At 43.0% G+C, this 144179-nt stretch overlaps 1 long non-coding RNA gene across 4 annotated transcripts; it reads left to right on the top strand.

The window, feature by feature from the left end:
- The first annotated feature begins 34418 nt into the window (after window positions 1-34418).
- LOC140484493 (uncharacterized) lies at window positions 34419-106953 on the top strand. Of its 4 annotated transcripts, XR_011962196.1 has the most exons (5): window positions 34419-34531; window positions 46256-46362; window positions 59522-59629; window positions 64565-64671; window positions 67906-68298. It is a non-coding gene; the product is annotated as an uncharacterized lncRNA (long non-coding RNA). The 4 variants fall into 4 exon arrangements; XR_011962195.1 differs by lacking the exons at window positions 34419-34531; window positions 46256-46362; window positions 67906-68298 and adding an exon at window positions 106648-106953 and having other exon boundaries at window positions 59460-59629; XR_011962194.1 differs by lacking the exons at window positions 34419-34531; window positions 46256-46362; window positions 67906-68298 and adding an exon at window positions 73294-73556 and having other exon boundaries at window positions 59460-59629.
- The last annotated feature ends 37226 nt before the right edge of the window (window positions 106954-144179 follow it).

Raw genomic sequence — 144179 nt, 5'->3', positions numbered from 1 at the left:
CTCCTTGGTGAATACCAATGCAAAGTACTCATTAAGAATCTCTCCCGATTTCTCTGCCTCCAAGCATATCTTTCCTGCTTTGTCCTTGAGTGGGCCCTTTCTCTAGCTACCCTCTTGCTCGTTATATATGACCAAAAAGCTTTAAGGTTTTCCTTAATCTTGCTCACTAAGGATATCTCATGACCCCTTTTCGCCCTCTTAATTCCTCACTTCAGATTGGTCCTACATTCACAATTTTCTTCCAAGGCTTCCTATGTCTTCATTCACCTAGATATTATGTGCACATTCTATTTCCGTTTAACTAGTCTCACAATATCACTTGTCATCTATGGTTTCCTAAACTTGCCATTTCTATCCATAATTTTCACAGGAACATATATCTCCTGAACAATAATTAACCTCTATTCAAAAGCCTTCCACATATCAAATGCGGATTTCCCTTCAAACAGCTTTTCCCAATACTCGTTCCCCAGCACTTGCCGAATTTTGCTATTGATGGCCTTCCCCCAGTTCAGCACTCTTCCTTTCGGACCACTCTCGTCTTTCTCCATGACTATTTTAAAACTAAAGGAATTGTGATAATTATTCCCAAAGTAATCCACCACTGTAACTTCCAACGCCCTGCGCGGGCTCAGTTCCCAACACCAGGTCTGGCTTGGCCATTTCCCGAGTTGAATTATTTCTACACTGCTCTAGAAAATGCTCCTGGACGGTCCATACAAATTCTGCTCCATCTAGACCTCTAACGCTAAGTGAATCCCAGTCAATGTTGGGAAACTTAAAATCTCCTATCACCACCATCCTGTTGCTCCCACATCTTTCTGTGATCTATATACATATTTGTACCTCGATCAGTGTTGGGAAGCATGAAGTACAATCCCAGCATTGTTACTGCACCCTTTCTATTCCTGAGCTCTGCCCATATTGTCTCACTGCTCGAATCTTCCATGGTGCACTCCTTCAGCTCAGCTGTGATATCTTCTTTGACCAGTGATGTTTGTCATCCACCCCTTTTACCTTGCTCTCTCCTACGCCTGAAACATTAATGTCCTGGGATATTTAGTTGCCAATCAAGCCATTCCTTAAACCAAGTCTCAGTAACATCTTTAACATTATATTCCCAGGTATTATTCCAAGCCCTAAGTTCATCTGCCTTACCTATTATACTTCTTGCATTAAAACTACAAGTCCCTCTGTGTTCATCCTCTGCTTCATACTTCCTCTTCCCTCAGTCATGCTGATTTCATTATCTAGTTACTTAAGCTTTAGTTACTACCTCCTTACTGTTCACCAAACAGATTGTTTCCCGATCCCCTGCCACATTAGTTTCAACACTTCCCAACAGCTTTAGCAATGCATTCCATCGAACATTGGCTCCACATTGTAGATGTAGACCATCTACCAGATGTAGACCATCCAATTTGTAATATTCCCACCTCCCCCAGAACTGGTCCCAATATCCCAAAAATTGGAACCCCTCCCTCCTGCACCATCTCTTAAGCAACACATTCTTCCTGATTATTCGATCATTCCTACGCTGGCTAGTACTTAACACTGGTAGCAATCCTGAGATTACTACCTCCGAGGTCCTACTTTGTTAAGTTGGTTCCTAACTCCGTAAATCTTTCTTGTAGGACCTCAAGCCGACAGCACATTAATGTGGGGAGAGACCATTCAGGCACATAAAGTATGCTATGTTAGACTGATGAATGGACTCTGTAACTCAAAATAATGATGATCTTGTTCATGTTGATCATGTTTTTTTGAATGTCCTGTGCATTGTAACCTGTACGCTTTACTCTGACCAAATTTATTTTTCACCCTATGATCTGTGTGTCCTTGCTTACTGTCATCTGCCTGTACTGCTCACAAATAAAGCTTTCACTGGCCTTAGGCAGATGTGACAATAAATCTAATCAATTAATTATTTCTCACGCTAACAGTGTCTCTTTTAGAAATATGTGATAGTCACTAATCTTCACGTTTCAGCGCAATCATCCTTCTTTGTCTCCTAGCACAACAGATTAAATACTCAGTTCCATCACTGTCTCCTCATGGAGTCATCATCTCATCTATTAGACTGCTAATACTTGCTTGAGTTGTGCCTGTAGTCATGAGATCGTGCCTTACAAAGGAGATCATACCTATTCACAGTGCCCCAAATACTCTCTCATCAAGGCCCTACAAATACTAGAAGGTGGCTTTAGTTGTGCACTTGAATCATATGACAATGAAGGGCAGCATACAATATAAGATGCTCAATACTTACGGCCTTGGATGTGCGATTTTTGGTGACTCATGATCAAGGACATTCAGGTCCTTTTGAAAAACAACACTTCTCAACCTTGTACTATTTAATCAATACAAAATAAGATGCATGCTGTTTATTTCTCACATCTAAATCATTTCTATGCCTTGCGAATTGTTGTGGTTCAAACACCGAAACTTGCAATATCCCATGAGTAACTGCCTTCAGTCCATAAAAGTGCAAGCATTGCTCCCACTGACCAATTCTCAGTCCATGTGGTATATCCTGATCACCCCGTCTGCCACTCACCAATGTGCTCTAACTTACTTTGCTTCACTTGTTTGCAACAATGTAAAAACGTATTCTGCAAATTCAAATACACCAATCCCACTGGTTCTCTCTTGTGGATGTATCAACCAACACAAACTCCACAGGTTTCTTAACGATGATTTTCGGTTTCTAAGTCTAGGCTGACTGTACCAAGTCACATCACGATTTCCCAAGTGTCGAGTTATAAAATTTCTCATAAAAGGTTCTAATATTTTCCTCAGACCTAACATCAAGGTACCTTTTTTTTTGTTTTACCTCCCACGCTGGTTTTAAATATTTAGGATGACAATAACTACTTTCCAGTCTACAGGAACGAGAAATTCCAGAGTCTGAAGAAATTTGTAGGGTAATCAATACTTCTTTCTTGTCGTTACAACATTTAAAAGACATTTGGATAAGTGCATGAATAGGAAAGGTTTGGACGGATTTGGGCCAACCGCGGGTAGGTGGGACTATGTTAGTTTGGAATTGGAATAGTCAGCATGGACTGGTTGGACCGAAGCGTCTGTTTCTGTTCTATATATCTCTATAACTGAATCACTAGCTGCAATGCCACTTCCCTGAAAACTCAGATGGAACTCATTTGGTGCAGTAACTTGCCAACCTTCAATTCAATTAGTGTTTGAGTAAGTTCACTTTATTAATTCTAATCATGTTCTTATTTTCACCAGTCAATCTGTTCCATATTATATGTAGAAGATTTTCAGTACCTTCCATTATGGAGACAGCATGAAGGTATTACCCTCAGCAGCAGGCAGAGATGGATTCCGTCACTGTGTGAATACATCGGAACACTGCAATTGGGAGATGATGGACGTGAAACACACTCCTGCTCAGAAAGTTCCCGAATCAAGACAGTTCAATGAAACTGTCACTTCCTGGTCACTGACAGCACAGTCCTCTCCCTTGTGTGAGGTTAGAAGTTATAGTGAAACTCATTTTAGTATCAAACTGACTTCACACTTTGCACCTGGCATACGTACAGGTCGAGGTAAGAAAAAGGTTTGTGATCAAAATATGAGTAACGAGAAGAGTTGCCAGAAGAGAATTGTAATTGGAAAGGTGTGGATGATAGTTTATTCACAAACAGTGTTGAGGCAGAAGTGAAGTCTTGGGATATTGTGAAGGTGGGAGTGGACAGGTGTTGTGGTAGACGGAATATTGAGATATAAATCAGCTCAGGATAAAATGGGGTAATCGTGGTTATGAACACTTTCGTTTCTCCTCAGATGCTTGTAAGCGAGGGATATGAAATTCATGGGATAGAAATGGAGATTGTGATTAGAAGCGAAGACAATGGTTTGGATATTTGCCAAATATACACGACAGAGAAAACGATGACATTCACAAAGGGGTTGGAGAATTAGTAAATGGGCAGAGATCGACTCACCAGGAACACCAACAATAGCGAAGACGGGATAGTAACCTGCCTGAATAGTCATCATTACACAGCGTCAATCGAGATGTTCTTACTACACTGAGTTCTCCTCCACCACTACAGCTTCCAATATAAAAACTGCTTCTGGGCACAACTGCCCTGAACATACACAAGAAATGTGGATTTCCTTGGATTTTACTCTCACAGCTCTTGCCAGTTCATTCTTTATCGTTTACACAATGCAATTCTACAATCTGTTTGTAAAGATACAAACATCTTATTGCACAATTTGTATGCTTTTTCGTTTTGAGATTTTTTGTAGCCTTAGCGCAAAAGTAAGTGTTCTGTTTAAATTTGTCCTGGTTATTGTGATTCAAGGGTCAGACACAGTACGTATTTTTCATGGGTTAAGAAACAGAAAGGAATAGAAGACAGTGGCTGTGGAGACTGACGAGGAGTAAAGTGACATCCCCACCAGTCCCCAATGTCTGCTTAACAGACAGAATAAAATAAAATGCAGTGAAAGAAACAGAGTATTTTCAGAAGAAGGAATGGCAAGTGACAATGTAAACAAAACAGAATCATTTCAAATGGAATGGCTGAACAGTGATTGGTATGTGTGTGTATATATGTGTGTGTGTGTGTGTGTGTGCATGTGTGTGTCTTTATATGCGTATGTGTGTCTGTGTTTGTGTGCGTGTGTGCCTGTGTGTGTGTCTGCGTGTGTGTGTGTGTGTGTGCGTGTGTGTCTGTGTGTGCGTATGTGTTTGTCTGTGTGTGTGCGTGTGTCTGTGTCTGTGGTGTGTGTCTGTGTGTGTATGTCTGTGTGTGTATGTCTGTGTGTGTGTGTCTGTGTGTGTCTGTGTCTGTGTGTGTGTCTGCGTGTGTGTCTGTGTGTGTGCGTGTGTGGCTGTGTGTCTGTAAAAGTCTGTGCGTGTCTGTCTGTGTCTGTGTGTGTGTCTGTATGTGTGCGTGTGTGTCTGTGTGTCTCTAAAAGTCTGTGTGTGTCTGTGTCTGTGTGTGTGTGCGTGTGTGTGCGTGTGTGTCTGTGTGTGTGCAGATAGATAACATTGCTCATATGTGCGCAACATATTCAGAATGAACAAGAGAGACATACTTAACAAACACGATGCATGTGATGTACAAAATTTATAAAATATTAATATGTTATTTACTCTTCAGCTGAGATGTTATGTTCCCCTTCTCTCAACGTACCGTCTGCCTCCTGCACCTTTCTGGCATTCCCTGATCTAATGTTTCATTCTTATCGGATGGATGTTATAAATTCCTGCTTCTGGTGTTCCAACTTGTTTCAGTGAATCGATTTTCTACCAGGAAACATATACTGGGTTCTTTCAACAGTTGGTGCCTGTCATATTGATGGAGATAAACGTTCTGGCATCAAATCCAGGATTTCAACAGATTAATCTGTTGCACATATACTGTACAAAGGACCACAGCACACAGGAAATGTCCAACCAAATACGGAAGCACATCTAATTCTATCAATCATGTAGAATTTCCTATTTTCACATCTCCACATCAATATTCTGTCTCTCTGTCTCTATCTTTCCAATTTGTTAATAAATCCTCCAATCGTTCTTCGTGTCCCATGTCTCAAACCTCCCTCCTTCAGTTTACATCTATTGCTCTCTTTTGGATCAGATGGCTTATAATTGAGTAATGTAACTAAAAAGACATGAGGGTGGCATTCTCCAGAGTTAGTTGGAAGAGGAGCTGAGCACGGGAATATGGTGAAGCAGGAATGACAGGAGTTTCTGGAGATAATTCAGCAGCACGTCAGAAATTCATCCCAAGGAAGAAGATAGATATTCAGCGAAAGACAAGGGAGCCGTGCGTGATAACGAACTCTGGCACAGCATAAAATTAAACGAAAATGCGCACAATGTGGTGAAAATTATTGGGAATCTAGACGATTACAAAGCCTATAAATTCCATCACGAATAACTGAGAACAGCAAATGGGAGGAGATGGTGAAATGTAATATTACGCTTGTTAATCATGGAAAATAACATTCAAAGAGATTTCTAGATATATAACAAGGAAGAAAGAGAGTAAAGAACAAACAGAGAAATTTTGGAAAATGAAGCTTGAATAGTTATGGGAAGCAATGAAACGGCAGAGGAATTGAATACATTGCAACAATCTTCAAGGTGGAAGACACCAGCAAAATGTCAGAACTTAAAGACAGTCAGAGGTAGAGGTGAGTATAGTGACACCAGTAAGGAGAAGGAGCCGGGGAAGGTGAAGTTGGATCAATCAGCGAAACCAGTTGGAGAACACCCCGTAGTTCTAAAGAGATGCCGAAGGTAATTGTGGAGGCATTGCTGGTGAGCTTTCAGGAAATTTTGGAGTGAGAGAGGACTGGTAAATGTAAGGAGAGAGGGACACAGACGACAGGAAATTACAAATGGCTAGGCAAGTTGAAACGTTTGTACAGAAGGACTGAATGAATCCTTAGGTTTATGAATAGATGCGTGGAGTATAAGAACAAGGAAGTTGTGAAGTATATTGGACGTGGTGTGATTAAGCTCCAGCATAACAAGAGTTAAATTTACAATGCTATTGCGAACAGCAGACTTGAAAGTACAATTAAAACAAAGGAAACCAATTGGAAGCAGACAGGAGCATTCGTGACAAGAGACTGTTTCCTTGACCCTGTAGTGAGAATGTTGAGATAAGCTTGTCAGTAAACAGACTAAAATAAAATGTTTAAAAAGCACAATAAAATCGGTTGCTGCGGATATAGCAATACATATGAAGCTGAAAGAGCACAGCAGGTCAGACACCATCCTAGGAACAGGAAAGTCAATGTTTCAGGCTGAAAGACTTCATCAAGATTGGGCTGGGGAAAGGGGAGCCGGGAAGTAAATAGAGGGAGGGACGTGGGGCTGAGGGAAGCTTAGATGGGATGACGATAGGGGATGCAAGTAGGGGGATAATGTGATTGGTCAGTGGGAAGGGTGCAGCGGATATGCGAAGAAGAAGATGGACAGCTTAGGTCAGGTCAGGGAAGGGGAACATGGAATAAGGCTGTGGGTGGAGAGATTTTGAAGCCAGTGAAGTCAATATTGAGACCAGTGAACTGTAAGCTCTCAAGGTGAAAGATCAGGTTGTGTTCCCTAGTTTCTATTTGTCCTCTCTCTGACAGTGGAGGAGGCCAAGGATAGACCTGTCGCTGGATGAGCACAGTGGGGGGTGGGGGGGGGGGGGGATGTGAGCGAGTAATTGAAATGAATGGCAACTGGAATGTAGGGTTGTTTAAAGCGTGCAGAGAGCAGAAGCTCCATGAATATGTCCCTGAATCTCCTTTTGGACTCCCTGATAGAGAGGAGACCACATTGGGAGTTGGAGACATGCTTGGTGGGGCAGGGTCGGGCTCCGTATGGAGCACCAGTGCTCTGAAGATAACAACCAACCCGACTTTCCAGTTACCTTCCATTTTGATTCCCCCTCCAACCCGTCCGGGGACACGCCCATCCTTCGCCTGTCCACTGTTAGAGGAACACCACCTAAGAGTTTACTTTTGGAGTTGACAGCCCAATGGCCTCAATATTGACAGGAGCAACATCAAAATCCCTCCACACGCAGCCTTATCCCATGTCCCTTCTCCCTGACCAGACCGATCTGTCCATCTTCTCACTCACATATCTGCTCCACCCTTCTCACTGACCAATCACAGTAACCTCATACCTGCATGTATACACCACCATCATGCCTACCCTTCGCCCTTCCATATCCCATCACTCCATTTCTGGGCTCCCCTCCCGTTCGCCAGTCCTGACGAAAGGTCCAAGATCAAAATATTGCCTTTCTGCTCCTCTGATTCGGTCTGATCTGCTGTATCGATCCAGCTCCAAGTTTATTAAGTCTAGCCTCCCGCACCTCTACGACTTACTCTCTTCAAGTTGTGGAAGTAGGTAGTCTACATATAAGAAGAAATACATTTGGACGTTTGAAAAGATCGCGAACACTTTCCTCATTTCTTAACAACCCAACACACACCTTCCAGAAGATGCAGCATTTCATTTGTACTCTTTCAATCCAGTCTCCTGTCATTGCTTCTCACAATGCAACCTCCTTTATATTGGGGAGACCAAACAGAGACTGCATTGAGGAACACTCCCACTCTGTCTGTAGGAATAACCCTGACCCTCTCATTGTTTCCCATTTCAATAACCTACCTTGCTCTCATGCTAACATTTCAGTCCTGGGCAGCTTCAATGTTCCAATGAAGCACAACCCAGGCTCGAGTAACACCTCACATTTCACTTTGGAACATTACAGCCTGTAGGAGTTAGTATTCAATTCCATAACTTCCCAGCATGACGCCATTATGGCTTTTGTCAAATCTTCATACATTCCTTCTCTTGGTCTCCCAATGAAGTTGCCCTGTTTGTGAATCGTTTATCTTGCACTCAATTAAGGAACCCAACACTCCCCCCCCCCCCCCCCCCCCACCCCTTTACATTCTAATGTATACTCATTTCCATAACTAACTTAAAACAAAGACAGTTGTGGTCACTGGAATCAAAATGCTCTTCGACTGATAATTCAGTCACTTGGCCGACCGCTTTTTCTGAGGGGAGGTCTCGTGTTGCATCAGCCTGAGTCACATAGAGCCCTCTCCATCTTGATTTAGGAACCTTTCTGAGAAATATTTAACAAATTCCACACCGTATGGTCCTTTCACACTCTCGGTGACTGAGTCAATCCATGGGAAGTTAAAATATCCATCCAATACTATTCTATTATTTTTATAGGTACCTGCAATCTCACTATGCATTTTCACCTCTCGTACCCGCTAGCTGTTTGGGGGTCTAGAACACCATCCCAGCAGACTGACCATCCCCTTTTTGTTTCTAACTTTTAAAAGTGTGGCCTCATTTGAGGACCGCTTAACAATATTGTCTCTTGGCACTGTTTTACATTCTCCCTAATCAAAAGGACAACGCCCCCCCCCCACCGCTCCCGCCTCGTCACTTACTTGCCCTTCTGTCACGCCTGTAGCTTCTGTATCCTGGAACACTGTGCTGCCAGTCCTGCCCTTCTCTCAGCCATGTGTCTGTTATGGCTATAATATCCCAGTCCCCAGAGCTAATCCATGGTCTGTACCTGTCTGCCTTACCAGTCAGGCCTCGTGCGTTGAAATTAGTGCCCTTTAAACCAGAAGTCATTTCCGAAACTGTGCCCTGGAGGGGAAACTTGCTCTCGATGGCTGATGTATTTTCCCCTGACAAGGTGATGGCCCCTCTCGTATTCAGCGTCTCAACTCCCTGCCAATCTAATTTAAATCCTGCCGAATAACACTAGCAAATCTCCTTCCAGGGATACTGGTGCCCCTCTGCTTCCAGTGCAAACCATCCCCCTGGTACAGGTCAACTTTACCCGAAGAGTTCCCAATGACCTAAGAACTGGAAACCCTGCCCCCTACACCAGCTTCTCGGACGATCTTTCTATTTCTAACCTCACTGGCGCGTGGTCTGGGAGTAATCCGGAGATCATTATCCATTTTTAAACTTCTTACCTAACTCCCTGTACTCATTTCACAGGGGCCTATCCCTTTGTCTACCTCTATCATGTGGGACATTGTGCACAATGACCTCTGGCTGTTCACCCTCACCTTCAGACTGTTCAGTAACCGCTCAGAGTCATCTTTGACCCTAGTACACGGGAGGCAGCACACCATCCTGGGGTCACTTCTGCAGCCACACAGTCTCTTGTCTGTCCCCCTCACAACTGAGTGTCCTATCAGGATTGCGATCATTAGAGAGGATCTGGCAAACAGAGACAAGGAGGAACTCCCTGCAATTGGGTGCATATTAGGAAAATGGAGTATTTTAAAGTGATGCAATGAGAACGCAGGGCCAGTGTGCTCCTTGAAGAGAGAATAGGAAAGGCAGCAAGTCCAGGGAATACTGATCAAGCGATATCGTGAATTCGATAAAGAAAGTACAGTGCAATAAAATCAGGTGAAGCCCTTCACAAGTATACAGAGTGCAAGGGGATTGTATAAAATCAGAGAAAAACAATGGTCATGAAATATATTTGGCAGATACGATTGTGGAAAAGCTACAGGTACTTTATCAGCATCGTGAGAGTAAGAGGATTCCCAGCAAAAGAGGGAGGCCTGTGAGAACCAAAGGGACAATCTGTGCATGGAGCCAGAGGAAGTAGGCGAGGTCTTCAATGAATACTTCTCATCTGTATTCACACGGGTGAAAGATATTAAAGCCGGGGACTTCAGTTGGGACATTGAGGTTCGAGAATATGTTAAGATCGCTAAGGATAACGTATTAAATAGTGTCACAGGCATAAAGTTTGTGAAATCCCCAGTACTCAATGAAATGTATCCCAGGATGCTACTGTAAGGGAGGAGATTTCTGGGGCCCGGTCGATATATTTAATACTTTGCTGGCCACAGTTGAAGTGCCGAATGACTGGAGGATAGCTAATGTGGTTCCTTTATTCAAGAAGGGTAGCAGGGATAGGCCAGGTAATTACAGAGCAGATAGTCTGGCACCAGTGGGAAAGAAATTGGGAACAATCCTGAGGGACAGGTTGAATCAATTACTGGAAAGGCAGGGACCTATTAGTAACAATCAGCATGGATTTCGAAGATTAAGATAATGTCTGATGAAATCAGCTGAAATTTCTTTGAAATTACAATTGAAGATATTGATGAGGGCATTGCAGATGTTGTGGTTTACATGGGATTCATTAAGGCCTTTGACAAGGATCCACGTTGAAGGCTGGTCCAAAAGGGAAGAGCCCAAGGGATCCAAGGCAAGTTGGCAATTTGGATCCAAAATTGTTGGAGGGTTGGTTTTCTGATTGAAAGCCTTTGCCCAACGGGTGTACCACAGGGGTCTGTGCAGGAACCATTGCTGTTCCTTAGGACATTTATCACTCGGTTGTGAAAGCAGAAGGTATCATTAGTAGGGTTGCAGATGACATGAAAGGTGAGGGTGCTGTCCACAGTGCGAGGGCTGGTCTCAGGCTGCAGTCTGAAGGTTGAGGCTGGGACAGAATTTCAAGAGAGTCAATTCAATCGACAAGCCAGGCACGAGCACAGCAGGCAATGAGGGAAAACGCATCAATTAATCTGCGTTTACTTTAATGTAAAAGGCCTGACAGTTTATACAGATGAACGCATGGCATGGATGGGAGCATGGGACAGGGATATCACAGGAATGACAGAAACAAAGCTGAGGGAGGGACAGGACAGGACGCTCGATGTTCCCGGGACAGATGCTACAGGAAGGACAGAAGCGGAGGCAAGGAAATAGGGGGATTGGCGTTTTAGGTCAATGAAAACATCACTGCAGCACTTAGAGAAGATATTCCCGGTGATCGCCCAGTGAAGCTGTATTCGTGGAACTGAGAAGTACGGCTGGATGATCAGAAACCAGAGACATAAACACCAATCAGCTTGATGTCAGTGGTGCGAATGTTGTTGGAAGCGATTCCGTGGGATAGGAGTTGCATGCATTTGGAAAGGCAATGATTGATTAGAGATAGTCAGTCAGCATAGCTTTGTGCTTACAAAAGGGTGTCTCTCAAACTTGATAGAGTTTGCTGAAGAGGTGACCAAGGAGATGGATGAAGACAGAGCAGTTCATGTCGTCTATCCTGACTTCAGCAAGGCCTTAGACAGGGTTTAGCGTGGTGCACTGGTTAGTAAGGTTAGATCACATGGGATCAGTGAGAGCAAGCCAAACAAACACAACATGGGCTTGACAGTAGTTGACAGAGGGTAGTGGGAGAGGGTTGTTTTGCAGACTGGGGGCCTCGGACCAGTGGAGTGCCATAAGGATCAGTGCAGGGTCCACACATGTGCATTATTGACATAAACGAGAATATATGAATTTGTGTTAGTAAGTTTGTGGATAGTAAAATACGTGTTATAGTGAGCAATGAATATCGTTATCAAAGGTGATCTTAATCAACTGAGCCAGTGGGTCAAGAAATGAAAGATGGGAGTTGAATTCAGGTGTTGGATTTTGTTAAGATAAAATAGGGAGGACTAATACAATTAATGACAGAGCTCTGGACAGTTTTGTCTAACAGAGAGACCAAGGGGTGCAGTTACGCTGTTCCTTGGAAGTGGCATCGCAGGTGGATAGGGCGGGGAAAGTGGATTAGGCAGACTAGCCCTCATGGGTCAGAGCATTGAGGACCTGAGTTGGTACATCATGATATGCCTGCACAAGACATTGCTGGGTCTCCAGATGGAGTAGAATTCTGATCCTCCTGCTTCAGGAAGCATTTTCTGAAACTGCAAATGGAGCAAAGATTGACGAAAATGTTACTGATACTGGAGGATTTGACAGAAACAGAGAGGCTGAAGAAGTGAAAAGCAAAACAGGACGATGAGATAACTTTGGCAGGCAAGATTCTACAGCATACAAGTACAGAAAGGCAACTAGAGAGACAATAGGGCCCCTCAATGATCAAGTAGGCCATCCATGCTTGGAACCACAGGAGATGGGCGCGACCGGAAATGAATATTTCATGTCAGAATGTACTGTGGACAGAGACTAGGAAACAAAGTGAGCGAAACAATGATGTCTTGAAAAGAGTCCCCATTATAGAAGAGGTGGTTCTGGAGGTCTTAGAACACAAAGGTTGAGAAAGCCCGAGGTCCTGAACAAGTGTATCCCACAACATTGTGGCAAAGTCGCAGCGGGGACCGTGGCCGAGATATTTGTATCATTATCCTTCGTATTTCCCTTGTGTGGACATGGCTGAGGGGTGACGTTATAAAGGTTTATAAAACCATGAGGGGTATACGTAATGTGAATAGTCAAGGTTTCCACTTCAGGGTAGGGGAATCCATAACTAGAGGGCAGAAGTATGAGATGAGAGAGGAAATACTTAAAAGCGACCAGAGGAGAACATTTCCACACAGAGAATGTTCCATGTATGGAATGAGAGTCTGGGGAAGGGGTAGAGAAAACTAAAATTACAACATGGAAAAGACATTTGGGCAGATACATGGAGAAGTGAAAGTTTGAAGGGATATGGACCAAACACATGCAAATGCGACTTGTTCATGAACAGTGATCAGCATGGACTAGTTGGATGGAAGGAACCATTTCCATGCTGCATGCCTCTGTCTCTAGTTATTGGAGGAGGAGACTATGGAGATAAGGCATGGTGTAAACACTGAAGAAAGTTGCAGAGATAGGGATAATAGTTTGGAATGCATTACATTTCAAATATGGGGAGGAACTATCGGAAAGGGAGGAGGTTCCGGGGCAGAAACTGTTATAGGAGTTACAAATTATTGAAGACACTGGTCCATGAGAATTGATATATGTACAATGTTGGAGGGGGAACAACGAACAGGCAGCATTCCCACCAACTCATGAGAAGCCTTGATTTCCCCTCTGTTGTCCTGGTGCTCTCTAAGACATCACAGGCCTGCATTGATAACTGTGACCTCCCGATACTGTCAGAGAACAACAAATTTACAGTATACGTGATGATTGAGCCTGGGGTCTGTCTGTATACTGCTCCCCTCCAGCAATGTTAGCCGATGTTTGGAGGTCGCTGCTCTCTGCTCTCTGCTCTCTGCTTTGTGCACGGTGAGTGATCTTACCACAGGGCAGGATTTATTGAAGGCTCCAGATCTCCCTGCCCTTTCTCTCTCTGGCTGACTAACTATCTTCAATGTGGTGGTGGATAGGACACCCAGCAGCTGGGATATCTATTGAGTCAGGAACTTCCTGAGTACCTACAGGAGACAGAGAAATAGACAAAATGGGAAATTAGACTGATGCAGTGAGGGTTACACATGGAGAATAGTACTGTGTCCCATGGACATCTGGAAAATACCAATCTCCATCCCTGGCCTGTGCTACTGCGTCTCTCTGAAGTGCAGAATTCTGCTGGCTCAGGATCTGGAGTAGCTACAAGAGCGAGAGACGCTGACAGAGATTGTAATTAGACCCATACAGTGAGGGGTACCACATGGAGAGAGACTGAGTAATATCACCAGTGTGGAGGAAGGTATCAGGTTCAACCAATCATGAAGGAAAAACAGGTTTAGCTTCATGACACACTGGTATCAGTATTTAAGGATAAATAGCCAGTGAGCAGACAAAGTAATGGTCTAGTGATATTATTGCTAGAGCATGTATCCCAAATCTCAGCTAATGTGCAGGAGAGGCAGATTTGAACCACATCATCTGAAATGGTGGAATTTGAAATAAATTATTTATAAAATAGTAATTGTCAATCTATAAATACCATTACTGATGTACAATAAATTCAAACACTTGTCGTTCAGATAAGGACATCTGCCCATCATCACGTGGTCTGCACGACATACCCACAGCAAAATGTTTGCCTCTCAATGACGCTCTGAAATGGCTGAGCAAGTTACTCAGCTCGAGGGCAGGTAGGGCTGGGTAAGAAAGAATGGTCAGCCAGAGACACCCACATCCCATACCTGATTTAATAAATAATCCATTAGGATGGTCCCACTGGAACCGTGCTGGGAGCAGTGTCCTGGCCAATCATGTCAGTAGGTTTACGGACAGGGATTTAAACTGACAGAGAGGATGCTGGGACAGGGTTCAGGTGAAAAGAGCTTTCCAAATCCAAAGAGAAAAGGTGACGCATGTGAACACCATTTGGATGTGGCTGAAGACAAGCAGAAAGGAACAGGAGGGGACAAAGTTTCACTAAAACTGTGCATCAGAGAATCGATTTGTGACAGGAAATTGTGGGAAAGTCTAATTTTTTTTGGAATGGACAAAGTCTCAGCAACAAGGTCGACTGATTTGTGACACAGAGACAAAAGAGATTTAGACACCAGAGAGATGTGGTTACAGGGCGAACAAAAGGTGGACATAAATATTCAACGGTTCACAACCTTACGGAAACTCAGGCAAAATGGGTAACACTAACAATAATGGATACCAAAGGCATTACAGAAGAAAGCATTTGACCTCAGCTCATGAGGTAGAGTCAGTCTGAATGTAAATTGTGGCTACTACTTGCCAAGCACACAAGCAGCAAACAGTTTTAGGCCACTGAACAGCATTTCCTTGCTCATCACTGCATTAAAGAGGAACTCATTGGAATTTTTAATAAAGGCACTGTGATAATTTAGTGAAACTCAATATTCATATAATCTTGACAATCATACTGACAAGAGTGATATTCGAAGAAGAGATTGTGGAACTTTTTTCCAGTGTCTCTTTGAATAACACATTGTGCAACTGGCTAGGGACATAACTACCTCAGAGTGACCGTTGCGTGATGTAACTTAATGAGTAATTACCTGGGGAGATCCTCTGGGAAATTGTGTAAAGTGCAGTTTAAAGAAATATGGAGTTTTAAAATGAATCACAGAAAGGACAAGCTACATCTGGAAAAAAACCAGCCAATGATATGAGTTTGAGAGGCGAACTGAACAAGGTAACCTGGCTTACCAGACTGAAATATGTGTCTGTAAATGAACAGTGGAAAACATTTGAAGAAACAGTGTAAATCAATCAACAAAATGACATTCCACTGAAATAGAAAATCCTCAGCAAGAAATTCCCACCCATCCTCATTCAGGACAAAATGGATCATATCAGATTATGAGGCTTAGACAATTACCACAAAGTACTCAAAATCCTAAAATGAGAGAGAGTTTAAGCTGTAAGTGTTATAAGGATTGCAAAGGGTCTGCTACCGGGGGAGGGCAATGTGAAGAGGAATCATTTACAGGGTTTAATGACACGAGAAGAAAGGGGAGAGGTGAAGGTGCTGGAGGTGGTGAGAGTGTTACAGAGTGTGGCCAGGGCCTGAACGGTGTTACAAAGCCAGTACGGATTGCTGCAGCTGGAGGGTTTTGCAGAGGTAGGGAGGGACATATGTATTTTTATTTACTCATTCATGGGATGTGGGTGATTGGACCAGCATTCTTTGCTCCATTGCTAATTACCCAGAGGGTAGCTCAGAGTCAGCCATATTGCTGTGGGTCTGGAGTCACATGCAGGCCAGACCAGGTTAGAATGTCAGATGCCCTTCCCTAAAGGAACTAAGTGAACCTGAGGAGATGTTGCCAAGTTGGAGGATTTGAGCTATAGGGAGAGACTGAAAAGACAGGGGCTGGTTTCCCTGGAGTGTCGGAGGCTGAGCGGTGACCTTATAGAGTTTTACAAAATTATGAGGGGCAAAGACTTTTCCCTATGATCGGGCAGTCTAGAACTAGAGGGTATGGGTTTAGGGTGAGAGGGGAAAGATATAAAAGAGACCGAAGGGGCAACCTTTTCACACAGAGGGTGGAACGTGTATGGAATGAAGTGCCAGAGGAAGTGGTGGAGGCTGGTACAATTGCAACATTTAAGAGGCATTTGGATGGGTATATGAATAGGAAGGGCTTGGGTGGATATGGGTTGGGTGCTGGCAGGTGGGATTACATTGGGTTGGGATATCTAGGCGGCATAGTCGGGTTGGACAGAATGGTCTTTTGCATGCTGTACATCTCTATGATTCTATGACCTGAAAAGGTCCTGGGGATTTGTCCACCTTGATGCATTTTAAGACATCCAGCACCACCTCCTCTGTAATATGGACATTTTTCAAGTTGACATCATCTATTTCCCGACATTCTATATCTTCCATGTCCGCCCCACAGTAAACACTGATGTAAAATACTTGTTTAGTATCTCCCCATCGTCTGCAGCTCCACGTGCAGGCTGCCTTGCTGATCTTCAAGGGGGCCCTATTCACTCCCTAGTTACCATTTGTCCTTTATGTTTTTATAAAAACCCTTTGGAATCTCCTTAAAAATATTTATCCAAGCTATCTCGTGCCCCCTTTTCGCCCTCCTGAATTCCCGCTTTAGTACACTCATATTGCCTTTATACTCTTCTCAGGATTCACACTCTCTCCAGAGATATGTTTACTCCTTTTTCTTCACTGAAACCTCAATTTCTCTCCTCACCCAAAATTTCGTACACCTATCAGCTTTTCCTTTCACCCTAACAGGAATACTGTACACTGTCTCTGGACTGCTGTTTTAATTTTTAAAGGTTTCCCAATTTCCAGTGATGAACGTTTCATTCTCTCAAAATGGAAACTCCCCAATTCCTGCATCTCATGAAACCGCCGATTGAAAATAATGAGAAAATAAAGAACTTTCTAAAGGAAGGCTTTGATGAGGCGAGCTCTGCTCAGTCACGTAGATCTTGAGGTTACCACATGCACGGAGAGTGCTTTCTACCAGAGCAGCACCAGGTCAGTGTCAGGCACAAAGACAGAATGGGCAAATAGATTCACATCTGAACTCACATCTCCCAGCCTGGGAACCTGAATCTGTGTTCAGCCATTCTGGAGAGTTATGCAGATATCAGAAGTATTGCTGTGGCAAATAGAGGTTTCAGTAGTTTTGAGATAAGATACTAATAAAGGAGGGTAAAGAGGTAAGGAGAATTGTCTGGACTTGAAGAGGTTTCCCAGTTTACGAGTGTTGGAGGGATTGGAACAAGTTATCAAGATAGGGAGGGTTTAAGATTGAAGGATTCCGCCGAAAACATTTACAGGGAGAAAAGCAGGAATCTTGACAGTGTAGAGGAACAGAAGAATCTTGGGTTCCACGTCCATTGATCCCTCAATGATGGTACTCAAGCTGATAGCCTTGCTCAGAAGGCATGTGGTGTGTTGCCTTTTATTAGCAGGGGTATTGAATTCACGAGCGACGAGGTTATGCTGCAGATTTATCGATCCCTGGTGAGACAACACTTAGTATATTGAATTCAATTCTGGTTGCCTCATTATCAGAAAGATGTGGAAGCTTTAGAGAGGGTGCAGAGGAGATTTATCAGGATGCTGTTTGGACTGGAGGGGAGATCTTATGAAGAAAGTCTGAGGGAGTTCGGGCTTTTCTCATTGGAATGAAAAAGGATGAGTGGTAACTTGATAGAGGTGAACGAGATGATGAGAGGCTTAGATAGAGAGGATAACCACATACTTTTCCCATTGCAAAATTGGAAATGATGAGGTGGCATAACTTGAAGGTGATTGGAGGAAGATTTACAGGAGATGTCAGAGGTGGGTTCTTTACACATCGTGTAGCAGGTGCGTGGAATGCACTGCCAACAGTAGGAGCAGAGTCCGATACATTAGGGACATTTAAGCAATTCTTAGATAGGCAAACGGATGATAGTAAAATGTAGGGTCTGTAGGATATAAGTTCAGAACAACATTAAGGCCGAAGGGCAGGTGCTGTGCTGCACTGTTCTCTGTTCTAAATAGGGAGGGTTACAATGGCACAAAGACGTTTCAGAAAGCTGGAGAGATGGGATCTGAATGAAGAGACACAAACAGGAAGGGTTGCTAGGGTTGTCGAGGGTAACAGAGACAGCAAAGGTTTGATCTGGAGCAGACGACCTAAACTGGGAAGGCTGTGGGGACCGGAGGTAGTTTCACAGGGATGGAGGACCATAGAGCCACAGGAGGTTAGAGCGCCATAGGGCCAGCAGGAATTCATGGAGATGGGGAGTTTGGGAGGGATGAAGCAGTTTACAGGCACAGGATGTTGGTAGAATGGGGTGTTTTACACAGACAGGAGTGTTTTAGGTGAATGGAGCAGATTGTGGGAATCAAGACGGTTTTATAGCTTAGAAGAACACACAGAAATATGGAGGTCAGTCGTGATTGAGGATGTTTATAGTTATAGAAAGTCTTAGGTTCTGCAGGTTATTTAGATATGGAAGGTGTGGACATTTTTACAAGGAGATAAGGACAGCCAGTTTGGTTGGAGACAGTTTCACAGATAGGGAAGCATTAGTAACCTCCTGCAGGTTAGTCAAAGTGAGAAAGTTTGTAGGGGAGGGTGGCATTTACATAGTTTGAGGTGTAAAAACTGGAGAAGATTATGGAGGTGAGTAGATGGATGGAGAGACTGGGGGAGCTGGCATTGACAGGGAGATAGCCACGGGAGGATGTTACACAGATAGTGAGTCTTATCGGAACTGGATCAGGAGAGTAACAGCCATTAGAGTGAGTTCTACAGATCCTGACTGCAGCAAGGATCTGAGAGGATTGCAGGGTCCCCACAGATTGATCGTGTCTTTCGGGATGGAAGAAGATATGGATAGATTAAACCAAATGTATTTTGTTTTCTTTTTTCCTTCAAACAGACTCACCCAATCTATGGTAATCATAATGTGGAGGATCCGGTGTTGGACTGGGGTGGACAATGTTAAAAATCACACAACACCAGCTTACAGTCCAACAGGTTTAATCGGAGGCACTAGTTTTCAGAGCACTGCTTCATCAGGTGGTTGTGGAGCACAGTCATAAGGCACGAATTTATACCAAAAGGATAGCACTGTCATGGAATGTAATATCAAACACATTTAGTTTCAGCCTTTCACCTTTTAGGATGATCAACTACACCTGGTGCTTTGAACTAAAACTGTTGGACTGTAACCTGGTGTTCGCTGATTTTTAATTCACAAGATCCTGCTAATGGCCCCAAACCTGGCCCTGCTTCACTTTAAGGCCTTAATCTGTGGACTTGTCTGATCTTTTTCCAAAGCTATGTTAAAATGAAGACAGTTGCGGTCACTGGACACAAAGTGCTCTCCGACTGACTATTCAGTCACTTGCCTGACCTTGGTTTCTGAGAGAGGTCCAGTGTTGCACCCGCCTGAGTAGAGTTAGGCCTTGTTAGAGCTACATCTTGATTTATGAAACTTTCTTAGACACGTTTGACAAATTGAACTCCGTATGGGCATTTTACTCTGTGGGTGGCCCAGTCCATCCAGGGGAAGTTAAACTCGCCAACCTATACTACATAATTATTTCTATCGCTATCTGCAATCTCTCTACACCTCATCTCCTCTAGTATTGTCTGTAAGCACTGTTGCCATCCCCTCCCTTATCAAAAGGCCAATCCCCCTCCTCACTCACTTGTCCTTCTATCAATCCTGTAGCTTCTGTATCCTGGAACACTGAGCTGCCAGTCCTGCCCTTCTCTCAGCCATGTTTCTGTTATGACTATAATATCCCAGTCCCCAGAGTTAATCCATGCTCTGAGCTCGTCTGCCTTACCAGTCAGGCCTCGTGCATTGAAATAAATGCATGTTAAACCAGAAGACTTTTCCCTCCCTTGGCTGTGCGCCAGGATATCCAGAATAAGAAACTTGTTCGCGGTGGTTGATGCATTTTCCCCCGACTGGCCAATGGTACCTCTCTTACTCAGAGTCCCTGCCTATCTAGTTTAAACCCTCCCCGAGTAACAGTAACAAATCTCCCTCGCAGTGACCCTGGTGTCCCTCTGCATTAAGTAAAACCTCTTCCCACCTTGTACAGGTCACCTTTACCGCAGAAGAGATCACAATGATCCAAATATTACCACTCCACCAGCTCCTCACCCACACATCTATCTAGCCTATCTTTCTATTTCAATCCTAATCGGGGCATGTGGCACTGGGAATAATCTGGAGATCACTTCCCATGAGGTCCTACTTTTTAACGTCTTACCTAACTCCTGCTACTCATTTCACAGGACCCCATCCCATTGACTAAGTCTGTCATGTGGACAATATCCTCTGGCTATTCACCCTCCCCTTCAGAATATTCAGTAACTGTACAGGGACATCATTGACTCTCGCACCCTGGAGGTAGCACACCATCCTGCGGTCACTTCTGCAGCCACACAGTCTCCTGTCTGTCCCTCTCACAACTGAGTGTCCTATCAGTATCACTACCAATAGAGAGGATCTGGCAAACATATACTGGGAGGACTACCTGCAATTGGGTCTAAATTTGGAAAGTGGGAGTATGTTAAAGTGATGCAGTGAGAATTCAGGCCCAGTGTGTTCATGATGAGGGAATAGTAAAGGCAGAAAGTCCACCGATTACTGATCAAGCGATATCATGAGATTGATAAAGAAAATACAGTGCAAGAAAACCAGGTGAAACCATCCAAAAGTATAGGGACTGGAAGGGGGTCCTTAGAACTGAGGGGAAAACAATGACCATAAAATCTCCTTGTCAGATACTATTCAAGAAAAGTCACAAGGTATATTATCAGTATAGTTAGAATAAGAGAATAAGGGGAAAGAGTGAGGCCTACGAGTAACCAAAGGGACAATCAGTGCATGGAGCCAGAGGAAGTAGGTGAGGTCTTCAATGAATACTTCCCATCTGTATTCACACAGGAGAACGGCTTCGTAGCCGGGGATTTCAGTTGGGATGGTAAGGCTCTAGAACATATTAAGATCGATAAAGGGGAGGTATTAAATGTTTTCACAGGCATAAAGGTGGAGAAATCCCCAGTGCCCAATAAAATGTATCCTATGGCTGCTATGGGGGGTAAGGGAGGAGATTGCTGGGGCACTGGTGGATATATTTAATACTTTGCTGGCCACAGGTGAAGTGTCAAATGATGAAGGATGTCTAGTGTGGGTCCTTTGTTCAAGAATGGCAGCAGGGGTGGGGAGAGAGGAAGGACGCGTGGTGGTGGGTTTTGATTGCATGAAACATCACAGCAATACTTAGAGAGGACATTCCTGTGGGATCACCCACTGTGTTGGAGGAACTGTGAAATAAGAATGGGTCATCACTTTGATACGAGTGTACTGACCCTGAAAAATCCATGGCAGACTGAGGAACAAATATGTCGGGAGATCTCAAATATCAATCATAATAATAAGAATGTTATGGTCGGCATTTTGAAACTTTCCAAATCTCGATTGGCATTGCCACTATTCAACGTTAGGAACGGAGGAAGTTCGCAATTGAATTCCAGAAAACCCCCAAACAGTATGTAAATGTCCCAACGGGAGAAAGATGCAAAACCTGACCTCCCCTTGGGAAACAAGGTAGGGAAAGGGACTGAGGTATTAGTGGGGGAGCATTTAGCCAAAGTGAATCCAATTCTATTAGTTTGAAAACAGCGATGGCAAAGGACAGGCCTGGTCAACAAGTTCAAGTTATGAAATGGGGTCAGCCCAATCTTTATCGTATCAGCCAGGAACTTTCAAAAAGGGAAAGGGAAGTCAGGCAAGTGAGAGTATTTTTAAAGTGAGATAAAATGAGCGATCAGCGCCAGCATGTTCCTTTTTGTGTGCTGGTCAATGCTGACAGCATTCAGAAACACTGGCTGTCTATTGAGGTCTGGTCAAGGAAAAGGGGCCACATGTCATCTATAGCCAGCTGGATCAAGGGAATCCCTGAGGAGAATAGGGGCTGCAGGAATATACTTTGGGTGGAAATCAGGAATGGAGGAAGTGTGAGGTGGTCGGAGTGATGGTGATGGAATTAGTGTCAGGGGGTCAAGGTGACAGCGATGGAACGAGTGACGGGTCTAAGGAGGACGGAGATGGAGTGAGTGTGACGGTGTCATGTTGATATTGATAGAGTGAGAGTGAGTGGGTCAGCATGACAGTGATAGAGTAAGTGCGAGGGGTCAGGACGATGGGAATGGAGCGAGTGTGAGGGTTTCAGTGTGACAGTGATTGAGTGAGTGTGGTAGGGTCAGGGTGATGGTGATGGAGTGTGTGTGAGAGGGTCCGGGTGATGGTGTTGAAGTGAGTGTGAGTTGATCAGGGAGATGGTGTTTCTGTGAGTGTGAGGTGGTCAGTGTGACCGTGATGGAGTGACTGTGATGGATTCAGTGTGATGGTGATGGAGTTACTGTGAGGCGGTCAGGTTCAAGGATATGGAGTGATTGTGAGGGGGTCAGGGTGACCGTGATGGAGTGAGTGTGAGGGGATCAGTGTGATGGTGATGGAGTGATTGTGAGGGGGTCAGGGTGACCATGATGGAGTGAGTGTGAGGGAGTCAGGGTGACGATGATGGTGTGAGTGTGATGGGGTCAGGATGACGGTGATGGAGTGAGTGTGAGAGGATCAGTGTGATTGTGATGAAGTGAGTGTGAGGGGGTCAGGGTAACGGTGATGGAGAGAGAGAGAGAAAGAGAGAGAGAGAGAGGGAGAAGGTGCTGCATGCAGCAGTGAGAATGGTGGAGCATGAGCCTGGTTCGGGGGTCGGTGCTATAACAGATATACAGTGACTGTGAGGTAGCAGAGAGAATACAGTGACCCTTATCCTGACAGGGCAGGGAAGGTTATTGATGTTTGTCCTGTGTTGCTGGACATTTCTTCAGGGTGTGGAGCTCAGAACATGCTCGGTGGGTCTGGTGGTGTCGCCCCCTTTGGGAAGAGAATGGTCCCCCTCTGTACTTGCCCATCCACCAGGACCTCCGTGCCCCTATTGGCAAACCGTGGTGTAATTGCCCCTTATCTGCCATGCTCAGGGTAAACTGTGCAGGGCAGCTCCAAACTGAGAAAGCTTATCTCTGTGCCCTTTGGCATTTTAAAGTTGACAACAGTGGCAGGGATCACGGAATATCCAGGGGTATCTGGACAATGGTGAGTAGCTCCAGCCATGATGGGTGGGAGGATCGGGCTGGTATTGAATGAGAGTGACACCATGGGGTTGGGGGGGGGGGGGTAGTGAATGAGGTGAGTTTGTTAAGATAGCACCAGGAAATAGCTCAGCCTCGTGCAGACGATCCCTCTGTCACACTCGGGAAAATAAAAAAAGATAAATTATTGTTAGAATCTGTCAATTAATCACAGATTCTGCTGAAACCAATTCCAGTTGCAACTCACACTTACTCCATCACTGTCACCCTGACCCCTCACACTCACTCCATCACCGTCACACTAACCCAATCACACTCACTCCATCACCATCACCCTGACCCCCTCACACTTACTCCATCACTGTCACCCTGACCCCTCACACTCACTCCATCACCGTCACACTAACCCAATCACACTCACTCCATCACCATCACCCTGACCCCCTCACACTTACTCCATCACTGTCACCCTGACCCCTCACACTCACTCCATCACCGTCACACTAACCCAATCACACTCACTCCATCACCATCACCCTGACCCCCTCACACTTACTCCATCACTGTCACCCTGACCCCTCACATTCACTCCATCACCGTCACACTGACCCCTAACACTCACTCCATCACAGTCACCATGACCCCCTCACACTCACTCCATCACCGTCATCCTGACCCTCTCACATTCACTCCATCACAGTCACCCTGACCCCCTCACAGTCACTCCATCACCGTCATCCTGACCCCCTCACAGTCACTCCATCACCGTCATCCTGACCCCCTCACATTCACTCCAACACTGTCACCCTGACCCCTCACACTCACTTCATTTCCATCATTCTGACACTCTCACACTCACCGTCACCCTGAGCACCCACACTCACTCCATCACTGTCACCCTGATCCCCTCACAATCACTCCATCTACTTCACCCTGACCCCCTCACATTCATCCCATCAGCGTCACCCTGACCCCCTCACATCCACTCCATCACAGTCATCCTGACCCCCTCACATTCACTCCATCACCGTCACCCTGACCACCCACATTCACTCCCTCACTGTCACCCTGATCCCCTCACAATCACTCCATCAACTTCACCCTGACCCCCTCACATTCATCCCATCAGCGTCACCCTGACCCCCTAACACTCACGACATCACGGTCACTCTGACCCCCTCGCACTCACTCCATTAAATTCACCCTGGCCACCTCATACTCGCTCCATCACAAACACCCTGACCACCTCATACTCGCTCTTTCACCGTCACACTGACCCCCTCACACTCACTCCATCACCGTCACTATGGCCCCTCACGCTCACTGCATCACTGTCTCCTTGTCCCGCTCATACTCACTCCATCATTTGCCACACACACACACACACAACCACACACTCACTCCATCACATTCGCCATGACACCCTCACACTCACTCCGTCACCCTCACTATGAAACCATCACAATCACTCCATCACCGCCACCGTGTCACTCTCACACTTAATCCATCACCCTCACACACTGATCCCCTCACACTCACTCTATCACGGTCATCCTGACCCCCTCACAATCACCCCATCATTCTCACACTGACCACTCACACTCACACAATCACAGTCACCCTCACCAGCTCACACTCACTCCATCACCCTCACCCTGACCCCCTCACACTCACTCCATCACCGTCATCCTGACCCTCTCACATTCACTCCATCACAGTCACCCTGACCCCCTCACAGTCACTCCATCACCGTCATCCTGACCCCCTCACAGTCACTCCATCACCGTCATCCTGACCCCCTCACATTCACTCCAACACTGTCACCCTGACCCCTCACACTCACTTCATTTCCATCATTCTGACACTCTCACACTCACCGTCACCCTGAGCACCCACACTCACTCCATCACTGTCACCCTGATCCCCTCACAATCACTCCATCTACTTCACCCTGACCTCCTCACATTCATCCCATCAGCATCACCCTGACCCCCTCACATTCACTCCATCACAGTCATCCTGACCCCCTCACATTCACTCCATCACCGTCACCCTGACCACCCACATTCACTCCATCACTGTCACCCTGACCCCCTCACAATCACTCCATCAACTTCACCCTGACCCCCTCACATTCATCCCATCAGCGTCACCCTGACCCCCTAACACTCACGACATCACGGTCACTCTGACCCCCTCGCACTCACTCCATTAAATTCACCCTGGCCACCTCATACTCGCTCCATCACAAACACCCTGACCACCTCATACTCGCTCTTTCACCGTCACACTGACCCCCTCACACTCACTCCATCACCGTCACTATGGCCCCTCACGCTCACTGCATCACTGTCTCCTTGTCCCGCTCATACTCACTCCATCATTTGCCACACACACACACTCAACCACACACTCACTCCATCACATTCGCCATGACACCCTCACACTCACTCCGTCACCCTCACTATTAAACCATCACAATCACTCCATCACCGCCACCGTGTCACTCTCACACTTAATCCATCACCCTCACACACTGATCCCCTCACACTCACTCTATCACGGTCATCCTGACCCCCTCACAATCACCCCATCATTCTCACACTGACCACTCACACTCACACAATCACAGTCACCCTCACCAGCTCACACTCACTCCATCACCCTCACCCTGAACCCCTCACACTCGCTCCATCACCATCACTTTTACACACTCACACTCACCCTGTCACCATCACCATGACCCCCTTACACTTACTGCATGACTGTCACCCTGACCCCCTCACACTCAATCCATCACCATCACCCTGACCCCCTCACACTCAATCCATCACCGTCACCCTGACCCCGTCACACTCACTCCATAACCTCACCCTCACCCCCTCGCACTCAGTCTATCACCATCACACTGATCCCCTCACACTCCCTCCATCACCATCACACTGATCCCCTCACACTCCCTCCATCCCCGTCACACTGATCCCCTCACACTCACTCCATCACCGTCACACTGATCCCCTCACACTCACTCCATCACCGTAACACTGATCCCCTCACACTCACTGCAAAACCGTCACTCGGTCAACCTCACACTGACTCCATCACCGTCACACTAGCCCTCTCACACTCACTCAATCACCATCACCCTGACCCCCTCACACTCACTCCATCACCATCACCTCTTCTTTGAGTCCTAGTGGTCGCAGTAGTCTGGCTGTCAGTCGTTGTGAGCTGTTCAGTTTGATGTAGATGGAGTGAGTGTGAGGTTCTCAGAGTAACGGTAATGGAGTGAGTGTGAGTGGGTCAGTGCGACGCTGATGGAGTGAGTATTAGCGGGGTCAGGGTGATGATGATTGAGTGAGTGTGAGAGGGCTAGTGTGACGGTGATGGAGTCAGTGTGAGGTTGACCGAGTGACGGTTTTGCAGTGAGTGTGAGGGGATCAGTGTTACGGTGATGGAGTGAGTGTCAGGAGGTCAGAATAATGGTGATGGAGTGAGTGTGAGGGGTTGAGTGTGGCGGTGATTGAGTGAGTGTGAGTTTGTGAGGGTGCCGCTGATGGAGTGAGTGTAAGGGGATCAGGGTAAGGGCGATGGAGTGAATGTGAGGGGGTCTGGTTGACAATGATGGAGCGAGTGAGAGGGGTTGAGTGTGGCAGTGATCGAGTGCGTGTGTTTGTGAGGGTGATGGTGAGAGAGTGAGTGTGAAGGGATCATGGTGACGGTGATGGAGTGAGTGTGAGGGGGTCAGGGTGATGGTGAGGGAGCGACTGTGAGGGAATTACTGTGAGGGTGATGGAGTGAGTTAAGGGGGTCAGGGTGACGGTGAGGAAATGAGTATGAGTGTGTCAGGGTGACGGGGATGGAGTGAGTGTGAGGGTATCAGTGTATCACAACGACCATGACCCCCTCACACTGTCTCCATCACTGTCACCCAAGCCAGCTCACACTCACTCCATCGCCATCACCATGGCCCCCTTACACTCACTGCATCACTGTCTGCCTGACCCCCTCACACTCAATCCATCACCATCACCCTGACCCCCTCACACTCGCTCCATCACCATCACCCTGACCCCCTCACACTCACTCCATCACCATCACCTCTTCTTTGAGTCCTAGTGGTCGCAGTAGTCTGGCTGTCAGTTCCAAAATGTTCTTGATGTATGGTAGTATGACTAGTCCTTTGGGTCATGGCATGTCTTCATTCCGTTGTCTTTTCCTTAGGCATCTGTGGATGAAATTGCGTGGAGTTTGACCCCACCCCGCAGCTCACCAATACGATTAACAACACACTGAGAAACCTACATAAAGAAATGGACAGATAACCAGGTTTGACTGACAGAGAATGAAAACTGAAAGCAACAACACCCTCGGATTCTATGAACTACCCAATGTGCACAAACCAGACATCCCACTCAGACCCATAGTATCACTACCAGGGTCACCATCACACAAACTGGCTAAAGAACTACAGCAGAAACTGAAACACCTGATCAGCGGATCCAGACACTCTGTACAGTCAACACAGGAATTCTTGGACATCATCAGAAATACACACATAGACAAGGAAGAAACTATGGTCTCATTCGATGTCACGGCACTGTTCACCTCTATTGACAAAGCCCTAGCCAGAGAAACAATAACCAACCTGCTGGACATACAGAACAGACAACAGGACGTTGGACCTATCAACAAAGACGTCATTCTCACACTACTCAACCTTTTGCCTCACAACACACTTCACATTCAACAACCAAATAGATGAACCCACGGGCTCACCGATCTCTGGACTCATAGCAGAAGTGGTAATGCAAAGATTAGAACAAACACTCTTACCACAAATTCAACCCAAACTCTGGGTCAGATATGTAGATGCCACCTTTGTAATCATTAAAAACACAGAAATAGAGAACACACACCGGATCATCAACGCCACACTCACAGGAATCCGATTCACTAGAGAGGAAGAAAAGGACAACCAACTCCCATTCCTAGACGTGACGATACAGAGAACACCGAACGGAGAATTCACCACAAAGGTTTACAGGAAATCCACGCACACAGATCAAGTCCTGAACTACGAAAGCAACCACCCGAACACACACAAAAGAAATTGCTTCAGGACACTGTTCAAAAGGGCCACAACACACTGCAGTACACCAGAATTGCAAAAGAGGAAGAAGAACACCTATACAATGTATTCGCCAAAAACGCATACCCCCACAATTTCATGAGGGATTATCTGTATGGATTTGCTAGACGACTGTCCTCTGATATTTATGAGGGCAGTGCAGATGATGTGGTTTATATGGAGTTCATTAAGCTCATTGACAAGGTCCCACACGGAAGGCTGGTCCAAAAGGGAAGATCCCATGGGATCCAAGGTAAGTTGGTGAATTGGGTCCACAATTGGTGGAGGGTTGGTTTTGTGATTGAAAGCCTTTGCCCAGCGGGTGTACCACAGGGATCTGTGCAGGAGCCATTGCTGTTCATTATGGACATTAATCACTCAGATGTGAAAGCAGAAGGTAACATTAGTAGGTTTGCAGATAACCTGAAAGGTGAGGATGTTGTCCACAGTGAGGGGGATGGACTCAGTTTGCTGTCCGATATCGATCAGATGATAAACTAAGCAGAGTAATGGCAGATGGAGTTTACTTCTGATCACTGTGAGGTAATGCACTGTGGGAAGTCTAATAAATGAATGATATACGTCATGAATGGTAGGTCCTCCTGGAGTACTGACGAAAACAGGGACATTGGTGGGCAAGTCCCTGGATGTCTGAAGGTGTCAGCACAGGTAGACATGGTGGGGAATACACCTGAACTGGGAGCTGGAGGTGGACCCACATCCTGGTGGGGAACGTTACTGGAGCTGCTCGAGAGGATTTAAACTCGTCTGGCAGGGCTGTGTGACACCAAAGAATCGTAAGACCAGAAAGAAAGTTGAGGCTGGTACAAAGGTTCAAGAGAGGAATATAAGTAGACAAGGCAGGCAAGAACATAGCAGACAATTATGGAAAATTGGTGGATTAAACTGCAGTTATTTCAATACAAAGGGCCAGACAGATAAAGTAGATGAACCCAGAGCATGGATGGGAACATTGGATTTGGATCCCATAGATATTACAGAAACACAGCTGAGGGAGCAACAGGAGCAGCAGCTCAATGTTCCGGAGACAGATGCGACAGGAAGGATAGAACAGGAGGCAAAAGAGGAGGAGAGCCTGTGGTTTTGATTGGGTGAAACATCACAGTAGTACCTAGAGAGAGTATTCACGTAGGATCGCCCAGTTAAACGATATTAGTGGAACTGAGAAATAAAAATTGGTCATTAGTTTTCTACGGTCGGACTACAGCGATAGGCAATGGGAGATGAAGGAGCAAATATGTCAGGAGATTTCAGATATCTCTTAGAATAATAGGGTTGTAATGATAGGGGATCTTAACCGTTCCAAACCTGGACTGGGATTGCTACTAAGTTAAGCATTTGGATGGAAGGAATTTATTAAGTGTGTTCCGAAAACTCCCAGTCATTATGTAAGTGGCCCAACTGGAGAATGGGGCTAAACCTGACCTCCCCTTGGGAAACAAGGTCAGGAACGGAACTGAGGTGTTAGTGGGGGAGCACTTTGGAAAGTTACCACAATTGTATTAGTTTGAAAATAGCGATGGAAAAGGACAGGCCTGGTCCACAAGTTAAAGTTATTCAATGGAGCAAGATAGTTTTAGACATGAATTTCTAAAGCAGATCTATTTGCTATTTGCAGATAAAGGGAAGTCTGGCAAGTAGGAATATTTTAAACCCGAGATAAAAGGAGCGTTCAGCGCCAGCGTGTTCCTGTTAGTGTGCAGCTCCATTCTGACTGAATTAGGAAATACTGGCTGAGTTTTGAGGCTGTGGTCAAGAAAAAAGGGGTCACATGTCAGATATAACTGGCTGACTCAAGGGAATCCCTTCAGGAGCATCGGGGCTGAAGAAATACGCTTAGGATGGAAATCAGGAATGTAAAAAGGGAACACGAGATAGCTTTGGCAGAGAAAGTTAAGGAGAATCCAAAGAGACTCTACAAGTGTATTAAGAGCAAAAGAAGAGCTCGGGACAAACCCGGTCTCCTTAATGATCAATGAAGGTAACGATGTGTGAAACTACAAGATCCGAAACAAATATTTCACTTTGGAACTTACTGTGGATAAAGACTGGGCTGCTCAGGGAAACAAACAGTGTTTGGCCTGACTACTACTGGAATACTGTGTATAATTCTGGTCTCAATGCCATTGGAAGGATGTTGTGGAACATGAAAGGATTCAGAAGAAATGACCAAAGATGTTGCCAGGGTTGGAGGGTTTGTATTTCAGGGAAAAGCCTGAATGGGCTGGGGCTGAACATGGGAAGCTGAGGAGTTAACCGATAAAAGGTGTTTAAAATCATGATAGGCATCGACAGGGTCAATAGACAAGGTCATTTCCCCAGGCGAGGGAAACATTTCAAAGGGGTCTAAAGGACAACTGGCTCCCGAAGAGTGGATGGAATAAGCTGCCAGAGCAAATAGTGGAGGCTGATAGAAATACATTTCAAAGGCATGTGGATGGGTGTATGAATAGCAAGGGTTCAGAGGGATATTGGCAAAATTGTGGCAAATGTGACTAGAAACGTCATGCAGGAGTTGGTCCGAAGGGCCTGTTTCTGTGCTGTACATCTCTATGACTCAATGTCTTGAAATGAGTCCACATTATAGAAAAGGAGGAGCTGGAGGTTTTAAAACACAAATTTAGATAAATCCCCAGGACCTGATCAAATGGATCTCAGGAAATTGTGGGAAGCTGGTGAAGAAATTGTAGGGCCTTCAACAGAGATATTTGTACCATAGAGAGCTGCATGTGATAGGCTGGTAGACTGGAGGGTGGCATTGAGGACAGTGAAGAAGTTTTTCTAAGATTACAATGTGACCCTGATGAAATGTGTGAATGGCTTATAAACTGAAGATGGAGTTCGATCAGAATAAATGTGAGGTAATGCATTTGGTACAACAAACATGTGCAGGACTTATACAATTAATGGTAGGACCTTCAGTAATGTTGTTGAACAGAGGGACCTCAGGGTTCAGCTACATAATTCTTTGAAGTTTGCAACATGGAGAGACAGGATAGTTTTAAAAAAGGTGCTGGCCTCACTTGCTTTCATTGCTCAGTCCTTTGGATATCGGAGTTGGGAAGTCGCATTGAGATTACACAGGCCATTGGTGAGTCCTCTTCTGGAATACTGTGTCCAGTTCTGGCCGCCCAGTTATAGGAAGGATATTCTTAAGCTGGAAAAGGTTGGGAGGAGATTTACTGGGATGTTGCTGGGTACGAAAGGCTTCAGTATAAAGAAAGGCTGAAAACGTTGGTATTTTTCACTGAAACCTGAATGGTGACAGATGACCTCATAGACGTTTATAAAATCATGAGGGGGGTAGATAAAGTCAATGGGAGTTGTCTTTTCCCATGGACAGGGGAGTTTCAAGACAAGGCACTACATTTTTAAGTTTAGAGGAGTGACATATAAAAAGAAAAGACATGAGGCACATTGTTACACAGAGGGTGGGTTGTGTGTAGAATGAACTTCCCAAGGAAGGGGTGAACATGGGGATAATTACAATGTTCAAAAGACATTTGGATTAGTACAGGAATAGGAAAGGTTTGAAGAGATATGATCCAGGAACAGGCAGTTGGGATGAGATCCGTTTTAGAGTATGGTTAGCGTTAACCAAACAGTGTGGTATGACTTTCTGACTATGATTATAATGTTGTGTCATTAATTCAGAAAGGCTGCAAGAGAAAGCCAGGAAACTACAGACTATTGAGCCAGACATCAGGGTGGGTCAGTTGTTGGAGGTCATTCTGAGAGGTAGGCCTTACATGAATTTGGAAAGATAAGGCCTGATTACGGACAGCCAGCATGACTTTGTGCGTGGGAAAACATGTCCCACAAACTTGACTGGAGTTTGCTCAGAAGGCAGAGCAACAGACGTTGTTTCTGGCTTCCACAAACCCTTGTTCAGGGTGTAGCATGATACATTGGTTAGTAAGGGTAGATCACAAGGGATCAGGGAGAGCTAGCCAAACTGGATACAAAATGGGATGACAGTGGGAGACAGAGGGTGGTGGGAGAGGGTTGTTGTTCAGACTGGAGGCCTCTGACCAGCAGTGTGCTGTAAGGATTGGTGCTGGGACCACTGTTGTGCACCATTTACATTAACAATCTGAGTGAAAATATAGGAGTCCCTGTTCGTATGTTTGTGAATACCAAGATTCGTGGAAGAGTGGGCAGGGAATATAGTTATCAAATCAACTGGGCCAGTGGGCCAAGGAATGAAAGATGGAATTTTATTCAGGTGTTGGATTTAGATCAAACAAACCAAGGAGGACTAACACAGGTAATGGTTGGGACCTGGACAGTGTTGTAGAAAAGGGAGAGACCAAGGGGTGCAGTTACATTGTTCCTTGGACTGGTATCACAGGGTGACAGGGTGTTGAAAGCGGGAATTGGCACACTTGTCTTCATTGGTCAGAGCATTGAGTACATGAGTTGGAGATATTGGTAACATTGCAGTCTATATTTCTCCTGGGCAGGGGAGGCCACGGGGTGACGTTATAAAGATTTATGAAACCATGTCGGGCCAAAGTAAGGTGAATTGCCAAGGGTAGGTGAGTCCATAGCAGGAGGCATAAACGTGAGGTGAGACAATAAGGATTTAAAGACGGAGTTGAGGGGCAACATTTTGCACAGAGGATGGTGCAGAGACGGAATGGACTGCCAGAGGAAATGGTAAAAACAAGTACAATTACAACATGGAAAAGACACTCGGGCAGGTACATGGAGAGGAGAAGGCTTGAAGGGATATGGGCCAAACACAGGCAAACACGACTCATTGCATTTAGGAAACCTCGGCCGAAGAGTCATGCAGCACAGAAACAGATCCGATGTCTCCAGTTATTGGAGGAGGAGACTATCGAGACAAGGCATGTTGCAGAGACTGAAACAAGTTACAGTGATACGGATGGTTATCTGGACTAGAGGTTTCAAATATGTGAAATAATTGGTGAGAGGGGGAGGAGATGACAGAGATAGGAACTGTTATAGGAGTTAGAATGATTGAAGACACTGGTCCTCAATACAAGCCATAGATACAGTGTTGGAGAGGGAATAGGGAACAGAAAGATCCCAGACAGCATTGCCAACTACTCGTGGGAGGCCTGCTTTCCCCTCAGTTGTTCTGATGCTCCCTAAGAAAGCACAGGCCTGGACTGATAACTGGGAACTCCCGATGCTGTCTCATTACAACAAAACTTGCAGCAGGCGTGATGATTGAGCCTGGGTTGTGTCTGTACTGTGCTCCCCCTCCAGCACTTTATGTCACGTCTTGTTAGCTGATGTTTGGATTCCCCTTATTACTTTCTGCTCTGTGCACTGGAATGATCTTACCTGGCAGCAGGATTTATTGAAGGCTCCCTGACTTTGTCTTTCTGGCTGACCAACCTTCGTCCCAACCAGCAGTAGGCAAGTCTATTGAGTCAGAACCTCCATGAGTACCTGTAGAAGACACAGAAATAGACAGAATGGGAAATTAGACTAATGCTTTGAGGGTTACACATATAGAATGGCACTGAGCCCACAGAGATCTGGAAGATCCCAGTCTCCATTCTTGACCTGTGCTCTTCAAACTTCCAGTGTACGTCCCAGTGCAACATGAATCAAAATCCTTTCTTCCTGCACACTTGTTTGACCCAGCACTCTGGTGATGTGACTCTCCATGTGCTATCCCTCACTGTGTGGGTCTAATTGCTGCCTCTGTCAGCGTCTCTCACTCTTGAAGCGACTCGAGATCATGAGCCAACAGAATTCTCCACTCCAGAGGCTGAACGCTCCACTATATATTGAGAATGATCAATCCTGAAGTGTTCACTCCCCGAGAATGCTTTGGCCCCGCTCCTCACTCACTCTGGTTAGACGAGTGGCCGCTGCTTAGGCCTCCTGTTCCGCCCCTTCCTCCCAATTGCGGAGTTGATTCAGGCGCGACTCAGCAGGCTAAGGGACAAGGGAAGTTAGAGTCGTTGCCTTGTAATGTGGTGAAAATATCCCGAATATTGGATCGAGAGGCCTGAGTTCATTTCACAGCTTGTGCAGGTGTGTGTAATAACGACTTTATTAAGAAAAAACAAGGGAAGGCAGGAACAGTGTAAAAACAATAGAACATGCAAACAATGTGGTGGGGCTCTCAATGCTCTGGTGATTTTAGTCTTTACCATGTGTTTCAGGACCCCAGTACATCCCAGTCCAGACTGTGCCACTTCTCCTTGTGCACAGCCAGATTCCACGATTGTGGGGCAAAGTGATGTGGTGGGGTACGGATTCTGGATTAGTGGTGCTGGAAGAACACAGCACTTCAGGGACCATCTGAGGAGCAGTAAAATCGACGTTTCGGGCACAAGCCCTTCATCAGGAATAAAGGCAGAGAGCCTGAAGCGTGGAGAGATAATCTAGAGGATGGTGGGGTTGGGGCGAACGTACCATAGAGGACAATAAGTGAGTGGGGAGGGGATGAAGGTGATAGGTCGGGAGCAGTCGGAGGATGGAGTGGATAGGTGGAAAAGAAGATAGGCAGGTAGAACAAGTCAGGACAAGTCACTGGGACAGTGCTGAGCTGCAAGTTTGGAACTGGGATGAGGTGGGGGAAGGGGAAATGAGGAAACTGTTGAAGGTTGCCCTGGGGTTGAAGTGTTGTGAGGCGGAAGATGAGGCGTTCTTCCTCCAGGCGTCTGGTGGTGAGGGAGCGGCGGTGAAGGAGGCCAGGACCTCTATGTCCTCGGTAGAGTGGGAGGGAGAGTTGAAATTTTGGGCCACAGGGCAGTGGGGTTGATTGATGCAGGTGTCCCGGAGATGTTCCCTAAAGCGCTCTGCTCGGAGGTGTCCAGTCTCCCCAATGTAGAGGAGACCGCATCGGGAGCAACGGATACAATAAATGATATTACTGGATGTTCAGGTAAAACTTTGATGGAATTGGAAGGCTCCTTTCGAGCCTTGGACAGAGGTGAGGGAGGAGGTGTGGGAACAGGTTTTGCAATTCCTGCGGTGGCATGGGAAGGTGCCAGGTTGGAAGGGTGGGTTGTGGGGGACGTGGACCTGACCACATAGTCATGGAGGGAACGGTCTTTGCGGAAGTCAGAAGGGGGTGGGAAGGGAAATATATCCCTGGTGGTAGAGTCTGTTTTGAGGTGGCGGAAATGTCGGCCGATGATTTGGTTTATGCGAAGGTTAGTGGGGTAGAAGGTGAGCACCAGGAGCGTTCTGTCCTTGTTACGTTTGGAGGGGTGGGGTCTGAGTGCGGAGTTGCGGGTTGTGGACGAGATGCATTGGAGGGCATCTTTAACCACGTGGGAAGGGAAATTGCGGTCTCTAAAGAAGGAGGCCACCTGGTGTGTTCTGCGGTGGAACTGATCCTCCTGGGAGCAGATACGGCAGAGGCAGAGGAATTGGGAATACGGGATGACATTTTTGCAAGAGCTAGTGTGGGAAGAGGTGTAATCCAGTTAGCTGTGGGTTTGTAAAAAATATCAGTGTCAAGTCGATCATCATTAATGGAGATGGAGAGGACCAGGAAAGGGAGGGTGTTGTCAGAGATGGTCCAGGTAAATTTAAGGTCAGGGTGGAATGTGTTTGTGAAGTTGATAAGGTGGCGCCAATGCGGTCATCAATGTAGCGGAGGAAGAGTTGGGGAGCGGTGCCGGTGTAATTACAGAAGGTCAACTGTTCTACATAGCCAACAAAGAGACAGGCATATCTGGGGCCCATACATGTTCCCATGGCTACCCCTTTGGTCTGGAGGAAGTGGGAGAATTTAAAGGAGAAATTGTAAAGGGTGAGGACCAGTTCGGCCAAACGAATTAGAGTGTCGGTGGAAGGGTACTGTTGGAGACTTCAGGAGAGGGAAAAACAGAGGGCTTGGAGGCCCTGGTCATGGTGGATGGAGGTGTAGAGGGATTGAATATCCATCGTGAAGATGAGGCTTTAGGGGCCGGGGGCACTGAAGTTTTGGAGGAGGTGGAGGGCGTGGGTGGTGCCTCGAACGTATGTGGGGCGTTCCTGGACTGGGGGGATAGGACAGTGTCGTGGTAGGTAGAGGTGAGTTCAGTGGGGAAGGAGCATGCTGAGACAATGGGTCGGCCAGGGTGGTCAGGCTTGTGGATCTTGGGAAGCAGTTAGAACCGGGCAGTGCGGGGCTCCCGGACTGTGAGGTTGGAAGCTGTGGGTGGGAGATCTCCTGAGGTGATAAGATTCTGTATGGTCTGGGAGATGATGGTTTGGTGATGGGGGTGTGGGGTCATGGTCGAGGGGGCAGGAGGAAGAGGTGTCCTCGAGTTGGCGTTTGGCTTCAGTGGTGTAAAGATTAGTGCCCCAGACTACCACTGCACCCCCTTTATCTGCTGGCGAAATGGTGAGGTTGGGATTGGAGCAGAAGGATTGGAGGGCTGTGCGTTGTGAGGGTGAGATTTTGGAGTGGGGGAGGGGGGTAGACAGGTTGAGGCGGTTAATGTCCCGGCGACAGTTGGAAATGAAGATGTCGAGGGCAGGTAATAGGCCAGCGCGGGGTGGCCAGGTGGATGCAGTGTGTTGGACGTGGGCGAAGGGGTCCTCGGAAGGTGGGCAGGAGTCCTGATTGTGAAAGTAAGCTCGGAGACGGAGGCAACGGAAGAATTGTTCGACGTCATGGCGTGTATTAAATGCATTGATGCGTGGACGAAGGGGGATGAAGATGAGTCCTTTGCTGAGGACTGATCGTTCGTCCTCAGTGATGTGAAGGTCTGGAGGGATGGTGAAAACTCGGCAGGGCTGGGAGCTGGGATCTGGTGTCGGTGTGGAGCTGGGAGTGGGGGCGGAGCCTGTAACTGGAGTGGGGGGAGGGAGGTGGAGTCATGAGCAGGGTTCCACCCCCATTCCCCCCACGCTGACGTCATCATCCTAGGAAAAATACTTCCATTGTCTACCTTTCTAATCCTCTGATCATCTTGTATGTCTCTATCAAATCCCCTCTCGCCTTATTCTTGCAAATGAGAAGAGTTTCAAGTCTCTCAGCCTTTCCTCACAAGACCTTCTCTCCAGACCAGGCAATGTTCTGATAAATCTAGTCTGCACCTTTTTCCAATGTTTCCAAATCCTTCCGGAAATATGGGCACCAGAACTGAACACAATATTCCAAGTGTGGCTGCACCAGCATTTTGTATAGTTGCAGTATGGTATTTCAACTTCGGAACTCAATCCCTCCATGAATGAAACCTAACACACCATTTGCCTTCTTAACAGCACTATCAACCTGGGTGGCAACTTTCAGGGATCTATGTAAATGGACTCAAAGATCCCTCTGCACACCACACGACCAAGATGTTTTCCATTGACCCAGTATTCAGCCTTCCTGTATTCTCAAAGTGCATCACCCCACATGTAGTTGCATTGAACTCTATTTGCCACCTCTCAGCCCAATTCTGCAGTGTATCCAAGTCCCCTTGCAACCTGTAACGTTCTTCCACACTGTCCACTACTACACTGACTTTAGTGTCGTCTGCAAATTTCCTAATCCATTCACCTATACGTGCAGTGGTCCCAAAACAGATCCTGGTGGCACATGACTAGTAACTGGACTCATCATGTTCGCCTCATACGCAAAAGGTCCCAGTTTGAAACTGGGCAAAAACTCCTTTGTTCTTCAACTGCAGCCTTTTACATGGACAAGAATGGAGCTTTCTTGCTTGCTTTCCCATCTGCAAACCTGCCTTCGAAGTTGCTTGAACAAATCTGCTCTCGTAGTGAGGCTTGCTTCTATGCCTCTGCATTTTCTCCAACAGTGTACTATGTGGAATCTTGTCAAAGGCTTTACTTTTGTCCATGTGCCCTACCCTCATCTACAAGCTTGGTGACCTTCTCAAAAAACTCAATGAGGTTTGTGAGACATGACCTGTCCTTGACAAAGCCAAGTTGACTATCTGAAATCAAATTGATGTTTGCCAGATGATTTTAAATCTTATCTCTTATAATCCTTTCCTAAACCTTTCCTACAACAGAAGTAAGGCTCACTGGTCTATAATTACCTGGATCATCTCTACTGCCCTTCTTAAACAAGGCACAACATTTGCAATCTTCCAGTGCTCTGGTCCCAAATCTGCAGACAATGTCAACTTAAATATCCAATACAAAGGCTATGCTACCTTCTCCCTAGATTCTCAGAGTATCCTTGGATAAATCCCATCCAGCCCTGGGGACTTGTCACGCCTTCCAGCTTTGATAATACCTGTTCGTAACTAACTTTGATAATTTCTAATCTAATATCTCATACCTCATTCTCCTCCTCTACAATAGTCTCCTTTTCCTGAGTAAAACCCAATGAGAAATGTTCATTTAGCATCTCTCCGATTTCCACAGGGTCACAGTCAACTTCCCATTCTGTCTGTGATTGGCCCTATTCCTACCCTAATCATCTTGTTAATCCTCACATACCTATAGAAAGCTTTAGGTTTCTGCTTTATTCTATGTGTTAAAGACTGGTCGTGTCCTCTCTTTGCTCTTTTAAACTCTCTTTTTAAATCCTTCTTAGCTGATCTGTAATTCTCCATCTCCTCATCTGAACCATCTTGCCTCATCAACACCTAAGCCTCCTTATTCTTCGTAACAAGAGATGCAGTTTCTGCAGTAAACCAAGGTTCCCTTACCTTATCACTTCCTCCTGCCTGACAGGGACATACCCATCAAGGACACGCAATATCTGTTCCTTAAACCAGCTCCACATTTCCATTGTCTGCATACCCTGCATTTTGCTACCCCATTCTGTGCATCTAATTCTTGCCTAATAGCATTATAATTGCCCTTGCACCATCAATAACTCTTGAACTGTGGCATGTATGTATTCCTTTCCATCGCTAAACTAAACTTAACTGAATTATGGTCACTCTCTCCAAAGTGCTCACCTACAACTAAATCAAACACCTATTCTGGTTCATTACCAAGGACCAGATCCAATGTGGCCTCCCCTCTTGTCGGCCCTTCAACATACTGTGTCAGGAAACCCTCCTGTACACATTGGATAAAAACCGATTCATCCAACGTATTAGAGTTATAGCATTTCCAGTCAATTTTGGGGAAGTTAAAGTCCCCCATAATGACCACCATGTTACTTTCACTCCTATCCAGAATAACTTTGCTAATCCTCTCTTCCACCTCCCTGGTACTCTGCAGAGGCCTATTTTTTTAAAAAAAACTCCAAGCAGTGTGACCTCTCCTCTTCTGTTTCTAACCTCAGCCCACGCTACCTCAGGGGACTAGTCCTCATAAAAAGTTCTCTCAGCCACCGTTATACTCTCCTCGACTAATGTGACATGCATGGGCCCATTGCAGTGCTTCAAACTCCATGAGGCAGCCATACCCTCTGACAGACAGACTCAGTCTGGAACCTCCTCTGTCCTTAAGACCTTATGCACTGCCTGTGCTCCTCCATTTCCCCTTTGCACGTTCCCTTTCCAACCCACCCCACCTGCATCGCTCCATGAATGGTGCTGTCAAGTGCAGAAGTCTGTGGAATACCCTCCCTAACTTTCTCTATCCTCCTCTAAGATGTATTTTAAAATCATTCTCTTTAATCAATGTTTTGATCATCCATGAAGCACCTTAGGAGATTTGCCATTGTAAAAGATTCCATACAATGCAAGTAGTTGTTGTTATTGCTGTACATTAGGAGAAACAGGAATGATGCTTTCAAAATTCTAACAAGAAAGTCACTGACAGGTGTAGTGTGCAGGTCACCAAACAATAACATCACATTGGGATGGGCAATAAACAAAGAAATAACTATTGCCTGTAAAAATTGCACAGCTATTATCATAGGGGATTTTAATCTACATGTAGATTGATCGAACCAGCTCAGTCAGCGTAGCGGTGAGTTTATTAAGTGTATCCATGATAGTTTTCTTGAACAGTATGAAATGGAACTGACAAGGGAGCAATCTATCCAGCATCTGGCCCTGTGCAATGAGACAGGAATAATTAATGACCTCAGAGTAAGGGATCCTCTTGAAAGAAGTGATCACTGTATGGTTGAATTTAGAATACATATGGAGAGTGTGAACATAAAATCTAACACCTGGGTCCTGTGCTTCAACACGGGGAACTACAATAGAATAAGGGAGAACCTGGATAAAGTAGACTGGAAACAAAGATTTTATGGTGGGACAGTTGATAAGCAGTGGAAGATTTTCAAAGGCACTTTACGAACAGTATTTACGAACGAAAGGGACCGTATTGTTGAAGAGGAGAGTGTGAAATGGACTGGTAAGCTAGAAGAGATACTTGTTGGGAAGGAAGATGTGTTGGACATTTTGAACAACTTGAGGATAGACAAGTCCCCCGGGCCTGACGGGATATATCCTAGGATTATGTGGGAAGCAAGAGAGGAAATTGCAGTACCGTTGGCAATGATCTTCTCGTCTTCACTGTCAACGGGGGTGGTACCAGGGGACTGGAGAGTAGCGAATGTTGTGCCCCTGTTCAAAAAAGGGAATAGGGATAACCCCAGGAATTACAGGCCAGTTAGTCTTACTTCTGTGGTAGGCAAAGTAATGGAAAGGGTACTGAAGGATAGGATTTATGAGTATCTGGAAAGACACTGCTTGATTAGGGACAGCCAGCAGGGATTTGTGAAGCGTAGGTCTTGCCTTACAAGTCTTATTGAATTCTTCGTGCAGGTGACCAAGCATGTGGATGAGGGTAGAGCAGTGGATGTAGTGTACATGGATTTTAGTAAGGTCCCCCATGGTAGGCTTATGCGGAAAGTCAGGAGGCATGGGATAGAGGAAAATTTGGCCAATTGGATAGAAAACTGGCTAACCGGTCGAAGTCAGAGAGTGGTGGTAGATGGTAAATATTCAGCCTGGAGCCCAGTTACAAGTGGAGTTCCGCAGGGATCAGTTCTGGGTCCTCTGCTGTTTATAATTTTTATTAATGACTTGGATGAGGGAGTCGAAGGGTGGGCCAGTAAATTTGCAGATGATACGAAGACAGGTGGAGTTGTGGACAGTGAGGAGGGAATTTGTCGTTTGCAAAGGGACTTAGATATGATGCAGAGCTGGGCTGAGGAGTGGCAGATGGAGTTCAACCCTGCCAAGTGTGAGGTTGTCCATTTTGGAAGAACAAATAAGAATGCGGAATACAGGGTTAATTGTAGGGTTCTTAGTCAGGTGGAGGAACAGAGGGATCTTGGCGTCTATGTACATAGATCGTTGAAAGTTGCCACTCAGGTGGATAGAGTTTGTAAGAAGGCCTATGGTGTATTATCGTTCATTAGCAGAGGGATTGAATTCAAGAGTTTTGAAGTGATGTTGCAGCTGTACAGGACTTTGGTTAGGCCACATTTGGAGTACTGTGTGCAGTTCTGGTCGCCTCACTTTAGGAAAGATGTGGAAGCTTTGGAGAGGGTGCAGAGAAGATTTACCAGGATGTTGCCTGGAATGGAGAATAGGTCGTACGCGGATAGGTTGAGAGTTCTTGGCCTTTTCTCATTGGAACGGTGAAGGATGAGGGGTGACTTGATAGAGGTTTATAAGATGATCAGAGGAATAGATAGAGTAGACAGTCAGAAACTTTTTTCCCCGGGTACAACAGAGTGTTACAAGGGGACATAAATTTAAGGTGAAGGGTGGAAGGTATAGGGGAATGTCAGGGGTGGGTTCTTTACCCAGAGAGTGGTGGGGGCATGGAATGTGCTGCCCGTGGGATTGGTAGAGTCAGAATCATTGGAGACCTTTAAGCGGCATTAGCATAGGTACATGGATGGGTGCTTAATCTAGGATAGAAGTTCGGCACAACATCGTGGGCCGAAGGGCCTGTTCTGTGCTGTATTATTCTATTGTTCTATTGTTCTATCTATTGTAAGTGCTCAACAATTGCATATTCCAGTGAAAAGGAAGGACTGTAAGAAAAGGCATACTCTGCGATGGGTATCTAAGGAAAGCGATCAAATTGAAAGAGATGGCATGCAAAATGGCCAAAAACAACCTGAAACTAGAACTGGTAAAACTTTAAATGTCAACAGAAAGCCACAGAAGAGCTGTGAAGAAACGTAAGTTAGAACATGAGAAAAATAAACTCGCACAGATTATAAAGACAGATAGCAAAATTTTATATTGAATGAGAAAAGAGTAGCTAAAGTAAATGTTGGTCCTTTGGAAAATGATAAGGAACATTTCATTATGGGATATCACAGTGGAGGAAACCAATATCCTGCCAATGATGAGCAGAGACAATGATAGGTGAGGATTTGGAAACCATCATTATTACGGAACAGCTAGTGTTGGAGTTAATTGAGTTAATGACAGAAAAGTCTTCTGACCCTGATGGAATGCATCCCAGGAGACTAAATGAGATGCCAGGAGAAATAGCAAATACACTGGCAGTAATTTTCCAAAATTCGCTGGACTCTGTGGCAGTCCCAGCAGATTGGAAAGCAGCAAAAGTGATTCCACGTTTTTAAAAAGGAGGTGGACAAAAGGTGGGGAATTATACACAAGTTAGCTTATTCTCTGCAGTGGGAAAGATGCTTGGGTCTATTATCAAGGAAGAAATAGCAGGGAATCTTAATAGAAATTGTCCCATTGGACAACAGAGCATGGGTTCATGTAGGGCAGGTCATGCTTCACAAATCTTTTGGAATTCTATGAAGACATTTCGAGCAAGGTGGACAACAAGGACCCAGTGGATGTGGTGTACCCGGATTTCCAAAAGGCCTTCAACAAGGTGCTGTGCAAGAGGCTGTTGCATAATATTAAGGTGCATGGTGTTAGGAGTGGAGTATTAGCATGGATAGAAGATTGGTTGACTAACAGGAAGCAAAGTGTGGGGATAAATGAGTACTATTCCGGCTGGCAATCAGTGACTCATAGTTTGCCTCAGGGATCAGTGTTGGGACTGCGATTATTTAGAATTGATACAGATGATTTGGAGTTGGCGACCACATGTAGGGTGTCAAAGTTTGCATATGACACTAAGATGAGTAGCATACAAAGTGTGCGGAGGACTGTGAAACTTTGCAGAGGAACATTAACACATTGAGTGAGTGGGCAATGGTCTGGCATTTGGAATATAATGTTCATAAATGTAAAGTCCTACTGTTTGGTTGGAGTAACATTAAAAAAGAGATTATTACTTGAATTTTAAAAAGTTGCATCATTTGCTATGCAGGGGCACCTGAGTAACCTTCTGCATGAAGGTTGGTCACCAGGTACAACAATCAACTCAGAAAGCAAATGGAATTTTGGCCTTCATTGCTGAAGGGATTGTGTTTAAAAGCAGAGGTTATGTCCCAGCTGTATTGGGTGCTGGTGAGGCCACACCTGGAGTACTGCATGCAGTTTCTGTCTCCTTACTTGCTCAAGGATGTACCGGCACTAGAGGGGGTGCAGAGGAGGTTAATTAGGTTGATTCCGGAGTTGAGGGGGTTAGCTTAACAGAGACTGAGTAGATTGGGATTATATTCATTGGAAATCAGAAGAATGGGAAACATATAAAATAATGAATGGAATAGATAAAACAGAAGTAGAGAGATTGTTTCCACTGGCAGGTGAAGCTAGGACAAGAGGGCATCACCATAAGACTAGAGGCAGCAAATTTAGGACTGAATTGAGAAGAACTTCTTGACCTCTGTGGAATTCATTGCCCAGGGAAGTCGTTGATGCTAGTTGAGTAAACGTTTTTAAAGCTAAGGTAGCTTTTTAAAAAAGAATTAATTAATTAAGTGATATGGTGAGAACGTTGGTAAATGGTTCTGCGTCCACAAAATGATCAGCCATGATCTTAATGAATGGCAGAGCAAGCTCAAAGGGCAGGACGGCCTTCTCCTGTTCCAAGTTCTTTTGTTGTTATATTTTGCATTCCTCCCACACTCTTGACTTTCAGGTGCTGGTGTTAGATTAGGATGGACAAAATTAAAATTCACAGAACACCAGGTTATAGTCCAACAGGTTTATTTGGAAGGACTAGCTTTGCAGCTTCTTCATCAGGTGGTTGTGTGATTTTTAAATTTGTGTCTCACTCTTGTAACTGATGAACAGAAACAAAAGCCACGAAGCAGTGCGCATGCTCCAGGCAACAATGGGCCCCTGGTGGTTGATGTCAGCGGAAGACCAATGGAAAGGCAGGGGCACAGCTGGAGGACCTGGTGGGGCATTTGGTCCTCCGACCAATCAGAGCAAATGAGCGACGGGACTAGACTATACCACGTGATCATCCTCACAGTGGGCGTGGATGTGCGGGACGTGTGGATGGAGAGCAGTTGGTAAGGAAAGAAATAAACAGCAGGAAGTGGGAGGGAAATGGTGTTGTTATAGGCTGAGAGGTTTTACAAACATTTGGTGCACATCGGAAAATACAAATTTGAAACTTACAGTCCTATTTTTGCAGTAAACTGGAAAATAACCTCATTGTGTGATCGCTGCCATCTTTATTCGGGGCAAAGATTCACTGGACACGTGCGCGGCTGCCAGCATTGTTGGGGGCAAAGTTCAGTGGTGTGTATGGGCAGCCCTCCCTGGTAGAGAGTCATAGGGCAGGATTTACCCAGTGCACATTCAAACCCAGAGAAATGGATGTTTTGTTTTCTTGGATTTGTTTCTTCATCCATTTAAATGATTTGGATGTGAATAGAGCCGGTACGGTTTGTAAGTTTGCAGATGACACCAAAATTGGAGGTATTGTGGACAGTGATAAAAGTTGTCTCAGAATACAATGGGATATTGATCAGATGGGCCAATGGGCTGCGGAGTTGCAGATGGGGTTTAGTTTAGATAAATGTGAGGTGCTGCACTTTAGAAAAGCAAATCAGAGCAGGACTCACACTGAATTGTAAAGTCTTGGAGAGTCTTGCTGAACAAAGAGACCTTGGAATGCAGGTTCATAGTTCGTTGAAAGTCGAGTCACAGGTAGATAGGACAGTGAGGAAATTGTTTGGGATTCTTCCCTTCGTTGGTCAGAGCATTGAGTAAAGGAGCTGGACAGGACATTGGTTAGGCCACTTTTGGAATATTGTGTGGAATTCTGGTGTCCCTCTTATCAGAAAGAGGCACTGAAACATGGAAGGTTTGAGAATTGATTTTTTAAGGATATTGCCAGGGTTGGAGGATTTGAGTTGCAGGGAGAGGCATAATAGGCTGGGGCCATTTTCCCTGGAGTGTCATATGCTGAGGTGTGATGTTGAAGAGGTTTATAAAATCGTGAGGGGCATGGATAGCGTAAATAGACAAGGTGTTTACCCTGGGGTGGTGGAGCCCAGAACTAGAGGATATAGATTTAGGGTGAGGGGGGAAAATTCAAAAGGAGCCTAAAGGTCAACCAAAATTGTAACATTTAAAAGGCATTTGAATAGGAAGGGTTCAGAGGGATGTCAGTCAAGTGCTGGCAAATGGGAATAGTTCAGGTTAGAATATGTGGTTTGCATAAATGGGTTGGACTGAAGATTCTGTTTTTGTGCTCGACATCTCTGACTGTGGGATCATAAAAGGGAACACTGCTCTGATTCACCTCTGGGCTCCTTGATGTCCACTTGTTCATTATCTAGCTTCCTCAGTCTCATGTTTAGTATTTTACTATTACGTTCACAGACCTTTTTGTAAATGGATTGTCCACTGCTGCTCAACTCCTGACCGTATGCTGCTCCATTATCAGGTTATTATTTCCACAATATCTTTGACAGTCAAGAATTCTTTTTTTTCAATAGTGAGTGGAATTTTCTTCCATTTCTGACAGTCAAATTCTGCACCATTTTCAATCCATATAATTCATATTGCACTCCCTGAAACATCATGTGTATTTCTCCCACAGATACCAGTGATCAAGGCCAAAGCCCTGTTGCCTGTGGAGAGGGTGATGTTTGACTTCCTTGTACAGCTGCAGTTTGAATGGTGAAGGCGCTCCCACAATGTGGTTGGGTAAGAGACATTACAGATTATTCACTCAGCGATAGTGAAGAGTAGAAGATATCTGTACAACTCAACATGTTTTTAATTTCACAAAAATATTGTGAACTTTTGACATAAGGCCACAGCTTTAGAATATTATGTCCGGTGACCAAACCCATTGCCAAATAAGCAATTTTTCAGGAATGCCTTAAAGGAAGAAAACAGATCTTAGAGGGTGGGAATTCCAGACCACGTTGCCTTGGAAAAAATAGAAACAGTCACACAGCTGAACTCAAAAATAAACACATCATTGGGAGTCTAAACTAAGTTATTGAGATATGAAAGGGTGTGTGGTGCAGGAAGATAGGAATGATTACAGCCAGGAATTAAGTCAAGGGTGTGAAAGTAAATTGTTGTTGCTTATAAATGGGAGCCTTTTGATGGATCAGCAAGTTCTGGTACAAGTGAGCACTTGGGCGGTAGAGTTCTCAATATTCTGGAGATTATAGGGAGGGTGATTGTGGGATACTGGCCAGGAGTGGGTTTAGATAATGAAATCTAGAGTTAACAAAATAAATGAATGAGAGTTTCAGTAAATGAGCTGAGACTGTGGTGAGGTCCGGTGACATCATTGAAGTCGAAATAGTGGTCTTGGTGTGGGACTGGACTATCACCCTCACCTCACCTCTGGAATTTAGCTGTATGTCAGTTTGTGAATCAAGTCTGTAACAAGATCAGGAACTGAGTGGCCCTGGCAGAACCCAAACTGGGTGTCACAGAAGGTTATTGCTGAGCAGCTGCTTGACAGCACTGTTGATGACACCTTCCATCACTTCACTGCTGAGCGAATGTCGACTGATGGAGGGAAATTGGCTGGGTTGGCTCTGTCCTGCGTTCCACAATGTCAGTCGGTGCCAGTGCTGGACTTGTCTTGGTGGGCAGCAATTTCTGGAGCACAGCCATCAGTATTATTGCCACAATTTTGGTAGGGCTGACAGTCTTTACACTACTTCTCCATTTCTTGATCTGATTTGAAATAAGTTTTCAACCAAGTTGATTCATGTCTCTGATGTCAGGGACCAATGTAGAAGGCTCATCCACTTGGCACTGCTGGCTGAAGATTGCTGCAAATGCTGTTGTCTTGTCTGTTGCATGGATGTGTGAGACCCCTCCATCATTAAGGGTGGGGATATCTGTGATGCTTCCTGCAGTGAGTTGTTTAATTGTCCATCACCATTCCTGACGAGGTGTGGCAGAACTGCAGAGCTCAGATCTGAACAATTGGTTGTTGGATCACATAGTTCTATTTGGTGTTGCTTACGCTGTTTGGCATGCAGGTTGGGTAGCTTCACCAGGTTGGCACCACATTTTTAGTTATGCCTGGTATTGCTCCTGGCATGCCCTGCGGAACTCTCCATTGAACTAGGGTTGATCCCCTGCCTTGATGCTAATGGTTGAGTGGGGAATATACCAGGCCATGAGATTTCAGATTGGGCTGGAGTACAGTTCTGCTGCTGTTTTGGCCCACAGTGGGACAGAAGGGTCAAGAGGGCTGATTGTGTTGTATTTTCCAGTGCATTGGTAGATGTAATGTGGTCCATCCAGTTTCATTCCTTTGTTGAGACTGTGCAGTGATTAATACAATGAGTGATTTGAATGGCCACTGTCAGGAATGCAACGTTTAAAAAAATGTTTTGTTATTTCCACATGAAAGAAGTGAAACTATCATGGTATTCGAACAGATGAAAGACTCAACAGACAATCAAGGTATTTTTCAATGGATAATTTCAGTTACATCACACTAAATTTTTGCCATAAATTCTGTGCGTTAGAATTGTGCCCTCCACAATCACCTGATGAAGGAGCGGTGCTCCAAAGCTAGTGTGCTTCCAATTAAATCTGCTGGACTATAACCTGGTGTTGTGTGATTATTAACTGAGAATATGACCGCACTACTAACAGGGCAGCATGTAAACAGGCTCAATCCAGTTAATCAATATATTCGGAAGAAGGATTTCCTCCAAGTTTGATGACGCAATATTCGCCAAAACCGTCAACTTCAACCCGCTATGTTGCTCTTAACAAAAACTTCAGGCTGACACAAAGCTCCCCACCCCACTGCAATGTGGTAACTGGGCCCGGCCCAGGAATTGAAACTGGGACATTTGTGGACTGTGATCTCAAAGGAAGGGAGCAAATACAATTCTGACAGATTAGTTCTCAAAGATGAGCAGCAAGTTTGAGACAAGGCAGGTGGTATGCCGCCTTGCACTTAGCTTAATTGCATTTCTTATTTACAGTCGTGTTTTGCAAAGTATAAAGAACTATGTGTTTGTTTTCCATTGTTGGAGAGTTTTATCCGAGTTGATCACAGTTGCTGCCTCTCGCTCCCCAAGTCAAGTCATTGGATCGAAAACAAAACAATAAACTGCAGGTGCTGGAGATCTGAATCCCAGAAACAAAGTGCTGGAGAAACTCAGCAGTTCTGAGGGCATCGGTGAAGAGAAAAATAATGTTACATTTCAATTTCAGTGACTCTTCGTCTGAACGGACAAATGGTCATGAGACTTGGAGTTTCCAATGTTTTATTCCCCTCAGAGATGCTGCTGGACCTGCAGTTCTCCAGCACTGTGCTTTCTATAGTGAACTTTATTTACAAAACCGATCAGAAAAATACTAATCTCCAAAAGTGAAAGGTTCATTGCAAACGTGAGCATAGTTTCCACACTTGAGTTACACAAGCACGTCTCGGTTTAAAAACAAGATTTAACTCTCAATAATATTCCATCTCAAAATTAGCCAAGTTACACCAGTAATAAAGCTCCTCCACCCAATGAGGCACTTCAGCACAACATCCTGCAGTGTTACACACAGCCACCTTTACCAAAGAATGATCACATGTCACAAAATTGAAGGACAAGAGCATGTCTCTTTAAAGGAGCTGAAGTCAAACTCAGTTTTTGGAAGGATTTTTATTAAACCTGATTGAACATTTAAATCTCAGAGCATAATCTTTGCTTTTTTAAACAAAGTGTGTGGGAAACATCCCACATCTTGCTAAAGGTTCAGTTCAGTCTGATACATAGAGCCAAAGGTCAAGCAAACATCACACTTTCCATTCACTTCTACAAAGGGCTGACATCACATTTCTTCAGGATTTAAAGTATTTTATAAATTGTTTGTAAAATCATTTGTCACGTTAAAGAACTGAACAATAAATGTCATTGTATGCAATAAGAGTGAAGCCTGTGACAGCAGATTTAGCTATGGAGGGTAGTGTATGTGCTTTCTAAATTCTGGGTGCACTTTGGGAGACTGCTCCCAGATGGTGATAGTGAGCATATTTGGAATGCACTGTTTAGATTTTGGAATCCTTGGGAGAGAATCTGTGGTTTCACTAATACTTGGCTTGCGTTGTTGGTGTATAGTAAGCAATTCATAAAGTTACTTATGTATTGTTGTTGACTACCTGAATGGTATTCAAATCTGCCAGGTTGCCTTCAATAGTGTGAATGCATCTATTGTAAATGTTTGGAGTATTCCAGAATTGCCCAGTGCTTGGCAAATTCAGGGGGGACAAAAAAATCACATTGAGTAATTTGAAATTAAGAATCCAAGAGGATGTAACCACTGAACTATTCAATTCAAATAGTTAAATGGAGTGCTCACATTTAAAATACCTGTTATCCATAGGAATGGATGGACTGACAGAATTGGGACCAAATTCCTGGCTGGGGAGTGTGAAATGTGCTTTGATAAAGTCACCTGCATTTACCGACAATAATTTGGCAAGCTCGGAAATTTAAAAAATAAGTCGAGCTTCATTGCTGCTCCACTCGGTTCACAAGCTCTGTGAAAAAAATAACAATGTTCAGGTTTATTGCATACACTCTGAAACACGTGTTCCTTCTACAGATCCTGCAAGTTTCCCCAATGAGCATAGTCCATCCAAATGATGTTGCTTACTTTGGCCAACTCATTTCTTTCCGAGCCTCTATAACCTGAAGAGTGACCAGAAGCAATTACTCCACATATGTGGGAACATTACCAACGAGGATTTTTTTCTTTCAGAATTGACTTCCATATATTCAAAGTCCAGAAAAAATAAAAAGCTTGTTACCTTTTATAGAGGAATGATTCAGTGGGAGTAAAACGCTAACCTTTTCTTGCTTAATAATCAAGCTACCTAAATTTTAAAAATGAACACTTCTTAATAGTTCGCAAGATCCTAATGAAATATTTTATGTGAAACAAATTACATGATACATATTTATTCAGATAACCAAACAAGTTTGTTCATTGAAGAACCCAGAGGAAAAGGACATGAAACAATGTGAGTTTGATATACCTCAATCATCATTTCACGTGCATGCTCTTAATAAATTCTCCTTTTCCTCCTTGAAGTATTCAACTTCTTGAATAATTAAGAGAATGAAGTCACAGTTGTACAACACAAAATCAGACCCTTCAGTCCAACTTGGCCATGCTGACCAGATATCCAAAATTAATCTAGTCCCATTTGCCAGCATTTGTTCCATATCCATCTTAAACCCTTTCTACTGATTCAGTTTATTTTACTTTATCAGCACTTGAAATACTGACATTTTTTTTTCTCCCAACATTGGTTAAAGAAGTTATAAGTTCATTCATCCAAGTTAATTTTGTAATCTTTCTCAAAGAAAAAAGTGAGAACAACATATAGCTCAGTGCAAAACAAAATACTGCAGCTGTGCGATATCTGGGAATACTGTAAAGGTGAGGCACTGATACTGCACAAGTTTGTCAGCATGGTTTCAATTACTGACAATAATTTAGTCATGACTTAGCCTTCCCATAGTTAAGGTAAATTTGAGATATCTGAATTTCATGAATTGTTTCCTATTGCACTTTGATCAATAAAAGTTATTCTTGGTTTAAACTTCTCAAAAGAGAAAGTGACGACCAAAGAAGCTGGATATCAGAGTCGAAAAGTGTCATGCTGGAAAAGCACAGCAAGTCAGGCAGCATCCAAGAAGCAGGAGCATTGATGTTTCAGGCATAAGCCCTTCATCAGGAATCACAGGCTTCAGAAAAATAACTGGCATAGACTTATGCTAATACATTTGTAGAAGGGTCAGATTAGAGACTAATTTCAGATTTGGTACCATTCAGTGCAACATTTCAGTATGATATTTACATATGTACCTAAAAGAGAAGTTGTCTAAAATTACAAGCTCTAGGATGATTATAGGATTAAACCTGGAAATAAAGCTGGTGAACAAGAATGGCAAAGTGAAGTCCCATCAGTATCGCCTTGGGCAGTGTCAAGTAAGAATTTGAGAGCAGAGTTGCCACTTTGGTGTAACCTGCAGTCTGGCCAAATTGCAGCAAAAATCTGTTCAATTTTATCTGCAAACTATTGAATGCGAAATCCTCCTTTCACAATAATGATGCAGCATTTTGGGATGTCATTTTTAAAATATATTATTTTCAAAGTTACTCACAATTAAGAGTGATCACTTGGTGCTGTCTGCATAACACAGTACGAAAAGGAATTAATAGAAAAAACATTTTTACCCAAATTCAGAGTCACTAATTCATTGATATTGCATGGGTCCAGCATTTATAAGTAATCAATTTTTAAAAATAAATACAGATACATTTACTAAGTATATTGGAGTACAGTCAAGTTTCTTACTGAACAGTGACAGGATTGGACAGAGTCCACATGGATTTAAGAGAGGGGAATCATACTTAGCAAATCTACTGAAAGAATCTACAGAGTCGAATATTAAAGTAAGAAATTGCAGGATATTTAGAAAAGCTTATCATTAAACATGGTAGACTGGGTTTTGTGAAAGAGAAACTATATTTGACAAATTTGCGACAGTTCATTGAGGAGATAACAAACAGGGCTAATAAAGGGCAATCCAATGATGTTCTGTATTTGGATTTTAAAAATGCAAATGATAAGGTGCTTCATAAAAGTTAGTTGCACAATTTAGGAGCTCATTGTATCGGCGAAATGTATTAGCATGGACTGAGGATTGGTTAACGACACTGGCTGTTGTTGAGTCCTCACTTGGAGTACTATATACAGTGTTAGCTCCCACATTTAATAAAGGATAAACTAACATTGGAGACCATTCAAAAAAGATTCACTTAGCTGCTTTGAGGACAAAAGGGTTGACCTGTCAAGAATAGATAAGCAGGGGTGATCTTATGGAAACAAGATTCTGAGGAGCTTGACAGGGTAGATGTTGACTAGATCTTCTAGCACCAGTGACGTCTCAATCCAGGGGACATTACATAAGGGAACATTCATTTTAGAAAAAGGAAAGAATTTGTTTTTCTCAGTGAATGGCGAGAATTTTCTCGCCCAAACAATTGTGAAAGTTAAATGTGGGAGGGGAATAGTTGGGTTACTCTTTGGAGGGTTGTTCTTGCTTGTTGAGTTGAAGGGCCTGTTTCCACAGAGTAGGGAATCTGTGATTCTGTCTAAAATTATTTTAAAAGAGGGCAGATAGATTTTTGAAATATTGAGCAGTTGAGGGCTATGCAGATCAAGCATAAAAGAGGTGTTGAGATCTGGGTTGACCCAGCCATGATCTGATCGAATGGGGGAACAAGCTGAAGGCGATGAATGCCCTACTCCTGCTCCGATTCCTTGAGGCTCCGTTTCATGTTTTTTTTTGTTTCCAAAGAAGAACGTGATACAATGTGCTAAAGATCTCAGATGTTGTGAAAATGGAGTGTTTATGTACTGGTTCAGATGGTATTGATTCATAAATCACAGCTATACAGTCATGAGTGGGAAGGCAATTCCCTCCATGAATAAAGGAAATCTACTGCAGAGCTCACACACAGGGAATGCTTCCCCTGAGTAAACTCTCCCATCACATTACCCAACATATCAGCTAAAGCAGGCCGCACTGCGCATGCTTTAGCCAACAAAGTGACCCGCGGATGACTGATGTCAGCACCGGACCAATGAAAGGACGGTGGGCGGAGCTGGAGGACCTACCGGGATGTTGGTCCTCCAACCAAACAAAGTAAATGAAGGGCGGAGCTAAACTAAACCATGTGATCACCCTCGCGCGCGGCGCAGAGTCGCCGTAATGAATGCTCGGCAAGTTTTGGAGAGAAAGCATACGGTAATGAAAGAAATAAACAGGGAAACGGGAGAAAAATTGTGTGGCTATGAGCGGAGATGTTTTCCAAACAAGTTGTGCACGTCGGAAAACACAAATTTGAACGTCTCAGTTTGCAGTAAATTCGGAATAGCCTCAGCGCGGCTGCAGACCTGAGTGAGCGCAGCCATCTTTATTCGGGACAACGTGTGGAGCCGCCATCTTTGTAGGGGGCAAGGTGCAGCCAGGCGCATGTGCAGCCTTTCTCTCGTCCAGAGTCATTGTGATCATAACAGCCAATACTGCTCTGATTCACCTCTGGGCTCCCTCATGACCACTTTGTCAATATCTAGCTTCCTCAGTATCGAAACACGGGTGTATTTTTGGTCTGTTTACTCCTGTATTCTTACTTTTATAGACCCTTTGTAAATGAGTTTTTCACTGCGGCCCATCCCCTGACCATGTACTGCTCTATTATCAGATTAATTTTTTCTTGAATATTTTTGACAGTCAAGAATTCTTTTTTCAAACAAGCAAGTGTATTTTCCTTCCATTTCTGACGATCAAATTCTGCACCATTTTCATTCCCTGTAATCCATTTTGCACTCCCTGAAACATCAACTGTGTTTCTCCTTCCACAGATACCAGTGATTAATGCCAAAGCCCTGTTGCTTGTGGAGAGGGTGATGTTTGACTTTCTTGCACAGCTGCAGTTTGTGTGGTGATGGTGCTCCTACAATGTGGTTGGGTAAGTGGCATTATAGATTATTCATTCAGCAACAGTGATGATTTGAGAATAATGTCCAAATCAACAATAGTTTGTATTTTTATTATCATGCTTATAATTTCGCAAAAATACTGTTGAGAACTTTAGACATAAGGCCAGAGATGGAGATATTAGGTCAGGTGACTAAAAGCATTGCCAAAAAGCAGGTTTTGAGGGATGTCTTAAAGGCAGACCTGTGAGGTTTTGGCTGCGAATTTCAGACCAAGCTGCTTCAGCAACTGTAGAAACAGCCACACAGTTGAAGTGATGAATTAACAAATGGTTGGGAGTCTCGAAGAAAATGGGTTGTCGAGGTCTCAAAGTGTGTGTGGTGCAGGGAGCTACGGATGATCACAGCCAGGAATTAAATCAAGTGTGAGAATTTTAAATTGAGGGATATTGGCTAGGTGCTGGCAGGTGAGACTAGATTGGGTTGGGGTATCTGGTCGGCATGGACAGGTTGGACCGAAGGGTCTGTTTCCTTGCTGTACATCTCTATGGCAGTATGCTGTTGATTATAATTAGGAGCCTTTTGATGAATCAACAAGCAGAGATTGAGACTTTCTTGAGATTACAGGAAGGTTGAATGTGGGAAGCTGGCCCTGAGTGTGAAAATGGAGTCTGGAGATAACACACAACGGATGAGAGTTTTAGTATATGAGCTGAGATGAGGGTGGAATCAGCTAGAATTAGTGATCTTGGAATGGGACTGAGTTATCACACTCACCTCACCTCTGGGATTCAGCTGGTTGCCAGATTGTGAATCAGGGCGGTAACACAATCGGGAGCTGAGTGGCCCTGGTGGAGCCTAAAATGAGTGTCACTCAGCTGGCTGTTGCTGAGCAGCTGCTGCTTGATAGCCCAGTTGATGACATCTTCCATCACTTTACTGCTGATCGAGTGTGGACTGATAGATGGAAATTGGCTGGGTTGGATTGCCCTGTGTTTTTGTGTTGAACATCCCTGGGCAATGTTCCACATTGTCGATAGATGCCAGTGCTGGAGCGGTACTTGGCTTGGTGGGTGGCAAGTTCTGGAGCTCAAACCATCAGTATTATTGCCAGAATATTGGCAGGGCCCGTAGCCTTTGCACTACTTAACCATTTCTTGATGTTATTCAAACTGAATCGAACAGGCTTAAAACTCACATCTGTGATGTTGGAAACCACTGGAGAAGGCTGAGATCGATCATCACGCTTTACACTTCTGGCTGCAGATTGCTGCAAATGCTGTCATCTTATCTGGTGCATGGATGTGTGAGGCCCCTCCATCAATAAGGGTGGGCATATCTAAGATGCTTCCTCCAGTGAGTTGTTTAATTGTCCATCACCGTTCACAACTGGGTGTGGCAGAACTGCAGAGCTCCGATCTGTTCCATTGGATGTAGGATCACTTAGTTCTGTTGCTTGCTGCTGATGCTGTTTGATATGCAGATGGTCCTGTTTGGTAGATTCACCAGGTTGGCACTTCATTTTTAGGTATGCCTGGTGCTGCTCTTGGCATGCCCTCCTTTAGTGTACATTGTGATGGGTGAGAGCGGGATTTACAAACCCATACGATTACAGATTGTGCTGGAGTACAGTTCTGCTGTTGATGTCCCACAGTGCCTCAGAGATACCCAGTTTGAGATCCTACATCTCTTCAAAGTCTATCCCATTTAGAACGGTGATAGTATCACTCAACACGATGGAGGTTTTTCTCAACTTTAAGGCAAGACTTTGTCTCCAAAAGGAATGTGTGATGGTCACTCTCACTGATACTGTCATGGCCAGATGTATCTGCAGCTGGTCAATTCATAACAATGAGATCAAGTATGTTTTTCCCTCTTGTTGGTTCCTTCACCACCCGCTGCAGAATCAGTTGAGCAGCTATGTCCTTCAGGACCTGGCAAGCTTTGTCAGTAATTCTGTTGCAGAGTTAGTCTCGATTGTGGACATTGAAATCCTGCACCCAGAGTACGTTTGACACCATTTTACTTCCTCAGTGCTTCCTTCAAATGTTGTTCAACATGAAGGAGAACTGATCCATCAGCCAAGGGAGGACGGTACGTGGTAATCAGCAGGAGCCATGAGACTTCCTGGTGTCCGGAGTCAATGCTGAGTAGTCAAAGGGCAAATCCTCCCTGTCTGTACACCACTGTGCCACCACCTCTGCCTGGTCTGTCCTGCTGGTGGGGCTGGACATATCCAGAAATTTCAGGAGAAAGTGAAGACTGCAGATGTTGGAGATCAGAGTCAAGAGTCTGGTGCTGGAGAAGCACAGCAGGTCAGGCTGATGAATGGCTTAGGCTCGAAACATCGATTCTCCTTCTCCTCGGATGCTGCCTGACCTGTTGTGCTTTTCCATCACCACAATCTCAATATCTTGGCATGGTGATGGTGGTGTCTGGTCATTGTCTGTAAGGGTTGATTTCATGAGTATGAGTATGTCAGGCTGTTCCTTGATTGTTCTGTGAGACAGCTCTGCACATTTTGGCACCAAAATCCAGATGTTAGTCTGGAGGACGTTGCACCATTGAGAGGGCTGATTCTGTGGTTGTTTTAAATGGTGCCTTCTTAGATGCCGAGTGGTCCATCCAGTTTCATTCCTGTGTTGAGACTTTGCAGTGATTAATACAGTGAGTCGCTTCCTGGGCCACTGTCAGGTTGGCAGGATTTTTTTCGCCATTGACAATGATTCCATGGAGATCAGGAGATTCCTAATTCCAGTTATTTTTTCTTGAATTCAGACTCCACCATCGGCCAAGATGGGATTCGAACCAGGACTTCAGTCGTTTGTTTTAATATTTTGGATAAACTTTAAATACATTAGGTTTGTTCACTCGCTTTAAATATCACTTACCCAGGTTTTGTTTCTTTGTGAAACACTGTCCATCATCCTGTCTCCTCCATCCTTCTCTCCAACAACAAGAGTTTGGAGCACATGGAGTTTCTCTGTCACTAAGACTGAGATAATCCGATCTGTAGCTTCCCCACTAGCTCACTGAGTCAAACTGCCTCACGTGGTGTTCCCGGTTTTTGTCCAAACCTACATCTTTCTCCAATCTCATCTCATGTCAAGCCTTATCAGAGCTCATCTTGACCGTTTACCCTAATCTCAATAAACCATAGAGTTTCCAACTCTCTTTTCTCCTCCTCCTCATCAGTCCCCCTCACCGATTCACAGACATTGTTCTTGTTCTGTCTTTTCTGGTTATGGTCCTTCTCTCCCATTCTGTGAAAAACTGACATTTGACCTCAATGTTGTTCGAAAATCCTGCTCCATCTCCACTCTCCCTTTCCTTTCTGAATTCCTTGCAATTGGTGACCCTTATGGATCTATCCTTGGTCCCTTCTGTCTCTCACCTACATACTGCCAGGAGGTGACATTGTGCAAAAGGACCATGTTGGGTTTCACATGTACACTGACGATGCCCAGTTCGCTCTCCCCATCATCCCTCTCCATTACTCCACTGTTACTCAGTTATCAAACTGCTTACCACATTCCCACTACTCGATTAGGTGCAGTTTCCTCCAATGAAACATTGTAGTGGTTAAACCCGTTGCCTTACAAATTCCTTTCCCTAACTGCTGAGTCTCTCCCTCTCACTGGGAACTATGCAGCAGAACTACACTCTTCACAGTATTGCAGTTATATCTGACGCGAAGCTGACCTTCTGATCAGACATCTACACAATCCAAAACACCAGGAATTCCAATCTCTAAACCGTTGCTTATCTCCTCCTCACCCCAGCTCCATTGCTACTGAAACCCCTTACCTGTGTCTGTGTTGCCTTAAACTTGACGAATCCAAAGCAGAATCCTTGATTCTGTGACTGGCTCAGAATCTGGTTTCAGACTCCCCTCTCAGTATTTACCCTCAAACACATCAGTATTTATTCTGTCAAACCCCTTAAGAATCTGATGGTGCGGTCTGATTGTACGTGGTGGAAATGGCAGAGGATGATGTGTTGTATCTGGGTGGAACGTAAGGACTTGGATGGGGGTGGGGGTTGGGGGGGTTCTATCCTTGCTGCAGTTGGAGGTGTGGGTTTCAAAGGCAGACGTGCAGGAAGTGGAGGAGATACATTGGATGGTATTGACCACATGGGAGGGGAAATTGCAGTCTTTGAAATACGGGGCCATTTGGTATGTTCTGGCCTCACTGGAACACAGCAGTAAGCATGAGATAGAGATGTTCAGGGTCTATTTTTGCAGCAGAACATAGATCATCAGTCGCCATTTCCGCCACCTCCATTGAGATGCTGCCAGACACAGGTTCCTGTCCCCTCCATTAACAGCTGTGCACACTCCCAGCCAGATCGTAATCCACTCCTTTTTCTTTCCAAATGCTCCAGTCTCTCTTTGGGTTCTGTCCCTCCCTGTTATTTACTCTTTAACCCCTATCTCCTGCAATACAAAGATCAGCAGGTTAGTTGAATTGACCAAGCTAAATTTCCCATAATATTCAGGGATGTGTAGGTTAGGTGCATTAGTCAGGAGAAATGTAGAGTAATAGGGTAGGGGAATGGGTCTGGGTGGGATACTCTTCGGAGAGACGCTGTGGACATTTTGGGCTGAATAGCCTGTTTCCATGCTGTCAAGATTCTAATTTTCCCAGCTCCCATCGGATCTGAGGAAGGGCCACTGGACAGATTTCTGTTCCCAGATGCTGCCAGACCTGCTGAGATTTCCCAGCACCTTCTGCTTGTTGTTCCTGATTAACCCCATCCGTACACCTTCCGGGTTTGATTCAGACAGGGGGAGGATCCCACCAGTGACCTCACAATGGGGTCCAGCTGATTGATGGCAGCTTCAGACCAATAGGAAAAGGTGGTGGGACTGGTGGACCAAGTGGAACCAGCTGGTCATCCAGACAATGGGAGTGAATGAGGGGTGTGGCCAATGGGATGACACGTCACCAGTAACTCGGCCGATGCAGTGCCACGTGACTCTGCAGTTGGTGAATGTGGGAGATGCAAACAGGGAAGGGGAGAGTGGCCTCGGGGACAGGGAGATAATGAGTCACTTTAGACTGGGAAGTTTTAATTACACTCTGTGCGGTTCATAAGTCTGAATTAGAAACTCTTAGTCCTTCGTTTGCAGCAGATGGGAAAATGGCTGCGGCCCTTAGGCAGTGATAGGCCCTGGGATATGGCTGCCATCTTTATTGGGGGCAAGGTACAGTGAGGCGCATGTGCATGTTCCCTTCCTCGGATGGGGGGGTGCGATTTGAAGAGAGGTATTTACACATCAAGCACATACCAAGAGAAAAGTATGTCTTTATAATCTTCCTGCACTGACTGTGAGTTTTGTTTTGTGAATTCATTTCATAGGATATTAAATCAGAATAATTGAGGCTGGGATCTCAAAAGCAAGTTTTTACAGTCAATGGAGTCATCAGGATCTGAATATCATTGGCATTTAACTGTGGAAGGAGAAAGGTTTGTCTGATCTGTTTGTGAGAAAATATCTCCAATATTTTTGTTAAGCAGAAAGATGTACAAATTCATGGTTGGGTCACCCTTTGGGTATGTGCTCTGTTCTGGGCTCTGCAGCAGAGGAAGGAGGTATTGGCCTGAAAGGGAGCACAGATTTATCCAGATTACACCTCGTCTCTTTGTAAGAACTCTCAGATTTAGACCCAATCACCCACTTTATGATGTTAAGCTGTAAACTTCCCATTAAAAATCCTTTTGGACTCAAATTCCAGTACCTTTTCAGGTCGAATGTTCCAGCTTCTGACAACTGTCTGTTCATTCAGAAACTGCTGAGGTCCATGTTGACTCTGGGGTTACAAAGGGCTGAATTGAAAGATGAGGTGCTGTCCCTGAGCTCCCATTGAGATACATTGGGACAGTAAGGGAGCTGAGGGCAGTGTAGGTGAGAGCATTCAATGAAAATGACAGGGCTGCACTGTGAGGGCTGCTTGGCTCAATGAGAGTGTTCTGGAGTTGGGTGTAAACAGAGTGAGGGGAGACAGGGAGAAGGTGAAGCTGAAACTCCGTTTTAGTTCAGGCCGTTCAGAAATTCACAGTCCCAATGGGAACAGCCAGTTTTTAATTGATACCTGCAGACTATTTGTTAACAGTTTTTAAAGTACTTTCCTGAGGGCAGTTGAAAGTTAACCACATTGCTGTGGGTCTGGAGTCACATGTAGGTCAGACCAGGTGAGGATGACCGTTTCCTTCCCTACAGGACATTAGTGAACCAGATGGGTTTTCTAACAATCAACAATAGTTTCATCGTCATCATTCTCCTTTCCATTCTAGATTGTATTGAATTCCGATGCTGCCATCAGCCATGTTGGGATTCTAACCCAAATCCTCGGAACACTGTACATATCACTCATCTGGCAGGAATACCATTAAGCCATTGCCTCCCTTTTTAACAATGTTTAAAAGAAAGTTCCATCATTCTACGTGTACAATGTGAGATAAAATACTGCAACGTCCATGTGTCAGCCTCTCCAAAAGGTCAATCAACAGAAATTTGTTTGGGGGCGAAATATTTCACTTTTTTGGGCCAGTTTATTAAACAAAAATGAATCTAAATAAAAATCTTATGCCACGGCCATGTAATTTCTGAAGCCGGAGGGGGATTACAGAGACAGGGAGGGTTGTGGGGCCAGAGGGGGATTGTTGTCCAAACATCACTGTGGTGTACATGGACTGCAGCATTTCAGGGAGGCGGTTAACCACCACTTTCTCCAAAACAAGTAAAGGTGGCCAATCAATACTGGTCTGGGCAGCAAAGGCAACCCCCAGTGAATAAAACCAAGCAGTGACCTCTCTGAGCTGACTTGCTATGAAGTTAAAAATTTCTCTGGAAATGGAGTGGGCAGAGAAGAGAACAGAGACATTTCACAGCTGCCCTCAGAGAGACCTCACCCTTGGAAGTATTCAGAGCCGGGGATCAGCTCAGTGAGTTTCAGTCTCTTCAAATATCAATCTTAGTCGGTTTAATTTTATTAAATCTACAATAGTGAGTAAGGTGAGGATTTCTTTTTCATGTCTTACGGTCTCTTGATGAAATGTTTAAGATATGAACCGTAAGCATTAAGTTATTTTCGGGCAGTATTTTTCGAGCAGTAAGACTGTGCCTTTGTCTTGGTCTGTAGATTGTTAAGGCGGAGAGATGGCCTGTTGTAGAGTGGCGTGCTGTTCCTGTCGGATGTGGGAGATTAGGGAGAGTTTCAATGATCCTGATGATTGTTTGCAGGAAGTGTGATTGCAAATCCTATTGGATTGCATGGATTGCTGGAGGAGTGATTAAAGACAGTGAGGAATTGACAGGAGCCGGGGGGTGTGATAAGGGGCAGTCTCAGGAATGCAGGATACTGCAGATACAGTCAGGTAGGTGGGTTACCTCCAGGAAAGCTAGGAGGGGTAGGCAGGTAGTACAGCAGTCTTCTATGGCTATCTCCATCTCAGACAAGTATACTGTTTTGGAAAATGTAGGTGGTAACAGACTTTCAGGGGAATGTAGCACTGACAGTCAAGTTACTGGTACTGAGACTGGCTTCTAACATAATTTGAGGTATATCCAGTTCCACATGATCGATGGTGATAGGGGACTCTCTAGTCAGGGGGCACAGTCTGCCATTTCTGCAGCTGACAGTGAGACATCAGAATGGGTGGTGCGGCCCTGGTGCCAGTGTCAAGGATGTCTCTCAAAGGGAGCAGAATATTCTCAAAAGGGAAAATAACCAGTGAGAGGACATTGTACATTGGTACCAATGGCAAAGGAAGGGGAAAGCATGGGGTCCTGACGAGCAGGGTGATTTGCTAGTGCTACTGGGGAGGCATTAAACCAGTGAGGGAGCCGGGGTAATCCTAAAGAGATAGTGAGAAAAGAGGTGAGTCTGAGACTGGTACTGTTCACCAGTCAGACTGTCAAGGCAGGCAAGAGCAAGTCACAGAATGAGGTGGGACGGACCAGTTACACTGCATTTATTTCAGTGCAAGAGAACTGACAGGTCAGGCAGGTGGGCTCAGGGTATGGTTTTGAACATGGCAGCAATATTACAGCAATTACAGAGGCATCACTCAGGGATGGATAGGACTAGCAGCTTAATGTTCCAGGATATAGATGCTATAGCAAGGATAGAAAGGGGCCAACAGAACAGGGAGAGAGGTGTTTTTGCTTAGGGATAACATTATGGCTGGACTTCGGGAGGATATTCCTGGGAGTACCTCCAGGCAAGTTATTTGGTTGGTACTGAGAAATAAGAAAAGGATGACCATCTTACTGGGATTGTATTATAGACTCACTCCCAATAGTCAGCAGGGAATTGAGACACAACTTTACCAGGAGACCTCAGTTATCTGTAAGAATAATATGGATGCAATGACAAGTGGCTTTAACTTTACCAACGTGGCCTATGAGTGCTGTAGCGTTAAGGGCTTGGATGGAAAGGTTCAGTGTGTACGAGAACATTTCAGATTCAGTTTGTAGGATGTACCTACTAGAGAAGGAACAAAACCTGACCTGTTTTCTTTACTCATTCACTGGATGAGGCTGTCACTGACTCGACCAGCATTTATTGCTGCGTTTACCCAGAGGGCAGTTAAGAGTCAACCTCGTTGCTCTAGATCTGGAGTCACATGCAGACTAGACCAGGTAAGGATGGCATTTTCCTTCCCTAAAGGTCATTAGTGAACCACATTGGTTTTTCCAACAATTGACAATGGATTCCTTGTCGTCACTAGGTTATTTTTTTCCAGATATTTATTGAATTCACATTCAAAAATCTGCCGTGATGGGATTCAAACCCGGGTCCCCAGAACGTTATCTGGGTCTCTGGATTAACTGTCTAGTGATAATTTCACTCCGTCATCACTGCCTCTTAGGAAATGAGGCAGGGTGAGTGACTGAGGTATCAGTGGGGCAGCGCATCAGCACCAAAGATCCCACAGTATTGTGGCTCAGTGCTTAGCGCTGCTGCCTCAGCACCAGGGACCTGGGTTTGATTCCAGCCTCGGGCAACTGTCTGTGTTCAAGTTGGCACATTCTGCCCAGTATCTGTGAGGGTTTCCTTCGGGTGTTCCAGTTTCCTCCCACAGTCCAAAGATGTGTAGGTTAGTTAAACCACGTTAAATTTCCCATAGTGTGCAGATGTGGTATATGAGGTTTTGGGATGTGCAGGCAAATCTCTGCCTGATGTGAAAAGATCCTTTTCGGGTCTTGGACAGAGGTCAGAGGGAGGTGTGGCCGCACGTTCTACATTTCCCATGGTGGCAAGTGAGGGTCAAGGGTGTGGAGCATGGGTTGGTGGGAGGGTGTGGACCGAACATGGGAGGTGCAGAGGGAATGGTCTCTGCGGAACACAGATAGTGTTGGAGAGGGAAATATGTCTCTGGTGGTGGGGTCTGGCTTTAGGTAGCAGAAATAACAGAGGTTAATGCGCTGTATCTGGAGATTAGTGGGGTGGAAGGTGAAGACCGCAGGGTTATATTCTTTATTGTGGCTGGAGGGGTGGGGTAAAGGCGGAGGTGAGGGAAGTGGAGGGTATGTGTTGGAGGGCATTGTTGATCAAGTCAGAGGAAAATTACGGTCCTTGAAGTAGGCCTTTCAGGAATGATGAAGGGCTTTTACCCGAAACGTCGATTTCGCTGCTCGTTGGATGCTGCCTGAACTGCTATGCTCTTCCAGCACCACTAATCCAACTTATGGTTAGCCACTAGCTGTCTCCATTGTGAGCTGTTCCCCACCTATATCACTCCACGATTGAAGCTGCCGAGGACACAAACCTTTGGAATATCATCCCTAACTCCCTCTCTCCGCCTTAAAGATGTATCTAAAAATCGTTCTCTTTAATCAACATTTCTATCATTCGTGAAGCATTTTAGGAGATTTGTCAATGTGAAAGGCTCCATACAATGCAGGTAGTTGTTGTTATTGTCTGACATCTGGAGAAACAGGGATGAGCCCTCTCACTCTCTCTCATACCTGATGAACAGCAGCAAAAGCAGGAAGCACTGAGCATGCTCCAGCCCACAATAGGCCTCGGATTATTGATGTCAGCGCAGCACCAATAAGAATGGGGGAAAGGGGGCTAGAGGTGCTGGTTGGTCCTTCAACCAATCAGAATGAATGAGGGGCGGGGCAATACTCAACCACGTGATAAACTTCACTGAGAGCACAGTGTTGTTGTGACCAAGGCATTGGAAATGTGTGAAGGTGAAGGGCAGGGGGAAGGAAAGGCACATTGACCAGGAAGAGGAGGAAATTTTCATGGTATGGGATAAGAGGTTTTACAGAACTTAGTGCACGTAGTAAAACACAAATTTAAAAATCCCAAATTCTGCACCATTTTCCCTCCCTATAATGCATTTTGCACTCCCTGAAATATTAACTGTGTGTTTCTCCCTCCACAGATACCAGTGATCAGTGCCAAAGCCCCATTGCCTGTGGAGAAGGTGATGTTTGACTTCCTTGTACAGCTGCAGTTCGTGTGGTGAAGGTGCTCCCACAATGTGTTTGGGTAAGAGCTGTTATAGATTATTCACTCAGCGACAGTGAAGAATTGACAATAAGTGTGCAAATCAACAACAGTTGTTTTTTTTTATCATGTTTATAATTGCATAGACATATGATTGAGAACTTGTGACATAAAGTAACAGATGAGGATATTAGGTCAGGTGATCAAAGGAATTGCCAAATAAGCAGGTTTTCAGGAATACGTTAAAGGAGGAAAGCAGGTCTGAGGGGGTTCGGGTGGGAATTCCAGACCGTGTTGCCTTGGCAACAGTAGAAACAGCCAGACAGGTGAAGCAATGAATAGACACATCGTTGGGAGTCTGAAAGAAAATGAGTTGTTGGGGTCTCACAGGTTGTGTGCTGCAGGGAGACAGGGATGTTCACAGCCAGGAATTACATCAAGGGTGAGAATTTTAAATTGTTGCTTGTTAATAGGAGCCTTTTGATGGATCAACAAGTTTTGGTACAAGTGAGTACTTGGGCAGTAGGGTTTTAGATACTCTTGAGATTACATGTAAGTTGAATGTGGGAGGCTGGCCAGGAGTGTGTTTGGATAATGAAGTCTGGAGATAACACAGGGATGGACGAGTGTTTCTGTAAATGAGCTGAGACTAGGGTGGAGTTGTTTGATGTCACTGATGTAGAAATAGTGCTTTGGGAGTTGGGCTGCTCCTCCTCCTCATCACCCCCCCTCCCCAAATCACAGATATTGTTCCTTGTTCTACCTGTCTGTCTTTTCTGGTTATGTCCTTCTCTCCCATTCTACTACAAACTAATATTTGACCCCACCGTTGTTGCAAAAACCTACTCCATCCTGACTCTCCCTATCCTTTCTGAATTCCTTGTACTTGGTGTCCCTTAAGGATCTCTCCTTGGTCCCTCCTGTTTCTCACCTACACACTGCCAGGAGGTGACATTGTCCAAAAGCACCGTGTTAGGTTTCACATGTACACTGACAATGCCCAGCTCTCCCTCCCCACCATCCCTCTCCATTACTCAGTTATCAAACTGATCATCACACTCCCACTACGCGATTGGCTGCAATTTCCTGCAACGGATGTTGCAGTGGTTAAACCCATTGCCTTCAGTTGCTATTACAAATCACTTTCCCTTACTGCTGAGCCCCTCCCTCTCCCTGGGAACTGTCTGAGGCAGTTCCACACTCTTGACAATATTGCTCTCATATATGACCCCAAGGTGAACTTCTGATCAGACATCTACACAATCACAAACACCAGGAATTCCAATCTCTTAAATGTTGCTTGTCTCCACCACACCCCAGCTCCATTGCTACTGAAACCCCTCACCTGTGTCGGTGTTGCCTTAAACTTGACGAATCCAAAACAGAATCCGTGATTCTGTGACTGACCCAGAATCTGGTTCCAGACTCCCTCATGATGGGAAAAATCCTCTCAGTATTTACCCTGTCAAACTCCTTAAGAATCCTACATGTTACAATGAGATCCCCTCTCATTCTTCCCAAATCCAGTGAGTAGAGTCCCAACGTCTTCAGCCTTTTCTTAAAAGATACTCCCTGCAAACCAGGGTTCATCCCAGTCAATCTTCTGTGAAATGCCTCTGATGGAATGATGTATTTCCTTAAATAAAGGGACAAAAACTTCTGTCATTACTCCAGATGTGGTCTCACTCGCACTTTATAAAGTTACTCTCAGGTATATACTCCAAACAACTCCCTTTAAACTTACACAGATGTTGTTGGAAATGCGCAGAAGATCATGCAGCATCTGTGAAGAAAAATCAGTTAAAGTTTCGGGTCTGGTCACCCTTCCTCAGATACGTTAACCCTAATTTCTTTTCATAGATGCTGCTTGACCTGCTGAGCTTTTCCAGAAACTTCTGTTTCTCTTCCTGGTTTATAGCATCTTCAGTTGGTTCGGTTTTCATATACTTTAAACTTGCCCCCTCTCTTCTAGAATTTGTCATTTCCTCCTTGGAAAAAAGATTCACATTTGTTTGGACTCCCCTACCCTGGGAAGAATGAAACCGTGACGAGTCACCCTATCATTGCTCCTCATAATTTTATAAAATTCAATAAAGCCACCTAAAGTGTCCAGTGCTGCAGGGAAATAGCCTCAGCCGATTCAGCCTCTCCCGATGGTTCACGTGTTCCAATACTGACAATACCCTAGTAAAACCATTCTGAACTCTTGCAAGTTTCCCAACATCTTTCCTATAACAGGGAGACTGGAATTGAAAGCAGTCTGGGGATTCCAAAAGTGGCCGAGCCAATAAACTGTACAACGTAAACATGATCTCCCAACTCCTATTCTCAATGCACTGCCCAATAACAGGTAGCATACCGCACACCACCTTCACCGACCTGTCCACCTTCAACCACACTTTCAAGGAACTATCAACCCACACTGCATGGTCTGTTTGTCTGTCAACACTTCCCAGGAACTTGTCATTAAGAGGTTGAGTCCTATTCTGGTAACATCTTTCTGAAATCAGGGAGACCACAATTGAATACAGTATTCTAAAACTGGCCTCACCAATGCCCTACTCAGCCACAACGTGACCTCCTAATCCCTATACTCAGTGACAGAATCCCTACAGTGTGGAAACAGGCCTTTCGGCCCATGAGAGCATACCAACCATCGGAACAGCATTCCACCCTAACTCTGTAACCTGCCATTACCCAAAGCTAATCCTGCCAACCTGCATGTCTTTGGGTTTGTGGGAGGAAATTAAGAGCACCCAGAGAAAGCCCACGCAGACACACAGGGAGAATGTGCAAACACCACCCAGACAGTGGAATCGAACCAGAGTCCATTTATTGGTCAACACATTCCATTAAATGTTAGTGTCCCATATGTCATGTTCAGCACCTGATCTCTCTGAAACTCTACTTTCCAAGAACTAAGCAGTTGTTCTGAGCTCTTCGGAGGGAATTAATGTCAGGATGAGAAAACAGGAACCGGGTTTAGTTTTAGATCTACAAAATAACTCTCCATCTTCCCACTCTGTCTGTTCCCCACGCTCTGTACCCCCACCCCCCGACGGTCTGTTCTCTTTCCCCCCCCTGTTGGTCTGTCTCCCCCCTCCCCCCCCCCATTTATCTGCCGGTCTGTCTCTCCCCCCTCCCTCTGTCGGTCTCTACCCACCCCCCCCGTTCCCCCTGTCTGTTCCCCTCCTCTCTAAACCCACTTTCTGTCCCCATCTGTCTCTGTGCCACCCCTTTCTATCCCCCCCCACTGCATGTGGCACTCATCCACAGACTCTATCAACAAACACATCGACTTGGACCCAATATACCGACCACTACAGTGGACAGCTCGAACTGACAACCGGAAGCGGCAGAGACAGGCCACTACAAATGCCGGAGGAAACAGCACAGAAGCGCTTCACAGGAGGCTCCCAAGCACTGAGGATGTCACCTAGGCAGGGGACGAAACGTTTGCAAGACAAATTCCCAGATCGGCGAACAGAACCACAACAACTGTATAAGTCCTGCTAAGGTTTGCTTTTCCAAAATACAGCAGCTCGCATTTTTCTAAACTGAACTCCTCAGTCCATTCACCCATCTGATCCAGATCCTCTTGTACTCTGAGGTAATCTTTTTCCCTGCTACTCCACCTCCCATTTTGGTGTCATCTGCAAATTACTTACAATACCTCTTCTGTTCACATCCAAATCATGGATATAAATGGCGAACAGTAGTGGATCCAGCACCGATCCTTGAGACTCCACTGGTCACAGGCCTCCAGCCTGAAAAGCCCCCTCTGCCTTCTACCTTCGGGCCACTTTTGTACTCCATGCGATCTAACCTTTCTGACCAGTCTCCCGTGAGGAACCTTGTCGAACACCTTACTGAAGTCCATGTAGATCATGTCCATGCTCTGACCTCAGCAATCCTCTTTGTTACTTCTTCAAAAAAACTGAGTCAAATTCATGAGATATGATTTCCCATGCACAAAGCTGTTATTAGTATCCAGGATTTAACTCTGTACATTGGGGTCTGCGTTGCCCAGTTATAGGTGTTAATATTCTGAATGAAGTTCAAGGACACCAGCATTTTGTCAGTGAGTCTGTATTGAGTCTTGTTAATGTCACCAACACAGGGGAGTTCCTTTTGAAAGGCAGTCCCAGTATCCCTTGCCCACCAGGAAATAGTGTAAGTGTCCTTACCTCTGGACTAGGAGGATGAGGCTCAGAGTTGAGGAACAGCATCTTTGAAGAGGCTGATTACTAAACCTGCCCAAGCCACCAGGCCATACTGTCTCCCAGCTGTCCATGCCTGAGCCTCCAAACAGAACCTTCCTGTCGTTTCTCTCCTGTCAGACTCTCCCATTGCTCAGTTTGTCCAGGATCCCCTCCTGCTGCTGCACTGATCCTGTCCCTCACTGACCTGTCCATCGCCCAGTGTCCTCCACATTCATTCACTGTTCACAATCCCATTCACCCAGTCCTCCCGCCCCGCCCCCTCCCGACGACATAGACGGCTCAGTGGTTAGCACTGCTACCTCACAGCACCAGGTACCCGGGTTCGATTCCGGCCGTGGCGACTGTCTGTGTGGAGTTTGTGCATTCTCCCCGTGTCTGAGCAGGTTTCCTCCCACAATCCAAAGATATGCAGGGCAGGTGAATTGGCCATTCTAAATTGCCCATAGTATTGGTTACATTAGGGGGCATAGGTCTGTGTAAGTTACTGTTTGCAGGGTCGGTACGGACTTGTTTGGCCGAAGGGCCTGTTTCCATACGGTAGGGATTCTGATATATTGGGCAGCAGCTACTGTCAATCACCAGGACTCTTGTATGATCGGGAGCACGAGATATAGGACGGGAGACCAGTGCATGGGTGCAGTGCTGGCCAATTGTGGGAGTATGCGCAGTATAGGTCTGTGCCTGGGAAGGAGGCTGTGGGTGTGAGGGGTTAATCTATCATTAGCAGCTTCATCCCTCTAGGAGCAGGACCCAGAGGAATGGCCCTTCTCTTGCTACCCTGACATGTGATCAGACTATCAGTGGGGCAGCGTTTTGCAGAAAGTTATCAGAACTCTTTTGTGAAGATTCAGGGTTGTTATGGAAAGGGACAAGGATGGGCCTGCAGTTAGAATTCCAGTTTGGCTCATTTTAGTCAGATGGGTCTTGGCCAGAGTGTGCAGGAAGCAGTGTATGCAGGATGGTTCTGATCAGGAGCTAGGAAACTGAATTCGATGAGAGAGTGTGTGAGAAGTGGGTGTGGAGGAAAGGAGTGGGGGGATTGGTTTGGATTTCAGTTCACAGAAGAGAGAAATTGTGAGACTGAGGTTTAAAGCTTTGGGGGAACAAGGAAACTACAGTTTAATACTACAATTGTCTTATGAATTTCCATCCTGTATTAACATTGGTAACTTGTGTACTCTGTTGTATGGTACTGAAAGGGTGGATTTGCGGATGAGAAATACAAATTGAACTTCATGTTCAGATCTGATAGTTACTTGATCCGTGCCGATCTGAATATCATTGGCCTTTTCATCTGGAAGGAAAGGTATGCATTCTGTCCGTGGGCGAATATTTCAAATCTCGGTGTGACTTTAAAAGTACTGAGACACAGCCAAGTCCATGTCAGCATGGTGAGTGTGGAGAGAGATTCCATTTGCTTTTGAAAGTCTGGAAAATCATGGCACATTTCCCAGGAACAATTAAGCCACAACATTGCTTTGTAGAAGGACAAGACTTTAATTAACCATGCAACCAGAAAGACACAAGGATACCTGCACCATGGGAAACACTATGAAAACGGGATTGTTGTAAAGGAGTTCATTCTCGATCATGGATTGTAATCTATTGGCATTGTCACGTCAGTTCCAGCGCTGTGGGGAAATACCGGAAATATGATGGATGTAATGTAGGTTTCAGTTATTAAACTGTAAAAAGTGCAGAACAATTTACAAGGATGTTCCCAGGGCTCAGGGGTCTGAGTTATAGGGAGAGGTTGGACAAGTGAGGATTTTATGTTTTAGAGCAGAGGAAACTGAGGGGGTTCTTTTTTCGAAGTGTATAAGACCATGAGAGGCATGGATAAGGTGAATGCACTCAGTCTTTTTCCCAGGAACTCAAGGATTGGACAGCTTGATTGGATCAGTTTAAGGTTAGAGGAGAGAGAATAAAAGGGAAGCTGAGGGGCAACTGTTTTACACAGAGGGTGGTATGTAAATGGAATGAGCTGCCAGTGGAAGTGGTTCAGGCAGGAACACTCACAACAGGTAAAAGACATTTGGACAAATACATGGATAGGAAAGGGTCATATGCAGATGGGCCAAGTGCAGGGAAATAGGGTTAGCGTGGATGGACATTCTGGTCGGCATGGGCCACTTTGGGCCAAAGGGCCTGTCTCTGCTGCAGGATTCTATAACTCTAAGTGCATTTGCTATTTCTCCCCCTAACTCTGTTGGTATCCTGGGATGTATTCCATCAGGGCAATGAGACTTGTTTACTTTTAGCTCCATTAGCTTGTCTCTTTCACGATAATGGTTATTATCTAGGTCTTCACCCTCCTTAGTCTCCTTATCCATTACTGCCATGCTCTTCGTATCCTCCACTGTGAAGACTGACTGCTGTGTACTCATATTCCTGAACCCTGCTGGATAGGAATAACTCGGCACAGAACTCTGAGAGGTCTTCTTTGAGTCTTTATTGATGAGACATGGCAGTTACATGGATAGTGTACTTGCAGAACACCTTCAGGCAGCATCAGGTAACTCCCTGCCTGTCCGATGTACAGCTCCCATTGTGGTTTGGGACTTTGAATGGAGACTGTCTCTCAGTATTATCTCCATGGCAACGGCCGTTAGAAAGTCTAGTTCAGTTCAGCACTTTGTGGTTAAACCACACACCCCTCCCCCATGCCCCCGTGGCTCCCTCAAGTATCTGAAAGGCGCTTCAGTTTCAGTGGAGCTCTCTATCAGGATTCTGATGTGGAGGAGCCGGTGGTGGGGTGGACAAGGTTTAAAAACCACACATCACCAGGTTATAGTCCAACAGGTTTATTTGGAAGTACAAGCTTTTGGAGTGTGCTGTGATTTTTAACTTGATCAGGATTATCTCTATGGTAACAGTTAAATGCTTCAACAATTACAGAGGCCATATGTTCCCCACACAATAGGTTCCCCTCTAGCAGTGTAAACTGCTATTCTGGCCCTGGGGATAGCTACTCATCACTTTTCTCCCCCAATCCCATCTCGCTTTCTGTTGATCTTTAAAGTTTTTCTAATCTCCTAGTTTCTCCTTGGTCTTTGCCAATCTGTATGTATTCTATTTCAGTTTGATAGACTCCCTTATTTCCTGAGCCACCCATGACAGATTATCCCTTTTCCTCTGGTCCTTCCTTTTCACTGATCGGTCATTTTGCTGAGCACTTCAAAAAATTGCCTTGATATTCTCGCACTGTCCGTCAACTGCCCCACCCTAAACTCTTTGCGTCCAGTCTACATTAGCCAACTCCTGCCTCATCCTATTGTAGTCTCCTTTTGTTTAAGCACTGGATCTTGGGAATGGATCTAATCTTCCAGCTTTCCATCTGTGTTCTAAGTTCAACCAGACTTATCACAAGTCTGTTTATCAGATTACTAGGGAAGGCGATGTTTCCTGGGAGTTTTGGTTTTCATTGTCAGAGACCTTGGCTTTGTAATAAAGTACAGGATAGATATTCACAACAGAGTATTCTGGACAGTGTGAATGTAAGACACAGTCTAAAACCATAAATCACTGTCTCCCCTTAGTTTAAAATTGCTAAATTATGATCTCCTACACGGTTCCTCACTATCTAAGCTTGGAATGCTAATCCTCCTGACTATCTGTCATTTTCCGAAAATCTCCTTCGGTGAAAGTGGTGAGTTTTGGATTCAGCTTTCCAGTTAATACCGTAAGAAGATAAGCCCTGGGCACAGGAGAGGTAATGCAGCCCTTCGAACCAGCTCCACCATTTAATACGGTGATGATTGAGCTCAGCTCGGTCTCAGCTAAATTTTCCCGCCTGCTCTCTCTCACCCTTCATCTCATTGCAAATTCAACATCTGTATCTCTTCATTAAATTGGCTCATTGTCCTGGCATCCACCGCATTTTGAACGGGGAATTCCACAGATTCACAACACATTGAGACAAGTACATTCTTCCTCGTGAGAATATAATAGAGTCCCAATAGTGCAGAAACAGGGTATTCATCCATCGAGTCCACACCAACCCTATGATGAGTATCCCATTCAGACCCACTCGTTCCCTGTAACATTGCATTTCCCATGACTAATTGTCTCACCGGCACGTGCATGGACACTGTCAGCAATTTAGCATGGGCAATCCATCTAACCTGCACATCTTTGGACTGTGTGAGGAAACTGGAGAACTGCACAAAACCATGCAAACATGGGGAGAATGTGTAAACTCCACACAGTCGCCTAAGGTCTCTGACGCTGTGAGGCAGCAGTGCTAGCTACTGAGCCACCTCTGCTTATAACCTACTGCGCCTTATTAACGTCCCTATCCCCCAGTTGGCTGAATCTGTGTTCCTTACATCAGAAATCAGGTTGTCTCAGTAAATCCCAGTGACAGCCCACATGTCCTGTGTGTCTGAATGGGGATCCGATACAGAACATCCTCCATTCACACTTTTCATTCACGTTCCAGAGACAGGGCTCCAGTGGCTGCATGGGGACTGCAACTCCCAAATTCCGAGGCAGGGACCGCACGTCTGTGGGTAAGCCTGGCACTGCACAAGTACAGAATGTGGGTGAGCTTTGGAGCATGTGCTTTGGGGTAATTAGTGGAAAGTATTTCACACTCTGATTGTCTGGAGGAGGAACGCATTTGCTTTTAGTATTGATCTGTTGGAGGGTCAAAGTGTCACCACACCCACATGGGACCAAGTTATATTCCCAACTTGTCATAACACTGGAATCGACCAATGAGAAACAAAGAAGGATGTGACCAATTCTCCCAGACTGAAGGTTCCTCTTCTGTCCAGGATCTGTCACCTCCCTTTCTGTTTCCTTTTGTTTCATTCTGCTGTTACATTATTGACTTGCAGCAACTGAAGGGAAAGGAAATGAACCCAGAAAGGGTGCAGAGTCTAACCAGGGACGGGAAGTGGTGGCATAGACCTGTTTATCAACAACTCCATGAGAATGGGGAGGGTGTACATAAGGGGTAGTAGAATCAGAATGGTGAGAGAGAGTAAGTGGGCTGGAGGGTTACAGCTTTGGGGGAAGAAAGGGGAAAACGATATTCCAGAGAAACTAGAATTGTCTGTTCTGAATTTCTAATCTGTACATATTCCTTTACACAGGGAGTTAGATGAAGATTTGCAGACTGAACTCTCAACATCATTTGCCGATCATGATAAAGTTAACCAGAATTTGAAGAACCAAAGATGGAGAATCACTTGGCCAAAATCCTGCACACACTCCTCACAGCATTGTCGGTCTCTCTGCGCCAAATGGACTGTGAATGGTACAAGACAGCAGCTCACTACCATCTTCTCAAGGCTAACTAAAGATGGGAAATAAATGGTGGCTGAGCTAGTGATGCCCATATCCTGGAAATGGGTTCTATCTCTCGTTGCTGAAACCCAGTTGATGTTACTGCAGGATGATGAGGGACGCTGAGTGCATCCTCCAGGAGGCAGTACAATCACATTACCCCTGCCTACACCCACACAGTAACACAACAACGTCACTGGAACAAAAGGCAGTGAAGCCAAAGGAGGACTTAGATATAGTTCTTTGAGTTAAAGTCATGAAAGAGGATTGGAACACAGCAGGAACAGGAGATTGAGCTGCATGGTTAGCTGTTTCCCCTTGAATGGTGGAGCAGGATTGAAAGGCTGAATGGCCTCCTGCTGCTATCTACCAGGTAGGAAGAAGTGGGCAGGGATTCTCCACGAGATTGCACATCCACATCAGTTTTCAGTGAGAGATGGTTTGATGGATTTTATTTAACACTTGTCTTTAACACAAGGTTTGTGAATTTGGTTTAAAAATATTGTAGCTATTTAATCCACAATAAATAAAACTAAAAGAAATGAAACTATCTGAATATAACAGTTTTTAAAAATATTAAACGCCTTGTAAAACAAAATCCTGTCTATTCCCGGACACCATCACTTTCCAGTTACTCAAGCTCCAGGGAAATATTCCCTCCTTGTCTGAACCTTTTGGTTTGATTTCACTGCTTTTCAGTTCTCCTTCTGTGAGCTATGAAGTGTTCTTTTTTTCCCCATTTCTCCTACCCAGACATGTTATCACACAAGCTGAGTAACCTTCCCACATTTATCATTACACCATTTTGGGTTTTGTCAATATATAATCACCAGCAGTAAACCACCCATGTAACCAATTGAATATTTACAAACAAAGCCCATTACGGGCAAAGCAAACCATTACAAATGACAGATTGGGAAGGGACCAAATCAAAGTAGAGTTAGGGGTGAGGGGGTAGCAGTGGAGATAAAGCACTGTATACCCTGCGATGCCCACCTCTGTCAAAAGGCATCGAGAGCATTGACACATACCACATGCTCCTTCTCCAAGGTCGCCCTGCTTTATCCTCAATCATAGAATAGTCTTTATCTTCAATCATAGAATAGAATCCCAACTGTGTGGCAGGAGAGAATTGGCCCATCAAACCCCACCAACCATCCAAAGAGCATCCCACCTGGAGCACTCCACCCTTGTAACACTGTATTTCCCATGGCTGATCCATAGCAGTGCTACAGTCACAATTTAAATCAAAACAGATGATCCCTGCTCACTGTCACGTTGCTGTTTGTGGAGACTTATTGCCCAGAGAGACATCCTGAGATTCAGAAAGAGATAATATAAATTCAGTCAACTCCAGCCGAGTTAATGTGATTAACAACAACATCAATACTCCAACAGTGACATCAGACCTCGTACCTACTCGATCATTTACGATTTTTAACCCGTGGGAAGTTTGTTACCAGCTTCGATGACAGCCATAATGCTCTGACCACTTTGACAGAGCCAGTGCAAGTCAGTTCTAATAGTTATCAACAGATTGAATCTAAACAGGATGCCCCACAACAGGAAGTGCTCTGACGCTTAATGCCCGTAAGTCAAGGTCATTTTCCTAAAACCACTCACGTCTGGCAATACCATTGAAGATATTTTATACAGTAACCATTCAGTCTCAATTTCCAGTTCCAGTTCCAGTCCATGAAGCAGCCAGTAACATGCACCAGTGAATTGAATTCTAACAGCAGCATTGCCCTGGCAGGAGAGATTGAGGAGCTTGAAGTTGTCTTCTCTGGAGTATCTAAACACGAAACACTTCAAAGGAACAAAAGTCTTCAAGAGCTCGAGAGGATAGATCCAGGAAGGATGTGCTCCTAGGCTGGTGTGCCTGGAATAAAATAAACACTAACTACGGTGTCTTTACCCAGCATCCCCTTTAGCTGCATAAAAGTTTAATATGTATTTGCTGCTCTAATTACACTCTCAGTTTTAACTGCTGTAAAGTTGATGACTATGCAAATGTATAAAATATAATTTAATCCATCCCAATAGCTCTCTGTACCTGTGTCTCCCTTGTGCTCACCGAGACACTCATTCAATCTGACCTCTTTACAAACCCTGCCCTGATATTTCCTTGGAGGGCTCAGAATGAAATATTTACTGAATTGTTACTGTGCAAAAGGAGGCTGATTGGCTCATCAGCTCTCCAAAGGATCACCTCACTGAATGCTATTATTCTCCCTTTACCCCATAAACCTTCCCATTCGTCCTATTCTAATAACACCAGCAAGTTCACAAGTAACCACAGTGATTGGATTTGTTTTGTTTGTTCGTGGGATCACGGCTTGATGGGGCAGCATTTGTCATCCATTCTAACTGCCCAGGAGATGGTTCAGAGTCAACCACGTTATTCAGTATCTAGATTCACATGTCGGCTGGATCAGGTCAGAATTAACAGTTTCTCAGACCCAATGACATGAAGAGTTGATTTCCGACCTATTATCTTATTTCTGAAATGATAATGAATAATGTTTACAGTTGAATTAAAAGTGAAAGACCAACATGTGTTTTATTCTGATTGAGCACATCCTCATATTTTCTCAGTTGTTATTGACAGTCTCTTTCCCCTCGCACCAGAACCTGCTCCAGAGAGTGTTACAGAAAAGGCAGAATGGTCAGCTGCAGCTGGTCACCTGACCGGTCATTGGACCCAAAGTTTCACTCTCCACAGATGCTGCCAGATCTGCTGATTTTTTTTCCAGCATTTTCTGTTTTTGTTCCTGATTTCCCAGCATTTGAAGATGTTTCGTTTTTGAATATTGATCTTGTCTGTTGCAGAGGAGTTTATTGATGAGTTTGGAGGTTTTGAACATTGCAACTTAGGCCACAAATCAGCCATGATCTATTGAATGGCAGAGTAGGGTTGAAGGGCTGAATGGCTTCCTCCTGTCCCAATGAAAGTGATCCATCTGCAGCTTGTGGTAACATTTCCCCTCACTGCTCACTTCACCTCCATGTCTAACACACTGTTACTGACTGAACAAACCTCCTGTGTTTGAACTAAACCTGCTCATGTTCAGTGGCTCCCTCCACTGCCACCCGGATTTAACTCTCATCATGGGATGCTGTCTCGTGTTACTGCGGGAATGCCCACAAGGACTAATCCTGGAGTCTGTATCCCCTGGGATCCAAAGATCCTGTTTATTTACTTCTTCCTATTTAATTCTGGCATTGAACTCTCGGTTTCAATCCATTCTCCTGTCATGCTCTTCAACATGCCCATGTGGGTGGACTAGAGGCAGCTGGCACCTGAGATTGTGGGGGGAGGTAGATTCAATCAGGGATTTGGGAAAACACTCAGACAATGACATATCCATCTGATTGTTGACTCAGACAGATAGGCAGAAAGAAAGATGCACATTTAGATAGCACCTTTGATGACCCGGGGCAGTGAAACATGGTTCCAACCCAATGATTTCAACCTCATATCTCTGAAAACACAGACACAAAGCTTCCTACTTGTACCAGGTTGTCTCTCAGCCTCCTCTTTTCTTAAGAGTTTTAAGCTGTTAAGTTTTTCCTGGTGATTATAACCTCTGTGTTTCTGTCAGATTTGTGACTGAACCTTTATTTTCCTGTTGTGAGTGATGCTAGTACCAGAAACAGTTCCTGACTTGTGAGGGGTTTCGGTTGGAGTATTTATATTTACACATTCATTCCCACCCTCACATACAGTGTGAAATTGATGTAAAACTGAAGGAAAGGATTGAGTGAGCACCCACAGAAACACATATTATGTCTAAGTGCTCACGATTTTGGGATGAAGTCTCAGAAATACTTGACTCTGACGCAAATCCTCTTTTTTTTTCAAAATAAAATCTGGGGGTAACTGCAGCCAGAAAAATTTCCAATTATCTCATGAGGAAGAGAATTCAAAACTCGTGCCACTGACCCGGGGGCGCAGTGAAGTCACAGAGGTCTGGAAACCATCAGAACTGAAACAAGTTGTGAGCAAGGTGGGAGGGAGACAAGGACAAAAAGACAGTCTGTCACACGGGGCAAGGCAGGAGAGGTTAAATTACAGAAATGGTAGTCCCTCAAGTCCATGGGGAATGGAGTTAGGGCTGGGAAAGAAACAAGGAAATAAGGTGAGCAGCTGTCAAAGAAATACATTGAAAAAGCAGATTATAACAACATAGAGGGCAGAGTATGCAGTCTGAAATTGTTGCTCTCATTGGTGAGTACAGAACGCTGTAAAGCCTGGGTCATTCTATTTCAGCCAACACATGCAGGATAGGCCAAGTGGCCTCGATCTGTGCTGTAACTTCCTGATAAATTTATTCTGACATTTGGAATTCAGGTCGCATGATGTTCATAAATTCTCAAATTGGACTTGAGTTTAATATTCTGGAGAAATGTTAAATAAATCACAATGATCCCATTCTGCAGACTTTAATCCACGGCCCTGCATGTTCCAGCATTTCAGTTACATCCATGTCCTTTTGTTCTAATGTGATGCTGGTTACTGCCTCTGCCACCCCATCAATGAGTTCCTGCTCCCCACCATCTCCGAGTGAAATGAATTCTTCCCTCCCCTTCTTTCTGGGAATTTGTTTCAATCTAAATCCTTCAGTTTCTGACCTCTCAGTTAATGAATAGCTCCTTCCTATCCACTCGATCTGGATTCCTCAGCATTTTATTACTTCAATTAAATCTCAGCTCATCCTCCTCGGAAATCATCCCCAGCCTATCCAACCTTTCCTCAGAGCAGAAATTCTCCAATTGTAGAAACATTCTGATCAATCTCCTCTGTATCCTCTCTGGTGTGATCACAGTAACCCTGGAATAAGGGGATGAGAAGTGTGTGCAGTACATTAACTGCAGTCAAATGAGTGTTGCTGATATTTCCCATGTCACCTCCGTGTTCTTGTGGTTGTCGCTCACACAAGACGTGTCCTGGTTTTCCCACTTGGAACTGGATGTGCACTCCATGGGGCTGGGATTCCCTACCATGTGTTTATTTGTTAACACATCCTAAATTAACTTCAGATTAAAACAACATTATCAGCTACCTACCAATCAACTTCTTCCATTATACTCAAGTAACCTTACTTTTTAAAATCTCTTTAAAAGTATTACTTTCTAAACACAACAGGCTTAAAGTTGCTGACCAAGTATTCAAATGTCTCCACTGTGACAATTACTTGAAGATTATCTTTACCTTCAGCTACATTTGGTGAATTGAACACTGATTGTAAATATATGAATATCAAACGGACTTGAGTTTCATGATAATTAATCCAGTCTGACATTCTTGTTGGTTCATATCTTGAAAAGAACTGTCCTCAGAACTCCAGCTGTGCTCTGACTTCATTCACACTGGATTTGGTTGGACTGCAAATCTTAGATCTGTTCTGTTGTTTCCCGGATTGCTTCACTCTGTCTATCACTTGCTGTTAGGCACACAAGTAGTCCTCTTTGGGAACTTCATCATTTTTAGGTATTCATGCTGCTTTTACCGACATGCCTTCCTGAATTCTCTCAGTTGAATGAGGACTGATACTCTGGTTTGATGGTAAGAGGCAAGTTGGGGAATATGCGGAGCTCTGATTGTATAAGATTTGTTGGAGTACAATTCTACTGCAGTTCTTGGAAGGAGTGAGCTAAACTCTTACACTGTTGGCCCCATATAATACATGCAGTATCATGAACACTGATAGGCCAAGACACGAAATACAAGAAACACTGAACAATGATGCCGGACCACAACTGCAGCAAGGGGAGTTTAAGATCCAACTTGACATAGGAGTTGGGGAAGAAGCAGCTGATCAGATTGTCTCATTCATAGTCACAAAGAGACTCTGTGAGATTATTGTATTGTTGGAGGTGAGGATGAAGGAGGTTGGGGAGATGGAGAACCCTTCAAAAGAAACTAATCTGCCTGAGAGTTGTGAGATAGAATTGATTGCCATGCATTTAGCAGAAAGCTAATTGAAACTGTTTTTATCTCCAAAAGATAACAAGACTGATGATGCTTCCAATCATCATCAGAAAAAAACCCCAGAATACATGGTTCGGAGATGGATGTCAATAGCCAATCAACATCCAACTCCTGCAATCATTGAGCAAACATATGTGTGATTACCCAGTTCTGATGAACCAGAAAATCACTGCTCACTCTGTGCAGATGGACAGCGATGTGGGGAAGTATTGGTCTCGTGGTATTGTCGCGAGACAGTTAATCTAAAACCCCAGATAGTGTTCTGGAGACCTGGGTTCAAAGCCTATTGCAGCAGATGGGGGAATTTGAATTCAATAAAAAAAACTTGTGAAATTAGAGTCTAATGATGACCATTAATCGGTTGTCAGAAAAACCGATCTGGTTCAGTAATGCCCTTTCAGGAATGAAGCTGCCATCCTTACCTGGTCTGGCCAACATTTTGACCTCAGACCTACAGCAATGTGGTCGACTCTTACCTGCCCCCTGGGTAATTAGGGATGGGCAGTAAATGCTGCCGGGCCAGCGACACCCTCATCCTGTGAATGAACAAAGGAAAATAAAAGTCTGTACCCAGTCTGAATCTGTACATGTTCAACAATGTTGTGAACATTTCCAAAGCTAATTTCTATGTGCACAACTTTATGAGCTGTCAAAACCATTGTTCATTATTTGGCGTGAAAAAGAGGAAAAAATCCTTCAACTGTGGCTATCAGTAAATTGACTGGTGTCTCAGCAGAATGGATGCCTGAGTGAATCCCTTCCCCAACACACACACGCACACAGCAGGTGAACAGCTCCCCAGTCTGACTGGTTTGGCCAGTTTCCAGGTGGGATGGGTAAAGAATTTCCTTCTGACATTCCCCACATTTCCAGAGTCGATCCCTAGTGTGGCTGCACTGGTGTTGTGCCATTTCAGATAAGTGCTGACAGACTGTTACACACACCGATAGCTCTCCCCCCCCCCCCCCCCCAAAGAACCCAGTATAAAGCAGTAAACATTATCTCCTGTTGTGGAGGGACAGCCTGGATTGGTCTGAGTAGGAACACTGAGCAGATTTACCTCAGTGACAACTTAATCGGTGACCAGAGCAAGTTAAGCAAGTCCAAATAAAATGCATTATAGCGTAGAAAAACGCCCATCAAATCCAAGCTGGCTCTCTGTAGCAGAATCCCATATTCTCATTCCCCATACGTACCCCAAACTCAGCAAGTTTATTTCCCTCAGAACTGATCTAATTGTTTTTATCAATCATTGATCTTCTCTACTTGCATCACCATAATAGGCAACATGTTCTGCATATTTCCAGCCAATACAGTCAGCAGAAACACTTGCTCATCTCCCACTGTCTCAAAACCTTACATCTGACCTTAACTCTTGTGTCATCACCTATCGAATGCAGATATTTTTGTCTGCTATATCTAGGTCTGTTATAATCTTATACAGCTCTATCAAAAATATATCCAACTTTTTCACTTCAAAGAAAATCGCAATTTTTTCAAATCAATCCAGTGACTGCATTTTCTTCATCAGTGAGCCACTCCAGTAAGTCTGTATGCCACAGTCTGAAGATCACTCATATCCTTCATTGTTGATGCCTATTTTGTTCCACAAATCCATACGATGCAAGTTTTCTGCACAACAGCAGTAACTTTATTATTGGACAGCCGGCGACAGTTTCAAAATGTCTCGAAAGTAGCTGAGTGTCTACTTGTAGACACTCTTCTTCACGAATCTCTGCCTTACCCACAGAGACAGTATATTTAATAGGAATTAGGCAAAGACATATCAGTCACATGGACGATTGTCATTACATAGTTTAAAGTAGGTAATTATGACCTTACAAAGCTTGATGAATGACGATGTCCTGTGATAACGTGTAATGGATTACAGAAACTGATGATCGTATTGTTCATGATTATGTGTTGATGGGAGGAGATTAAGGCAGAATAGTTCTTCCTTCAGTAAATAAGGGATTCACTTACCTATGCTAATATGGAGGGGAGGTAAGACAATGGGAGTGGGAGGCAGTTTAACAGAGTTGTGCCCAGGGCTACCAGTCTCGTCTGGAAAGGGCAAATTCCTCTGTTTGGGATTACGGGGCAATCCACATGTCTGGCTGCAAGAGGTTCTATTTTGAGATACTGTCAGCCTCCACCATTCTATGGTGTTCTGTCTGTATTCTAAGAGTACAGGCCTTCAGTTGATCAAATAAGGCCTTTTGCAAGGTAATGTTTAACCCTTGAGACCCCACGGTGTCCTGAAAGAGAAGCAAAAGGTATGGAACTGGTCCCTCTATGGTATTTTAACTTCCTCGTTCTGACCAGGAATCTGTTGACCAGAATTGAATGCAATGATTGACTGTGACCTAACTCAAGCTTTGTCAAGGGTCAGAATCTTTTCCGTGAGTTTGTTATCATTCCTCCATTAATGAAGCCCAGCATCCCATTTGTTTTACCCAAAATACATGATTTCTCTCCTTTAAGGATTGGTACACATTGTCCCCCATTCCTGCTGTCCTGCTCTCTGTGTCTGTGCCATTCAAATATATATTCCCTTTCTACATTGCTTCTCTCAAAATGTATCAACTTACTGTGTGTTCTAAAGAAGAGACATATTCCACTCAAAGTATTATCTCTCGCTCCACACATTCTACCCGCTAGAAAACAGAACAGGACAGCACCGGAATAATTGGCCCACCGTGTCTGTGCGGTCCATGATGCCATTCCAAACTAATTCCATCTGCCTGTCCATATCCCTGCCAATCCATGCTTGCTTATCTGTCTGTCCAAATGCCTCTGAAACATTCTGATTGTTTCTGCTTTTCCCATCTCTCAGGAAAGTACATTCTTGTCACTTACCAGCTTCTGCATAAGAAACTTGTCTGACACAACTCCCTTTAAGCTTGCTCAGGTGTTGTTGGAAATGCTCAGCAGATCATGCAGCATCTGTGAAGAAAAATCAGTTAATATTTCGGGTCTGGTCACCCCTCCTCAGAAACGTTGACTTTAATTTATCTTCATAGAAGCTGCTAGACCTGCTGAACTTTTCCAGAAAATGTTTTTGTTTCTGGTTTACAGCATCTGCAGTTGGTTCAGTTTTCATTTCCTTTAAACTTGCCCCCACTCCCCTTAAAACTCTGGCCTGTAGAGTTTGCCGTTTTCACCTTGGGAAAAGATTCAGATTATTCACTCTGTCTGAGCCTTTCGGATCACCCACAGCCACTGACTTTCCCAACGCAAAAATCCAAGTCTTTCCAACCTCTCCCAATCCAAGCAACATCCTGGTAAACCTGTTTTCACGCTGTCCAAAGCCTCCACATCCTCCTTTTCATGTGGTGATCAAAACAGCACACAATTCTCCAAATGTTGCCTAATGACAGTTTTATATTCAGTCCCTGACACAAGAAGGCAAGTATGCCATCCACCTCCTTCACCACTTTCAGGGAGCTGTGAACTTGCCCCTGGAGATCCCTGTGTACATCAATGCTGCTGAGAGCCCTTCAGTTTAGTGAATACATTCCTCTTGCAATGAGCCTCACAAAATACATCACCTCACACTTGTCTGGATTAAAATCTATCTCCGTACAGGTTTTCCAACTGATCTATTTCTTGCTGTATCCTTTGACAACATTCTTCACGATTCACAACTTTATCAATTTCTTCCATCTATAAACCTGCTAATCAAATCGTTTACATTTCCATGCTAATCATTGATATATGTTACAGACAATAGATGTTCCCATTCTGATCCTTGTGGAACAACACTGACCACAGAACTCCAGCCACCAACATGGTGTGGAAGGAACATATTTCATTTAGTCAGTCAGTCGGAAAGTATTTCAGGTATTGGTGTGGCACTAGATATTCCAAGATCTTCACAATCCTGGTTAAAACACCCTGGAGCAGATTTTCAGTTCTGGGTACCTTACCTGGGGACTCCCCGAGAACCAAGTGTAAAGCAGTAAACATTATCTCCTGCTGTGGAAGGACAACCTGTGTTGGTATGAGCATGAACACAGAGCAGATTTACCTTAATGATAATTTAACCCTGAAGACAAATAACCAGAACAATTTGAGCAAGTACAAAAAAAAATGTTATGGCACAGAAAGGGGCCCATCAAATTCAAGCTGGCTCTCTGCAGCAGAATCCCTTGTTCTCATTCTCCAATTGTCCTCAAAACCCTGAAAGTTTATTTCCCTCAGATCTGATATAATCGTATTTGTTAATCTTTGATCATCTCTACTTGCAACACTATAATAGGCAGCACGTTCTGCATATTTCCAGCCAATACAGTCAGTGGAACATTGCAATCTTCCACTTTCTCAAAACGTTATATTTGATCTTAAATTTTGAGCCATCACCTATTGAGTGCAATTTATTTTATTGTCTGCTCTATCGAGGTGTGTTATAATCTTATCAATTTTAATCTATCAAGATATATTCAACTTGATTTCTTCAAAGAAAATAACAATCTTTTTTCCAAATCAATCCAGTAACTGCATTTTCTTCATCAGTGCACCACACCAGTAAGTCTGTACTGCACACTCTGAAGATCACTCAGATCCTTCCTGAGCAGGAATTTGTTGACCTGAATTGGATACAATGATTGATTGTGACCTAATCAGTCAATGAAATTGTTTCCATGAATTTGTTCTCATTCCCTTTATTAATGAAACCCAGGTTCCCATATATTTTGGTCAAAACACTCTGATTATGTTTTCTCTCCTTTAAAGAATTGTACACATTCCTCCCCACCCCCCACCCCCTTCCCTCAGTCTCTACTCTTCGTGTCTGTGCTATCCAAATATATATTTCCTTTCTACATTGCTTCTCTCAAAATGTATCAACTCACTGTGTGTTAGAAAAAAATATTACCTCTCGCTCCATGCACAGTACCCCCTGGAAAACAGAAAAGTACAGCATCTTAATATTTGGCTCATTATGTCTGTGCAGACCATGATGCCATTCCAAACTAATTCCACCGGCCTGGACATGATCCATATCCCTGCCAACCCCTGTCCGCTTATGTGCCTGCCCAAATGCCTCTTAAGCATTGTGATTGTTTCTGCATTTACCACCTCCCAGGAAAGTACATTTCCAGTCATCTATCACCTTTTGCATACGAGACTTGCCTGATATAACTCCCTTTAAACTTTCACATGTTGTTGCAAATGCTCAGCAGGTCTTGCAGCATCTGTGAAAATAAAAATCCGTTAATGTTTCGGGTCCTTCTTCTGAAATGTGACCTCTGATTTCTCTTTAGAGATGCTTCCAGACTTGTTGAGCATTTCCAGACACTTCTGTTTTTGTTTCTGATTTACAGCATCTGCTGTTCTCCCGGTTTTTATTTTCTTTAACTTTACCCCTGTCCCCTGAAATCTATGGCCTCTAGAATTTGTCATTTCTACCTTGGAAAAAGATTCAGATTATAGAACATAGAGCATAGAACAATACAGTGCAGAACAGTCCCTTCGGCCCTCAATGTTGCGCCGACCTGTGGAATTTTCTCAACTCGTCCCCCTACACTATCCTAACATCATCCATGAGCTTATTTGAGGATTGTTTAAAGCTCCCTAATGTGGTTGAGTTGATTACCTTAGCAGGTAGGGCATTCCACACACTTACCATTCTCTTTGTGTAAAGAATTTGTCTCTGACTTAAATCTATCACCCCTCAATTTGTAGTTATGACCTCTCATACAAGCTGTCGTCATCATCCTAAGAAAAAGACTTTCACTGTCTACCATATCTAATCCTCTGATCATCTTGTATGTCTCTACCAAATCCCCCATTAGCCGGCTTCTTTCCAATGAGAACAGATCCATGTCTCTCAGCCTTTCCTCTTAAGACATTCCCTCCACACCAGGCACCATCCTGATAAATCTCCTCAGCACCTTTTCCAATGCTTCCACATCCTTTTTGTAATGGGGCGACCAGAACTGTACACAATATTAAAACTGTGGCCGCACCTGCATTTTGTATAGTTGCAGCATGATATTGTGGTTCCAGAACTCAATCCCTCTCCCCATGAAACCTAACACGCCATATGCCGCCTTAACAGTACTATCAATCTAGGTGGCAACTTTCAGGGATCTATGTACATGGACACCAAGATCCCTCTGCACACCCACACTACCAAGAATTTTTCCAATGACCCAGTACTCTGCCTTCCTTTTATTCCTGCCAAAGTGCATCACCTCACATTTAGCTGCATTGAACTCCACTTGCACCTCTCAGCCCAATTCTGCAGTTTATCTAAATCCCCCTGCAACCTGTTACATTCTTCCAAACTGTCTACTACTTCACAGACTTTAGTGTCGTCTGCAAATTTACTAATCCATCCACCTATGCCTGCGTCTAAGTCATTTATAAAAATGACAAACAGCAGTAGTCCCAAAACAGATCCTTGTGGAACACCACAAGTAACTGGGCTCCAGACTGAATATTTTCCATCAACCACCACTCGCTGCCTTCTTTCAGAAAGCCAGTTTCTAATCCAAACTGCTAAATCACCCTCAACTCCATACCTCTGCATTTTCTCTAACAACCTACCATGTGGAACCTTATCAAAGGCTTTACTGAAGTCCATGTATACCACGTCAACTGTCCTAGTCTCATCTAAATGCTTGGTCACCGTCTCAAAAAACTCAACGAGGTTTGTGAGACACGACCTGCCCTTAACAAAACTATGTTGACTATCTGAAATCAAATTTTTGCTTGTGAGATGATTATAACTGTTATCTCTTATAATCCTTTCCAAAACATTTCCTACAATGGAAGTAAGGCTCACTGGTCTATAATTACCTGGGTCATCTCTGCAGCCCTTCTTGAACAAGGACACAACACTTGCAATCCTCCTGTCCTCGGGTACTAAACCCATTGACAATGATGACTCAAATACCAAAGCCAAAGGCTCTGCTATCTCTTCCCTAGCTTTGCAGAGAATCCACGGATAAACCCCATCCGGGCTGGGGACTTGTCTACTTTCACTCCTTCTAGAATTGATAGCACCTGTGCATAACTAACCTCAATCCTTTCTAGTCTAGTATCGCGTACCTCATTTTTGTCCTCTAAAATATTCTTCTTTTCCTGTGTAAGCACCAATGAGAAATGTTCATTTCGCACTTTTCTGATCTCTGCAGGGTCCACACTCAACTTTGAGATTAGATTGCTTACAGTGTGGAAACAGGCCCTTCGTCCCAACAAGCCCACACCGACCCCGCTGAAGTGCAACTCACCCAGACTCATTCCCCTACATTTCACCCCTTCACCGACCGCTACGGGCAATTTAGCAGAGCCAATTCACCGAACCTGCATATTTTTGGACTGTGGGAGGAAACCGGAGCACCTGGAGGAAACCCACGCAGACACGGGGAGAATGTGTAAACTCCACACAGTCAGTCGCCTGAGGCGGGAATTGAACCCGGGTCTCTGGTGCTGTGAGGCAACAGTGCGAACCACTGTGCCACCGTGCCGCCCATAAAAATAACAATACATAAAAAACATAAAAACTTCTCACTTCTGTCTTTGATTAGCTCTATTCCTACCCTAAACATCCTTTTATTCTTCACATACCTATTGAAAATTTCAGGGTTATCCTTTGTTCTATTTGCTGAAGACTGCTTGTGTCCTCCCTTTGCTTACCTGAACTCTCTCCTTAAATGTTTCCTAGCTGATCTGTAATCTCTATTGCTTCATCTGTACCATTTTGCCTCGTCAACACATAAGCCTCTTTCTTCTTCTTAACAAGGGATGCAATTTCTGTAGTAAACCATGGTTTACAAACTCTGTCTGTGCCAGTTGTGTCACCCCACAGCCATTGACTTTCCAAAGACAACAATCCAAGATTTTCCAACCTCTCCCAATCCAGGAAACCTCCTGGAAAACTTGCTTCCACCTTCCCAAACGCCTTCACATTTTACCTATAATGTGGTGATCAAAACGGCACACAATACCCCAAAGGTGGCCTGATTATAGTTTTATATTCACTCCCCTGACAGAAGAAAGCAAACCTGCCATTCACCTCCTTCACCACTTTCAGGGATCTGTCAGCTTGCAACTGAAGATCCCTCTGTATATCAGAGCTGCTCAGGACCCTTCTGTTTATTGTATACGTTCCTCTTGCTATGTGTCTTCCAAAACACATCACCTCATGCTTGTCTGAATTAAAATATATCTGCAATTTCTCCACAAAACTTTCCGACTCACCTTTTTCTTGCTGTATCCTTTGACATCATTCTTCACAATTCACAACTTCAACAGTTTGCGCCATCTCCAAACTTGCTAATTAAACCCCAGTCCAACACCGGCATCTCCGAATCATGCTAATTAAATCATTTACATTTTCAAACTTTTCATTTATATACATTTCAAACAACAGATATCCCAGTTCTGATCCTTGTGGAACAGCACTAGCCATAGACCTCCAGCCAGCAACATACCCCTGCACAACTGTTGCTGAGAGAAATATCAAAGAGGAGCCTTGAGTTCTGTGTTGAGCAGCACGACCAATGTTTATTCAGAGCTCCTTACTAATATATGGTGGGAGAGGTCCCTCTCCGGCTCCCCCAGATATGTCCAGCATTTTGATGTGTTTACTTCATACATTCCAGTAATATTTGCCCCCTGACCTGAACTCCAGGGTTTGGAATGTCAGCTCCGATATTTCCGCGTTCCCTTTCACAGTCTGATTCTCTCAGCTCATGCAGCTGCTTTGTTAGCTCTTTCACAAATGGTTTAACCCTAACCTTATCATTGCACATCTCCAGCCCTCCCACTACCACACATCTCCGGTTCTCCCACTACTATACCCTGTGCCATCTGCATCATCCATCCAGTGATTAAGTCAAAGGGGGACAGCCCCGTCCCCTTTTCTGGGCTTGTCCTCAGTTTCGTTAGGCTGGTGGGGAGTACTCTAACCCATCGCTGCACTGTCTCTGAGAAAGCCTTAGTCAGACGAGCTTTAAGTGTCTGCGTCATTCCTTCTACTGTCCCAGAGCTCTGGGGTTGGTATGGTGATGGGATTTCTGTTCAGTATCAAACAGGGCACATAGCTCTTTAGCTATGTTCCCTGTAACATGTGTCCCTTGGTCAGAATCTGCAGGGGAATGCTTCCACCCACTGAGTAAACCTATTTATTAAAACCCAGCAGGACTTCCTTCCCTGGGATTGGGATGGGTGTGGGTGTGTAAAACCCATCTGTACTTGTTCCCATGGGCCCCTGGGTCCCTGCTGCTGCCTCCATTTTATCCTGATTGCTTTCCCTGGCTCACACTGTGAACAGACTACACACCTTCGACAAAACCTTGCTGTATTTCTCCCTGTTCCAGGCAAGGATTGGAGTGGATCATCTGATATTGCATTTTATCCTCCTCAATATGGGCCAGCCCATGATATGTTTTTAATACTGTTTGTCTTATACAGTGTAGTGGCACTGCTGGATCATCCAGACACTGACGTGTCCTATTACTGCCCCACCCTTTTCCCATTCCTCATTCTCCTGTTGTGGGGCTGTATCTGCGAAGGTCTTTAAACTTTCCTTACTCACTTCTGCAGTTACTGCCACTGCCACTTCCCCAAATGTCTGCCCTGTTTCAGTCAGTATTTCACTCGCGTTCCCCACATACTTACTGCTCCGTTGGTGTGGGGTTTCTACTTCCCTGTGAGCTCTAATCTTCATTATTGCTGCTTCAATGGGATAGTTAACTGCTCCCACTAACTATCTGACCTGTGCTTCGTGCTCTATGTGGCCCCCAGACAGGGTGATATACCCTCACCGCGCACAGGCCAACACATGGTCATGAACAATACCAAAGGCATGCTGACTGTGTGTGTAGATGTTGACTCCCTGACCCCTGGCTAATGTCCGTGCTTCTGTCAGGGTTTGTGATGATTCTGCCAATTCTGGAGAATTCTCCACAAAATTCCCACAGTAATTAAACAATCCTAATGTTTGCCTTACCTCCTTCACGCTGTGGGGGTGGATAGTTTTAAAATCATGGTCTGTCGTTCCGCTGGGATTGTCCCCTCTCCCTTCCTGATTTGATCTCCCTGATGTGATGTCCCAGGTCCCCTACCTTCCCACTCTCTGTGGGTTAATTTTAAGCCCGGCCTGCCTGACCTGGCACTATATTCTGTTTAATATCTGGATATGTTCTTTCTCACCAACTGAGGTAATGACGTGTTGGTAAGATCAATGTGACTAACTCCATCAACCATAGGATATAGTGGAATATTATGGGATCCCTGAGGTAACTGGATCCAGGTGTACTGTTTTCCTCAGCCAGTAAACGCCAGCTTATTCTGGGATTCCATGTCCACAGGTATGAACCAGAACCCATTCACAATATCAAGGGCTGAGACTATATACTGTTGCGATTTCAGTCCATTAAATACAGTGGTGTGGTTCGCTCATGTAGGATCCTCTTTCGTGGCGGATTTACTGAGTGAGGTATACTAAATAGTGAGGTGGGATGAGCTGTCCGGCTTCTGTGAGTTAGTCTGGGATACTGTCCGTCTGACTATTCCCTGCTTCTGTCAATCTGTTACTGTCACAATTACTGCCTCCTCAGCTTTAATGAGATCCTGTTTGTGTGGGGTGTGAGAGGGCCCTCGATCTTTACAGTATCTACAGGTAATAACCCACATTCCTGTTTAAGTTATCCACACTGCTGTTTGGGTCCTAGCTATAACTCCCCAGATTCCCTGACTGTTCCAGTCTCCCTGCAAGGTTACTACTCTGCAGATGTCGCCTTTCCTTTGCTTCCTGTCCCAGGCCTGTTCAGGTTGTTCCCATATTACAGTTTGTGTCTCTACATCAATAGTTGTGCCGAACTGTTCTAAACTGGCAACTCCCAGAATGGTCCCTTCCTCAGTTTCCCACTCCCATATCTGGCCATATGCATGATCTGCGTCGGGAGAGGTTTATTTCATCCAGCTTCTTCGATTCCCTCTCTGACTGCTCTCATTTTAGCAATTGAGGTGATATGGGGCAAATCCATATTGGAAATTGATATAGATGCTCCTGTATTAATATTATGCTCTGCTGGTTCCCAAACACAGCATCAAAGAATATTCATGTGCCTCGGTGAACATATACACACACAATGGGAATATCTATCTCCCTCTCTCTGCCTACGTTCCTTGGCAATATGTCCTTTACTGCTTCACTTGTAAAATTGCCAGTCTGGTTACCCTCCCTGTACTGCAGCTATTCCACTGTGTTTCTGAGATTGTCTCAGCACTCATGGTCCAATTCAGAAGGTGGTTAGAATGATCTCCCACTGGGAGTCACATGTTTATAATTATAGTTAAATGGGGTCCCAGTTAAAAACAACAAACTGATATCATCATCACAGATTGGGATTTGGTAATCCCCCGTGGCCCTTACACACCTCAGGCTTCCTCTCTGTATGATCCTCGATATTACCCTTGGTTCCCTGAGTCACCAAGGTTATTTTGGCCCATTGAGCCTGTCCCCTCCCCAGTGTGTCCCTGTCATATCTGTAAATGCCTGAAGCCACTTTCAGCTGTGCACTGGTGGGAATCGGCTCGCACCTGCACCCTCTCATTGCAGAGACAGGTTCTGATGTACATGTCGGGGCATCTTGGCCTGAGAGCTTTTGGCCTGACACCATCATCGGTGAGACTGTACCTCAATTAATTCATCTATATTCTCCCAATAAGGCCCATTATTACCATTTCTCTATCAGGCCGGATGTTAACTCACCAACTTCTGTCATTCAGCAGGTGAACGGTTCATGTTTGGTTTCTGTCAGTTCCATTTGTTGCTCCCTACTGTCTGTCCAAGTTGAGCTTAGATGCCCAGTGGTGCCATAGAGAGGGCCTTTTGGACCTTATAGGGCAATGGGTGATCCCACTCATTGCCGTCTCTCTGTCCATACGTGTGCGCTTTGTCATCTAAGCCGTTCCAGTCAGTGTCACCATCCTCACTGCCTTCTGAGGAGAGCGGGGCACTAGGTACCTCCCCCACTGTAACTACCACCTGGTTCTTTGGCTTTAAGGCCTCACGTCTGAGAGCCATCACCTTCACCTGTTCCTGTTTATCATAATAATGCAACATATTCCGTCATTCCTGGAATAAAACAGAGCAAAATGTAATTTGGTTTTACTTGAAATAAGAATAATTTGACATTCACTCGACATATCTATCGAGATGAGAATTGTACTGTGATTATTTAAGTGAATTTAATGTGATCATACAATGAAAATAAATGATAATTAACGACAACATGTGATTATTTGTACCAGTTCTTGCAATGAAAATTCAATTTTATTCAATGCTTGTAACCCATTACACCATGGGCATTGTTATTAGGGAATAAAGTAATGGAAGGATATCAGAGAAAATAAAAAGACTTTAATTTTAGCTTCACTGCAATAATGAACCAAAATAATATTTGGAAATATGGGTAAACTACATAACAAAGTTTCCAGTGTCATTATTGACATGAAAACGATTTTAGTTTGCAAGTTGTTTTGCTCTAAGAATAATTGGAAATGAATTGTGATTATGAATTAACCATTTAAAATATACTTTGAAGGGAATAATCAGATATATTTTTGGAGGAAATTAGGAAAGGAAATAAATATGTATACATTGGTATTAATAGTTTTAAAATGTTTGGAAGTTGACTAGGATTATTTGATTGAGAGAGGCTGCATGATTATAAAGACTAATAAACCTTTTTCATTGCATTGTTGGTTTCACTAGGATCTGTTGTGGTCTAAGCTCTTGTTGTGTGCAATGGACTGTCACTAACAGCTTAATTAACCTGCGAGTCCCTGATCAGGTTTCCTTTGTCTGTAAGTCAGTCTGTAAGTGAGCAACACACCTGCTTTTCTGAGGGGAACATGAGACTCTTTTCAAAGGAAATAAATGGCAGTTCTCACTGAGAATGGTTTCTCCCACACACCATAAGCAGGGAAGTGATTTTCTGAAGAATTTCATTGTCTATCTATAAATCTGATGGTAACTGTGTTTGTCAGTTTGTGGAGGATTCAGCCCTTTTTGCTGAGCTGTTTTTATATAAGCAGGTGGTTCATTATGTCTTTGCCAAGAATGTTGTTTACTTTCCCCTTTTACTGTGATTCTGCAGGTTAGAATATTCTGAGAGTCAATAATGTTCAATAACTGAACATTGAATGATTTTGACTCTAACAGAGCAGTGGCTTTGTTTTCAGCTAATTAATCACTTTCCATTTCCTGGTTGTGTTGAATGTTCCAGAAACAGGCTCTGAGCAATGTTTCCATTCACTTGTGTTGGAGTCACTGACAGCCACGTGGTCAGTCAGTTTCAGGCTAATGGGTCAGTTTCTCTGTCCTATTAGATGGTGGTCTCCTGCTCAGTTTCCGATGGCTCGCCTCAGCATCAGTCCATCAGCTGCTGAAACCCTGCATCCAGCATTTTTTCCCTCTCACCATGACTAATCCAATACAGTCCCAGCTTGTCTCCAACATTCACCTCCACATACTCATGATCACGTCAGATTCTACTGTCTGTGTCCTTGCAGCAAGTTGTGTAAGACACCTACTTCAGTTTTAACCTAATATATATTATGTTCAGAAAGATCATTTCAAAATTTGGTTCACTGCTTCTTCAGTACCTTTCTGAAGAAGGGCTCATGCCCGAAACGTCGATTCTCCTCCTCCTTAGATACTGCCTGACCTGCTGCGCTTTTCCAGCAACACGCTTTCAGTTGTAATTGTAGCAATCAGTTAATTGCAAGTTACTGACAAAATATTTTAAGAGGAGCTGCTATTGGTGATGGAAATACTGCTGGTTAGTATAAAAGAGGGCTGCGGTGAATACTGTACTCGGTTTTGATGAGAAAGTTGAACAATGTAAAATTCTTTTATTATTGATAATAAGAAGAGGTAGAGATTGCACCACTGATGCTGAGTAGCCGCAGTGCCAATCAAGTGGGCTGCTTTATTCCGGGTGGTATCACGTTTCTTGAGTGTTGGAAGGGCTGCACTCAACCAGGCAAGTGAGGAGTATTCCAACATACTCCTGACTTGTGCCTGGTAGCGTTTGGACAGGATTTCAGGAGCCAGGATTTGAATTACTCTTGTAGCCACTGTGTTTATGTGGTGAGACCAATTCAGTTCCTGATCAACGATTATCCTCAGGATAGTGTTGATAGTGGGTGTTCAGTGATGGTAACACCATCGAATGTCAAGGGATGGTGGTTAGGTTATTTCTTATACGTGATGGTCATAGCCTGCATTTGTGTGGCATGTATGTTACTTACCCCTTGTCAGCCCAAGCCTGGATATTGTCCAGATCTTGTTGTAGTTGGACTTGGACTGCTTCAGTACCTGAGGAGTTAATTATTTATGAACATTAAATAGTCATGAGATTATGCAAATTCCTTTTTCTATCAAATATCATGGGCTGTATCTTGTGGCCACTATCATATTCACTTTCATTATCTTTTTATTTGCTTCCTAATTCAGACACAAATGTTTGAACATCGATCAGAATAAAATCACATAAATTAAAAACACATGTTTCTACAAGTAAACTAATTGAATGAAATACATTACTTCTGTATTGTCTGCATTTTGACAAAAAAATAAATTCTTTTCAAAAACTAATGAATGGCTGATTTATTGTCCTCAATCCATCAATCTCGATTTTATATTTCAGTCTTCAGTTTACCGATCTTAATATGCGTCTAATCAACACTAGAGCAAAGTATTTTTAAAATATTGAGTCAATTTATTTGTTCAGAATACAACATTTATTAGGAATTCATTACCCTTATAATAATTGCTGAACAAGTTATTTGGCTTTCTAACATGTATCATCAGATCCATATATTATTTTATTTCATATTTTAATTTAATCCATTGCAACAATGTTATTGTTTTCAGGTCAACTATCCCACAATGGAATCAATCATTTTGCATCCAACACGCTTCGAAAACTGACTTTTGCTCATTTGAATAATCACAGTAATATCAGCCTTATGAGTTCAGAGAACTGTAACTACTTTTCTCTGCAATACTTCCTGTTCATGTCTGCGCATTGCACAGTCATGCAGCAAAATTAGATTTCTCCTTCTAAGTGTACTGATAGATTTTAGAAAATCTAAGTGTTGCTAATATCTAAGTATTGTGCAATTCAGTAGGGGGTATAAATGTGTAATAATGGCTCAGTACATGAAGTAATGTGAAGATATTGCAATGTACAAACTCACAATGATTGTGAATATCAATTTTTATCTTAACCATGGAACCAGTTGAATTGATTTAATTATATTTCACTTCGATGCTCACGTTCATTGTACTTCTAATCACAATAAGAGCGAAATATTTTATGTGACAAAATTATTTAAAATTCATGTCACTTTTTTGTGGACACAAAATACAATTAACACCCGTTTGTTCTTTCCTTTAACAATCACAGTGAAGTTTGAATTGTAGAATGCTAGACTGACACAGCACAGAAACAGACCATTCAGCCCAACTTAGCATTCCGGCCAGTTTTCCTAAACTAAACTAGTCCCATTTCCCTGTGTTTGCCCCATACCCGTTTCGAAGTTTTCTATCCAATAAACTGTCCAAAAGTCTTTTAGATGTTGTAATTGTACCAGCCACTGCCCTTCCTCTCACAACTCATCCCAATAAATGAAACACACTGTGTGGAAAAGTTTCCCCTCAGACCCCTTTTAAATCTTTCCCCCTCACCTTAAATATTATTTACACCGCAGAATCTTTAGAACTGCAAAATTATTAAAAGTTGAGAGGTATTTAGAAGCAGCGTAATAACATTCATACTTCAATCAGTGATGTGAAGCAAAGAAATTCAAGATGTTGTGATCATTATAATGAACAACAGTTACAAGTTGAGACAATGTTGGCTGAAAAGCAATTCAATTGACACTTAGATATTTTTCAATCAACTCTGAGGTGTTTTTACACATCGCTGTTGAAGGTGGGAATTGAATCCATGCCCCCTGGTCTACTAGTACAGATATTACCGGAGTCCTCCATAATATTCCCCTGCAGGAAGGGCAGGAGTATAATCACATACTTACTGTGTTTATTCACAGGGAAAACTACTCAGATATTTATTGTTCGAATTGGACAAGGATTGCATTAGATAGTTCCATAGTGTAGTGTACCGATATAAAGAATTAGTCATTTCTAATAATGAAGGAACGAAGTACCAATGACCTTAAATAATCATAGATCTCATGATAATCAAGTAAGTCAATATGTTTGAAGCAGTTATTCATCTGCATAAATAAAACTTATCTTGCTTTGTAATGCACATGAATTGGAAATAAAGCATAAGTCATTCAATATGACTACTCAGCGAAAGACAACTTCCCTCATTTTCAAAACATTGTGATTTCTAAGAATTCAAGATCTATTGTAAAAGCATAGAACAAACACTTGTCAATTCTGGTATATTTACACAAGAATCTCGTAAAATTTAAATAATGTTTAACATGAAAAATACTGAGTTCTTATTGTAATAATCAGAAATAAAGAAATGTTAGAATTGAAGTGAAATACAATCGATACAAGAATGTAAACAAAACTGTGGATGGTGAAAATCACAAACAAAATCAATAATTGCTGGAAAATAACTCAGCAGGTCTGGCAGCATCTGTGGAAAGAAGTAAGTGTTAATACTTTTGGGCCAGTTACCTTTCCTCAGACTGCATTTTTGCTCACAACCAATTCAATCCAGCTAAGCTTCCACACTTAAAATTATTTTTGCTAAGCTTAAGAGATTGTAGAGTGCAATATTGTTTGTACCAGTTGATGTACTGAGACATAGTTCCTCATCTACAGCTGGAGATATTGGATTTCAACAATGATTACCGATTAGATATTGTCAATAATTAGTTTTAAAATGGCTGATAACAGATTTATGAATGATGAGAAAACCCTTATTGCAATGTAATTCTGCAATATGTTGAGGAAAAAAAAGAATTATTTATGTGAAAAATAATTCACCATCTCTTAATTGATAAGACTGATTAATGATCCTTCCATTAATATGAGAATTCAAATGAAAGAGAATGAGATAATTAGAATAATTGTTGGATGAGAAAACTTTGGTTGATTGCAGGTGTGTTGACCTGAAAAGAATGTTAATATTTCATTATGATACTGGCACTAAGAAATAATGGATTCAACAAAAGTGTTAATCTCATGATGGTGTGTGAATTGAAATAACAATTAAATAATAATTAATGTTAGAACTCAACACTTAAAATCATTAAATGTATTCATAGCAGTTTGTCCTTGATATCCATAAAGATCAGAAGACTGAGAATTAAAACATCGGGTTAATTTAAAACCAAAAATCACACCTTTGAATATTATTCATCAGAATTGTTCTGTCATTCAAATAACCTCACTTCTTCAAGAATTCTGCATTTCCCTCATTTTATGCCTTTTTTCCACAGGTATCAGTACTGGAACCCTTCTGTTTGCGATACAAATATATAGAAGTGAAATGGATTAAAATCTAATTGGGGAAGTTAATAAGTTTGAAGATGATAGAGCGTTCAGTGTAGTTGAGGACAATGTTGAGCAGGAAAAAGATAAATTGCAGATATGGGCAGATAAATTAAAGGTGAAGTTTAATCCATACAAGTGTGAAGTGTTTCACTTTGGAAGCTCAAATGTTAAGGAAAAGCAGATAGTTAATGGCAGGACCCTAATAGCTTTATTATTCAAAGGGATCTTTGCGGTCAAGACCATGGTTCCCTGAAAGTGACCATGCAAGTAATTAGGTGGTTAGGAAGGCAAATGGCATGCTTGCCTTTATTGGTCAGGGAACTGGTTCCAAGAGTCAGGAAGACATATTGTAACTTTATCAGACTTTGGTTCCGGCATACTTGACGTATTGTATTCACTTCTGTTCGCCACATTACAGGAAGGGTATGGAGGCTTTGGAGAGGGTACAGAGGACGTTTACCAGGATGCTGCCTGGATTCGGAGAGGCGAGAAAAACTCAGATTCCTTTTTGTGGAATGGCGGAAACTGAGGGAATGCTTGATGGATAGCTGTACAATCATGAGATACATAGATAGGGTTGACGGTCAGAGAGTTTTTCCCAGAGTTGAAACATCAAAAACTATGTGACATGCGTTTAAGGTTAGGGGGAATGTTCAAGGGGCATGTAAGGGGCAATTTGTTTTTACACAGGTAGTGGTAGCTGTCTGGAATGAACTTCCAGGGTTGGTGCTGAAAGCGGATACATTAAGGCTCTTTAATGTTCATTTCGATAATTTGGAAGGATATGGACCAAGAGTAGGCAGAAGGGATGAGTTTCTTTTGCATTTAGTTCAACACAACGTTATGGGCCAAATGACCAATTCCTGTGCTGCACAGATCTTTGAGAGAAAACTAACGTCGAACTCATACGACATTTAATCTAATTAATATTGAGGCACTGGTGTCAGAAATAGGAAGGAAATAAGTAGAGAACGAACTTGACTACAATCTAAAAATATAGTCAGTTAAATTTACAGAGTTTTTATGATATTCGTTCTGAATTATCAGATTAATAACTTTGATGGAGATGTTTCGAAAATGTTTGCAGTTACTGATATGCTGACCCAAAATTACCCTTGTTAAATTGAAGAATGGACCAGAAACCTTTTAGAAAAATTGAAAATATTCAGTAAGGTGAGATGCACATCATAATTTAATCAATCATTTCTTACTGCCAATACTATAATAACAAAATCTTTCAGGTCTACATCAAAAAGCATTGATTTCCAGCCAATGCTCATTATAAATATCTGAATGCTACTCGTTTCAACAATCAAAGTAATAACAGCCTCATTGATTAAGAGATATCTAAGACATTTCAGTAATAATTACTGTTTAGTTCGACAAATTGCTCGTTGAAACAGCAATGTGAGATTTCTCATTAATATTCAGTTCACTGACAGCATATTAATAATTTAGTTATTTATAATATCTAATAATTGATCCAGTAAATAAGTCCAGTCAGGGGTATAACAGTGGAATTATGGCTCCGTACATTAACTGATGAAAAGATATTGTTGTGTTCACTCTCCCAATTATTGTGAATATCGATGTGTATTTTGATTTGATTTGGTTTGATTATATTTTTCGTCAACGTGAAGACTTATTGTTTTTATGATCACAATAATAGTTAAAAATTTTAAAACTAAAAAATCAAATTTGTGACTTTTTTGTCAACAAGAAAGAAGAATTTACATACGTATGTTCTTTTCAGAGTAAATTTTGTATTGTTGGAAGTTATACATGTGTGTAAGGAAGGGGAGCTGCCTGCTGCAGAATAGTCACATTGAATGTTTTTTTTTCGCAATTACATCCTGCTGCTAAGCATTCTAGCTATCTTTTCATTACAAGAAAAACTACTTTAAACACATTCCGCAATCATATTTTTCATGAATTAGCAATATGTGTATTTATCATTCTTTCAATTGCCATGATTTTAATTTCTAAGTAAGAGCATATGTGCTTAGTACCATCATTATTGGGAATTACTATTTCATTCTCAGTCCATTACACACAGAAACAGTCCAATTAATTCCCAGCCAAATTATCGGAATGAATATTGATTAGTTTTCATATGAGTAATCACAATTGATTATAATCCCACCCTTCCTTGTTAGGAACATAACGAAAGACACGTGTGCAGCTCTAGTAGTGTCTCTCCTATGAGACTAGGACGTGTGGCTTCAGTTCCCTTCTCCAACAGAGATACGCCAGAGCAGCTTAGAATGGTGATTAGAAAATATCTAAGCAGAGTTTGAATTGATTTTCAATCCAGTTTTAGATCTGCTTCTGTCTGTTTTTCATTCCAATAATCTCTCAATCTGCAATTTATTATCTTCAGATCATTAATAACATTATGCATTATATTATGTTATATCTAAATTTTAGATTTGAAGACACTGCAGTTTTTAAATTTTTAAAGGATGTAAGTAATGAAATTCATTTTATTTATTCAAAATACATTCGCGTATTATTCATATGGTGGGCAACAGGATTTTACTTCCAGTCAGCTCATGAATGCTCACATTTTGTTTATTCTGTGAACTTCATGCTGCAGAAGAGATTCAATAAACACTTAACACAACATTATTGTGCATTCCAACTCCTCACGTACACCAATCCTTATTCTCTAGTCCGAGCAGATGAAGAGATGAAGATCGCCTGATGAAGAGGCAGCACCTTGAAAGTTAGGGCTTCCCAATAAACCTGTTGGACTATAACCTGGTGTCACGTGATTTTTAACTTTGCTCACCCCAGTCCAACTCCAGCATCTCTAAATCAATGTTTCACAAAGGAATTCCCATAATTTTTAAAAAGAAAATATGACTTTAATTCAGAATTTTAAAACGCGAATGTTAAACCCTTCCGATATTAGTAAAATATCTCAATGTAAGTGAAATCAATGCTCACACGATAGGGCACATACAGCCACACAAATGTCTTCCTGGTCATCTAATTACTGCTCAGGAGAAAAACCGGAGTAAGTCTCTTATCGTTCCTGAGAACAAGAGTCACAATAAACATTTGGTGGCCAGTTCCATCCAATAAATGCATTTGATTTCTTACATTTTGGTTCAGTAATTGCACACAAATTATTTAGCTAAAACCAATAACCATGCTTTATTGCAAATGACTGAGGATGGTAACATCAACATACATAGCAGCTGGTCAATCAGGGTTTCAGTTAAAGTATCGCAAAATAAAATAATTTTATTTCGGCTTAGTACAACTGTAGGTGAAAACCTGTTGATTTTGCGCATTAAAAACCTTTATCTGCTTATGCAGAGAAAATACTGAAAGGTGGCACTGTAAATTTAATTTATTTTGAGTTTCTTTCACGAAAATAATCATGTGAATTGCTTCTCAATTTCTTCCTAGTTCTGATACAAATGTCAAAATATTTACAATATTAACTCTTTATGAATAATGAAAGAGTTTTCTCTGCAAGAATGACATGAAGATGATCAAGGTCCTCTAATTACTGTTGAGCAGAATACTCTTCATAAGGGTCTTATTATCTTAAACCAATGCTTATTATGACCTTGATTTTATTTCTGACTGGGGTTTTGGTGACTGATGTGTTTTCAAACCATGTGCAATGCATAAGGATTTCTTTCAATTTGTTACAAGAAAAAAAATGCTTTGAACATGTTGATTTCTAATTATTTTTTACTCCCGAGTTATTTATCGATGTACAATAATCACAGAATTATGGAAGCTCCCTGTATCTTATGTTCACTGCAATATGCACTTTCCCGATCTACTTATTTACTTCCTACGTCTGACATGAATGTCTAAACATTGGTCATGAACAAAAAGTTGTAAATTAAAGCTACATCTCAATAAGCAAACCAATGGATGGAAACATGTAATTCTTGTAATCCTGCATTTTTGAACCAAAAGCAATTCTGCTGAATAATCACTGAATGGCTCATTTTTCTGAATCCATAAAGCTAGCTACTATATTAAATTTCTCAGTTTACCGATCTTAATGAATATCCAATCAACATCACAACAAAGTGCTTTTAAAATATTGAATCTTTTTTTTTAGATTATAACGTAATTTTCCAGTCGCTGCCATGACAATAATTGCACAATTATTGGCGTTATTCTTTCTAACACATATAGTGCGATTCGCATTTTAATTGCATCAATTGTTTCTTAGTACGAACACTACAATGCATAAATCAATTTATTTTTCAGGTGAACGATCCCATAATGGAACCAATGACTTCCCATTCGATGTCTCATTGTAAATATCTGATACTTGCTCATTTGAATGTTCACGGTAATCTCAGCTGAAGCGTTCAGAGAAATGCAATTATTTTCATCAGAATAATTCCTGGTTGTTTCTCCACATTGCTCAGTGAAATAATTAACTGAGATTTCTCAGTATTCTTAAATGAAATGATATAATTTTGACAATTCAATTGCTGCTATTATCTAATCGTTGCTCAATATAGTTCACGGTATGACTACAAAATTATGGCTCATAAATTAAATAATGTAAAGATTTTGCAGTGGGCATTGTGGATACCAATTTTTATTTTAACCGTGGAAACAGTTGAATTGATTTAATTATGTTTAACTTCAATGTTAACATTTACTGTATTTATAAACACAATACAAGTTAATCACTTTTCATGGAACAAAATCATTTAAAATTTTTGTAACTGTTTGAAGTACAACAGAAGGAACTAACATCTCTTTATTGTTTCATGAAATAGTCACAGGACATTTTGAACTTTGGGAAGTTGAACATTTCTGGAAAGAAGGGAAGTTGTCTTCAGATGAGCAACCGCATTGAGTGACCAATTAATTTATTTTCCTAATCATTTATGTTGCAATTGCATATTAATTTTCTTTTCATTCTGTGACAAACTGCATTGAACATATGGAACTTTTGGATTGATTGAGTTTCGTTCATCAGTGTACACTGATCAAATGATTAGTTTTTTTCTTATAATGAATAATCACGAGATTCATATTTAATTAAAGTCTTTATTGGTTTGTTACATCATTACTGTAAATTACTAATTCGCTTTGTCAGTTCATTACACACAGGAAATACGCAATTAATTCCCATTCAAATAATTACAAGAAACATCTGATTAATTTTCATTTGAGTTGCCGCCGTAAGCATGTGACTTTTCATCTCCCCTTCCGGGATGGTAACATTATGACGGGTCCTTGTGGAGCTCTGACAGTGTCTCTACATCAAGATCAGGAGGAATGATTTCAATTTCCACATTCAGCGGAGATGTGTCAGTGCAACTCGGAAATTTCATTAGAACATATCTGACTATAGATTGAACTGCTTTTCAAAACAACATTAGATATTCTTCAATCTGTTCTTCATTTCAATCATCACCATATTTCCTATTTATTTTTTTCAGTTCACTAATAAAATGATGCATCTAATTCTGCTGGTTCTACATTCCTTGGAAAAATAGTTGACGATGTTGCAACCTTAAAGATGGAAGAGTCTAAGACATGATAATCATGATTTGTTTTACTGTTTAAAGGAAACTAGTTCAAACATTTCAAGCACATAAATCCCTATTCTCCGGTAGTATAAAGAGGAAAGTATTAACAGTCGAAATTCCTCTTCAGCAAAATACCAAATGCAACTTCATGTTATTCATTGGACAGCTGATCACCTACATTTGTAACTAAACATTGCAGTTCATCTAAATACCGGTATGTGCTTTGATCAAATTTATTTTCTAATTATTACTTATTCATGAATTGTCAGAAATTTATTTTTATTTTCCATTCACCTATTCATATTGAATGTAAGATTGATATGCTGTGAAATTATTGGCGTGTTTTCATTTGAACATTTAATTTCTCTCTCTCTCTCTCTCTCTCTCTCTCACACACACACACACACACACACACACACACACACACACACACACACACACACACACACACTTATCTCACTTCATGCATGATGGCTTCAATGTACCTTGCTAAACTTAAAAGATTTTTTTGACTTTAAGTAGTATCTTTAGCACTCATATCAATTTAATCCAAAATCATAGAATCATAGATTCATAGAATCTATGACTCTATGATTCTATCACAGTGTTGAAACAGGCCATTTGGCCCAACAGTCCACACTGACCATCCAAAGAGTAACCCACCCAGACACTCCCTTACTCTATTACTCGACATTTCCCCTGACTAATGCACCGAACCTCGGTAAAAACAATGACTGCAGATACTGGAAATCAGAGTTTAGATTAGAGCGGTGCTGGAAAAGCCCAGCAATTCAGGCAGCATCTGAGGAGCAGGAAAATAAATGTTTCGGGCAAAAAGCCCTTCATCAGGGATACAGGCTGTATTCCTAATGAAGGGCTTTTGCCCGAAATGTCGATTTCACTGCTCCTTGGATGCTGCTTGAACTGCTGTGCTTTTCCAGCACCACTCTAACAAGATCTAATGCACCTAACCTGAAACATCCATGAACATTATTGGCAATTTAGCATGACCAACTCACCTTAGCTGCACACTGTATAATATCACAATGTTATTGAAAGCAATGCTCACACAAAGCACGATACATGAAGCCACACAATGGTCTTCATTACCATCTAATTACTGTTCAGGAAATAATCTCAGTAATTGTCTTATTTTACCTGAGATTAATCACCACAGTAAGCATCTTGTCATTATTCCAGCCAATAAATACAATGGGTGTCCTTTGAAATTTCTGTTCAGTAATTATCCATGATACTTGTTGCTCAAAGCAGTGTTTATTCTTCATTACGAGTGGCCAATGATTCTAACAGCCATTGGTCTTGATCTTAGTTTTACTGAGTGCAATAACCACAGTAAACATTCTTGCCAATAAATACAAGAGCTATCACCTTATTTTTCAATTTAGTAATTACACATGATACTTGTTGCTGAAAGTGGTGTTTATTCTTTGTGAAAATTGGCCGAGGACACTGACAGCAAGACATGTTGATAGTCTTGATTTGTTCATGTTTTCAAACAGGTTTTCAGGCCATGTATTTCAAAAAGAAGTAATTTGACTTCATTCAAATTTGAATGTAAACATTTTCAGATATTTTCCATTCAAAATGTTTATTTGCTTATTCAGATAACATTTGAATCTTGCCTCTGTAAAGTGAATTTATTGTGCTTTCCATTCATGGAAGTACTCATTAATTGGTCCTCGTTTCATCTTAGATCTGATGGAAATTTGAAATACTAATTACAGTGAAAATTATGTGAATTATACATGAGAAAATCTAAAAGAAAATCACGAAAGGCGCGATAGAGCTCTTGAACAGCCTGTATATTTGAATAAAGAAAATATTCCTTCCAAAAAACAAAGTTAAAAATCGCACAACACCAGGCTATAGTCCAACATGTTTATTTGGAAGCACTAGCTTTCGGAGCGCTGCTCTTTCAAACAGCTGATGAACGCTGGTTCTTTCTGAAAGCGAGTTCTTCAAAATAAACATATTGGTTAATGAACTGCTGGTGTTTGATTTTTAACTTTGTACAGCCCAGTCCAACACTGGCGCCTCCAAATCATTCCAAAAATAAAACCCTCAAGTCTGTGGTTGAACAATTCAACAATCCTGCAACTCGATGATAATTCTCAGTTTATCTATCTTAATAAATATCTAATCAATGTCAATGTAAATTCCCGGAAAACAACAAATCGTTTTGTTTGTTAAAACACAAACTTTAATTGAAAATTCATTGTTATCACAATATGTGAATTATATTTTAACTCTCCAGTGATGTGAAGTGACCCTTGGACAGAAATTGGACGTTGTAAATTCACCTACAGGCAGAGAAATCGGGACAAATACAAAATCAATGAACCTCAATCAAACAGCAGTTAGAATCAATCAGCTCCAGGGTGAATCAGATTTTCTTCCACCTTGACTTCCAGTCAGTGCCTGAGCATTATACACCTCGCTTGGAAATGTCAATAATGAAGGGTTTTCACACCAACACATTGGATTCTTTGAATCCAGCTCATGACCACATGTGGATGTTTGTCACAAAATTATTAATCATTTTACAAATCATGGAAAATATGATTGCTATTGAAAAGCTCTTGAAATAAATTAATCACTGGACATAAAGCCACACGATGTGATTCAAGGCCACCTAATTACTGTTCAGTGCAAAATCTTTTGTCAGTATTGTATTGTTCTCAAGATGAATAACCACAACAAACATCACGCTTTCACACCATCCCAAATATATGCAAGAGATTCCTTCTTATCATATACACACATCATTCCCACACCATTAAATAGACTTCACTTACGACTAAGGATGCTGATAGTAACATGTTTTGAGATAAAGGAATTCCTAAATATAGGCGAGTTTTCTGATAGGTTCCCCCAATCATCGTGCGAAAAATGTAAATGCGGCTCAATACATTGCAACAGATCCCCATTAAACCTTTTTATGTATTCACTCAGAGACAATGTTTAAAAATTTCCTCTATAAATGTTGTTGACTGTTTTTTGCTATGATACCCATGTTCCTTGTCGATTTATTTTCTTTGTAATGTCGACACAAATGTCTGAATATTGATGACATGAAAAGTTGCATGGATTATATATTGTATTTCTACAGAAGAAAAGCTGAGACAGCAATTACAGATTGCAGATTTATCTGAGAATATTGAATGATCAATAATCAATGCATATCGAAAATATTTTCCAAAACATCATGCCAGCATTCTAACTCTCAGTTCACTGATACTAATTATTATGTAATCGATATCACAGCAAACCCGTTTGGGAATATTGAATCACTTAATGTGTCAGTGTTCTAAAATAGATTACCAATTCATTGTTAGTCCAACAATCACACAGTAATTCAAGTTTGGTTTTGTAACAAATATCGTGAGATTCACATTTCAATTTAATAATTATTTTGTAGTGCCAATTTTACAAAGAAAAAAATATCTTTTATTCCAGGTCAACACAACCACAAACCAAGCAATGATTCCTCATCCAACACTGACAGGAAATATCTGATACCTTCTCATTTGAATGTTCACAGAAATCATTGGATTCATATTCGCCTTACAAATGAAGATACGTCTGATTGTTTTAGACTCCAATAATTAATGTTCAATTCTACATGTGACGGATTGTAATATGACATTTATAATCATTTTAAATTTACCGTGACTAGTTTTAACACTAAATGTTACTTATATCTAATATGTAATCATTGATCAAATCCAGTATAGTCGGCTTTAAGTGTGGAATTAAGTCTCAGTGACGTAAACCTATTGCATGGTACTGTTTCCTAATGGTAGCGAATGATAATTTTTATTTTAGTGCTGAAATCCTTGTAGATTTGCTGCCGTAGGGAAGCCCCGAGCAGCCTGCCTTGGAATTAAAACACAAAATGGTGGAGGGGAGATAAATGAGACGAACAAAAAGAATATTTAAAAAAGAATATTTTGTACAATCCTACTCCAAGTCCATAAGTATGCCATTCCAGACAGTGATATACCAGATAGTGATAAGAGAATGCAGGCATACAGAAAAATGACTAACCCTGACTTTCATTAATGAAAGAATAATTTTCCCAGTGAATGAATAAACACCAGCTGCAGGATAGAGCCCAGCTAACTTCCACAGCGGCTATCAGGGAAATAGACAGGGTTTGATTGCCAGAAATAGTTACTTTTTTTGGAGAATAGATAGATAACTTTCAGTGTGGAAACAGGCCCTTTGGCCCAACAAGCCCACACCGCCCCGCTGAAGCACAACCCACCCATACCCCTGCATCTACCCCTTAGGTAACACTATGGGCAATTTAGTATGACCAATTCACCTGGCCTGCACATCTTTGGAATGTGGGAGGAAACCAGAGCACGCGGAGGAGACCCACGCAGACACGGGGAGAATGTGCAAACTCCACACAGTCAGTCGCCTGAGGCGGGATATTGAACCCGGGTCTCTGGCGTTGTGATGCAGCAGTGCTAAATACTGTGCCACCATGCTGCCCACTAACGTTGCTCAGAACATTTAAAAAGTTTCTAATTACATATTCTTGAGAATCGCAAATAAGGCAGAGTGAGAGGCCCAAAGGACTGCAACAATTAATTTTGTAATCTGAGGAAATAAAATGCACAGAGAGATCCCAAGGCCTGGAGATTATAAAAACCTGTAAAACACCATGAAGCAATAGGAAGCTCGGGCTATCCATAGCGATGTTCATCCAAGATTAGTTGTTCTACAGGATCGGGTGTCTGTATAATGAGGGAAGGACTGTAACTACATTGCGTGTGGACATTGTAATACAGAAGGTGTGTAAAAATACTGTTTTTTACTGTACACGTTACAGTGTGTCATCGATCTCCCTTCCTAGATTTGCCTCGGGGGATGATTCCTGCATTAACTGATTGAGGCATGAGTAAACATCTTCCACTTGCCTGAGTTCTGCCTATCTCCTCAATCTTCATTCCTTGTCAGGGGAAATCACTCCTACAGCTATGGTGACATTTTAATTCAATATGAACACTTATTATCTGTGGAACTATTCCTTGCAGAGCGATATCATTTTCATGTTATTTTTTTTTTAATTTTTTGTGTGCAAGAAAATAATGGAGGAATATCCATTTGTTATTTAGTTCAACTTAAGCTAAATGTTAAATTATTGATAGGACTACACATGGGGGTGGCGGGGGGAGGGGGGAAGAACGATTCTTCAGCTAAAATGTCACATTAAGTGACAATGTCCGTTTTTCAAATCATGTGACCTCCAAAATGATATTTATTTTAGTTTCATTTTGAGATAGTTTTATTTTCTTCCAACAGTAGGTGGCAATGATCAATAATCACAGAATTATTAGTTTTTTGCGACAAAATGACTTCCTATACCAAATGTCATTAACTCGATGTTTAGTTCATAATAATACTCACTTTCCTATCCTCATTATTTTTTCCTAGTTCTGACATTTATCTAAACATTTATCATGATAAACGTTATATTAATAAAATAGACATGAACCGACCAAAAAAAAGTTGAACGATGTTCAATTGTTGCTGAGATTTTTTAATTATTAAAGCCAAGCTTGATATCTTAATTTTCAGTTTATTAATCTTAATGAATATACAAACGACATCAGAGCAAAGTGCATTCAAAATATTAAGTCAATTTATTTATCAGGATTTTAGAAACAATGATCAATTACAATAATTACGCAATACTTTAACTTCGGCTTTATAACAAGAACAATGTGCTTTTAATACCTTCCATATTTCTTAGTGTGAGTGCTACAATAGTAAAACCTGTTTGATCAGGTCAATATACCCACAAAAGACCAATTATTGCCATTGCAACATCATTTGTAAATATCTGACTTTTGCTCAGTTGAAAGATCACAGTCTTCTCAGCCATTGGAATTCAGAGAACACCAGTTATTTTACACTGCAATATTTCTCTTCGTTTCTTAACATTACTCAGTGGAATAGTAAGAGGAGATACCTCATTATTCTTAAATTCATTAATAAAATATTTCAAATCGATTTGTTGCCAAAACCTAATAATTGTTCAATTCGGTAAGGGGTGGACATGTGGAACTATATTTCCATACAATAACTAATGCAAGGACATTGCAACGTACAATCACTCAATCATTCTGAATATTGCTTTTCAGTTTAAACTTGGAAACACTTTTGAATTGATTTGATTGGAAATCACTTTAATGTTAACATTTATTGTGTTTTTAATCACAAGAAAAATTGAATATTTTTCATGTGCAAAATAATTCAAATCCCCATGAATTTTTTGAAGCATACAAAAAAGAGTTGGCATCTATCTTATTTCATTAAACAATCACAGGAAATAGTGACTTCTTAGAAATCGTACATTTTCAGAAAGAATGAAAGTTGTCTTCAGCTGAATAGGTACATTGACTGACCAATTCATCATTTTGTTCCAATTTACGTGTAGAACAAAAACATTTTAATCTGCATTTCAGAAAATGAGAAACTTCTGACCATATAGAATAATTAAATTCATTTTTTATATATAATGCACACAAATCACACCATCCTGTCAAGCTGTCGTTCCCCAAGTGATCATAAAAATCATGTTTAATTAAGACATTTTTTAACTCCCATCATTATTGTAAATTGCTACTGAATTTTAAGTAGATTACACACAGTGTCCAACCATTTAATTCCAATCCAATTATCACAATAAACATCTGATTAGTTTTCAGCCCTGCCCAGCCTGGTTGGAAATGTTATGAAGGAATCTTGTGCCACTCTGGTCGTGTCTCTGTTACCAGACCAGAGGGTACAATTTCAATTCCCACCTTGCACAGAGCTGTGCCAGAGCAGCTATGAATGTTGATAAGAAAATATCTAAGAATCGAATGAATTGCCTTTCAATTCAACATTAGATATGTTTTCATTTGTTGTTCATTCCAATAATCACAATATCTGCTATATATTTTCTTCAGTCCACGAATAACAGAATGTATCTAATTCCACTCAATCAATATTCTTTGCAAAATATTTGATAATGTTGCACTCACAAAGATGAAATATGCAAAGTACAGATATTCCTTGATTTTCTTTTGTTCTGAAGAGCTGAGTTCAGACTGCATATAGAACTTGATGCTTCAAAGGTGTAAATACGAGAAAAAAATCAAGTTCTTCTTCAGTTAAATAAACAAATGCCACTTCCTACTATATATCAATTTTTAGTTATTGATCTGTTTGAGTTGTCTTAAATTTGTTTTTAGTTTTCCACTCATCTATTTATATTGAATGTAAGATTGAAATGTTGTGAAAATATCCGAGTGCATCCATTTGAAATTGAATTTTGCATATTTCTCTCTAATCCAGTTTATTGCATGATGACTTAACTGTGTTTTGTTCAGCAAACCTAGTGAATACTAAAAATTGTCTAATCTTAAATAAGATCTTTCACACCCAGTTATCAGCCTGTTCCTAATTCATGTAAATATCTAAATTTATTGAAATCAATGTTCACACAAAACAGTGCACATAAAGCGACACAAAGATATTCATCATCAGCTGATTACTATTCAGTGGAATAACCTGAGTAAGTGTCTTATTGTTCATGGGACAAATGACAACAGTAATCATTTATTTACTATTCTATGCAGTTAATGCAATTGATGTGTTATATTTCAGTTCAGTCGTTAATGTTGATTTATATTGTTTAAACCAATAATTCTAATTTATCACAGATATTGACTTTACAACAATAACGTTGGGAAGCAAATTTTTGTCAATCTAACAATCTTTAAGCTCCTTTTTTGTTGTGTGTTTACAAGAGACAATTCAAATTATAACCATTTTATTACAAATTGGACAAATACTGCATTTTAAATTCGTGAAGTTCCTACATTTTTGAAAAAGGGTTAGTCTTCACTGTATATGTCATATTAAAAAAACTGCTATTTCAAATCATGCGTGCTACAAAATAATTATTGTTTTCATTTCATTGTAAGAAAAGAACTGCTTTGACCATGTTGATTTTTTTGGCATTTCTATTCCAACATTATTCATCACTGTCCAAAAATGACAATATTATTAAAATCGCATATACGCCACATGTCATTGACTACATTGTTCAGTTTCAAGCTCACTTTCATGACTTACGAATTCTCTTCCTAATTCTGACACAAATCTTTCAACATTGATCATAATATTGATCATATAAATTGATGTATCATATCTCTACAAGGAATCCGGTGTATGGAAATTCACAATTCTTGTATTACGTACATTTTTTACTTTAAAAAAGAAGAATTTTACTCAATAATCACTGAATGGCTCATTTTTCTTCAATCCATAAAGCTAGGTACAATGTTTTATGCCTCGGTTTACAGATCTTAATAGATATCCAATCAACATCACAGCAAACTGCTTTTGAAATATTGTATCATTTTAATTCTTCAAAATACAGCATTCATTATCAAGTCATTGCCATTACAGTAATGGCACAATTATTTATAAATAAGTCTTTTGAACAAGTATAATGAGATTCACATTTAGATTTAATCCATTATTTCTGAGTACTAATAGTACAGTATGAAAATGCCTTTATTTCTCAGGTCACCTACCCCACAAAGATACCAATGACTTCCCATCCAACGTCATTGCAAATATCTGATGTTTGCTCATTTGAATGATCACGGTAATCTCAGTCTTAAAATTCAGGGAAATGTAATTACTTTTCACTGAATTAATTCCAGTTCATTTCCAGACATTGCTCAATCACTTGCAAAAGGAGATTATTCATTATTCTTTAATGCATTGACAGACTTTGATAATTAAATTGTTGCTGATTTAGAATAAAAATAATAATTATTCAATCTAGTAGGTTGCGCAAATGTGGATTTACGGGACAGTACATGAACCACTGCAAAGATATTGCAGTGCACAATCTCTCAATCATTGTAAATATCAATTTTTATTTTGCCTGTTGAAACATCGTTGAATTCAATTAATTATATTTGACTTCAATGCTCACCTTTATTATGCTTGTAATCATAATACGGCTTACGGATGTTTCATGCAACAAAATCAAATGAAAATGAATTAGCATCTCTTTTCTTTCATTCAACAATGGCAATAAATTTTGATTTTTTAAAATTTTGAACATTTTGGAAAGAAGGGATGTTGTCTTCAGTTGAACTCTTGCATTGACTCAACTAATTCACAGTGTCCGCTACTTATTCTGTTTGGGTTCCTATGAAAAGAAGTTAACTAGTTCTTCTGGTTGTAAATTCCTGGAAAATATTTGACAATGTTGTGGTTTTAAAGGTGACAAGGCTTAGTGATCGTAAGTCATCAGTTATTTTGTGAGAAAGAGCTTGATTCAAACATTTCGAACACACACACACACATTGTTATGCTGCTGTGTAACAAGGGGAAAACAAGTCGCTTTCTTCGGCATTAAGTAAATATATGCCACTTCCAATTATACATTAGTCAGCTAATTACCTACATTTGTCATTAAAAATTGCAATTCATCGAAACATTGTTATGACCTTTGATCAAATTAAACTTTTAATTCTTGTTTATTCGTGAATTGCCGGGATTTTGTTTTTTTATTGTTTTCCATACACCTATTCGTATTGAATGCAAGATTGACATGCTTTGACAATGCCGGAGAGTGCTCATTTGAAACTTGTTTTTTTCTTATCTTTCACTGATTTTACTTATTGCATAAGATTACATTGTACCTCAGTGGTTAGCAATGCTGCCTCACAGTGCCAGGGACATTGGTTTGATTCTCTCCTCGGGTGACTGTGGGGACTTTGCACGTTCTCCCCAAATCGATGTGACTTTGCTGTCGTGTCCTCCCACAATCCAAACATGTGCAGGTTAGGTGAGCTGGCCATGCTAAATCGCACATCGTGTTCAGGGATATGTGTATTAGTCAGCAGTAAATGTGAAGAAATATGATTGGAAAGAGTGTTTGGGTGGGTTACTCTTTGGAGTATCATTTTATTCAAACAAATGGCCTGTTATAGCATTGAGGTAGCAGGGGTGCTTTCGTGGCGTCGCGAGTATTACGGTGCAGGCCGAGATATAAGACATGTTGGAACGGAAACGGAGGAATCTACAAACAGGCTAGAATGACATCGCATCCATTTGGATTTCTTTAAATCACTGACGAGCAGGAAAATGTAAACGGCGAGGGCGAGTGGGGAGGTGAGGAAGTTGCAGCTCTGGTGAAAGTCCAAAGGTCCCTCTGAGAGTGTAATTTCGTTCATTGCTGTGGCTGTTTGAATGAGCCACCAACCTGCGAACTGCTCCAAAACATGATTCATGACCTCTGGTGCCAATTCTCGCACGTTGAATAACGACAGACACCTTCCAAATGAGGTCTTTCAGAGACGACTTTGGGATACATTTGACGGACAGATTAGTTCAGGAATCCGTGGTGCGCTGTGACACCAGCGCATCGGCTTCTTCCCTATCTTTGAACCGGGCCGCCTGCGCAAGGAATGCAAATGCAGTCTGCTTTTCGTGGAAGGATCAGAAGGGGGTAACTACACTCTCAAACAGAATGGCATATGATCAGAACCAGGTAGGAGAAAAACTTTACAATGCTTTGCACTGTTAGTAAATGGAACTGCATTGCATTTCACGACGAGAGCAGATTTGTTTAAACAAACTCGAAGGCAGGTTTGCAGATGGGAAAGCAAGCAAGTCAGCTCCGTTCTTGTCCATGTAAAAGGCTGCAGTTGAAGAACAAAGCTGTTTCTGCCCAGTTTCGAACTGGGGACCTTTCGCGTGTGAGTGAATTCTACCGCTCACCTTTCTGTTTCCATGAGCTCGTTGTTGAATGGGGACTTGTTTAAATTTGGCTATGTGCTGAGCATGGACGTGATACACCGAAGTATCTGTTTCCACGCGGTGTACCCCAATAACGTTGTGTTGCTCACACCTGCTTTAAAGAATTACGTTTTTGCGGAGCTTACCGTCGCAGTCTGTGGCAAAATCATTTAGTCTGTTCCACTGCTCACGGGAAAGGTAGTATTATGAAACACTGCAGAAACGAACGACATTCTTACTTTTGCTCCGACTGACCATACTCCGTGAAAGTTTCCCAGATTCTCAGTTGAGGATTTTTGCAGCTGGAAGTTACCTCAGAAACCCTGTTAATTCGTAATGTATTGAGCGAATCGCAAAACAGAAAGCATTTAACATGTAACACAAACAAAACTGGAAAACCAAATGCATTTTCAGACACAGCTAACATGAATGCTAAATGTGAGACAGTCCGGGGGCATGAGCCATAAAGTAATCACACAACTAACAACGGGGCAATTCCAAACTACTCTTTCAAACATACTGGAGCCTGAGTGCACCACCACTTCCCAGACAATGCTGCAAAGCGACAAAGAAAGAACATAACAAGAATGGGCCATAAAAAGTGAATTTCACCAATCGCAGTCTCGATTAGATTACCTTTCCCTTCCGATGTCTCCAGGACGGAAATGAATAAAGTGGGAGAAATTCAATAACATATGACATCGAAATAGATTGGAACGATTTTCTCATTGGCCAGAAAACCGAATGACGGCGGTCGAGTCACCGTCGGACTCTGTTTCGCAACAGCGATGAAATAACAGTCTCCATTCGGCTCCAGTAAAAGCTCAACTTGCCTGGAACTGAAAGCAACAGTAGAGCTGCTTGCGATTTTCCCCGCGGGAGGCGAACACGATCACGACAGAACAGGCACTTTGGAAAATTCGGCACTTTCCCACGCCGCAGTCAATTCCCCGGGAAGCAAGCCCATTTTTCTTCTGTTTTAAACAGAAATGCAGCAGGGATCGAAACAGCATTTAAAGAGGCCGCGCCGATGGAGCTGTTCAGAAGAAATTCGAACCCACGTCTCTGGCGAGACTGGAGCCTTAATCCAGCGCCTTAGACCGCTCGGCCACGCTACCAACACGCCCACCTCGTCATTTTCTTGCACTTCCAATTGTGCTCCTGCATAACAACAGATGCAAACTCACGTGAAAAGGGTTGGATGATCCCTCACCGACTCGCACAGCAGCTCGGATGTGCCCGTCTACAGTATCAGTTTCTCAGCAGACAATGACAGCCCATCAATACAGACAAAACTCACTGGTAAGCTAAGTCTATCTTCTCAGACTGGATTCAGCTACAAATGTATCTGTGAGTGCGTGAGAATATATGATCGGTTATGATTGGGTCAAATTACCATCAGCTGCTTGACATTACTGCAATTCGGATTCTTGCTTTGCTAAATGATTTCACCCATTGCTCGAAACAGGACAACTTTCACGTTTACACGGAACATGAAACACACCGGACTACAGGGAAAATGCACAAAGCTGAGCAGGCCGTGTCCCAAATTATACCGTGCAGCATAGTTTCAGTCACTGTGTCTGTTTTGCAGAATAAGGTTCCCAAAGAAAGTTCCACCCGAAAACCGGAGGTCGCATTCCAATCCGAGAACGACAGATTGCATCCTGAGGAAGATCTGACCTCGGGGCCGGTTCGAGATGTCACTTTCCTTGCCTTTTACCCTCACCGTGCAATTTGCTGCAGAGATGGTCACACCTGGACATGAGCCTCATGGATACCAACTGAGTCGGAAACCTGTGTGGGAATCGATGAGAAGCGTCTCAATAGAGTTGAACAAATTCCATGGTGCTTATTAGAAATGCAGTTTCTTTTCACCTCAATCTAAAAGGCAGTTTCTGAACATAGTAACAGAAGTCAAAAGGTAATTACCTCACCCCACCCCCACTCCGGAAGAGGTGCTAACTGCCCTTGATTGCTTTTTGTTCAGGATGTGAAGAGCTCTCACGCCTGATTCACCTTCACGTGTCTGGTTGCTGAGTGAATCACAAAGAAGGAGTTTCACCAGAGCTGCAACTGCCACACTTCCCCAGTCGCCCTGCTCGTCAGTGATTTCAAGAAAACCAAATGGATGCGATGTCATTGTGTAGTCTCTCTGTCGATTCCTCCGTTTCAGTTCCAACGTGTCTTAGCTCTCGGGGCGCACCTTAATACGAGCGACGCTATGAAAGCACAGGTCCAGATGTTCCTCCGAGAGTGTAATTTCTTTCATTGCTGTTGCTGATTGAATGAGCCACCAACCTGCGAACTGCTCCAAAACATGATTCAGGATCTCTGGTGCCAATTCTCGCACGTTGAATAAGGACAGTCACCTTCCAAATGAGGTCTTTCAGAGACGACTTTGGGATACATTTGACAGACAGATTAGTTCAGGAATCCGTGGTGCATTGTGACACCAGCGCATCGGCTTCTTCCCTGTCTTTGAACCGGGCCGCCTGCGCAAGGAATGTAAAAGCGGTCATGCTTTTCGTGGAAGGATCAGAAGGGGGTAACTACACTCTCAAACAGAATGGCATATGATCAGAACCAGGTAGGAGAAAAACTTTACAATGCTTTGCACTGTTAGTAAATGGAACTGCATTGCATTTCACGACGAGAGCAGATTTGTTTAAGCAAACTCGAAGGCAGGTTTGCAGATGGGAAAGCAAGCAAGTCAGCTCCGTTCTTGTCCATGTAAAAGGCTGCAGTTGAAGAACAAAGCTGTTTCGGTCCAGTTTCGAACTGGGGACCTTTCGCGTGTGAGGCGAACGTGATGACCACTACACTACAGAAACAGGCCTCTGCCGTCCTTGCTGGGGCTCAGTGGCATCCAGCACTGAAACCTGAAGCCATTCTAACTTTCACCTTTCTGTTTCCATGAGCTCGTTGTTGAATGGGGACTTGTTTAAATTTGGCTATGTGCTGAGCATGGACGTGATACACCGAAGTATCTGTTTCCACGTGGTGTACCCCAATAACGTTGTGTTGCTCACACCTGCTTTAAAGAATTACGTTTTTGCGGAGCTTACCGTCGCAGTCTGTGGCAAAATCATTTAGTCTGTTCCACTGCTCACGGGAAAGGTAGTATTATGAAACACTGCAGAAACGAACGACATTCTTACTTTTGCTCCGACTGACCATACTCCGTGAAAGTTACCCAGATTCTCAGTTGAGGATTTTTGCAGCTGGAAGTTACCTCAGAAACCCTGTTAATTCGTAATGTATTGAGCGAATCGCAAAACAGAAAGCATTTAACACGGAACACAAACAAAACTGGAAAACCAAATGCATTTTCAGACACAGCTAACATGAATGCTAAATGTGAGACAGTCCGGGGGCATGAGCCATAAAGTAATCACACAACTAACAACGGGGCAATTCCAAACTACTCTTTCAAACATAATGGAGCCTGAGTGCACCACCACTTCTCAGACAATGCTGCAAAGCGACAAAGAAAGAACATAACAAGAATGGGCCATAAAAAGTGAACTTCACCAATCGCAGTCCCGATTAGATTACCTTTCCCTTCCGATGTCTCCAGGACGGAAATGAATAAAGTGGGAGAAATTCAATAACATATGACATCGAAATAGATTGGAACGATTTTCTCATTGGCCAGAAAACCGAATGACGGCGGTCGAGTCACCGTCGGACTCTGTTTCGCAACAGCGATGAAATAACAGTCTCCATTCGGCTCCAGTAAAAGCTCAACTTGCCTGGAACTGAAAGCAACAGTAGAGCTGCTTGCGATTTTCCCCGCGGGAGGCGAACACGATCACGACAGACCAGGCACTTGGGAAAATTCGGCACTTTCCCACACCGCAGTCAATTCCCCCGGGAGCAAACCCATTTTTCTTCTGTTTTAAACAGAAATGCAGCAGGGATCGAAACATTATTTTAACAGCCCGTGCCGATGGAGCTGTTCAGACGAAATGCCAACGGTGGGATTCGAACCCACGCCTCTGTCGAGGGACTGGAGCTTTAATCCAGCGGCTTAGACCGCTCGGCCACACTACCAACATGCCCACCTCGTCGTTTTCTTGCACTTCTAATTGTGCTCCTGCATAACAACAGATGCAAACTCACATGAAAAGTGTTCTGTTATCCCTCTCCGACTCGCACAGCTGCTCGGATGTGCCCGTCGACAATATCAATTTCTCAGCAGATAATGACAGCCCATCAATCCAGACAAAACACACTAGTAAGCTGAGTCTATCTTCTCAGACTGGATTCAGCTACAAATGTATCTGTGAGTGCGTGAGAATATATGATCGGTTATGATTGGGTCAAATTACCATCAGCTGCTTGACATTACTGCAATTCGGATTCTTGCTTTGCTAAATGATTTCACCCATTGCTCGAAACAGGACAACTTTCACGTTTACACGGAACATGAAACACACCGGACTACAGGGAAAATGCACAAAGCTGAGCAGGCCGTGTCCCAAATCATACCGTGCAGCATAGTTTCAGTCACTGTGTCTGTTTTGCAGAATAAGGTTCCCAAAGAAAGTTCCACCCTAAAACCGGAGGTCGCATTCCAATCCGAGATCTACAGATTGCATCCTGAGGAAGGTCTGACCTCGGGGCCGGTTCGAGATGCCACTTCCCTTGCCTTTTACCTTCACCGTGCAATTTGCTGCAGAGATGTTCACACCTGGACATGAGCCTCATGGATACCAACTGAGTCGGAAACCTGTGTGGGAATCGATGAGAAGCGTCTCAATAGAGTTTAACAAATTCCATGGTGCTTTTTAGAAATGCAGTTTCTTTTCACCTCAGTCTAAAAGGCAGGTTCTCAACATAGTAACAGAAGTCAAAAGGTAATTACCTCACACCACCCCCACTCCGGAAGAGGTGCTAACTGCCCTTGATTCACCTTCACGTGTCTGGTTGCTGAGTGAATCACAAAGAAGGAGTTTCTCCAGAGCTGCACCTGCCACACTTCCCCAGTCGCCCTCCCGTTTACATTTTCCTGCTCGTCAGTGATTTCAAGAAAACCAAATGGATGCGATGTCATTGTGTAGTCTCTCTGTCGATTCCTCCGTTTCAGTTCCAACGTGGCTTAGATCCCGGGGCGCACCTTAATACGAGCGACGCTATGAAAGCACAGGTCCAGAGGTTCCTCCGAGAGTGTAATTTCTTTCATTGCTGTTGCTGATTGAATGAGCCACCAACCTGCGAACTGCTCCAAAACATGATTCAGGATCTCTGGTGCCAATTCTCGCACGTTGAATAACGACAGACACCTTCCAAATGAGGTCTTTCAGAGACGACTTTGGGATACATTTGACAGACAGATTAGTTCAGGAATCCGTGGTGCATTGTGACACCAGCGCATCGGCTTCTTCCCTATCTTTGAACCGGGCTGCCTGCGCAAGGAATGCAAACGGATGCATCAGACGAGGGTAAACTCCACTCTCAAACAGAAAGCTTATGATCATTTACAATGCTTTGCACTGTTTTTAAATGGAATGTTATTGCAGTTCACTTCGAGAGCAGATTTCTTGAAGCAAATTCGAAGGCAGGTTTGCAAATAGGAAAACAAGCAAGAAAGGTCGGCTCTTGTCTGTGTCAAAGGCTGCAGTCGTCGAACAAAGCAAGTTTCTGCCCACTTTCGAAGTGGGGATGTTTCTCGCTTCAGGCGAACGTAATGACCGCTACACTACAGAAACAAGCCGCAGTCGCTCCTCCTGCGGCTCAGTGGCATTCAGCACTGAAAGTTGAAGCCATTATACCGTTCACCTTTCTGTTTCCAATAGCGCGTTGCTGTTCAGCGTATTTGACATCTTGAAAACGTTAAAAAAAGACACTCTTCCAACTCAGTTCCAAAACGTTTCCAACTCAGTTATTATCAATGTGGCTCGTGTCCAGGTGTGAATGTCTCTGCAGCAAATTGTTCGGTTCACGTAAAATGCAGAAAAACATGCACACCAACCTGCACCAATACCTGTCTCCTGTTATTAAACTGTTATTGACAGAAACACCAGCACACAACCTTCCACCACTACCCTGTCTTCTTGCCAATAAGCAGATATATGCAGAAACACACACAACTCTCCACCAAAACCCTGTTTCTTGCCACTAATCAGATATACACTAAAACACAAAACACAAGCCTCCACCGCCACGTTGTCTCACGCTATTAAGCAGATATGCACAGAAGCACATACACACACTACCCTGCACCAACACTTTGCCTCCGAACAATAAGCAGATATACACAGAAACACACACAAATCTCTAAAACACCTTCCTGTCTCCTGCCATTAAACAAATATAACAGAAACACACACACACAATCATTCACGACCACACTGTCTCCTGCCATTACACTGATCTACACAGAAACACACGCACACACACTCACACACACAATGGTCTACCATCACACACTCACCGGCAATTAAACAGGTATAAAAAGAAACACACACATCTCGACACCATCCCCCTGTCTCTTGCCATTAAATAGACATACACAGAAACACACACACAATCCTTCACCACCACGCTGTCTCCTGCAATTAAACAGACATGCACAGGAACACACACACACACAATCCTTGACACCCAATTTGTCTCCTGTCAATGAGCAGGTATACACAGAAACACACACGTAACCCTCCACCTGTCTCCTGTAATTAAACAGATATGTACAGAAATATACACACAAAACTCCAGCACCACCCTGTCTCCGGCTATTAAACAGTTATACACAGAAACACACACTCACCTTCCTCCACCACCACGCTGTCTGCTGCTATTAAACAGAAATTTACAGAAACATACAGCAACCCTCCACCACCACCCTGTCTCCTTTCATTAAACAGATATACACAGGAACACAAACACACACAAACTTCCATCACCACCCTGTCTCCGACGATTTTTCAGATATACAGAGAAACACGCATACACCACCTTCTACCACCACCCTGTCTCCTGCAATTAAACAGACATACACAGAAACACGCACATACTCCATCCACCACCACCCTGTCTCTTGCCATTAAACAGATATACACAGAATCACACACATGCACAACCCTCCACGACCACCCTGTCTCCTGCCATTAAACAGATATGGACAGAAACACACACACACATCCCTCCATCACCACCCTGTCTCCTGCCATTGAGTGGATATTCACAGAAATGCACACACACAACCCTCGACCAACTCCCTGTCTCCTGCCATTAAACAGATATACACAGAAACAAACACACGCAACTCTTGGCCACCACCCTGTCTCCTGCCATTAAAAAGATATACACAGAAACAAACACTCACAACTCTTGGTCACCACCCTGTCTCCTGCCATTAAACAGATATACAAAGAAACACTCATGCATACACAACCCTCCACCGCCATCCTGTCTCCTGCAAGTAAGCACATAGACACAGGAACACAGACATTCTACCCTCCACTACCACACTGTGTCTTGCCTATAAATAGATTTACGCAGAAACACACACACACCAGCCTCCTCCACCACCATGTCCTGCAATTAAACCGATACATACAGAAACATACACACATATTTCCAGCACCACCCTGTCTCCTGTCATTAAGCAGTTAAACACAGAAACACACACACGTTCCTCCTCCACCACTGTCTCCTGTCATTAAACACACAGGCACACTACCCTCCACCACCACCCTGTCTGCAGCCCTTAAATAGATGTATACAGAAACACACGCACACAACACTCAACGAACACCCAGTCTCCTGCTATTAAACAGGTGCACACAGAAATACACACACAATCCTCCATCACCACCCTGTTTCCTGTCATTAATCAGATATGCACCGAAACACACACACAATCCTCCATCACCACCACCCTGTCTCCTGCTCTTAAATAAATATACACAGAAACACACACACACAATCCTCCATCACCACCTTGTTCTCCTATTATTAAGCAGAGATATACAGAAATACACGCACAACCCTCCAAGACCACCCTGTCACCAGTCCTTAAACAGATTTACACAGAAACACACACACGCACACAAACCTCCATGACACCCCATCTCCTACCCATAAACAGATATATACAGTAACACATATACAATTCCCTCCACCACCACCCTGTCTCCTGAAATTAAACATATATACACAGATACACACACACACCATCCTCCTCCAACACACTGTCTCCTGCAACTAAACAGATGTACACAGAAACATACACGCATATCTTCAGCACCACCCTGTCTCCTGGCATTAAACAGATATACACAGAAACACACATGCACACAACCCTCCACGAACACCAGTCTGTCTCCTGTCATTAAGCAGATATACACAGAAAAACGCACACAACCCTGCACCACCACCTTATCAACTTCCATTAAAGAGACTGGCACAAAAAAACGCACAGACAACCCTACACCAACACTCTGTCTCCTGGCATTAAACTGATATACACAGAAATACACACACACACGCACACACACAACCCTCCACCACCACACTGTTCTCGTGCCATTGAGCAGATGTACACAGAAATACACACACACAACCCTCAACCATCACCCTGTCTCCTGCCCTAAATCAGATATACATAGAAGCACACACACAACCCTCATTGCCAGCCTGTCTCCTGCAATTCAATATATATATAGAAACACACAAACCCCCCACTACCTCCCTGTCAGCAGCCATTAAATAGATACATGCAGAAACACACACGCAGTCCTCCACCACAACCTTATTTCCTGCCACTAAGTGGATATACATTCAAACACGCACTCTACAATTGAACCACAACCATTTCTCCTGCCACTAAACAGATATACATAGAAAAACGCACACACACAATCCTCGACCGCCACCCTGTCTGCTGACATTAAACAGATATACACACAAACACACACAAGTCCGTCCACCACCACCCTGTTCTGCTGCCATTTAGCAGATATATATAAAAGTACACACACACAACCCTCGACCACCATCATGTCTCCTGCCCTGAAACAGATATACACAGAAACACACACATATACAGAACCCTCCACCACCACCCCGTTTGCTGCCGTTAATCAGACATACACATAAACACACACAGACACAACCCTCCACCATCACACTCTCTCTGGCGATTAAACCGATATAAACAGAAACACAAACTAATCTCGACACCATCACCCTGTCTCTTGCCATTAAACAGACATGCACAGAAACACACACACACAACCCTCCATCACAACCCTGTCCCCTGCGATTCAACAGATATACGTATAAATGCACAAACACACAACTGTTAACCACCACATTGTTTTATGCCATTAAACAGATACACACAGAAACACCCACACACAAACACACATAAAACCCCGACCAACATCTTGTTGCCTGCCATTAAGCAGATATACACAGAAACGCACGCACAACCCTCAAGCACCACCACGTCTCATGCAAGTAAACATATATACACAGAAACACACACACACCAACCTCGGCCACCACCCTTTCACCTGCCATTAAACAGATATACACAGAAATACACATACAACCCGCTACGAACACCCTGCCTACTGACTTTAAACAGGTATACACAGAAACATACACAATCCTCCACAACCCTGTCACCTGCCACTAAGCACGCAGACACAGAAACACAGACACTCTACCCTTCAACACCACTGTCTCCTGACATTGAATAGAGATACGCAGAAACACACACAACCCTCCATGACAATCCTGTCTCCTGCCATTGAGCAGGTATACAGAGAAACACTCACACACAATCATGTCACCTTCCATTTAGCATATATACGCAGAAGCACACACACAACCCTCCACACCAACATGCCACCTGCCATTAAACAATTATACACAGAAACACACACACAGCACACTCCACTCCCACCCTGTCTCTAGCCCTTAAATATATATACACATTGACACACATGCACTCAACCCAATATGACCATCCTGCCTCCTAACATTAAACAGGTAGACACTGAACCCAATGCACAACGCTCCACCACCACCCTCTCTCCTGTCTTTAAGCAGATATACACACAAACACACACACATTCCTCAACGACCACCCTGTTTCCTGCCATGAAAAAGATGTATGCAGAAACTCACAAACATACACACACACGCAACACAAGCACACACAAAACTCCATGAACACCCTGCCTCCTGCCATTGGACAGATATACACAAAAAACACACACATCAAACTGTCTCGTGCCAGTAAGCACATATACATGGAAACACACACTCACTCACTCAAATCTCCTCGACCACCCTGTCTCCTGTCATCAAACAGTTATACATGGAAATGCACAAACACGCAACTTCCACGAAATTTACAGCTGAGGGAACGGCAGTTACGATGCGATTAGGCAAGATTTAGGAAGTATACGATGGGGAAGGAACCTGCAGGGAATGGGCACATTAGAAATGTGGAGCTTATTCAAGGAAACGCTCCTGAGAGTCCTAGATAAATATGTTCCTGTCAGGCAGGGAAGAAGCTGTAGAGCGCAAGGAGCCGTGGTTTACGAAGGAAGTAGAATCTCTGGTCAAGAGGAAGAGGGAGGCTGACGGTCGGATGACATGTGAATGTTCAGTTAGGGCACTTGAGGGTTACAAGGTAGCCAGGAAAGACCTAAGAGAGAGCTCAGAAGAGTCAGGAGGAGACATGAGAAGTTGTTGGCTGATAGGATTAGGGTAAACCATAAAGCTTTCTATAGGTATTTAAGGAATAAAAGAATGACAAGAGTAAAATTAGGGGCAATCAAGGATATTAATGGGAAGTTGTGTGAAGAGTCGGAGGAGATAGAGAAAGCACTAAATGAATATTTTTCGACAGTATTCACTCGAGAAATCGACAATGTTGTCGAGGAGAATACTGAGATACAGGCTGCTAGACTGGGTGGGATTGAGGTTCACAATGAAGAGGTATTAGAAATCCTGCAGAGTGTGAAAATAGATAAGTCCACTGGGCTGGATGGGATTTAGCCTGGGATCCTCTGGGAAGCAAGGGAGGAGGTTGCCGAGCCTTTGGCATTGATCTTTAAGTCGTCATTGTCTACAGGAATAGTGCTAGAAGACTGGAGGATAGCAAATGTGGTTCCCCTGTTCAAGCAGGGGAGTAGAGACAACCCTGATAATTATACACCAGTGAGCCTTACTTCAGTTATTGGTAAAGTGTTGGAAAAGGTTAGAACAGATAGGATTTACAATCATCAACAAAATAATAATTTGATAATGGAGAGTCAGCACGGTTTTGTGAAGGTTATGTCGTGCCTCAAAAACCGTATTGAGTTCTTTGAGAAAGTGACCAAACAGGTAGATGAGAGTAAACTGGATGATGTGGTGTATATGGATATCAGCAACGCATTTGATAAGGTTCTCCACAGTAGGCTATCGTTCAAAATGCGGAGGAATGGGATTGTAGGAGATATAGCAGGTTGGATCAGTAATTGACTTGCTGAAAGAAGACAGAGGGTGGTGGTTGATGGGAAATGTTCATCTGGAGTTCGGTTACTCGTGGTGTGCCGCAAGGGTTGGTGTTGGGTCCACTGCTGTTCATCATTTTTATAAACGACCTGGATGAGGGAGTAGAAGGGTGGGTTAGTAAATTTGCAGACAACACTAAGGTCGGTGGCGTTGTGGATAGTGACGAAAGATGTTGTAGGTTACAGAGAGACATAGATAAGCTGCAGAGCTGGGCTGAGAGGTGGCAAATGGAGTTTAATGTGGACAAGTGAGAGGTGATGCACTTCGGTCGGAGGAACAGCAATTCAAAGTACTGGACTTATGATAAGATTCTTGGTAGTGTAGATGAGCAGAGAGATCTCGGTGTCCAGGTACACAGATCCTTGAAAGTTGCCACCCAGGTTGACTGTGCTGTTCGGAAGGCATTAATACAGGGATCGAGTTCTGAAACCATGAGGTTATGCTACATCTGTACAAAACTCTGGTGCGGCCGCACTTGGAGTATTGTGTACAGTTCTGGTCACCGCAATATCAGAAGTATACGAAGTATGCTTTGGAAAGAGTGCAGAAGAGATTTACTAGGATCTTGCCTGGTATGGAGAGAAGGTCCTCTGAGGAAAGTCTGAGGGACTTGAGGCTGTTTTCGTTGGAGAGAAGTTTGAGACGTGACTCAATAGAGACATATAAGATAATCAGAGAATTAGATAGGGTGGACAGGGAGAGGATTTTCTAAGTATGTTGACGGCGAGAACGAAGGGCATCGCTTTAAATTGAGAGGTGACAGATATAGGACAGATGTCAGAGGTAGTTTCTTAACTCAGAGAGTAGTAAGGGTATGGAATGCTTTGCCTGCAATGGTAGTAGATTCGCCAACTTTAAGTAAATTTAAGTCGTCATTGGACAAGCATATGGACGTACATGGAATAGTGTCGGTTAGATAGGCTTCAGATTGGAATGACAGGTCGGCGCAACATTGAGGGCCGAAGGGCCTGTACTGCACCATAATGATCTATATTCTATGTTCTATGAACACCCTGCTTACTGACCTTAAACGGATATACGCAAAAACGCACATGCATATACAACCGTCCACCACCACCCTGTCTCCTGCCAGTAAGCACATAGATACAGGAATACAGACATGAAACTCTCCACTACCACCTGTCTCCTGCCTTTAAGCAGGTATATACACAAACACACAAACACACACACATACAGATCTCTTGACAACCACCCCGTTTCCTGCCGTTCATCAGATATACACAGAAACACACACGCACAACCCTCCACGACCACACTCTCTCCAGCCCATAAAACAGATAGACACAGAAACACGCTCACATCCCTCTCCCATCACCCTGTCTCCTGCCCTTAAACAGATATACACAGAAACACACATACATACAGAACGCTACACCGCCACACTGTTTCCTGCAATTAATCAGATATACAAAGAAACAGACACACACAACCCTCCACCACCACCAGTCTGTCTACCGACATTAAGCAGATACTTACAGAAAAACATACACATCCCTGCACCACCACCCTAACACCAGCATTAAACAGACAGACACAGAAAAAAACAAACAAACAGACAACCCTCCAACAACCCTCTGTCTCCTGGTATTAAACAGATATACACAGAAACACACACACACCCCTCCACCACCACCACCCTGTCTCCTGCTATTTTACAGATATGCACAGAAACACACACACACAAACCTCCACCACCAACGTGTCTCCGACCATAAGGACTTCGACATGGAAACACAGACACATATCTTCCACCACCACCCTGTCTCCTGCCATTATAAAGGATATACGCAGAAACACCCACATGCACAAAACACCATGAAAAACCCACCTCCTGCCATTGGACAGATTTCCACGATAACATACACAAACCAAATTGTCTCGTGCCATTAAGCACATATGCACAGAAACACAAACGCACACTCAGTCAAACCTCCTTGACCACCATGCCTCCGCTCATCAAACAGTTATACACGGAAATATACACACACAAACTTCTACGAACACCCTGCCTACTGCCCTTAAACAGATATACACAAAAACGCACATGCAAACACAATCCTCCACCACCACCCTATCTCCTACAATTAAATAGATAAACGCAGAAACACACATGCAAGCACAACATTCCATGAACAACGTGCCTCCTGCCATTGAGCAGATATATGCAGGAACACACACACACAACCCTTCATGACCACCTTGTCTCCTGCCACTGAACAGATATACACAGAAACACACACACCACCACCCTGTCTCCAACCCTTAAATAGACATACACAGAATCACAGGCACACCCCTCCGGGACAACGCTATCTCGTGCCATTAAACAGATATACACAGAAACACACACACACAACCCTCCACCACTGCCCTGTTATCCTTCCATTGAGCAGATATGCACATAAGTACACACACACAGCATTCGACCACCACCAGTCTGTCTCCTGTCATTAAACAGATATATACAGAAAAACACACACAACCCTTCACCACCCCCTATCACTGACCATTAATCAGACATAAACAGACAACCCTCCATCAACACTCTGTTTCCAGGCATTAAACAGATATACACAGAATTGGCTGACTGACAGAAGGCAGAGAGTGGCTGTAGATAGAAAGTATTTTGCCTAGACGACAGTGTTGAGTGGGGTCTCCCAGGGTTCTGTACTTGGGCCTCTGCTTTTTGTAGTTTTTTTTAAATGACTTGGATGAGTAGGTTGAGGGGAGGGTTAGTAAATTTGCAGATGACATAAAGTTTGGAGGTGTCAGCGATAGTATAAATGGCTACTGTAGGCTGCAGCGCGACATAGACAGAATGCAGAGCTGGGCTGAGAAATGGCAGATTGTGTTCAACCTGGATAAATGCGAAATGATGCATGTTGGAAGGTGGAGCTCGAATGCTGAATATCGGATTAAAGACAGGATTTAAGGCAGTGTGGAGGAACAGAGGGATTTGGATGTGCAAGTACATAGATCCCTCAAAGTTGCAATACAAGTGGATAAGGTTGTTAAGAAAGCATATGGAGTTTTGGCTTTCATCAACGGGGGGATAGAGTTTAAGAGCTGTGAGGTTTTGCTGCAGCTCTACAAGTCCCTTGTGAAGCAATACTTGAAATATTGTGCCCAGTTCTGGTGGCCCTACTGTAGGAAAGATACAGAGGCTTGGGAGAGGCTGCAAAGAAGGTTTACCAGGATTCTGCTTGAACTGGGGGGCTTGGCTTATGAAAAAAATGTTGAATAGGCTCGGATATCTCTCTGGAGAGAAGGAGGAAGAGAGGAGACCTGATAGAGGTGTACAAAATAATGAGAGGAATAGATAGAGTCAATACCTAGAGTATTTTCTGCAGGACAAGATTGACTGGTATGAAAACTCATAGTTTGAAGATATTAGGAGGAAGGTATAAAGGAGATGTCAGAAGTAGTTTTTTTGTTTTAACACAGAGAGCTGTGAATGCATGGAATACGTTACCAGTGGTAGTGGTGGAAGCAGAGTTATTGGGGACATTTAAGCAACTTCTAGACTTGCACATGGATAGCAGTGAATTGAGGGGTGTGTAGGTTGTTATTATATTTTACATTAGGATTAAATCTCAGCAGAACATCGTGGATGAAAGGGCCTGTTTTGTGCTGTACATTCTATGTTCTATGTTCTCTGAAAAGTGTGAGTCGACCTCTGACCACCTAATGCCAACTGCAAAAGATGCTTAAAGACTTCATTTCGTTGCACAGGTGTCAGCATTATAATTATGTTTTGGTCATTGTTGATTTTCTTTTCCTTGATGGGTTGAAGCTTACCCCACTTCCAACACTACTGCTAAAACTGTTGTAAATATTTTACTCAAGGAGATTATAACCTGCTCTGGTATTTGATATTGTCTACCTTCTGACAATGCCCAGCCCCCCACCCCCATTTTATTGGACATATTAATGAAGAATTATACTTTCATTTTGGGATCCACCACCAACTTCATTGTGCTTATTGCCCACAGGCTGCAGGGCTCGTGGAGCATGGTGACCAGAGTCTGAAAAGTAAACTTGCCAAATGGACTTCTGAGACTGTTCTTTCCTCGGTTAGGGGAGTGCCACTGGTATTGTTCCACCTACAATAAACTCCTGTGGGGAAATCTCGCTTGGCCTTTTCGAGCGCTCTCACTCTGTATGATTTGAATGATAAAGTGCACTGTATCTGATCCGCAGGACACACTGCAGAAATTTTCCCATCCCAGCGGACTGAGCTGCCTCCATTGATAGAGCTGTCTCTATTGGTAGAGTATCATACAGTAACAGCAAATATCTTTTGATGTCATCCTCGAAGGTACTTGCTACAAAAACGCTGAAGACTGCGGGAAACTGCTGTGATCAGCGCTAGCATAGAGGCCCAGCGGAAGCCTGGTCGGCCCTAAACCAGAAATCAATCGATAAAAAGATTCTTCTTTTTTGACCATCATCTTAACACTTCCTGGGGAGAAAATTGATCTGGAAGAGCGGACAGTCTCAACTGGTTCCAGCAATTACAACCTTGTCGGTGTGACAACAAAAGCAGAAACCTGGAATTGTTTATCTTGCTTCTGAAAAACAGGTGAGTAAATGTTGAATATCACAGATATTTCTTCCTGGTGTTCATGAAATGATCTAGAGCAGAGTACGGTTCCCTGAGTATGGTCTGACTTCTGGGTTATGGACTGTGATATTCCGCTCACATGATCTGAACACATACAAAGTAATGACTCAGTGACAAGATCTGCTGAATGGGGTTCTGTGAAGAACAGAAGCCGATGGAATGAAAAGAGCCACAAGAATGGGAATGTAACAAATTATTTTCCAGACTCGAGGCGAGTGCATAGTGCTGTTTTCAGGGGTCAATATCTGTACAAGTAGACTGAAACAGCGTTGGGTGTTATTGTACTGCATCTTTTGTATAATGGTGCAAAAGCACGAAACTTTTGTACAGAGAGGATAACTTCAAAATCCTCAATGAGGCAAAACACACAAATGAGGTAAACAACAAAGTATCCACATAATTTGGTGTTACATTATGGAGTAAATGTTCCCGCTCAAATTTTGCTCAAAATCGCTCTCTGTCTAATTCCTAAGACTGATGTTTGAACAGTGAATGGTCTATGTCAATAAAAACCTGCGCTGGTCTCACAACTTCAGCATTTCATACGCCCCCTAATGTATGTTTGGCAATAGCAATTGATCCCTCACTGTGTAACTTCAGCACACGTAGAGAAGAAATAACTATAAGAACAACAGTCAAGTAGGTGACTGGGATTTGACCCGATTCTGTTGCAGCTGTAATTGAAATTGCTTCCACCTTTCCTGATTCGGTAATAAGATTGCACAGCTTAGTGGTGAGTTTTCATGCATTGAATTCGACCCAGTATCCTTTCTCAGGTTGAAATTTGCAGGGATATAAGGACATGAATAACGACACGGGCACCGTTTACTGAAATACAAAGACTTTAGGAATGACACGCCCATGATACCATGTTGTTCGAAATGAAGGAAATGAGGTTTACCGGGAGATAAAGCCACCAGAAAAGAAAAGAGGTGGTTTAATGAGATGATGGCATAGATAAAGAATAATGCGGGAGAAATCAGGAGAGACTTAGTTGTGTTCGAATAGAGGTTATCCAGCTGATGTGAAGATCTTAAGAGTAAATATGAGGGAAGTTTCCTCGTTTCAGTGAGTGGAAACTAGACGTTAGAACTTCAAACCCAGCAGGGCACGGGAAATAATTTTGGTCAGGCATTTTAAATTCTGAGAGTTATTGCATTCAGAGATGAATTTTCAGAAATAAAAACATTTTAGGAGCTGATTCCAGAATATTCGAAAAGCGCGTGCAGGCAGACAAGGAGTGAATTAAACAGCGACAGTGATTCTGGGCTGCCTGGATGGGGGTGCAAAAGGGAAACACTCTGGAAATGGTTCACATTCATAGGAAAGAAATTGCATAACACCTGCAATTGAAAATGTTAAGTGTAAGAAGAGCTAATAGAGTTGGAAGGTGCAGCAGCTCATTCTACATGAAATATTATATAATTCAAATGCACTGATCTGTTTGGTTTAGCTCTGCATTGAATGGAAGTCGGTTAGCTCAGTTCGTTGACTAACTGGTTTGTGAGAAAAATGAGACCAACAGCGTGGGATTAATTCTCTCACTGTCTATCCGCCATTTGATATGATCATGGCTGACCAAACATGTCAATGTCTTTGCCCAGCTCATCCACAACAACCTGTCATACAATGCGATAAAGACATTTAAGCAATCGAAACTTTCTGTTCATACAGGTAACATGATACATATTGCATCCGTCAATAATCTTCACCATTCGGACATCCAAGAATACGTTGCACAGTGGGTTTCTGCACGAAATTGACAGGTTTTGCCGATGAGCATCTGATTCTGATCTGATCATTATTCAAACGATATGATTCTGTAAAAACTCACAACCAAGAAGGTAATGAATTTCCTCTGGTCAATAGCAGGGATGAGAACTCCAGACGATCGGAATTGGCGATGAATCAGCACAACACTCAACGGTTCAGCTGAAAACTGAATTTAACTCCAATGCTAGTGCAGTTCAAACCCACAAACATTGAATTGCAAAGTTCCCAAATTTGTAGAAATCTAACACGGTTTCCATTGCGCCACAGAGCTGCACAAGCCACAATTTTACTGCACCCAAAGTTGCGGTTGTCATCGAGAAGATGTCGACAATCACCAGGAGATGGGGAGTTTTTCAAGGAGATCTTTTATTGGCAAACAAAAACAGTGACATTCAGAAAACAAAATTTTGACTCGCACGAACCTCAGGGTCCATGGCATAGAGTCATAGAGTCATTGAGATGTGCAGCATGAAAACACCACATCCTCTGGCAGCTCATTCCATTCACGTACCACCCTCTGTGTAAAAAGTTTACCCCTTAGGTCTCTTTCATATCTTAACCCTCTCACACTAAACTTATGCCCTCTAGTTCTGGTCTGCCCGAACCTCAGGGAAAATATTTTGTCTATTTATCCTTTCCATGCACCTCATAATTTTGTAAATCTCTATGATGTCACCCCTCAGCTACTGAAGCTCCAGGGAAAACAGCCCCAGCCTGTTCAGCCTCTCCCTATAGCTCAAATCCTCCAACCCTGACAACATCCTTGTGAATCTTTTCTGTACCCTTACAAGTTTCACAGCATCTTTCCGATCGGAAGGACACCAGAATTGCACACAATATTGCAACAGTGGCCTAAGCAATGTCCTGTACAGCCGCAACATGCCCTCCCAACACCTGTACTCAACACTCTGACCTAAAAAGGAAAGTATACCAAATGCCTTCTTCACTATCTTATCTACCTCCGACTCCACTTTCAAGGAGCTATGAACCTCCACTCCAAGGTCTCTTTGTTCAGCAACACTCCCTAGGGACTTTCCAATAAGTGTATAAGTCCTGCTGAGATTTGCTTTCCCAAAATTCAGCACCTCACATGCATCTGAATTAAACTCCATCACTTTATACCTTTTTCCTTAATCATGTATTGTTAGCTTATCAGAATGCCAACTGTGTTAGTCAGAATTACCTCACTCCAGCTATACAATAAACCAATGGTGCTAATTCCCATTATCGTTCTACTTCTGCCACTATTGTTTTTCCTAATTTATTCTACTGTAACCATTAAGTATTCTACTGCCACCTGTGCTACAATGAACCTCCATCCCAGACAAACCTGTCATGATTAGATATTTAGATACCCCATCTATCACAATGTTTTCCTGTCCCAAGCTGACTCTACGAACTACTAATAAGATATTTAATGCCATATCCTGCTACAAGTGTCTCAAGCAGGCTGATTCTATTATCAATTAATTATTTAAATTCATGTCCTAAGTATGTCCTGTCACGACGTTTCCCAAACTACCATGATAATATTTAGTAGGCAAGGCTGACTTTATTAATTGTTATTATCTCAGCCTGCCATAGTAACCTTTCAGCCTCAGTCTGACTCTGCTATTGGTGTAGGAGCATTCCACTGTTCTTATCCCATCCTGCCACAGTGACCTTTTGACGAATGTAGCATTCCGGAGACCCCTTGTAACAGATTGCCAGTCGTTACCATGCCTTTAACCTTCCCATGCTTTCATGCTCTGTATTTTCTGTGCAGTGTTGCGATCTTTCATCAGACATCTTCACCCCACTTTCCCTAACTGGTCATTGTCCAAGAGTGCTCTCGCTTCTCAAGTATTCGGCTAAATACTCCTGAAATGTTTTGATGACTCATAGCTTTACCACAAACAGTGGTAAAGTTCAAACAGTGATTTCCAATTATACAATACTCTCAGAGTGAAAACTTTCTTCCTATATCTCATCTGAACATCCTCTCTCCCTTGCGTTTAACAGAAAACCCTGGATGTTAACTCTTCCCATAAGAAGTTCATTCCTATCACACGTACCGATCCCCTTAATGTGCACCTTAATCACTTCCTCACTTAGCTGTCTCCGCTCCCAGATAAAGAGCCTGAACTGAGCTTGTCTATCTTCGCCATGGCAATAGTGTTGTGCTGAAAAAGTACAGCAGGTCAGGCAGCATCCATGGAGCGGGAGAATCGACGTTTAAATCTTTCATCAGGAATGAGGCTTGAGGGTGGGGACTGAGAGATAATTGGGAGGGAGTTGGGGTTGGGTGCAAGGTAGCTGGGAAAGCAAATGGTGGATGGAGGAGGGGAGAAGGTGATAAGTCAGAGGGGTAGAGATGAATAGGTCCGAAGGGTGGTGCTGAGTTGGATGTTTCAGACTGTGATAATGTGGGGGAGGGGAAATGAGGAAGCCGCTGAAATCCACATTTATCCCGTGTGGTTGCAGGGTACCAAGGCAGAATATGAGGCCTTCATCTTCCAGGCGTCAGGTGGTAAAGTTTTATTGGTGGCTTATGTCCGAACCGTCGATTGTCCTGCTCTGCAATTCACATGACAGGAGAGATGTGAAAAACAAAGACTAAAAAAAGGACAAAAACTTATAGATTCAGAGTTAGTGGAATTAGACACAGTGCATAAAGAAACCATTTGGCCAGTTGAGTCTGCACTGTGCCATGGAAGAAATTCACACTCTCCACTCTATCTTTCTAAACAAGCATTTATGGTGCACCTACAAAAATAGAAATTACTCCAAAAGCTCAGCGAGTCAGGCAGCATCAGTGGAGAGAAATCATAATTAACATTGAGAATTAAAATCAGGTCCTATGAAGGGTCTGTTGACCCGAAATGGTCATTCTGTTTTCCCCGACCTGCAATTCTGAATTTTGTCTCTTATTTACAGCACTTACAGTGCATTCAGATTTTGTTTGCCATTTATCTGAATTGCACACATTTGCATTGTGGGAAGGAATCGGAGCAGCCAGAGAAAACTCACACGGGAGAGAGAGAGAGAGCAGGAGTGTGCAAATTCCACACAGTCATTCACACAAGACTTGAATCAAAGGCGGATTTCTGACGCTGAATGGTGCAGTTCTACCCACTGAGTCCTCCCAATATGCAAGCGCCTGTCCTGGAAGCAAATTGAATCCGACCTCACGCAGTGACAGGCGGTGGTACTACCCAGGAATTCTATGCAAAAATAAGCCTATGTGTTAATACTGGAAATTAACATTCGCTTAACTATCGGAACACTTTTTAAAATTACTTCGCCGAGACCCTTGTATGTCTTGGCATCACAAATTCACATCGGAAAACATCTGAATGTTCTGATTATTTCTGCCTCTGCAACCTTTGCATGCAATGAGTTCCAGATTTCAACCCACGGCTGTTTCAAGACATTTTTCTGAACATTCACTCAAACCTTTCCTCCTCTATACTTAAATCTATGCCACCCTGCCCCTCCCCCCGTGGTCGATCTCACCATCAAAGAAAAACATTGATTTCAGTCTATGCCATCCATATTCCTAATTATTTTTTGCATTTCAATCAAGTTTCCTCTCAATCTCTTCGACTCTAAGAAAAACGCCTCCAGTCTATCCAATTTCTCTTCACAACTGAAACTCTTCTACCCAGACAGTATCCTGTTAAATCTCTCCTGCATCATTTCCAGTGCTATCATATCCGTTCTATAATGCGAATTGCATAACTGCACACAATAGACAAGACAGAGCTTAATGAGCAAGTGGAATAAGTGATGTAGAAGTCCACAGACAGAAATATTTTCGAATAAATTTTCTTTTCCTCTGTGCTGCCCTGTGTCCTTTTCCATAGCCTGATGTTCGAATAATCTCTGCTCCATGTGGTAAAAGCTGTTACATGAGAATTGATCTCACAACCATAGTATCGAAATGGATTGATTGGCTTGAAGATGAGCACCTGGTTCTTCTATGATGGCACCGAGGCGAAAGAAATGCCAAAGCTCGGAGTGCTCCTGGTCAAAGGCGGGAACGAAGAACATAATTGTTGTATTAGGATACAACACCAGCATTAACCCGCAATACAGATTGGATCAGCTGAAGCGTGCTGGAGCCTTCAGCAAGCGATCGATTAATTGAAAGCATTCTCTGAAATTTTCCTTTAACAATGCGCTGTTTTGTTACTTCGACATTAAGAGCTGTTTTTGATCACATCATCTCCACATCAGCCGCTTGCTCCCAATAAACACTCCAGACCAGCGTACATCACTTTCATTCCGACACAGCCACATGTCATATTCTCATTCCCTCTGTGAAAATTAGAATTGACAATATCATTCTCTGAGATGCAGCAATGTAGCATGAAGTTGACAGAGTAGTGAACAAAGAAGAACAAAGAACAGAGAAAATTTACAGCCCAGGAACACGCCCTTTGGATGTCGAAGCCTGAGCTGATCCAAATCCATTGTCTAAACCTATCACCCAATTCCAAAGCATCCCTCTGCACTCTTCCTACACATGCATCTGTCCAGGAATTAGACTTCCCAAAATGCATCAACTCACATTTGCCTGGATTCAACTCCATCTGCCTCTTTTCCGCTCAACTGCTCTATCTATATTCTCCTTCATTCTTTGACAGTCCACTATGCCTTCTGCTACTCCACCAATCTTCGTGTCATCTGTAAATATAATGGCGATATTTGGGCGAGCAACCCTTGGAGACTGGAGCATTGCAGCTGGTGGTAATTAGATTCGATGAATAAAATCTGGAATATAAACCCGCTGAGAGGAAGAGTGACAAAAAGTTTTAATTTGCTGAAAACCCATTCATTCATGTCCCTTCAAAAGGGAAATCTGCCGTCCTTAAAGAGACCTGCCAACATATAACTCCAGACCCACAATAGTACGGTTCACCCATACATTCCCTCTGACTCAGTTCAAGGAGAGTTAAGGTTGAACAACAAATGCTGTTCAGACTATGATGGTAACACTCCTGGGGAGAATAAGGAAGGATAAAAAAGATACATGGATGACTGGGAAAATTGGGAATCGTCTCAGCGTGGTCTCAAATTCAGCTGATTATCCAAACTAAATAGACACAAGAATACCCACGCCTCCATGAAGTCAGGTCCATGGGGACGGAGTCTGTAGGAAGGGATTTAATTGCCCGCTGAAATGTAAACTCACTTCCTCAGTCAAATTGTGGGCAGGTCATTCACAACTCCCCTATGTGAGAAGGAATCAGTCAGGAGACCAACCTGCAGAGTTGCAATCAGATTTACAAATGACAGCAAGGGTCCGATTCTGCTGTTATTGCAGGTGTTCATCCCATCCAGCAATGAACAATTCTTGGATGCCTGTTTCCAGTGGAGTACCACTGTTTCCTGATGTAGATCAATAATTCAAACATAGTTGTAGGAGTCACGTTTAGATGTTGACACACGATGCAACAATTGGTCGTCTTGGCGACTGTGATGAATAATATCAGGGATCGCAGGGATGTATCAATCAGGTGGAAAGGAAAAACGGCAAATGGAATTGAATCCAAACCAGTAAGTGGGAATGAATTTGGAGAGTTGATACAATAGCAGTGAGGATTCTGAGTGGTGTACAGGACCAAAGAGATTTTGTAGTAGATATTCACAGATCTCTGAAGATTGTTGGGCAGGGAGATCAGTTGTACGAGAGGCTCTTTGTTGACCACAGTCTGAGAATGATATTCGATCTTTAGCAAACGCCAATTTTGGAAACAACTGATGGAATGAGCACAAGTCTGGTCAATGCGATAATCAACATTTTTCAAAATTGTAAAATAAAATGTGGAGGGCTCGAGTATAAATCTTTGCCCATCAAGACCGCTTCACCACTCAATGAATTTACCACTGCTTCCTCTCCAAGTCATGCTAGTATGTGCCTTGGAGGATAATTCATAAATGGTGACGTTTCAGTGCATCTCAACCTTGTCATTATAGTCGGTACAGTCTTTGAGCTTTGAAGATTCTGTCAACAAAGCCTGGATGACTTACTTCAGTGAATAATCTAGGTGGTGCACACTGCTGCAATTGTGCCTCAGCAGTGAAGTGAATAAATATTCAGGCATTGAACAATGTCCAGTAAGTGACTGTATTGTCGTGGAGGGTTTCCAGTTCCTTCAGTGGTATTTCAGCGGCACCCACCTAGGCAAATGGAGAGAGTTCTGTTCAACATCTAATTTGTGCGTTGTGGACGATGTAGGCTTCACGGAGACAAGGGTTGAGTTAATAATCAAACAAAGTCGACCGACGGACATATTTTTGTCGTCAACTTCTTTTATGCGCGATCAGGTTCCATTTCTCCGAAAAACTAGCCGTCAGGACGATGACACGGAGGAATTCAGCTACAATGAAGCCATCAAATGACAATCGAATATGATTAGATTCTGATTTGTCAGAGTTATCATTGCTGTATTTGGTCTGCGGCCGAAATTCCAACCCATTTCATCACCGAAATCTCTCCACCTGTCTTAAGAATATGTAAGGACGCTGCAGGGGACAGCAGAGATTTACGAGGATGTTGCCAACTCTATAAAATAGACCTTCGTGGAATGATTGGTTAGGCTGGGATTATTCTCCTCGAAACAAAGGAGGTGGAGTGGTGCTCTATAATCATATAACACGAATCATAAACGTTCAATATTTGTGGAATCTTGACAGGGTAGACATGGGCAGGTGGTTTGCCCCATGCTGTGAGGAGAGCACCAGAGGACATAATCTCAGAATTAGATATTGCCCATTTAATTCAGAAATGAGGAGTCATCTCTTTGCTCAGCGGCCAAACAATCTGTGCCATCAGTGTTGTTGGGTGTTTTCAAACTGTGCCAGGTAGTTAATCAGAAAGATGATGAAAATTTGACGAGGTATTGGGCAGAAAGGAGTTAAAGATTATCAGATCAAACATGAGTTCGTTGAATGGTGGGGCAGACTCCATGGGCTGAATGGCAAACTCCCATTTGTTTAACATTTTGTCAAACGCATTATTTTATTAATAAGTTCAGAATTGTGGGGAGATGGGATGAAGTGATAGAAAAGGTTTATTACACAGATCAGACAGATCAGGAACAAGGCTCATAAGCTCAGGAAGACGAAATGTACTGTGACCTGGGGATAACAAATGACACTGGGCACAGCACAGGTGGCTGCATACATAAGTTGTGAAAGCTGAAGAAAGCTGAAAGACCTTATACAATTGGCAAGTCAGTGATCACGCTGGATGATGGATCGCTGTATGATTCACACACAGCAGAAATTTGTGAAAGAATGAAAGGTTCGTTTCATTGGAGAAGTTTTCTGTGGTTCCAATTCCGAGTCACTGTTTGAATTACTGATCAGATCATTGTGTGAAGTGTTAGGTTAAGATACTCATGCGCCCCCCCCACCTCCCCACTGGATAAACTTGTGCTCCCGATCTATTGTTATTTGTTTCTCATTCTTTCGATGCAAGTTCATAGAAAGACTAGATGGAATGTGGGGCGGAAAGAAAAATGCGTTCTTTCTCATTACACCAAGTTAATCTTCAATTGAATAGAATGACTGCTCTCACTCTTCATTTCGACTTTAATGTGATGCCGATTATTCGTGAATCTCCCGTGCAGTGAAGGGCAAGAACAAGATTCTCTCTCCATTCTATACCAGACGTGTGAGGTGCCAATAAAAACTGCTGGAGCGGTTTGTAAAGTTAGCAACCAGAGTGTGACTCGAACTCGTGAATGCGGAGCACAGTGGTGTAATAACCCACCACCACAATCATTCAGTCTTCTCAGCACATTTTGTAGAGCGGTGACATGTCACCTCATCAGGGTACATGTGGTGAAAGTGAAGGATGAGAAATTTGCAGAGCGGAATCAAATCCACACCATTGTGATTCTGCTTGCACCAGAATTATAATAACAGCAAATGCCAACAAATCGCCATGCTCGTCAGAATGAATAGCTATCAGTGATACATTCTGAGTCAGAACTGTGTCGGAATGAAACAAAGAACAAGAATTTTCCCTCAAAATCACATCTACATTTGACTCATAATTTCTTCAGTCACTTTCTCTTTCACGTGAAGAAGCAGCCATGGAGAGGGAAATAAAGGCGATGTTGTGGCTCAATGGCCTTTCTCATATGGCTGAACCTGAATTGGATTAAATCGCAAGAAACACTGTTTTGTTCATTTCATTTTAATTTTGCTGCAACCTCACAATGTTCATTGTAATAATCACAAGTGAATTAGATTTATCTCATTGGAACGATTAATGTTGCATTCAAATTTGCTCAGACTTTATTTCAGCTTTAGGAAAATACTGCTTAGAAAATCAGAGGGTTAAAGTGCAAAAGAAAATCCACCAGTTTTGTTGCTCGTTGCTTTGGCAGATTTCACCGAGTATTAAATGGACCAAACATCATGGTATTTGTCCTCACATCCTTATCGCATGTGATTAAAGCAGTAAGTCGCTCTCCAAGCAACTGGGCACTTCTTATTCATTATGTAATATCTTCCCTTCACAATAAGAAAAATCCACTCAGTTCCATTCACAATGCTTCAGGTAGAATATTATGCCAAATCTTTCGAAATCCAGAGGTTTTGGAATCGAATCATATTCAGCTGCACACGTTCACGAAATTCTTTACATTTAAAGTCAACCCACTTAGACATTGTTTCCCCGCAACTTCCGACTGACTACACCACACCCCTACACCTTTACCTAGCCACACGCTGTCTCTCTCCTTGTGAATTTTTTTCCTTGTATGTCACCAAATGTGCCTTTCCAAATATTTTGAAAAACAGATTCTTGGAGTAACAGCGATTCTGCTCTCATCATTTCTTTGTCCTTCAAAGGTTTAATCAAAGGTTTTGAATGTCTGACGTCGAGACGTTTACTCAATTGAAATATGGAATTTTCCTCCTATTTACTCTGTCCAAACATCTCATAACATGAACCCCCCACCCCCCCAATTAAGTCTTTCTTGGTTCAGGATTAACTGTTCTAAATTTTCGAAGACAACAAGTGAATAAAATCTCATCCTCAGTACACCCCGTCTCAGCATCGTCTCTAATGGCTTTACACCCCAGTAAACCCCTTCATAACCCTCTCCGAGAGAATCACAGAATCCTACAGTGCAGAGAGAGCATTTCAGTCAATCAAGCCGGTGTCGACACACTGAGGAGCATCTCACCCAGACCTAGCTGCCCTCCCCATTTCTTTATATTTCACCAGAAGAAGGGGCAACCCTCCCCATTATGATATCAAAAAAAAAGCTGTTGGGCTATAACCTGGCGTCCTGTGACTTCTGGCATTGTCCCCGCGTTATCCATGGCTAATTCACTTAATTTATTAATTCAATCCCTGGACACGAGAGGTCAATTTAACTTGGCCAATCAATATAACCCTCAGACCGAACAGCAATGCGAATTACTGAGCCAATGTTCCATCATTGTGAGCAAAACCTGTATCATTCTTAATGGCTTTATATCCTGGTAACTCAGCCTCATCAAAGCAAATCAACCCAAATTCAATGTATCGAAACACTACTCTGTGCTTTACAATCTGATTCGTGCTGCGGGAAATGTTTCTGCACTCATATTTGAACGCTTTTACGCTGTTCCTTCCTCACCTTCCTGCTTCCAATAAACACTTCAATCCGAAACAAGCCTGTCAAATGCTTTTCATTCCAACACAGTAAAAAGGTGCAGTTTGCAGAGATCACGTGTTTGCACTTTCACTGACACTCTGCCTCCGTGAGAGCTGCAGCCCTTTCCCACACTGATTCAGGCAGCACTGTCCTTCCTGTGACATGCCCCATCGAGAATGGAAGGACAGGTATCAATACGCGCCCTTGGAAATGGAGCGACAATTTTAAAATATTTACATCGTGCCCAGTGGAGAATTGAGCCCTGTGACAAGCGGGGATATTAACCATTATACTACCGAGGACAAGAGTGTCAAAGGAGGCCCTTCCACCAATTGTGGCCACACTTGTCAAAAACAACTGCCTAATGAACTGAATCCTATTTCAGAATGCTTACCCCACAGCCTGATATGTCTTGGCATCAAAGGTTCACATCTGAATATTTGTTCAGGCTCGAAGGGTTTCTGCCACTCTGAAAAATGCAGACAGTGTATTCCAAATTCCAACCCCCCGCTGGCTGATAAAGCTTTTTCGCACATCTTCTCAAACCTTTCTGTCTTTCTCCTTAAATCTCTGGCACCTGCTGATCGATCCCTGCATCAATGGGAAACTCGTTCAGTCAACCCTATCCATGCCCTAACTCAATCATGTCTTGTCTGCATCTCCTTTACACTGCGACAAACATTCCACTCTGTCCTGTTTCTCTTCCAAACTGAAACTCTTCAGCCCAAACAAAATCCCGGTAAATATCTCCTGTAATGTTCTCAGTGTGATCACATCCCTGCTATAATGTGACTTGCAAGACTGCACACAACGCTCTTGCTTGAGGCTAATGAGCATTTGTTTTTTAAATTTCTGGATTAGTATGAGGGCGATTCTGGCTGGGCAGAGTTTATTACCCATTCCAAATTGCCCAGAGGGCAGTTGAGACTCAACCATATTGCTACGAGTCTGAAGTCACATGCAGCCCAGATCAAGTAAGGATAGCAAATTCCATCCCGAAATAACATCAATGAAACAGTTTTTTTTTTATCAACCATTGTCATTGGATATATAGTAGTCATTAAATTCTTCAATGCAGATATTTATTGAATCCAAATTTGACGATCATGGCATGGTGGGATTCAAGCCCGAGTACCCAGACTATTACCTCGGTCTCTGGATTATCAGTCCTATGTAATTACCACAAGACCAACACAGAAAGCCACAAAGCTAATCTTGAACAATAAAATGTCTTTTCACCAAAACCGCCCTGGGTATTTTCCATGAGCCTGACGCTACAATTGTCTCTGGCCATTGTCAGTAAAAGCTGCTACATGGGGATTGATTTCACAACCGTGGGATCGAAATGGATCGACTTGTTTGAAGGTCCCGATGGTGGAATTGGGGCAGGTTCACCCAACAACAGTGACCGCAGCAGCAGCACAGACAGAACAGTATGAATGTGAAAGAGAGTGATAGATTGGGCATTGCCTCAGAGAAATGGGAGGAGGGACGGAAAGGAGGTTTAATAATCGTGGGAAGGACTGGAATCTCTGACAACGGGCGTGTTTGAACCCTGATATATGAAACGCAGAGATGTAAGAGAGCGGAATTTGAAGGTAAAACAATTAATTTCTTAGCATGTGTCACAAAAAGGACAACGGAGAGAACAATTAGTGCCGTGATTTGGTTTCAAATCGAGGTTGCTGTGGTCACAATGCAAAATACCGACAACCACGATCACAGCAACCATTGAACTGGATGCTTGCAAGTAGCAATAAGTATACTAGCAGAGGAAATGTTCGGAAGAACAGCAAATGTACAATATCAGTACTCAGCGAACAGTGACAGACATGTGGGAACTGAGAATGAGCTGAATCTTTCAGTTCGATGTCCTCAGAGACTGTGGAGATCCCTTGAATGACAATGAGATCGATCGATTTCGACAAAACATCAAAGACTCGGGGGACAGTACAGGATATTGTTGAAATGTATGCTTCAATAGCATTTTAGCTTAACATCAGCACAGCCGCCCAGATCCAACCGGAAATGGGGATGGGAATGTGCGCGCGGAGTTACTCTCTGGCTCCAGTGATGTAATAGGTGAGCGTCCTGTCCTTCTGTGATGGTATAGGGGCGCAAGAAATTCCTCGGTTGAGTGTGCTCCTGCTCAAGGGAATGGTTGTCCCCGTTTACACTATCATAGCGATTTCCGGAGCATCTTTCTAAGACAGCTGAGTGGCACAAGTTGGAGCGTGTTGAGCCCTTAACTTTGCAATGGTTTTGCTGCAAAGATGATTTTGCTGTTTGGGTCTGTGTTTCCGACACTGGCGGTGGCAGCTACATTTGCTCGCATCAGCTCAGTTTCTTCCACACAGTCAAGACTTCAACCTGGAGAAGGTGCTGCTGGCGGTGATATTTTAAACTAGTCATCCTTGGGGGTTGGGACACCAGAAATTTTGATGTTTACGTTCGACAAATAAAACATGAAATACAAGCCTGACCTCAGGAACAGAGATCATGACTTTAATTTCCTGCAATCGCATTCATTCATGTCCCCGATGCAGGGGATTCAACCATCTTCACCCAGTCCTGCCTAC

This window comes from Chiloscyllium punctatum, chromosome 13 (genome assembly GCF_047496795.1).
Source record: "Chiloscyllium punctatum isolate Juve2018m chromosome 13, sChiPun1.3, whole genome shotgun sequence".
Lineage (NCBI taxonomy): Eukaryota > Metazoa > Chordata > Chondrichthyes > Orectolobiformes > Hemiscylliidae > Chiloscyllium > Chiloscyllium punctatum.
This window is presented reverse-complemented; position numbering and strand designations above follow the sequence as displayed.